The following is a 144,179-nucleotide window of genomic DNA, read 5'->3' on the forward strand; positions in this document are numbered from 1 at the left end:
TCTGTAACTTGTGCCACAGTAAACCTTCTGTTTAGATGTTCTGACCCAATAGTCTGGCCATAACAATTTGGCCCTTGTCAAAGACACTCGGGTCTTTACTCCTGCCCATTTCTCCTTTATCCAACACGTTGACTATGAGAACTGATTGTTCGCTTACCATCTAATCTACCCACACCTTGACATGTGTCATAATGTTTTGGCTCATCAGTGTACATATAAAGTTCACAAATTTACAACCAATATGAAAAAGTAATTTTAGCAACAGTGTTCAGTTTCTTGTCCATCCATATCACATCAAAAATTGCCAACACTCAATGGCAAAATACAGGAGACACATAAGAGTTTCGTCTGCACTACAGGTTGGGTAGTGCTGACAAATATCTCACAATCACATACTGCCCCACTGTGGCAGAGAATAAGCACTTGAAAAGATTCAGATACTTTTTAAAGTAGACTGTAGACATCAAGGGGCTTTTCTAGTAATCTACTCATTATCAGTGACAGACTTAATAGTAAAAGCTTTAACCAAACATTTTATTAAGCTGAAGGGTTCATGACCTCTGTCCTAATACACGTTATGAAGAAAAAAGACATGAAATATCAGCCAAAAGCAGCAAACAATGAAGCAACCCATTAGGACAAGGCAACAGGACAGAACAGCCAGTGAACGCAATCAGACTCAACATTTCAAATGCCAAGGTAACAATAGCCACGACCTATCACAATGTGTAACTCTTCATGGCATTTCCATGCTATTCAGTACAATTCACTTAGATATGGAAATGCAAGCCTGCTAATCTGATTTCAATAAATGTCATTCAAGATTTAAATGGGAAGAGAAAATATGTCTTATGTCCTTACCACATAAACTCAAGGAGGACGGATCTGTGCTGCTGACGAGCAAGAGAAGAGAGAGAGAGAGAGAGAGAGAGAGAGAGAGAGAGAGAGAGAGATTGGATGGTTGATGGGAAAGTCCGACAAATCACAATGACATATGCCTCTTTTCTAACATTTTGTGAACGTTAACAAACACTGTAGCCTGGGTTTGTTATATGGCCTTTTGTTTTTCACTGAAATGTTGCATTTACATTTACACTTATTTACATTTATGCATTTAGCAGGTGTTTTTATCCAAACAACTTCTTTCTATCCATCATCCATCTTTCCTTCCTTCTGTCTGTCCACACATCCATCCGTCCATCTGTCTGTCTGTCTGTCTGTCTGTCTATCTATCTATCTATCTATATATCTATCTATCCTCCTTCCTTTATCTATCTAATTATCCATCAATCCATCTTTCTTCCTTTCCACTCTATCTGTCTGTCTGTCCTCCTTTCTTTCTTTCTATCTATCCATCTTTCCACTCAAAATAACTGTTGCCGCACTCTACACATTTCCTGTGTGAAGGCGTCTTATGCACATAGAGTTCCCTCAACAAAGGAGTTTTTTGGTCTTAGATCTTTCCCTAGAGGCTACTGCCAGTCACTATATGACCTCCAGTGGAGGATTGTCCATGGGGCGACAGCTATAAACAGATACATGGTGCACCTGGATCCTACTGTAGGGGTGCATTGTCCCTTTTGTTCAGTTGTTGAAACTAATTTTCATTTATTTATTCAATTAATTGTTGTCAGTTCTATCTAAATGGTTTACAGCAATTGGTGAAGCTATCTCTATTTAAGTATTTATTTATGGACCAAGGTATTCAGCAAAGAAAATTAATTGTTGGATTTGTTGAAATTTTCGTCTGGTACAGCTAAACTTGCTATTTGGAAATCCAGAAAAAAATTGTTATAAGGCCATGTTTCTTTAAATGTGGTGAACATGTTCGTGGGGTGGATAACATGTTCACCACATTTAAAGAAACATGGCCTTATAACAATTTTTTTATATTTCTGGCTCACCTTAGGATAGAGAATGCCTATTATATATATATATATATATATATCTATCTATCTATCATCTGTCTGTTGGTCTGTCTGTCTATCTATCGTCTTTCAGTCAATCAATCAATCAATCAGTCAGTCAGTCAGTCAGTCTGTCCGTCCGTCCGTCCGTCTGTCCGTCCATCATTCCTCAGTTCCTTCCTTCATTCTTATCTATCTATCTATCTATCTATCTATCTATCTATCTATCTATCTATCTATCTATCTATCTATCTATCTATCTATCTATCTATCTATCTATCTATCTATCTATCCGTCCATCCGTCTGTCAGTCCGTCTAAGATATTACTGTAACCCAATATATTTAAAGATTCATTTTAAAGGACATTATACAGGGCAATTAGCAGAACCCTACATGCCTGACTGTTAAAAAGCTTTTTGGACTGTGAGTGGGACATTATTTCAGTCATAAAACCACAATCATGTATTTTACATTTTATTTTATTTAGTATATATATATATATATGAGGATAATGATTATAAAATTATAAAACATGAATCTTGTAGCATTCATCTTTCACAATTTCTCTTAAACACTTTTTTGAATTAATCAATCTTTTTTTATAATTCTTGTTTTAAGGATCCATATTCATTTAAAACTAAGGGAGAAATTTCAGTGATATCATAAAATGGCAGTTTATGGTGACTATTTCTTCAAGTCTATTAAACTATTGTGTGTGACTCATGTCTTGTTCTGAAGTTATACACTCACCTAAAGGACTATTAGGAACACCATACTAATACTGTGTTTGACCCCCCTTTCGCCTTCAGAACTGCCTTAATTCTACGTGGCATTGATTCAACAAGGTGCTGAAAGCATTCTTTAGAAATGTTGGCCCATATTGATAGGATAGCATCTTGCAGTTGATGGAGATTTGTGGGATGCACATCCAGGGCACTGTAACGGTCACTTATAGGGATTACGGTAATTATGGGATGTGATACAGTTGCGCATAGAGAGCGCTGACAGAGAGAGTGTAAGAGAAGGTGTGTAAAGTGGAGGATGTGAGGAGATAGTTGCTCTCAACTTGTATTTCTTTTTGTTTCCCTTTTATTTTGTGTGACTAAGTTGGATGTTAAACGCTTCCCCACTCGCCTTCATGTATGTGGAGGAGGTAGCACTCTTTTTTTGGACATTTTATTAAATGCAGGTTGAAATGCTAACACCTGTTTGTCTCATGTGTCTCCTTCTCGTGTGAGTTATATCTATTTTCCCTCCTTGAGACACCTCTAACATCCAACCTCCGTTACAGCATGAAGCTCCCGTTCCACCACATCCCAAAGATGCTCTATTGGGTTGAGATCTGGTGACTGTGGGGGCCATTTTAGTACAGTGAACTCATTGTCATGTTCAAGAAACCAATTTGAAATGATTCGAGCTTTGTGACATGGTGCATTATCCTGCTGGAAGTAGCCATCAGAGGATGGGTACGTGGTGGGATCTTCCGCTGTTGTAGCCCATCCGCCTCAAGGTTGTGCGTGTTGTGGCTTCACAAATGCTTTGCTGCATACCTCGGTTGTAACGAGTGGTTATTTCAGGCAAAGTTGCTCTTCTATCAGCTTGAATCAGTCGGCCCATTCTCCTCTGACCTCTAGCATCAACAAGGCATTTTCGCCCACAGGACTGCCGCATACTGGATGTTTTTCCCTTTTCACACCATTCTTTGTAAACCCTAGAAATGGTTGTGCGTGAAAATCCCAGTAACTGAGCAGATTGTGAAATACTCAGACCGGCCCGTCTGGCACCAACAACCATGCCACGCTCAAAATTGCTTAAATCACCTTTCTTTCCCATTCTGACATTCAGTTTGGAGTTCAGGAGATTGTCTTGACCAGGACCACACCCCTAAATACATTGAAGCAACTGCCATGTGATTGGTTGATTAGATAATTGCATTAATGAGAAATTGAACAGGTGTTCCTAATAATCCTTTAGGTGAGTGTATGATAAGATTTGGTGAGAAACAATTATTTACCGACTTCACCGACCGTTGTTCTCCTGTATGAGAGTGCACGAGAGCAACAGAATTCACAGCGCTGTTCAAGCAAAAACTTGTTTTGTTTGTCTAAAAAATGTTGGCCACATCGAAAGTAACAACAAAACACAACAGCTGCACACAAACAAGAGAACAGAACTTACAAAACATGTCTGAAGAGTTTGAAGTAGAAGAGGAGATGCATTTCTATATCAGGTATATTTGTTTCAACAAATGATGTTAGTGATTTTTGTATTGGTTTAGAACAACACAGGGGTGAGTAAACAATGTCTTGCTTTTCATTTTTGGGTGAATTATCCCTTAATCAATGAAAGTTTCTGCAAGAACTCAACTCAAGGGTTCCTCAAATAGCCATATCATTGATGCTCTGACTACACAAGAGGATATTTGACACAATGTAGTACATTTTATAAGGGAAATCACTAACCATATGTCCATAATATTGTATTTAAACAACTTTCGTTCGATAACTTTTACTACATATAAAACATCCACCAGATAGGAGAATAAGGTTTTAATTTTTTTAATTGTTTCTTGTCAGTATATTATGCTTCGACTGTTCATCTTATTAATAATTGTAATATGTACATTTAAAAAACTTAATTTGGTGCGATAATAACATGTTGATACAGTTGCATTAGGGATTTGATCAACTCTGACACCTTTTTGTGTTCAGTAGCGCCTCCCGTTAGTGGAAACAAGACATTCTGATAAAGCACTAGTGCAGTCATATGCTGCTTTATGCATTACATCTTGAGATTGAAGGTTTTGAATAATTTGTATATAAATGGTTGTGCTCTCAGACTCTTGCTTTTTAGTAAAAATACTTTGTTATGCTTATTTTAGAATCTTCTAGTTTTCTTTTTTATTCGTGATCTTTTATATGTCACTTGCTATAACATTTCCTTCTGTTATAACAGTTTCAGTGTTGTCAGCAGGTTCCTTAAAATGCATTTCAACTAATCAAATGTAGCTCGATTTATTAGACAAGTGTAAAAATCCCTTTTTATCACTAGATGGCAATCTTGCACTACAGTAGCTTGGTCGTTTCAATGTCAGAGTCCGATATGCCCCTTGATCAGTAAAACATAATTAATAAAATTGTCAATACATGTACTCTTTCTATCTAAAACTGAATTTCTTCACATTCAATCTCTACTTAATAATGTATTTCATTTCCGCAAGGTCTGAAATAGTTATTTACAAAAAAAAAAAAAAAAATACATATTCTCTGATGGGAAGTGATAGTTACCTTGATATTTTATATTCTTATATTTGGCATACAGTGAAATCATAGATGTGGGAGCCTGGAAAAATCGGTTTTTCATAAAATAAAATATATCAATAAAAATAAATCGTATTCATATTCCTCATTATTGTTCAGGACAAAGTGATGTTACATATAACTAAATATTTTCCTTCCAGCCACTTACTATTAATAAAAATAAAAAACAAATAGTTTTTCTTCAGTCGGAATGGCAAAGTGTCAGAAATTATAGAATCACCCTAATGTGTGGATAAGTAACCATCAAATCAGAAAGCGTCGTTAAGCTTGTGACGTATAGACAACTTTCGTCCAATCATTTGACGTCTAATTATATCAGTAGCGGGAGTTGCCGGAATACGGGTAGAGAAAAAATAAAAATAAATAACTCTGTGCATATGGCAGGCGCTTTTATCATTTAATATTCAGATTTGTCTATCCATGATTATGTTTTGACTAAGCCTAGTGAAAACTCCAAATTCAGATATCTGTTGTGCATTTCTGACTAATCATAATTAACCTTTAAGATATCTGCGATTCAACTTTGACCAATCATTTGTTTGCATAGGATTGCATTGAAAACAATTTTCAGATATCTACAATAGATGTTTTTCCCTAGTAGAAATTGTAATTAAAGATATCTACAATGGATTTATTACTAGTACAAATTATAATTGACGATATCTCTAATTAAGTTGCTATTAGTAGCCTAATCTGTAACTGAATTATGACTTGTCAGAACTTATTTAAATATATTTTTAATATGGTTTTGTTTTGACTAGTCATAGTTCAATTACAGATATCTACAATTCTGCATCTTTAAAGATATCCTAATAAAAAAATGTTTTAACTGAAACTGCAAGTTTACATAGAAAAACCATTTAAAAACCGTGCAGACGTATGTGTGAACAGCCCGTAACTCTGACCCGAACCTGGCCTAAAACCTGATGGTTTGTCAGGTACCGTCAAGGGGAATTTAGATATATGAAAATATCATTTTGACTAGTCAAAAGTGAATTACAGATATCTCTAATCAGCTTTGTGGATGTGTGACGTGACAAGTGACGATTTTAAAAGCAATTTCGACTAGGCAAAATATATTTACTGACATCTTTAATGTTCTATCTTACTAGTCAAATTATAATTGTGACTCGTCAAAATGCAATTGTAGATATCTAAAATATAATTACGGATAGTTAGACAAAAGCTTTAAAAGACAAAACGGCTTGCGATATGCAGACAGTTACAAATGATTGTTATTATGTGACGTCAGGCTCTGAACCGGAAGCGGTTCCGTCCTCTTCGCGGCTGCGTGTGTGTGATTGTGGGCTTGGCGATACAATGACAGCTGAACGATACAGTGTACCAGCGACGCGCGGAAATGGAAAAAAATAATAGATACATGCACATACACATATACAAACATCATCTAGGCCAGTTTGCATGGATTATGTGTTGATTTAGTGCGGCAGGCGGGAGTCGTGGTAGAAACAGCACTGATCGATGAATTAAAATAGGTCTTTATTGCAGTTAAATGGCTCTACATTTTCCTCACACGGGAATGGTCTTCTAGCGGATTGCGAGGTCTGTGTTTGATCCCGACATCCGCAGCAGTTACGCCCCACCATCATTATCATCTTTCGGGTGGGCTCCGTCGATCAGCGGGTGGATATTTCTCTCTGTTAATATCTCCAGACATCGGGAATCATGGGGAACAGCACCTCATGCTGCGTGTCGTCCAGCCCGAAGCTTCGGAGGATCGCGCACTCTAGGCTGGAGCCATACCGGCCCGAACAGGAGCTGAGCCGAGAAGACACCGGCTGCAACCTCCAGCACATCAGCGACAGAGAGAACATAGACGGTGGGTGTGTTGCTGTTGCTCCGCCATCCAGACACACACTGGAAAGAAGATCTGAGCTATTGATTGCATTTAGTGCATTAATGCTTCAGTGTTTGTAGTGGAAAAGACACATGACAGGGCTGAAAAGTGGCAAAAGTGCTGTGGTTTTACAATGTTTTTGCAAATGCATAATGGCAATACCATATTTCTTATTTTAAAGTACCTAAGTGTACCATGTAAATACCATTTTTAGGCATTTCCAATGATGATAACATTGCATTCTTTGAAGCTTATTAGAGTACCATTTAAAATGCCATGGTACAATATTATCTGTATGGTCAACATTCAGTGGTAGGCTATATATCAAAGTACCAGAGAAATGGCATGCTTTTGTACATGTACCATGGTATTCTTAAAGTACGTGAATATGAACATTGTAATCATTCAGTACCATGGTGTATTTCAAAATGCCATGGAATTCTTTAAAGCCTTGTTTATTCCATGGTACGTGAATCTGAATTGTTCATATCATCAAGTCATTCTTTGAAGCATCTTGGAGTACCATTCAAATGCCATGGTACAGTAATATGTTCATTAATCAGTATTATGGTGTCAGTTGCATGGCTTTATACATTATATCACAACTTAATCTAGTACTTTTTGAAAGTTAAAGCCACATCAGCAATATAAGCACATTTAAAAGCTGCAAACACTTGCAAGTGAATGGTGATAAAAATAAAAATAAAAAGCTCCAAAAAGCCCATAAAAGCAGCATACAAGTGATCCACAAGACTCCAGTGGTAAATCCATAGCTTCAGAAGTGATATGATAGGTGTGGGTGAGAACAAGATTGAAATAAAAGTGCTTTTTTACTATAAATCTCCACTTTCACGTTCTTGTGTTTTTGATGATTTACATTCTTTGTGCATATTGCCACCTACTGGGCAAGGAGGAGAATTTATTATATAAAAAAAAAAGGTCTTAAATATTTGATCTGTTTCTCACCTGTCATATCACTTCTGAAGATATGGATTTAACCACTGGAGTCTTGTGTATTACTTTTATGCTGCATTTATGTGCTTTCTGGCCACCATTCACTTGCATTTTGAGGACCTTCAGAGCTGAAATATTCTTCTAAAAAACTTAATTTGTGTTCAGCAGAAGAAAGTAAGTCATACACATCTGGAATGACACGCGGATGAGTGAATTATGAGGAATTAAAATTTTTGGGTGAACTATCCCTTTAAAAAGTTTGGCTACTTGATATTACACACCATGATTATTAGCTTTTTTGGGGGATAACTAAATTTTTGGGGTCCAAAAACATGATATTACCAGGGTACATGTCAAGAAAACATGGCCATACCATGATACTTTTTGTTAGTGAAAAAACTAAATATCTCTGCATGTATATTTACATACAATGATAATAAGAGCACTTGATTGATGCTTTTTTTGAGTGGGCAAATCTTTAGCCCAACACACTCAACTTTATGTGTAGTGGTCTGCTTAAATAAAACACCTCGCTATATGATACCAGTCTGTGATTCCTAATGTGGATCTAAAGCTCTGAGGAATAAATGTTTGTGTGCTTGCTGAAGTTTAAAGGGTACAGTATCTGGTTTGGCAATAGATCTGATTGCTGGTGTGTAGATAATGCAGCTTATGCACTTGGCATCTGTTAAAGTGCAGAGTGGATCCAGCTTTGTTGTAATGTAATTTAACATCTGAAAGGAGAGAAAGTCTAATGAAAGTGTCACGTGACAGCAAGCAAACACACGCTGGGCAGGACTCGTACTTAAGAGATCCTATTTATGATGATGCAAATGATGAGAAAGCAATCAGTAATGAACATATGAGGTCAGGTTGAAAGTTTGAAAGAAATATAATGGTTTAATTTATATTGATTTATTTTGGGCCTGATGAGCCAAACAACCACACAACTACAGTTTGCAAGTAGTTACCAGGGTATGGCTGTGCAGTTGTTGAAGTGTTCTGGGTGATTTACAGCATACTGCTATTCACTTGCTAGTTGCTATAGTGTTCTGGGTGGTTGCTAGGGCATTGCTTAGTTGTTGCTAGGGTGTTTTGAGTGGCTGCTTACTGATAAAGTCAAAAAAAGCCCATTCTCTAGTCTCTATTATTTTCTGTGTTACTAGAAATGAGTCTGATTTCTCATTCAATGTTAATTCTAATGCAAAATGTACATGCTTACATGTAGTACACAAGTGCATGCCAAAGTATAACACTTGGGGTTAGGGGTTTGTTCAAGTCCTTAACCCTACATATAAGCAGTAGTAACAATAAAGCTTGACTTAGTAAAGACTACACAGTAAAAAAAAAATTTTTTAATTTTTCCCCTTTTCTCTCTAATGGGGCTTTTTCAGCTCGCTTTTTTGGGTTTTCCACTCTGCATGATCTGTGAATGCCTGTTCTCTCAGCGGTACTGCTTTGAGACTCAGTGCCACCGTCAATTGCTGCCTCACTACCCCCCAGCCAGCTCCTCTGTCTCCAACATCCACAGAATTTTGCGCACTTCAAATTATTTACAATATCTATTGACATATGCATGCACATTTGAAATCTGGAACCCAATTTTTATTCTATTCAATTAGTAATTTATTTGGGCTCAGACTGGTCAAGACTTTTTTCCCTCCTTATCAGCGGCCAGGCTCCAAACTATCCAGGTAACTGTCCTGCTGGATTGAATTTTGATATTTTGGAAGAAGGAGGAATAATGCCGCATTTGTGGCAGTGTTCGAGGCATTTCACTTCTGAATGTTTCCAGAGGAGAACACTTCTGAATCAAATGGGTGTCAGATGCAGTGAAAACTGCTGGAGTTTATTCATACTACTTTTTTTTCTGCAGGCAATTTTTCATCTTGGGGTGTAGAGCACAAGCATATGCGGCACCTGATACCTTTTTTAATACCACCTCGGTCGAGGTTCCAAGCGAGCCAAGCCGATACTAAATGTGACGTCAAAATCCTGCAGATCACTGATTGGTCAGGGATAATCTTCACTACCAGTGTCACTGGATTTCCGACATGCGACATCAACCCGCTAGTTTTAAAGTTAGCAACAGTGATAACAGTATCATTTGTTCACGTGACTTTCGAAATGTGAAAAAAAGAAATGGCTGTGTGCAAAACAACGCTGTGTTCAATAAATGAGGTGCAGACGGTCCACTCATTAGCAATGAGCGATCAGCTGTTGGCCGCACATAGCTACCACCTGACCTACCAACAGTGTAGGGAAAAGTTAAAAAAAAAAACATCAAGGAAAAGTGGAAATAATTTGACCAAATGGACGCTATCTAAACCGGCAAGCAATGAGAGGGAGAGTGCCCTGGACTGGTGTTGATCCACGATGGAGGATGGTATGTTTTGTTATGTTAACTCTATATTCTGCTTGAAAGCTTCACTTTATTTAGTTTACCAGCTACTGGAAGCTTGCTTCTAAAACAACCAGGCCAATTTAACTGTTACACTTGTGTAAAATCACCATGCAACAACTGCTTTATGCAGCACAATGAGCTAGAAGCGGTAGTGTTCTTGTTTTGGTCAGATTGTGTTGTGTTTAAGATGATGTCATGGCAGTAGAGGCGGCGCAACTATGACGATCAGCCTATAATCCCACGTTGAGATGGCACTAAACTGCAGTGGAAATGCAAGCTCAGAAACGTAAAGCGAGTAGAGATGAGGTGAGTCGAACCATAACCTGCAGTGGAAATTTGCCATACTTCATCGTGGTGGTATAGTGACTCACCTCAATCCAGGTGGCAGAGGACGAAACTAAGTTGCCTTTGCGTCTGAGACAGTCAATCCACACATTTTATCATGTGACTTGTTGAGCGTGTTCCCACGGAGACACACGCAGTGCATGTGGAGGCTTCATGCTATTCTCCGCTGCATCCAATCACAACTCGCCACGCGTCCCATTGAGAGCGACCCACATTATAGTGACCACAAGGATGTTACCCCATGTGACTCTACCCTCCCTAGCAACCGGGCCAATTTGGTTGCTTAGGAGACCTGCCTGGAGTCACTCAGCACACCCTGGATTCGAACTCACGATTCCAGGTGTGGTAGTCAGCGTATAATATCATATATTATATTTTATTTAAGATTCCACACAATTGCTAGGTTCGACAAATCAAATAGCCAACGCAAACATTACCATGAATTTTCAAAAATTAACCATGTTAACTCCTTTTGTATAAAATGTCAGGTTTTCTTGCTTCCATTGAATCAACATTTCACTCAAACTTTTATGATGATTATGTAATTTGTCATGAAAAATAAGTTGTATTAAACAAGATAAATTGAAGCATTTTTGAAACACACGTACATACATTCAGTATATCTGCACCGTGATTAACAATACCCTCAAAAAATATAAACCTTGAATGAACTTAATAAAATTGTGGAAAACATTTAAATAACATTATCTCAACAGCAAAACAATATATTTGTTTGAATGGATTCAATCTATTCTTGTATGAACTTTATATTTTCTTAGTCACAAATATGTTAAAAATCATCATTTAAATTATGAGGTAATGTAACTTTCATGCTTTTAGAGTTTGACTAATCACATGTTATTGCAATTATACAGATTATACATATGTGAGCTCATATGAAGAAGATAACATCTTGTGCATTATTTCTGAAACAAGCATGTTCATAGACCATTTCAAGACCTTTAAGGAAGTGATGTCTTTTTGTTCCATGAACATTTGCTGTTAGATGGGAACTCAGACTGTGTTCCAAATAGGATGAATCACCCTCCAAAGAGCACTTTGAAGGGAGAACAATCTTGATAGATTGCTTCAAACTGAATTTCCAATACAATTGACTTAAAAAGTGAGTTTTAAATTACCTTTATTTTTGATCCCCACACCATTTAGCTTTTCAAAACTCTTAACAGTGGATGGTAAAGTCTTCGAAAAGAGTAGGGAATTAACTTCTGAATGGAACACATCCTATTTCAAAACAACAGCAGGAGGCGTTTCATTCATAGTGACTTTAACACGATTAACGTTACTAACGTTAACATAATTGTCATAAAATGACATTATTAAAAGGTGGACCATGTTGTTCGATGGCTGGAATCTTCCTGGATCCCTGGAACTAATGGAAAGGAAAGAGTTTAGATCTCTGAAAAATCAAGGACAAACGAACGCACAAACCGCTTCAGTGAAGCGAGACAGCTGGATGGATGCGTGCAGTAATCACAAATGTTGTACATATCTTATCTCTGGTAGGTGAAAAAAATGTATGCCAAGTAATTGTTAGTTTGAGAGTTAGAGCTCTAAAATCTCTCCTATTATAATGAATGAAGCTGCGCAAGTCATTTACTTTTACATTTAGTCATTTAGCAGACCTTTTATCCGGAAGAAAGAGACAAGAAAAGTATTTTTAGGTAATCCTTACCTTGTCCACTATACGTCGATGCAAAATATGCGCGTCGATTCGTCGGACCCAATACAAAGATGGCGGCGCCGGCAAGTAGTAGCAACACGAGTGGCTCCTCAGACTATCAGAAGTGCAAGGCGGCATGCACTCGTTCCTCTAAAGTATGGGAATTCTTTAATTTAAAAGGAAACAATTCCGTGATATGTCGTCTTTGCAAAATGGAGATGGCCTTGCATTCTAGCACCACGACAATGCACCAGCAGCTGCAGATGACAGAGCACCGTACGTTTTTTTTCAACTCCCCACTTTGCACTCGATGTTGGAGTAGGCTATAATACGTTGTCGACACCTAAAGTTTTCGCTTATAGCTATTAATAATGCACTTATAGCTATGAATGTCGTGAAAAATACATAGAGCGCGCTGACAGACAGGACCAAGCAGGTAACATTTAATAAAGTCTCAACTTTCAAATTTGGTCATTCAAAGAAAATTAAACCATAAATAGGCCTACTATTTTGTGGCTCTTTAATGTGTCATGACAGATTGCCTCAGTTAAAGCTGCTCGTGAACCGATCATCTTTTCCTTGGTTAATTTATAGCATCAAATAGGCTAAACATGAATGTAGCCTACATCAGAAGGACTGTTGTTTTAACCGCGGAAAGATGTCAGTACAGTAGCCTACAATCCATTATTCAAATTCAAATCCACCAACGTTAATCTTCTCTCTCCTGACTACTTTGTCGGACAAAAATGGCGTATTATGATTGATTGATCAGATCGCCAGTCAGTCAAACTCCTGGCAAATGTTTTTTTTTTAAACATTTTATACACCCCCACCCCCGATGAAACCGGTATTACCGGTGTTGTCACAAGTCGATTAATCGAATCGAAATCGAATCGGACTGAAAAAAATTAATCGTTAGATTAATCGATGCATCGGAAAAATAAATCGCTAGATTAATCGTTTATCCCAGCCCTATTGTCCACAGGTCTCTTAGACAGCTTTATTGAACAGCTTCATAGTTTATAACAGAGCGATCCAATATTCCAGATCTTCCGCTGAGGAAATAATTGTGAGCATCTAGACTACGATACAATTTCATAAGCTCTCTCACATAGACACGCTCAGAATCATCAACTCTGGATAAGTCTGGATAAGTAACTTCAGATAAATTGTTGATGTTTTTGAGGAAATTAGTTGAGTCGTATTTAAAGGATCCAATAATGGCACCGCATTGTTTATATTCATTTTTTGCAAATATCTTGTGTGTTCTGTTTTAGCTAGACTCTAAAAGGATGTGCTAATAATTTTATTTTGACAATATGGGCCAGACATGCACAGTAGCGTTCTAATTCCTTTTTGTTTACGTCGTTGAAATGGTCTATAGGCCTGTGGGTTACTTAACATCCATCCCTCAAACCACAATGACGGTGACATTCAACAACTAGAGATGCAGTCAATGCTAACATAACACCACCAGTGTAAATACTGCAATAAAAGTAAATATTAAAACATAAATTCATAACTTTTATTTATGCCGCATTGCATGCTGGGAACCATACATCTAGAATGGCCAACAAAACATATTTATGTTATTTGAACACAAATGGATTAAGTAAACTTCCATTTTACAAAATAATTGTGTTGCTCATTTTAATTAAGTAAATTGAACAAGCAGCAAAAATAATTTTTTGAGTGCAATGTGCACTTAATAAACACTGTGTACTCGGTCATCTGGTGTATACATTTTCAAACTAGTATCATCTCAGATGAAGCAGTTTTTTACACAAAAGCATTAACCATTTTTTAAGCTGTTGGAAGTACCCTTTCAAACACATGCAATGTTTTGGGCTAGCTTTAGAACCTTAGTTTATACAATTAAAAATCTAAACTAGCTTCACATTTGCAGCAAATTTGCTGCTCGTTATTTTCACATGCAAATGAACATTAGATTCACCGCAAATGTTTGCCAGAAGTTTGCAGCTCTTTGGCGGCAGTGGTGAAATTCCGGCAAACCTTTGGCAACAATGGACAATTTACCGCAAGTTTGCTGCACAGTTTGGTTGCGTGTGAATGTTTTCATTGCCGAATTTGCTGCAAGTTTGTGGCAAATTTGCGATGAACTCTTGATTTTCATAAAGGTTCACACAGCGTAGGATGATTGTAAAGCATTTAACTTGCATTTGGAAGTTGCTGTCTTCAGAGTGGTTTCGATAGTTGCTACTTTCACCATTATTATTTTTAGGCCAGCATGGTGGCCAGGTATCCACACCCATTCTGCTATATAGGGCAGTCTGCAAGCACTGAAGAGCATGAAGTGTCAAACTTTTCATGCTCTGTTATTTCGGTTGAAGAATGACTGGGTACTCATTTTCGTTGCTTTTTAGTGTGAACACACTTTTGTGCAAATGTCTTCTCACGCTACTTGGACTAAAAAATGTGATGGAATAATGTAGTATCTCTTTATTTAGTTATAAAGATATAAACTAATACTCTTTTATCATCATAAACTGATAATCTCATTAACTAATATATTTGTACATTAGTGCATTATTCTGGAGCCTTTCCCATAACTGCACTCCAAAAAAATAAACCTGTGCTCTAAATATGTTTCAAGTTCACTTCTGAGGATGCCTGACCCCTGTAAGTGTGCTTAAAGAAGCACACCAATCCCTAAATCCAAGTACATTTATTGTTCACACCCATGATACACTGCTCATGGAGGAAGTCCTGCATTTTATCATAGCTAGCCCACCCATCACAGTTCAGGTCTTCTGCCGTAAGATGAGAGTGGTGTATTGGGTAAAGATCCTCTCCCAAGCGCAGGGTCACTGTGTGCCAGTCTCCTAAGATAGAAAAGATAGAGCTGTACTGTGATTAACACAGCCCATTGTGATTCAGACAGCTGCTGTGTGAATCAGCTTTATCCCAAAGGGTAAATCTGCATCAGACTACTAGTTCTCATTCTTTCATTAATGAAATGCTGCTTTGTGGTTATTCTAATGGCAATATAATGTAAAGATTTTACCCTAATGTTATAACATTATTTAATATTCATTAATATGTGTATGGAAAATATTGCAGTATTATAGGGTCATTATGTAATACAGTATTATAAAACCGTTACTGCACATAACCTACCCTATGATAATGCCTCTTAATCTCACTCAGTGCCTTTTTCAACAGTATTTATAATTGAGAAGAGTTGGGTGAGGCCTTTTGGTAGTCTTTTCTGATAAAAGCCATGCTCAGCACAGCAGTTTAAATAGGCTACTGTAGGAAAATGATACCGTAGATCTACTTTGTTATAATAATTCTTATACTGAAGTCATGCAAGCTTTAATAAAGAAGAAGGTATGGACCTGCTTTGTTCTTTTAATGCTTAAACACTATAAAGTCTGTTGGTAGATTTTGGTCATGAATGACTCAAAATGATTCACTGACTCATAAGATGCTCATTTGTTTCCATCTAGTGACATTTCCAGAGGGGTCACTGAACTAATCATTTAATAAAATTACTGCTAATTCTGCACAATTGTAAACATAATATTGAATCACTAAAATAGCTGGAATTGGTGCTTTTAGCTTATTCTTAAAAAAAAATAAAATAAATAAAAAATAAAGGTCCCCTCATGAGTTTCTATCCCTGTTATTTGTTGTGGCATTGCAAGAACAAAGCTACAAATTAGAAAAGAGGCAAATTTGTTGTTTTTTCATTACCCATTTAGCTCTTGCCAGCTGTGACCTCACACAGGTTTTTTTTTGTAAAGCCAAATTTCAAACATTACAAGCAGGGCCACCACTGGCCAAATTGATGCCCTACACAGAGTTGATATGAGCGTGAAGCAAGTTTTCTTTTATTTTTATTTTTCAATATGCTCACCTAAGTACTTGCTTGTCTCCATTCTGTGATTCCATGGTTGTTTTGAAAATGTAAGTCATTTTTTTTCTGATCCATGGTAGACGAGTGGGTAAAAAGTGCATTGCCCCACTTATTGTACCAGAGTAAAATGGATTGTTGATCAGCACCATCTATTGTAATGGTGTGAATGTGCTAACGGCAAGTATTTGTGATGCTTTTATTGTGAAGGTGCCTTCAAACGACTGTGGTGCGCCGTATGAATTCCATAAACAAATTATGCCGTCTTTAGTATTGGACAATTATGATATACTCAAAAATGAGAATTTATATTATTTATCATAGCATTCTGGGAAACATACAGTGGTGTTTTAAACAAAGCAAAAGAGAGAGAGAGAAATAATTTTAACTGAAGCACTCGTCTCAAGAGTTAACAGGATTATTTGTTATCTCTGTAGTTCCAATTCCTTTGTTATTATATAGTTTACATTTTTACAAAAAACATAAAATCCTTGCAACAGAACTTCAGATACTTGTCCACAACTGTGTCCTCAACTGTGATATTTCTGTGCCACTTTTATTTTGAGACACCAGCCCAGTGCAATGTGACCATAGCCTCTGGGTTGTGTTTAGAATTGTGACTCCCTAATACAAATGTGTGACATGTGTGAAGTCAGCCATTAGATCTGCTGACTGTAGGCCCTGAAACAAAACAAACGACTCGGTTACTAACGTAACCTCGGTTCCCTGAGAGGAGGGAACGAGTATTGCGTAAGTAGCTTACGCTATGGGAAAACTCAGTTTCTCAAGAAATATTGAAGTCTTTATGTAAAATGCATTGCAGCTGCACAGCAGACAGTAATGAGCGAGGCAGCTCGGTCATTGGCTGTGCTGCGGCAACTGCTCGAACCAATGACGGGGCGACTCTGAACGCGCGACCAATGGGTGCGCGCGCCTCACGTTCGCGCACTCAGAGCCCGCCGAAATTAGCATAGCCAGGCTATATAATGGGCACCCCGTCATAGGAGTTCCTTTAGGTTCAATCGACTGAAGCGAACTGACCAAGCACAAGCACGGCAGCTTACGCAATACTCGTTCCCTCCTCTCAGGGAACCGAGGTTACGTTAGTAACCAAGTCGTTCCCTATCGAGAGGTCTCTCCTATTGCGTAAGTAGCTTACGCTATGGGAACACCATGTAAAACGCCATGCGTGCTGACTTCGCTCTATAAAGCCAGAGGCAGATGCCTGAGCCTTAAAGCAAAGTGATTATTCCACGAGCCGGCCAACGGCGAGCTACATAATAGGATAGTATAGAGCGCCCTTCCAAGGTGGTCCATGGTGGGGCGATCATAGTACAAACACAAGCACATATCTTATGTACTGAGTTTTCTATGTGCTGATATGCATAAAAAATCCTTTAAGTCAGTCAGAGACGGACCTTGTAAGGGAGGAGATAATGCTCAGCATATACATACTCCAGTCCATTCTACAGTCAGGCTGATAGAATGTTGGAATGCATTTTTCTATGTACTGGCATGCATAAAAAATTATCTAAGTCGGTCAGAGACGGACCTTATAAGGGAGGAGATAATGCTCAGCATATACATACTCCAGTCCATTCTACAGTCAGGCTGATAGAATGTTGGAATGCAATGAGGGGACCTGTAGGTTATAAAACCTGATAAATGTCGAAGGCGAGGCCCAGCCCGCCGCCGCACAAATATCTTAAATGGGTATCCCACTCGACCAAGCCCACGAGGAGGCCATGCTCCTCGTAGAGTGAGCTCAAACGCCTAAGGGGCATGGAAGGCCCTTGGCTTCATAAGCTAGAGCTATAGCATCCACTATCCAGCGTGATATTCTTTGCTTTGAGACTCGCGAGACCTTTAGTGCGGCCGCCAAAGCATACTGAATAATTGTTCCGTCTGTCTGAACAGGGCAGAACGTTCCAAATATACTCTGAGCGCCCTGACGGGGCAGAGTAAATTAGCGTCGCTTTAGTCTGCTGGGGACGATAAGCTGCCAGAGATATCACCTGTGCTCTGAAGGGTGTGGAGAGCACTTTAGGAATATACCCGTGCTTTGGCCTAAGGACAACTCTGCAGTCGTTAGGTCCAAATTCCAGGCAAGCAGCTTGATGACAGCATGTGCAGGTCAGCCCACTCTCTTGACTGAAGCGGCGCCAGCAAGAGCGCAGTTTTGCTGTTTAAGGTGCACGGTTCGGAGAGGTTCTAACGGGGCACTCTTGAGTGCGTCCAGGACCGTGGCCAGGTCCCAGATCGGCACCGAGGGGCGAGGAGGGTTCATCCTCCTAAGCCTCTTAGGAAGCGAATGATTAGATCGTTTTTCCCTAATGAATGTCCTTTATCAGGATTGTGCAACACCGCTATGGCAGCCACATAGACTTTGGCGTGGAGGGTGTGCGGCCCGCCTCCAGCAGCTCTTGCAAAAGGCGAGTACACTTGGTATCTCACTACGATTTGGGGTTCAAGCTCTTGGTATCACACCAGTCACTGAACACTTTCCACTTTTGGGCATATAAAGCCTCGTAGAGGGTGCTCGCGCCTCAGTGATGGTTCTCAAAACTCCACTGGGGAGGTTCTCGGGAACCCGTTGAGGGGCCATGCATGGAGGGCCCTCCATAGAGTGCAGGGAGCTCAACCTAAGTCCACCCTGGCGATTTATATACTGAAACTACCGTCATGTTGTCCGTTCGGACCAGGGCGTGTTCGATTTTCAGGTGCGGAAGCAGGGCTCTGAGAGCCAAGGCGACCGCCTTCATTTACAGACAGTTTATATGAAGGTGCTTTTCCGGGTTTGACCAAAAGCCGGAGACAGGCCTGCCCTCGTAAAGGGCCCCCATCCTATTTTGGAGGCATCTGTCGTGATCATTTTTCTCCGCGTGTTCACGCCCAGACTCACGCCGGTTTGATACCAGTTGATGGCTTTCCAGGGCGTCAGGGCTTTTATACAGCCGTGATTCGCTCTGATCAAAAAGTGGCCCGAGCGCCACGCATGAGTGGGGACACGGCTCTTGAGCCAGCGCTGGAGAGGACGCATGTGCAACAATCCTAGCTGGAGTACAGCTGATGCCGAGGCCATGAGACCGAGCATTCTTTGAAATCGTTTGACGGGGGCGCGCACACCCTTTCTGAATGATGTTGCAAGGCGTCGAATAGAGAGCGCAGCTCTGATGAGAGGCGCTGTCATCTGCACTGAGTCTAGCACTATTCCCAGAAGAGATATTCTGGCTGGGGGATAGCACGCTCTTTGCAAAATTGATTCTCAGACCCAGGCATTCTAGATGGCTGATAATCCAAGATCTGTGCGTCGTTAACTGACCCTCTGATTGTGCTATGATTAGCCAATCGTCGAGGTAATTCAGTATTCGCACTCCCGCTGTCTCAGGGGAAAGTGCAGCGTCCATACATTTCGTGAATGTATGTGGGGCCAATGATAGGCGAATGGTAGTACTGTGTACTGGTATGACTGTCCCTCAGCGAATCTCAGAAAAGGCCTGTGATGAGGCACTATCGAATGTGAAAGTAAGCGTCTTTCAAATCCACTGATAGAAACCAACCCCGGGCTGAACTTGCGCGAGGATATGTTTGGTTGTTAACATTCTGAACGAGCGAATCATAAAAGCTTTGTTCAGATGTCTGAGATCTAGGATGGGGCGGAGGCCACCGTCCTTTTTGGGACGAGAAAACAGCGGCTGTAAAACCCACCTCAGCTCATAGAGGGAGGAACAGTTTCTATAGAGCCCTTCTCTATCAGTTCGAGCAACTCGGTGCATAGAACATGTGACACATCTTTCCTCACTTTCGTCTCGACCACCGCTGAAAAGCGGGGTGGTCTGCGAGCGAATTGAAGTGAGTAACCGTGTTTTATTATGTTCAATTTTTTCCCAGGCTTTTGCTCGCACAGATATGGGCTGAATGTTGGCTGGGGGCGTGTCGCAGTGACGTATGGGCCCCACCGGCAAATTGCCTTGTGCTAACACTGAGTTTACAGCTCCCAGAGGCGCAGGTGCGCGCTGAGCAGCCGTGTTGAGTGCCGAGTGCAGGGGTGCATGTGAGCTTACAGGCACGCACGCTATCTCCGTAATGCTCGCATCGTGAGCTGGAGAAATGTTTGAAACGACAGTGTTTACGGGTGGGGGTGCATACATTGTAATAGGCACGCGCACCACTTCCATAAAGCTTCCCGCTCTTAGCGGGGAGTTTCTTGGCTCGCGCGTCGCATCTGTGATGCTCGCGGCGTGAGCCAGAGATCTGTTTGGAACTGTATGGGCAGCGCTTATGGGTGGGGGTGCATCTACTGTGGTAGGCACGCGCGCCACTTTCATAAAGCCTCCCGCTAGCGGCGGGGTTTTTGGCCATGCGTACAGTGTTTGTGTGTAGGGGTGCGTGCAGGACAGCAGGCACGCGCGCTACATTTATAGTATTTCCGCTTTTACTGGGGAAGTGTTTATAACTGTGGGAACAGTGCTTGTGTGTAGTGGTGCATACATGACAATAGGCACACGATCTACATTTATGGGGCGTCCAGCTCGAGCTGGGAAAGTATTCGGCACTGTTTGGACAGTATTGATATGTGGGAGTGCGCACTTTAGTGTGGACACGTGACCCCTTAGTGACACAGGCAGAAAATGACTCTTGTGATTTCTGTGTGCTGCCGTTAAAACGGCGTTTGATTGCAGGTGAGCGAGTTCTGTGACTGGCCCATTGACTGCTGTACAGACATTTCCAGCCGCCTGTAAGGGGACTGGGTAATGTTTTACACATTTTGCTCGCTGCAGTGAAGCGTTCAGCGAATTCTCTTACCGTGCTGTTGCCCGTGCTCGTGTCCGCTAATGTCGACGGCGCGGGGTCGAAGGCCGAGCCCGGCCAGTCGTCGGATGCAGCGCCAATTGGAAAGGCTGTCATCCTTTTCACCGTCGTCCCCTGGCGCGCCGAACGAGATGAGACCCACCGCTCTGTTGGAGGGGTGCTGGTCCGTCTGCGTGAATTGGACTGGCGGCGGAGAGTTCTCGGGTGGTGGTGAAGCACGCGGGGACTGGCCCGGCGTGACGTCACTGAAGTCCGCGTGCTCTGGCGGCCTCCGTGAGCGGCGCTTTTTCTTGTGCGGCTCGAACAGAGGGGACGGCAGCACGGTGGTAGCAGGCTCGTTGAGGCCCAGGGAGTCACATTCGGGGCATCTGCCTCGAGTGAAAGCAGCTTCTGCGTGGTCAGGTCCCAGGCAGCGAGTGCAGATAATGTGACGGTCCCTGTCAGGAAGAAGGCCTCTGCACGAGGCGCAGGTCGAAGGCATTTGGAACAACGCCTCGAATTTGCTCTTTTACTAAATACAACAAGTGTCGCAAAGGCGAACACTTGCAAAGTAGCTAGTAAAAGGATATAGTGATCTTGCGCCGGATGGCGTAGCAGAAGGCTTCGAAGCGGCTGAAGGCGCCGGCGTCCTCTTAGCAGTCCTGCTGTAGGCTTGTCAACGGCGGGCGAAAGACTCCAACAATCCGGAGGATCCAGCGAAGAGGAGGTCTTCGCTGAAGGAGATTAAATCTAAAGGAACTCGTATGACGGGGTGCCCATTATATAGCCTGGCTATGCTAATTTCGGCAGGCTCTGAGCGCATGAACGCGAGGCGCGCGCCCATTGGTCGTGCGTTCAGAGTCGCCCCGTCATTGGTTCAAGCAGTTGCCGCAGCACAGCCAATGACCGAGCTGCCTCGCTCATTACTGTCTGCTGTGCAGCTGCAATGCGTTTTACATAAAGACTTCAATATTTCTCGAGAAACTGAGTTTTCCCATAGCGTAAGCTACTTACGCAATAGGAGAGACCTCTCGATAGGGAACTCACATTTCGCTTTACCAAGTCAATCCTGTCTCCTTCTTTGCCTTTTTCTCTTCTTCACTCCAGTTCCCTTCCCATCAGTATATTACATAATATTTTTACTCCTGGCATTCTCCTCTCCATTCTCCTTTAGCAGCCGATAAGAATTTTTCCTAAAAGTTCGCCCAGACGAGCTGTTACAAGCCACCGAAACGAATGCAATAACACCTTTGTTTTGGCCAGATTTTATTCTTAATTACATCACCCATGTTCATTCTTCAATTTTGTATACAGTGTATCTTCCTATTCCTGGAGGTCTTTTTGTACCAGTATCTCCATACCCTGGAGTTCTCCTCCTGTCATTTTATCCATACATCAAAATCTCTTTTTTCTGGAGTTCTCGCATCAGCATCTCCTCATTCCTGGAGTTCTCCTCCCGTCAATATCTCCTCATTCCTGGAGTTCTCCTCCCGTCAATATCTCCTCATTCCTGGAGTTCTCTTCCCGTCAATGTGTCCTCATTCCTGGAGTTCTCCTCCCGTCAATATCTCCTTATTCCTGGATTTCTATCTCTTTATATCTTTCCCAGTGCTATCTCCATACCCTGGAGTTCTCCTCCTGCCATTTTATCCATACGTCGGTACTTCCTTATTCCTGAAATTGTCCTCCCATCAATACCTCTTTATTTCTGAAGTTCTTCTGTTTGCATCTCCTTATTCCTGTAATTCTCCTCCCGTCAAAATCTCCTTATTCTTGGAGTTCTCTTCCCATCATTCTCTCCATACTCTGGAGTTCCCCTGTCAGTATGTCCATAGTTCTGTAGCTCTCCCATCAATATCACCTTATTTTTTTCCCCGTTCCCCTCCCATTGGTATCTTCTTATTCCTGTGATTCTCCTGCTGTCGGTATCTCCTTACTCTTGTCATTCTGCTGCTGTCGGTATATTCTTGCAGTTCTCTTCCCATCGGTCTCTCTTTATTCCCAAGTTCTTCTCCCATCTATATTTTTATTCCTGAAATTCACCTTAGTTATTATCTCCATTCTCCTGGAGTTCCCCTCTGCTCAGTTTCTCTATAGTACTGGTATTCAAAGGCACTTGTAAGTTGTTTCAACATTAGCACAGAATGGTGTAACGGATTCACTCGATGGGCAAGAAGGAGGCGGGAACGGACTGAGCAGTCAACGTACATTTTTAATAAACAAATCAACAAAACACAGCATGACAACACAAAAATAAACACACTCACACACAAGACTGCTGCGTGCATCTCTCTCTCTCTCTCGAACTGGCATCCAAGACTCCTCATTATCCCTCTCCCGGCTGTTTGGGCTGATTCATTTCCTGGCGTCCATCATTACGGCCCGGCCATTCCCTCCTCCTTGTCGGCCCGGCTATGCCCTACTCCTTGTCACATACCCTAACGCCTGATTTAGTCTGTTGAAACCTCTGGCCTGACTCGCTCCCTCTCTCATCCACAAAGCATTTCCATCCACAGAACTGCAGCTCCCTGGATGTTTTTTGTTTTTGGCACATTCTGAGTAAATTATAGAGAATGTTGTTTGTGAAAATCCCAGGAGATCAGCAGTTAGAGAAATACTCAAACCAGCCCTTCTGGCACCAACAATCATGCCACGGTCGAATTCACTGAGATCAAATGGTTCCTCATTCTGATGGTTGATGTGAACATTACAGCTCCTGACCTGCATATGCATGATTTTATGCACTGGACTGCAGTCACATGATTGGCCGATTAGATGGTTGATTCGCATGGTTGATTGACGAGCTGGTTTGAGTATTTCTGCTGATCTCCTGGTAATTTCACACACAGCAGTCCCTAGAATTTACTCAGAATGGTGCCAAAAACAAAAAACATCCAGTGTGGGGAAGTTTTGCAGATGGAATTGCCTTGTTGATGAGAGAGGTCAACAGAGAATGACCAGACTGGTTCGAATTGTCAAAGTCTACAGTAACTCAGATAAACGCTCTGTACAATTGTGGTGAGAAGAATATCATCTCAGAATGTATATATACACAGCTCTGAAAATAATTATGAGACCAATTCAAAATTGTCAGTTTCTCTGGATTTACTCTTCATAGCTATGTGTTTGAGTAAAATGAAAAATAAATAAATTAAAATAAATTATATAAAGTACTGACAACATTCCTCCCAAATTTCAAGTAATTTTGTCATTTAGAGCATTTATTTGTCTTTCACATTGCTGTTGGGTGACTTTATGCCACTTCTTGCACAATCAAGAATTCAAGCAGCTTGGCTTTTTATTATGGCTTTTAGCCATCCATCTTCATCTTGATCACATTCCAGTGGTTTTCAGTGGGGTTCAGGTCTGGAGATTGGGCTGGCCATGACAGGGTCTTGATCCGGTGGTCCTCCATCCACACCACGATTGACCTGGCTGTGTGGCATAGAACATTGTCCTGCTGAAATAAACAGTCCTCAGAGTTGGGGAACATTGTCAGAGCAGAAGAAGTTTTCTTCCAGGATAACATTCGTCATTCACAAAGTCGAATCTGCTCGAATCCAGCCTTGCTGAAGCACCTTCAGATAATCACCAAATTTCACAGTGGGTGTGAGACACAGTGGCTTGAAGACCTCTCCAGGTCTCTGTCTAACCATTAGACGACCAGGTGGAGGATCGTTGATGATCTGGGGGTGCTTCAGCAAGCCTGGAATCGGGCAGATTTGTCTTTGTGAAAGACGCATGAATCAAGCCCATGTACAAGATTGTCCTGGAAGAAAATATTCTACCTTCTGCTCTGACAATGTTCCCAGGTGGGCTGATTTGAGTATTTCTGTAACTGCTGATCTCCTGGGATTTTCACACACAACAGTATCTAGAATTTACTCTGAATGGTGCAAAGAAGTAACAAAAAAACATCCAATGAGTGGCAGTTCTGTGGATGGAAACACCTTGTTGATTAGAGAGGTCAACAGAGAATGGCTAGACAGGTTCGGACTGATAAAGTCTACAGTAACTCAGATAACCACTCTGTACAATTGCGGTGAGAAGAACAGCAGCTCAGAATGCTATTCTGAGATGTGGATTGGTGCTGTTTTTGCGGCACGAGGGGGATCTCCACAATATTAGTCAGGTGATTTTAATGTTGTGTGTGTGTGTGTGTGTATATATAAATTCCTGTATTTTATTAACAAATAAACAAAAATATTTATAAAACAATTACTGTATGTTTCACTTAACATCTCTCTTTCTGGTGTAATACTACTAATATTCTAGGAGGATGCTGAACCAGACTGAACAGATTTCACAAATCTATGATAGCTGTTCAGCATGCAGACCATTTTAGCTAAATTTAGCTCTCAAACAGATCAAGCTAACTTAATCGCCATAGAACAGAAATCGATGCATTATCACAAACTATCGCTTTCAGTGCAAAAAAAGACCAAAATCTCACACCTAAGTCTGCACAGCGTATATCATAGCACTTCCCCTAAGTGTATGAGGAGGATATGATGGTAACAAAGCTGTCCAAATACTGACTGCATGTGCCAGTGCAGTGTGGCAGCTGTGAATTGTGTTAATATGTGGGCAGATAACAGGCCAGCTGCACCTGCTGAGGGCATTAGAGCTCACATTCTGATCACAACACAAGCTCACTGAAGCCGCACACATATGCTGTGTGTGTGTGTGAGAGAGAGAGAGAGAGAGAGAGAGAGAAAGAGAGAGAGAGTGTTAGAAAACATTGTAAGAGATTTTTAAATGCAACTTGTACTACAACTTACAATTATGTGTAGGTCCATACAATGCAAGTAAACGGTGGCTAGAACTTTGAAGGTCCAAAAAGCACAAAGTCAGCATAAAAGTAATCCATACGACTCCAGTGGTTAAATCCATATCATCAGAAGTTATATGATAGGTGTGGGTGAGAAACCGATCAATATTTTTGTGCTTTTTTACTATATATCTCCACTTTAACTTTTACATTCTTCTTTTGTTTTTGTGGATTCACATTATTCGTGTATATTGCCACCCACTGGGCAGGGAAGAGAATTGTCGTACTGATAAAAACGATACATGCATATGGTAATTCTATGTACAGTAGATGAGGTTACGGTTAGTAAAAACATGTGTTCTCTATATAAAACATATGTTATAGGGGAGGAGACAGGGTGGGGAATAAATCACGCGCTTGTATGCACAATTGTTTGCTAAATGGGATGTACGATTGGAACATTGCACAGGTTCTGGCATTGGTACAATTTCTTTAAATCTGAAACTTTGATGTCTATGCCAAGTTTTATCCATGAGGCCCTTGGTCACTTGTTTCTCTTGCGTGATCTGGTAACACTGAAACTGGCATCACTCACCCTTAGCATAGAGTCAAATCAAGTGGTTTTTATTGTCGTTTCAACAATATACAGTTAAGTACACAGCGAAACAAGACAACGTTCCTCCAGCACCATGGTGCTACATAAAACAACATAGGACAAACACAGAACCACATGAGACTACACAACTAAATAAAATACCTATATAAAATACCTATATATAACTATATACCTATATAAAGTGCACGTGCAAACATTTGCAAAAAGTCCGGGACAGTACAAGACATTTCTGACAATGAACAGGACAATAGACACAGTGACAGACAGTGCAGCGCCGACAGTACACAGTAGTGTAAAAAGATGACAGTTTCTAAAAACGTAAAGATAACATACTATGAGATTGTGTTCTATGCACATAGCAGACAGTTATAAAGTGACAGTAATTAAAGTGCAACTCAGGATGTGTGTGTGTGTGTGTGTGTGTGTGTGTGTTTTGTGAAGCCTTCGATGGCTGTACTGGAGGAATTTCCCTCTGGTATAGATATAATGGGAGGTTGATCGATGCCCGGGTACGGTCAAGGGATGGCTCCCTATTGGTCAACCACATTATGTATGCTGATGATCTGGTAATTGCTGCTCACTCAGAGGAGGAATTGGGGGCACTGCTGATGAACCTGGAGCTTGCCACCAAGAGATGGGGCCTTACCATCAGCCCAACTAAAACAAAGCACCTTCCTGGGTATTATGTACCATCAGACAATCCACCCCCACAGCTCCCAATTGGTGATGGGGCAGTTGTGGAGAGAGTGGAGTGTTTTCCATACCTGGGAAGTGTGCTTATGACCAGCTCCGGTTTGACAGCAGAGGTCTCACTCCGAATCAGTCGAGCAGCATTATCTTTTCATCGGTTGCGTAACGCTGAGTGGAAGCTACCCGGTTTGTCGCTCCGCACGAAGCTTCAGGTATTCTCGGCCACGGTCATTCCCTCCCTTCTCTATGCTTGCGAAACGTGGACCCCCCTAATGGAACATCATCGCCGATTAGAAACATTTAGGCTGGCCTGCCTAAGATCCATCCTGGGCTTAACCAGGCTGGATTGTGTGAGGAGCTCACAAATCTTTGAAAGATGTGGACAAAGTCCCATCGGTGAGCTCCTACGGCAGGCAAGGTTGCGTTGGCTGGGTCATGTAGCCCGCATGCCTGGCCACCGCATGCCTAAACAGTTTCTGTTCGGCCGGATAGAGGGGTCTAAGTGGGCGCAGCACAGGCTGGAGAAGAGATGGAGTGATGTGGTACAGGAGGATGTGGAGTGGAGCTGAGTGGACTTGCCCATGACTGGTACCAGCGGTGTCAAGATCGGCCTCTTTGGAGGAGGCTTGTGAAGGACGCTGCAGGCCAGTTGGAGGCAGTCGCCCTCCAACAACAATGGAGGGCAGAGGAGCGACGCTCACAACAACGAGCAGAGCGCAGGGTGGCTAAAGCACAGCAAGTTGGCACAGTTGTTGGCACAGGTGGTGCATCAGCCAGTCATCTCAGTCATTCGACCCATGTCACCTGTTGGATCTGTCCCGTGACCTCCTGCCAGCGGGCGTTCGACACGTCACGTGGCCTTAACGTGCACATAGCCTGGCACAAGCGTCGTGGTGATGTCACCGCCACTTAGTGGCGAATGGCGGTTGTTGTTGTTGTTGTTGTGTGTGTGTGTGTGTGTGTGTGTGTGTGTGTTTGGCTTGGGGGGAAGAAGCTGTTACACAGTCTGGCCATGAGGGCCCGAATGCTTCGGTACCTCTTGCCTGACGGCAGGAGGGTAAAGTGTTTGTGTGAGGGGTGTGTGGGGTCGTCCACAATGCTGGTTGCTTTGCGGATGCAGTGTTTTGTGTAAATGTCTTTGATGGAGGGAAGAGAGACCCTGATGATCTTCTCAGCTGTCCTCACTATCCTCTGCAGGGCTTTGTGGTCCGAAACAGTGCAAGACCCAAACCAAGCAGTGATGCAGCTGCTCAGGATGCGCTCAATAGTCCCTCTATAGAATGTAGTGAGGATGGGGGGTGGGAGATCTGCTTTTCTCAGCCTTCGAAGAAAGTAGAGACTCTGCTGGGCTTTCTTGGTCAATGCAAGTGACTACTGTCATTTTAAAAAGAACACTATTAACTGTTCTTTTATTTCATTTTAAATGGTTACCATTTGAAAAGGCGGCTGCAGAACGCCAGAACTGGAGTGAAAATATACTGTGTTTGCTCAAAACAAACTTAAATGAAAAACATTTTGATTTGAATCCCTTCTAATTTCTAAAACATGATTATCTGGCAATATCGTGTGATGCGTCTTAGAAACATCCTGATAAAGTTACAATGTTCTTGTAGTAGTGTTAAAGTGGCACTCATAACTTTTATCTTTGTGTCATCTTAGAATTACACTGACACCTAGCGGCTTGGTTCCAGCATCATTTAAAATCAGTCGTTTTCAGTTTCAGATGCCATTATAGAAATGTATAATTCACAGTCAGCCATGATTACTTTAATCAGTGAGTGAAAGTGTCAAATAAGAGAGCGGTTACTGAGATTAATTGAGTAGTATTCGAGTGGTCATGTGATTCTAACATGGCCGCCCCCATGTGTGGACCCTCTCCATGTAGAATAAAACCACTTTTATAAGGTTACAGATATGACTGGAATCTTAATTTTAATGTGAGTGCACATGATTTCCTTCATATATTGCAAAATTACAATTCATGTCTTTAGGAGAAAAATAATTGAGTAAACATTTAACTAACAGTTACCATATCTTTGGGGGAATCCTAGATCCTTTGTATCTGTATTCAGATAATTGCTCAAGTAACTTAAGGAGTTGCTTTCCTACTGCTGTGTGTCACGCTGTGAAGGAAGCAGGTCTGACTGTGATGCCATCTGTGCCAGCGTCACACTGCCTTCCTGACATTCAAACTCAGCAACACAATGCTGCTCCCATATGCAGGATGCCACTCACATTGGGTGCATTACATACACACACACACACACATACTACTTAAGTAAACTCAGCAAATAAAGAAACTTCCTCTCACTTTCAACAGCTTTTATTTTCAGCAAACTTAATCTTTGTAAATATTTGTATGAACATAAAAAGATTCAACAACTAAGACATAAACTGAACAAGTTTCATAGACATGTGACTAACCGAAATGGATAGTGTTCCTGAACGGGGGGGTCAATATCAATAGTAGCAGTCAGTATCTGGTGTGGTCACCAGCTGCATTAAGTACTGCAGTGCATCTCCTCTTCATGGACTGAACCAGATTTGCCAGTTCTTGCTGTGAGATGTTACCCCACTCTTCCACCAAGGTACTTAGCCCTCACCCTCCGATCCAACAGGTCCCAGACGTGCTCAATGGGATTGAGATTCAGGCTCTTCACTGGCCATGGCAGAACACTGATATTCCTGTCTTGCAGGAAATCATGCACAGAATTTGCAGTATGGCTGCTGGCATTGTCATGCTGGAGGGTCATGTCAGGATGAGTCTGCAGGAAAGGTACCACATGAGGTAGGAGGATGTCTTCCCTGTAACGCACAGTGTTGAGATTGCCTGCAATGACAACAAGCTCAGTCCGATGATGCTGTGTCAAACCGCCTCAGACCACGACGGACCCTCCACCTCCAAATCGATCCCGCTCCAGAGTACAGGCCTTGGTGTAACGCTAATTTCTTCGACAATAAACGCTAGTCCGACCATCACCCCTGGTGTGACTAAACGTGACTCGTCAGTGAAGAGCACTTTTTGCCAGCCCTGACTGGTCCAGCGAAGGTGGGTTTGTGCCCATAGACGACATTGTAGCTGATGAAGTCTGGTAAGAACCTGTCTTACAACAGGCCTACAAGCCCTCAGACCAGCCTCTCTCAGCCTATTGCTGACAGTCTGAGCACTGATGGAGGGATTGTGCGTTCCTGGTGTATTTCAGGCAGTTGTTGTTACCATCCTGTACCTGTCCCGCAGGTGTGATATTCGGATACCAATCATGTGTAGGTGTTGTTACACGTGCTCTGCCACTGTGAGGACAATCGGCTGTCCTTCCTGTCTCCCTGTAGGTCTGTAATTTATTGCCCTGTCCACATCTGCAGTCCTCATGCCTCCATGCAGAATGCCTAAGGCACGTTCATGCAGAGGAGCAGGGACCCTGGGAATCTTTCTTTTGGTGTTTTTCAGAGTCAGAAGAAAGGTCTCGTTAGTGTCCTAAGTCTTTATAACTGTGACCTTAATTGCCTACCATCTGTAAGCTGTTAGTGTCTTAATGACCGTTCCACAGGTGCATGATCATTAATTGTTTATGGTTCATTGAACAAACATGGAAAACATTGTTTAAACCCTTTACTATAAAGATCTGTTAAGTTATTTGGACTTTCACAAAAGTGTCCTGAAAAAGGGACGTTTCTTTTTTTGCCGAGTTTACAAGTTTTAAGCCTTCCTGTCTGGGATCTTGAATGTATTTTCATCCGAGACTCCAAATTCTGAAATATATTAATTATATAGTTCTAATTTATACATTTATATGTAATGCCTGCAAAGGCAAACTTCACATACTGTATTGATCATACTTCTGGTTAGGGCATTGAGGAGCCACATTGAGAGTCCAATATCTCTGGGATTATAGCGCAGAGGTGCTGTATTTTATATATATAAAAAGGAAAGAGTGTAGAGAGAATGTGTGTTTGTGCTTTATGTGTGTGTGTGTGTGTGGTCCGACAAAAAAAAAATTAAACAAAGCTATATACACTGAATATTGCTTTTCACATGATCAAAACAAAAGAACAAATGTGAAATGATTCTGATTCGTAGATTCTTTGTTATAATCCCAATACAGGCACTGTTCTTCAATTATTACTTGTGTATTAACGTGTAACTTGTAACTAATTATTAATTATTCCCATGAGTCTGAACAGCTACAATTATATCATGGGCACCACTTCCTGGGCATCTTGACTTCTTAAACACACTAAACATCTGAGCATACAGTATTTTCATGTGGCACAGACCCAAATAAATGCAATTCATTCATACAAAACCTTATTCTTCAAGCTTGATATTTGGAGTGATTTTCATTTAAATACACTCCACTTGAGAATATTACAAAAAGGATTTGAAATTACAGTCAGCTAATGTATTCAAACACTAAAAGCAAATATTGACCCAAAACTGCTCTGAGGGAGAAAAACCTTGGCACATATCCCGCTCTGATTCATGTCAGCCTAAAGTGGCATGTATATTTACTAGAAAGTTGGCTCCACCCCCACGAGATGCTTGTGGTTTGGGTTGCATTTCCATAGCACTGTTAACAGAGGAGGGGAGGCATTACTGCAGTGATGCTCAGCCAAAAGAGAGAGGGAAAGATTATACTCCAGGGAAGAGATGTTAGACGGCAAGAAAAGGAGGGTTTCACCAGCTGGCTGTTGTCTGTGTGGTTTAATGAAAGGGCTGTGTGATATTTACGCACGTCTCTAAAGCTGGGCAATGACTCCTACACCCACCGAACAATGGCCCCCGCGGTGCATTTGTTGCAGCCGTAAGCTTTTCATCTCTCAAACAAAACACGGACAGCCAGATACACAAACTTTGTGATAGGAATAGTTCACATAAACATGAAAAGTGTTGAGGTTCTAGTGTTGTATCTTGCGAAATGAACACTATTCTGTTTTAGAAGCTGGTATTGAGGGTGTAAAATCACAGAGTTACAGGTATCCAACACCTGCCAGTTTAATTTTCAACATCTGGGTATTTGGGCAGTGCTGTGTGGCTGAGGAATTTTCTAGACTTCATTTTCCCTTGCTTTGTAAAGCAGAAACTGGGGAGTAGAGCTACTTAAAAATGTGTGTTTTGTTGACATTTCAGTTTCTTTAAAGTTCAGTTTTACATACTGCCATTATGTCGAATTGTGCCGTACTCTCACTGCACGTGCTTATGAGCTTACGTGTAGCTCCTCCTCGCTGAATGTCTAGTGAGGGGGAGCTATAAGCTCCACCCATTTGCTCTGCAGTAAGCAGCCTCTCGGACATTGTGACCTTACTACTAGTATAGCCAAACCTGCAAACAAAACCTCAAACAAGTCTTGTTTTGATTAATATGCAACTGAGACATGATAACTCATGTTATCTCTCAAATTTGTCAATTAATGTTTCAAGGTTCCTCTTCTGAAGTGATTCCCTCACATATGAATCCATCACATCCTATTTAAAAAATATAGTTCATATAAAGTGAATTAACAACTTGTAATTTGAATTTCCAGCAATGGGCTTCATTAACGAGGCGATCACAAAACGAGCCAGGCACCTTCCTGCAATGGTAAAAGAACACCATCAAAATGTTGCTGCTTTTTGGCATTAAAAAGTCACAATAAAAGTAATAAATGTCACTACGTGAAAAAAGTCATAACCGTTGTGGATTCAGGGGTGCAGAACTATCTGGAAAGTGGCTTCTGATTAGGCTATCACCCAATGTCATGTAGATGCTGGCTATTGTGTAATACAGGGGTTGGCAACCTATGGCACTTTACCTTTTTCAATGCTGGCACGTGGAGGGGTAATCATTGCACACCAGCAACAGCGAGAGAGGAGTAGACTATATTTATATAAATCCGCACCTGCATTCCAATCTACATCTTGATCCTTCCTCATGATTGCGCAGCGTGTTTTCATCAGCTGAATGGGAAGCTAAACACTATTAAAGTGTGATGAGACTTGCGCTGCGCGTGCAACCCATTCGTGTATCACGAGCCAGCAGCAATTCTCTTTCGATTGCTTCAGTCAGACTGTTTCATTTGTTTCTTTTTGCTTTCAGAACAACACGTCATGTTATAAGGAAACGCCACGATTCATTCTTCATCTGCACAGCCATTGACTAGGAAAATAAAAAATGGTACTCCATGTCAAATAGGTTGCCGATCCCTGGTGTAATATCTTGTTGACTCCAATTTGTGTATTATTTAATTTAGTGCCTTGCAGTAAATTTCTTAAAAAATTTAAAAAATAACTTTCTAGATACAATGTTTCATATTTCCGCTTTGAGGTATTTTAATGTTACACTGTAAAAATGACAAAATACTTTTCTTTCAGTTGATGAAAAACTGCCGTGTCTGCAACACTGGATAATGAGTCTTAAAGCCGAGGTGTATTACAATTTCTTTGCGCGTCGGACAAATATATGAAATATTATGTATGATTTCCAAAAAAAAGTGTCGGGACGAACACTGGAAGTCAAGGGGAGCATCCCAATTAATAGTGAGCAACAATGCAGCAGACACAAAATTAAGGGGAAATTATTTAATTAATCAGCTATTATACGATGTTGATAAAGAAAACGAAAAGCGTCCATATAATGTGATATTATTAAGTTACCTCTGTATCTTCTGTTGGCAGTGGCACTGGTCGAACATTGAAATTTAAAATGTCCTCACGAGACCAGTTTTAACCCAACTGGGTGCGTTATTATAGAAACAACCCAATAAACGTTAGGAATAACCCAACAGAACAACCCAATATGTTTAACCCAGCTACTGGGTATAATAAATAACCCAACATTTTTTGGAGTGTATCAAACTGCTTGTCATTAAAAATATACAAACTAAAAGTGCTTAATTCGTTTTTTAGCCAAAATAAAAGTTCTGTTTAGAAGAGCGAAATTTAAGAAATTGTAATCACTACTGTATAGTAAAATTGAATATTCAATCTAGTATTAATATAATAGTAATCATGACAATAAAAATGAATAATCTATCAATAATAATTACATTATATCTAAGCAATATCTCACAAGTGTGCAGTTATACTAAATAAGTTTTCATCAATTCATACTGTAAAGCTCTGCTGTGCAGCACTGTATTTGACAAAAATACTTACATGTGCTTTGGATTGTGCTGTGAAGATCTGAAAACACATCATTTATTAAAAAATAATTGAATGGTATGTTAAAACGTAATTGTATTGATTTCATTTGATTTAGGTTATTTAAATGTATTTGATTTTATTAAACTTTAAAACTCTGAATTCAGAAAAATGTAATGGAAAACACGGAATTTGGGAAAAAAATAAAACAGATTTCATAGGGCCCTACCAAATCCAACTAAATGATGTTGGCTCAATGAAACTGACTTAATCTGAATGAAAGACATTCAATTACTTGTAACAACTTTCTATAGTTCAATTAAATAAGGGTAATTACTTCCTAAGTAATTAATTAATTTCCCAACAGGAAATTCTTGAAGGAACCCATGGCTCGAAATTGCTAATTCTTTTCCGGGTTTTAGGACAACAAAAGAAAATTGTGACCATTAAAACATTTCATGAGGTGTTTAACCATGGTAATATCGCTGTAATGCTTTTGTGTTTTTTTTTTCCCCCAAATGAAATGGTGTATCAATTGCACAGCACCCTTTACTACAAAATTAACAATAGAGTGTTGTAGCCTCATCTGACAATACTGCCCTACAAAACAAAAAGGCAGTAACTGCATTTTTGGTCAAAAATGAGTTATTATCATTTTCATGACATTCAAGGCATCCTTTGTTATGTGACAAAACATCTTATCTCAAATGTGTGTCGTTTTGGGGAAAAATGGTAGTCGTTTGTACAGTAACTGCAAAAAGCCCTAGTGAAACAAAGCAAGAGTACAGTAACATCCATTACTGTATTCTTGTTATGTTTTACCTAACAAAAAATAACCGTGTTGCTGCGCAGTGAAGTTACTGTTGCCATGGTGAACACACACAGCTGACTTCGCGGCATCCTCACGGGACGGTTTTAACATTTGCAATTTCACACTTCTAACTTCACACAAATTTTGTTTGAGATGGCACAAAGCCGGGGAAAGAAGATGGTCGAAATGGCATTGAAAAGAAAATACCCGGAGAATGTTAAGTAACAGTGACAGATTAAACATTTAGAGGCTAGGCTATCACAATATAAACACCTGTCAGCCACCAGGGCGGGACTTCCTCTCAGAGGTCCATTCAGATAGCATTATGCTAATTGACAGGCGATGTTTTAAATAGCTTTGCTTACCTGCCCCTGATCCTCCCTGCTCCTAGCTGTAACTTTATCCTCTGTAACTTCACATCATCGCCGATGCCATGTCATCATTTTGTTGTTCATGTCACAAAGTTATAATCCAACCAGCGGTGGAAAAATATTCAATAACTAGAAAAGCATGTGGTCCTATTCAAAATAAATTTTCCCAATTTGGGCCTTGACACAGCTTAGCAATGTGAGACTTTAAGCAGCCGTTTCAGCATCAGAACAGCTTCTGGGTGGAAAATATTGACCTAAAATGGTCAAATTAGTTTGGGTTTGGTATATCCATGTTCAGGAAAACAAATGGTTCCAATTATTTCAAATACAGTGTATAACACACCCAGAGCCCAAGTTGTGGCAAAATAGTTTTTGGAGAATCTGTAGTTACCGCCTTTTTCCTTGGTGTGGTGCCACGCTTTTGGTAAGTAATACAAAGCAAGAATACAGTAACTGCAAAATAGGGGTAAAATATCAAATTAAATATGAGGATTGATATGTACAAAGAATAAGCTAATATAAAGTAACAAAACAGCCACATGTCCAATAATCTACCTACAACTACTTAGGCTGGATGACAGGATAACTTTAAAGTCATTTTTCTCAGTTCTGCACTCTGCGTAGTTACTGCCTTTTTGCTTTGTAGGGCAGAATAGATATCCACATTTCTGTTCTGAGTCTGACCACAAGATTTTACACAAAAGATCAAACAAACTGTATCAAATTTCAAATATTTGAAATATCGTCAAGAGTTGAACTTTTCATAGCATGTGTAGAGTCTGAAGCCTCTTTCTTGTGCTACATGTTTCCATGTTTAAAAAATTGTGTACATACAATACATACATGTTTGCACTTGAAACCAAAGCTGCCTGTGCCATATTTACTGATCTTCCCACGGCTGGTTTACAAGCTCACACAAAACTCATCTCTTGAAAACACAGTTAATTAAAAATCTTTAAACATGCCATCCAGTGCCGCAGGGTTCCCTCCTCCTGCTTCTACTTTTATGAGACTTATCTGTTCCCACAAACCTTTTCAACTGCTCGAGTTTTATGTGTTTCCGAAAGAGGTGAAGTTTTCATCTTTTCCCGGCCATCATTCTTTTGACCTCTTTGAAAACTATCCAATTGAGTTGTTTTTAATTTATGCGTGTAAATCGTGTGTGTGTGTGTGTGTGTGTGTGTGTCAAAGACATGTGCCCAGTGGCCTCGCATGACCATGATCCGGTAGAAGACAAAATAACAAAAGCTAGTATTACAAAATAAGTGGCATAGAAAGAGTTTAAAGACATGTAAGGGATCAACATCTATGAATGATATAATAATCCCACCGAGCTCTACACAATCATGTCCTAAACTGTTCATGCGTATTCCCACTCATATAAAGAACATTACACAAATCAGCATCAGTGTGGAAAGCTAATATACTGTATATTCCCCACTTCTTTAAAGCTTTATCAGCAGTTTCCAGGGCTACAATCCTTACTCGCAGTATATACTCATATAACAGCAAACAATCAAGCTCATCTTTGATGTCTTCTAAGGGGTAGTAAATCAGTTTTAGGATGCTTTCCTGCAGCAAAATTTAGTCATAGCTAAAGAATGATATAACAATAGACGAAATGTGATATTGAGGGCAAAGAAAATGTCATTATTCATTCATATAAGAGTGGGAGGTATAGAAAGAGGGGCATCTGTTGACCTGCAGGACTAAATCTCTAAAGGGTGGTTTACAAAGTTGTCAGCTGCCCAAATGATTCAGATATGTTCAACCCAGACTTTCAACAGATCTACTTCGTAAAGTAGTCAAATACATATTAACATGGATGTGGGTATGTGTGTGCAAAGTTGTGGTGCTTTTAAAAGGACTCCGAATGAAAGCTTAAGACGGTGTCACGCTAGCCAACTTTTCCAGCGATTTTCAGGTGTGAGCTTAATTTACATAACATTGAACATGGACATTTTAAATTTACTGCTCAACAATGGCTGTTTAAATTATGGTTATGCTTTGTGTGAAAAAAAGAAATCACTCTTTAAGCCATATAAGAATTGAGAATATTTAGAAAATACAATAAATATAGAGCTATAATTTTTGGGCTATTTTCTGACGCTACTATAATCTACATGAAACATTCTTCTACACAACACAGATACAGGAGAGGAAATGCAATCACAATGCACTTCCTGCATGTCATTTCCTTCAAAGGAAAAAAAGAATCACAGTGAGAAAATCAGCTACAGGCCGAGACAAATGTCACATGGGTTGATTCATGACTATGACTGACAGTTATTAAGGAAGATTAGAGGGTGTTTTCACAGCTGACTCATTTTACTGTGATGCACTTTCATTTCTTCAGAGATTTGTCATCAGTTAAAGCAGACGGTAGTCCAGGTCAGCAGTCTTTCCATTTACAGACACTAAAGATGCCTCTCTTATCTTGCCATGATCATATTATCCTCCACTTCATTTCTGTTCAACACTAATGGTAGACAATAATGCCATTCTTTCTGATTTGCAAACATTAAAGGGAACTGGGGAAAAAAAAAATGGCTAGGGTGCTGTTCCAATAAATTTTATTGGGAAATAAAATTAACCAACATTAACTATGTTTCCATCCAAGGATTTTTTGCAGAAAACATTTTAGCGCATCAAAATAAAGCTGATAAAAATTTCATCTAGTGTCAACATAATATTTTTCAGTTTAACTCTAGCGAATATATTATATGTCGATACTTCAAATTCAATTCAAAGTTGCGGAAAACTGGTTTGGAAACACTTTTTGTCGAGAAAATTTACATTAACGCAAAAATGTAGTGTCACATGACAGAAATTACCCCAATTGTTAGCCTGTGTTAATCATGACAACAAGGTATACATCCTTGAAATGCAATTTATTGTACGTGATTATGGATTGATCTCAATGGCAGACAGATCCGATGCTGCAAACATGACACTTCCAGGAGTGCCAACACAAATATCTTGTATCTAACTTGAATTAGCCGTACCCTGTTTTATAGACAAAAAAAGTCAGCTGAATGACATTCTCAAAATGTTCTACACTTTTTTCAAGACTATAAACTATGTCCAATGCTGAGTCAACTTTCAGAAAACAAGCTTTTGAATTTTAAAACTTAAAAATTATAAAATAAAAATGTTATCCCATTTTCTCCCAATATGGAATGCCCAATTCTCACTAATTAGAACCTCATGGTGGGGCAGTTACTCACCTCAATCCGGGTGGCGGAGGACAAGTCTCAGTTGCCTTCGCTTCTGAGATCATCAATCTGCGCATCTTATCACGTGGCTCGTCATGCATGACACCGCGGAGACTCTGCACGTGGAGGCTCATGCTACTCTCCGCGATCCACACACAACTTACCATGCGTGTGAGAAACACTAATCGCGACCACAAGGTGGTTACCTAATGTAAATTGCATTATGATGCAAAAATTTATTTTAGATGACAGTCAAGTTCAGTTGGTCGTTAAAAGTTGCTGGAGAAATCTGCAGGACATAAAGCAGTTATGATGACAGTGCTTTAGATTAGATGACTGTTCAAAATAGTCTATTGAATATCAGGAATGTATGATATGTAATCCCTGATATTACACCACATCAATTTTTCTTTAATATCTGTGCACGCCACATATATACATCAATGGATGGTCCTTATACTAAGACCAAAAGTTTCCCCAACTAATTGGTGCAGGTTGCCATCTCGAACAGGGCCATGACGAATCGCTTTCGGGTTAGAACAGATGACAACCTGCGATAGGCGCAACATCAGGACCAATATTACAGTCCTATCAGAAGGACAACTGCTCCCTTTTGATTGCAATTCCTCGTATTCTGATGACATTTCTGTATGGAAACGGCTTAAGGGCAGATTTATTTTACGATAAAAACCAAAACTTATATGACAAAGTGTTCTTTTTAAGCATGACGTCATCATGCACACCATTTTTATCAATAAAAGGCCATTTGAATTGATACAGGCATAAGACGGCAAATTTCCCAAACTTTTATTTACGCATTTTCACTTTGTCAATAACAAAGTGGATGGAAACTAGGCTATTGTGAATAATGTTAAGGTTCATTTTGTTTTTAATAATTTTTTTGCATTTTATTTTTATTGCATTTCCTAAAGATTGTGTTTGAGTTTTTGTCTTGACGTGTGTATTAGAGAGATGAGAGAGGGATATATATATATATATATATATATATAATACTGTCTCCTCAGTTATACCTCAATAGCAAAATTTGTTCAAAATAGGGAAATTCGATTATCCGTTGAATTTAAGACAAATACGCACATTCGAATGCTAAAGCTGCGCATTTGAATTTTGGATGTGTGCAAGCACTGACAATTGTTGTGCTAAAAAAGGCTAGATAAAGCACAACAAAATACAGTTTAAGAGAAACCAGGTGTCTCGAGACACGTTTAAAAGTTCTTTGACACGGCATCTAAAAAACAGTGCTCCTGCACGAGACGCTGAATAAACAAAAACAAAGGGGTATGTCATACGTCTAGCATGTTTACATTGAAAAATAAATGGTAAACTGGATGGTTGCAAAAGTGTTAAGTGTGAACAGCCCCTTACAGTAATTAGAGGTATTTGGCCAATGCATCTTGCTTTTTTAAGGCACAAAAATACTCTATAATAAATATATATATAAATATATACACACAGTTTGTTTAAAATGTATTCTACATAAAATATTATTTTAGAAATATGTGGAACCCAAGGAATAAAATTATAAAAATAAAAATAATTAAGTTAATTCAAAATCAGTAACTGTAATCTGTAACTGTATTTTTTTTTTAAATGTAATGTATGACTATAGTAATTAGATTACGGTACTGTAAATAATTACTTTTTAAACAGATTACACCCAACACTGGTTGTTAGGCTTTACCCACAGCGAATTGACCATATTCATAATAAAGCATGACCTTTAATACATATTTAAGTATAAAGCAAACATATTTTCATTCAAATGTTATAGTGATAGATGATATATTGGCCAGGCTGATTAATCGGCTGATAATTGGACATTTTAGGATTATCAGAATCAGCTGATAACTGCCATCGCTTAGCCAGATAAAAATAAGTTAACTTTCCCTTGTGTTATTCCAAAATCTACCAATAGATTTGTCTATGGATAGTTAACAATTTCTGTTTTCAATGTGTTTTTGACCCAAGTTTAAGCAAATTTTATTCAAAATAAGTGTTTGTTTCAATTTAGAAATATTGTGTACATATAAGTTTCTGTTGTTAAATATTATTTTGTATTTTGGCATTTGTATTGGTCATCTGCTGTCTAGATATCGGTATTGGAATTGTCCTTTGAAAAAAAACATGGCGTTTTACCAATAAAACGTTGTTTTATACAGCAAATATTCATCACACTACACCCTTTCAAAGATATGCTAAAGATATAGTCCCTGAAATGTAAACTTAAGTTAATAATTGGCCAATATGGGTGCTGAGCAGTGATATGGTGTTTTGGTCAATAGCTATTACTATGTCATATTTTAGCATGGCTAAAAGATTTGTTGTCCTAATAATGAAAATTAATCTTCATGTAAGTTATTTACGATGTCATATCACATGATATAACCAAAGTAGATGGTGAAATTAAATTCATTGTGTTTCCATTTAACATACAAACCAGTTAGCATGCTAAGCTAACATTCCATCTTGCATTCCCTATGGTTCAATTTTCTGACTAAGCTAACATATTCTGTAGTAAGTACTTCACGTAATTATATCAAAATGTTGAATTACGTGCTATATAGTAAAGGGACATAGTAATGGTGTATTTACTGTCTGTATTTACTTGATCAGCTACAACAGGAATTAGTAACGCACTTCTGATCAGGCATTGCAAACAACTACCCAAAAGAGACAGAATACTTCATGACTTGGGAACTCTTTGTATTTTAAAGCACATTGAAGTTAATGTGGAAAAGACCCTCAGCTGTTTGAATGAAGCATAATATTTTTCCTTCTAATTTTGTGAAGCTCTGTGGTGCTGGAAACACAATTGACTTCCCTTCCCCACTAATGGCTGCAGTGCGTCAGTGCCATCACAATGCATGCCTTTGATTTATTTAACCTATTTTTTTTAAAAGCTCTGTAGGACATGATGAGGGTGTCGGCCATTCTGCAGGGAAACCGAGAACAAATGTACATCTAATTGAGTGTGTGTGTGTGTGCGTGTGTGTGCGTGTGTGTGCGTGTGTGTGCGTGTGTGTGTGTGTGTGTGTGTGTGTGTGTGTGTGTGTGTGTGTGTGTGATTGTATCCTTGTGTGCGTGAGCACATACACCCACCCCCACCAATTGGACATAGAAATGTTTTCTTTTCATGCAAACTTGCATTAACACAATAGCATTCAGTGACTGCTGGAATGTTACATCCAGAGAGAGGATATGATATCATCTTCTGACAGGAAGTGTGATTGGGCCTCAGAGGCATGTGGCAGGTCACAGATGGCTCATTTGCACCAGTTAATGACTCCAATAACAACTGTCTGCCCCAGTAAACTTTGGGGACACAAGAGTTGATTTAGGATGCAGACACAATCTTATTTTGTTATCATATATGATTTATCGATTTATGCAATCCTTGCAAAGAAACTGACATTGAACATTTGCAGGAGTATTTGAGCAGTGTAAATGTTCAGTACAGGAAACAGAATTCAGGCAGTGAAATTTGTTGTCAGGTATTTATGAACACCTTAAATGTAAAGTGTGTATTTTTTTTTATTTATTTTTTTTATTGAAAATGTTTTTAAACAAAAACTGAGCAATAAAAAAAGCCATCTCTGGGTAGATTTTAAATTTTCTAAGTTGTCGCCACCTCTGAAAAGCCAAGCTGTTATTGATTTTGGTTTTATTATGGGCTCTGTCACTTTTTTGCTTGCATGCTCTTCTCAGTTCGAGGTTTCTTTATTTTTAAAATGGGTGATTCCCCAGAGGGTTGACATCTTGAACAATCCATGGTCAATGTTGCTCCTTTGTTGTGGCTACCACTTATGTTCTCATAAAAGGAAGTATACATTTGAAAATGTCCTCGAGTACTGTAGCTCATGTGACGAGGAATCTTGTCTTCAAGTGTTTTTTGGGGGGTGGTTTTTCTTATCATGTGGCTCTGTGTCAGTGTTTGGTAATTACAAATGTATTTTTCCACTAAGGGGTTTGTGTGTCTACATGTTTGATTGTGTATGTGTGTGGGTGTTGTGGACATGATGCCAAGAAACCGTACATTAGCTTGCTTTTTTACATTACACAAAGCACAGATTTGTGGGAGTGACTTGTCTTGGACTGCACTATGTATGTATGTATGTATGTATGTATGGAAGTAAATATTTAATCCAGTTGTGAAAGTAAATCAGATTAAAGGGTTTACATTGCAATTATTCCAAATCTGGACCATTTATTTTAATGGGAAAGAAATGTATTTGGACCAAGCTTTACTGGATAATTTTGTCTGGATTTATGCAGACAGAACCAAACTCTGAGCCAGCATTGCGTGGTATATAGGTTCCAAGGAATGTGAAGAGATGTTGGAGTGCGGTGAAGAAGAGCATTTTTTACTTTCTATTCACACGTCCAGTGGTGAGACTACAGTGCAGTCAGGGCTCCAATGTCTCCAAAAAAGCTTATTTCGTTGAAATGGGCAAAGTTCAGTAAAGAAGCTGCCTCACATCATATGATGACGTCAAGCTCCTAAAAGCCCCATGAAACTACAGTAGAAGTAATCGATATGACTCATGTACTACATCTTGAAGAACAGACCGAAGTTGTTATTTGGCCTCAAATCAAATTATTTTTATCAACTCCCATATAAAATACACAAATCAAAAATATTGACACGTCAATAACATAAAACCTTATTGTTTCTTGTCTCAAGATGTCAAACCTGTGCAATAGTTGCCATATATTTGGGTGAGGAAATAATGACAGATTTTTCATTTTTCAATGAACTATTCCTTTACAATAGTATGCTTTACAATGAATGATGTAGCTAGTGGCCATTGAATGGCCGTCTGATCCATTTCTGGACATCCTCTTCATGTGACTTTTCTCTTCTCTGCTGTTCTTCTTTTGTGTGTATGTATGCACATAATTGCCAGTCACGGGGGAATTTTGACAGCTGTGGGCATTGATGCCAGCCTGTGCCTGGTGCTGCTTACTGGGTTGAGCTGTAATTCAGGTCACAAACATTTATTGACCTAATTGATTGATAATTTATAGTATGAACTAAGAATATCATTAACAGTAGACTTTCAAATATGTCATATCTGACATATATTTTTTACTAAAATATTTTAAGCAATGAAAAAGAAGCCACATGGGGACTTTCATGAAGATTTTTGAATGATGATGCCAAACGAATTGTTAAACTGTTTTGAACCAATGAATTTAAAAGTGCACTAATAAATTATGCACGGTAAGAAAGTAAATTGGGTCGATGTGGATTGGTATATGCTTTGAATATGTTGGGAGCAGCTCTTTTCTGAGTGTGAGGAGTCCTGTTTTCTTAAACATCACTTGGACGGCCATGTTCCCGTTTACCTGGGAAAATTGATGGCACCAGGATGCACCGTGAGAAGATGACAAGCTGGTGGAGGGAGTGTGATGCTCTGGGCAATGTTCTGCTGGGAAACCATAGGTCCGGCCATTGATGTGGATGTCAATTTGACACATGTCACCTACCTAAACATTGCTGCAGGCCAGGTACACCCCTTCATGGCAATGGTATTCACTGATGGCAGTGGCCTCTTTCAGCAAGATAATGCACCCTGCTACACTTCAATTGTTTGGGAATGGTTTGAGGAACATGATGAAGAGTTCAAGGTGTTGCCCTGGCCTCCAAATCCAAATCTCAATCCAACTGAGGATCTGTGGGATATGCTGGAAAAACAAGTCCGATCCACGGCAGCTCCACCTTGCAACTTACAGGACTTGAATGATCTTCTGCTAATGTCTTTGTGCCAGATACCGCAGGACACCGACAGGGGTCTTGTAGAGTCCATGCCTTGGTGGGTACTGATTTGGCGGCACACGGAAGACCAGCAACTTATTTGGCAGGTGGTCATAATGTTTTGGATCATCTGTACATATCTCATTAGGGCTAGAAACTGATACAGATTTTCTGATTCCTATTTACAAGCTCTCAATTCAATTTTGATTCAATATCGATTAATATGTTCATATTTCAGTTACAATGTCCATTTTGGACTTTGTGTCTTTCTACATCCTACTAACCTTAGAACTCTTTGGGGCAATACATTACAGTTTCTCTATATCTGTATTTTTCATTGTCCCACTCTCCTAGTCGTCTCTTTTGCTCCATCTTCTTCCTCTCTCACCCACACAACACTGAACTCCATCTTTTATTCATCAGACTTTTCCTGTGCAACTCAGAGTGCTCCATATGTCTCACAGTAGAAAGTCTTTTGAGATTTGAGTGGCTCTTACACAAAAGACGTTGCTTCAAAAGACTTCTAACTCATGTGGCGGTGTCTGTGAACAGAGTGACTTTTATTTCTCTGTCATACTTTTGCTAACTAGTTTTATAAATCTCAGCACAAGTGCTGTAACTGCCAGCCAAATGCTACTGTGGAAATAAAGGTAACCGGGGACAATGCCATTTAGTATCAGCGGTCTTGTTTTCAGAGGGTTTGAACTCTTGAGTTCCCTGTTTCCTGGCTGGGGTGTGCCATAGTCTTTCCTCTCATTACATCATGTGTGAGTTTTTGTGTATTAGTCGCTGTTGACCAGCATGAGGTCAGAGTGTGTGTGTGTGTGTGTGTGTGTGTGTGTGTGTGTGTGTGTGTGTGTGTGTGTGTGTGTGTGTGTGTGTGTGTGTGTATGAAGGTCAGAGTTGGAATCTGTATAAAGGAATGGGCAAAATGTAAACCTAAAGTCATAGTTCCACTCTGTATTGATGATGATTAGAATTGACGGTGTCTATCTGCAATTGAAGTCAGAAGTTTACGTACACCTTAGCCAAATATATTTAAACTCAGTTTTTCACAATTCCTGACTTTTAATTGTAGAAAAAATTACCTTAGGTCTTAGGTCAGTTAGGATCACTATTTTATTTTAAGAATATGAAATGTCAGAATAATAGTAGAGAGAATTACAGTGGGTACGGAAAGTATTCAGACCCCCTTAAATTTTTCACTCTTTGTTATATTGCAGCCATTTGCTAAAATCATTTAAGTTCATTTTTTTTCCTCATTATTGTACACACAGCACCCCATATTGACAGAAAAACACAGAATTGTTGACATTTTTGCACATTTATTAAAAAAGAAAAACTGAAATATCACATGGTCCTAAGTATTCAGACCCTTTGCTGTAACACTCTATATATTTAACTCAGGTGCTGTCCATTTCTTCTGATCATCCTTGAGATGGTTCTACACCTTCAATTGAGTCCAGCTGTGTTTGATTATACTGATTGGACTTGATTAGGAAAGCCACACACCTGTCTATATAAGACCTTACAGCTCACAGTGCATGTTAGAGCAAATGAGAATCATGAGGTCAAAGGAACTGCCTGAAGAGCTCAGAGACAGAATTGTGGCAAGGCACAGATCTGGCCAAGGTTACAAAAACATTTCTGCTGCCCTTAAGGTTCATAAGAGCACAGTGGCCTCCATAATCCTTAAATGGAAGACGTTTGGGACGACCAGAACCCTTCCTAGAGCTGGCCGTCCGGCCAAACTGAGCTATCGGGGGAGAAGAGCCTTAGTGAGAGAGGTAAAGAAGAACCCAAAGATCACTGTGGCTGAGCTCCAGAGATGCAATCGGGAGATGAGAGAAAGTTGTAGTAAGTCAACCATCACTGCAGCCATCCACCAGTTGGGGCTTTATGGCAGAGTGGCCCAACGGAAGCCTCTCTTCAGTGCAAGACACATGAAAGCCCGCATGGAGTTTGCTAAAAAACACCTGAAGGACTCCAAGATGGTGATAAATAAGATTCTCTGGTCTGATGAGACCAAGATAGAACTTTTTGGCCTTAATTCTAAGCGGTATGTGTGGAGAAAACCAGGCACTGCTCATCACCTGTCCAATACAGTCTCAACAGTGAAGCATGGTGGTGGCAGCATCATGCTGTGGGGGTGTTTTTCAGCTGCAGGGACAGGACGACTGGTTGAAATCGAGGAAAAGATGAAAGCGGCCAAGTACAGGGATATCCTGGACGAAAACCTTCTCCAGAGTGCTCTGGACCTCAGACTGGGCCGAAGGTTCACCTTCCAACAAGACAATGACCCTAAGCACACCGCTAAAATAATGAAGGAGTGGCTTCACAACAACTCCGTGACTGTTCTTGAATGGCCCAGCCAGAGCCCAGACTTAAACCAAATTGAGCATCTTTGGAGAGACCTGAAAATGGCTGTCCACCAACGTTTACAATCCAACCTGACAGAACTGGAGAGGATCTGCAAGGATGAATGGCAGAGGATACCCAAATCCAGATGAGAAAAAACTTGTTGCATCTTTCCCAAAAAGACTCATGGCTGTATTAGATCAAAAGGGTGCTTCTACTAAATACTGAACAAAGGGTCTGAATACTTAGGACCATGTGATATTTCAGTTTTTCTTTTTTAATAAATGTGCAAAAATGTCAACAATTCTGTGTTTTTCTGTCAATATGGGGTGCTGTGTGTACAATAATGAGGAAAAAAATGAACTTAAATGATTTTTTAGCAAATGGCTGCAATAAAACAAAGAGTGAACAATTTAAGGGGGTCTGAATACTTTCCATACCCACTGTATTTCTTTCAGCATTTCTTTCTTTCATCACATTCCCATTGGGTCAGAAGTTTACATACACTTTGTTAGTATTTGCTAACGTTGCCTACCCAAACATTTTGGGTAGACTTCCACAAGCTTCTCACAATAAGTTGCTGGAATTTTGGCCCATTCCTCCAGACAGAACTGGTGTAACTCGTGCACACATTTTCAGTTCTGCCCACAAATTTTCTATCAGATTGAGGTCAGGGCTTTGTGATGGCCACTCCAATACCTTGACTTTGTCCTTAAGCCATTTTGCCATCTCTGTGGAGGTATGCTTGGGGTCATTGTCCATTTGGAAGACCCATTTGTGACAGAGTTTTAACTTCCTGGCTGATGTCTTGAGATGTTGCTTCAATAGATCCACATAATTTCCTTCCTCATGATCCCATCTATTTTGTGAAGTGCACCAGTCCCTCCTGCAGCAAAGCACCCCCACAACATGATGCTGCCCACCCCTATGCTTCACGGTTGGGATTGTGTTCTTCGGCTTGCAAGCCTCACCCTTTTTCCTCCAAACATAACGATGGTCATTATGGCCAAACAATTACATTTTTGTTTCATTAGACCAGAGGACCTTTCTCCAAAAAGTAAGATCTTTCTCCCCATGTGCAATTGCAAACAATTGCCTTTCAGGTTATTTCCATTTTACTGTGGATATAGATACTCGTTTACCTTTTTCCTCCAGCATCTTCACAAAGTCCTTTACTTTTGTTCTGGGATTGATTTGCACTTTTCACACAAAAATATGTTCACAGACTATGAGACAGAATGATACTCCTTCCTGAGCTGCGTGGTCGCATGGTGCTTAGACTTGCGTACTATTGTGTGTACAGATTAGCCTGGTACCTTCAGGCATTCGTAAATTGCTCCCAAGGATGAACCAGACTTGTGGAGGTACACAATATTCTTTCTGAGTTCTTGGCAGATTTCTTTAGCCTTTCCCATGATGTCAAGCAAAGAGGCACTGAGTTTGAAGGTGGGCCTTAAAAGACCCACAGGTACACCTCCAATTCAGTACACCTCCTATCAGAAGCTAATTGTCTAAAGGCTTGACATCTTTTTCTGGAATTTTCCAAGCTGCTTGAAGGCACATTTAACTTTGTGTATGTAAACTTTTGACCAACTGGAATTGTGATATAGTCAATTAAAAATGAAACAGTCAGTCTGTAAACAATTGTTGGAAAAATTACTTGTGTCATGCACAAAGTAGATGTCCTAAACGACTTGCCAAAACTATAGTTTGCTAATATTAAATCTGAGTGGTTAAAAAATGGGTTTTAATGACTTCAACCCAAGTGTATGTAAACTTCAGCTGTAGGTTTTTCAGTGAGAAGTAAGTGAAGGATGCCCCTGAAACCTAACAGTGGATGATAAAGTCTTCTAAAGGAGTTGTCAGTTGACCTCTTGGCTCAATACAAGAAATACATATTTTAAAGCTGCATGTTTAATTATTGCAGTAAAGTGAGTAGACGTTTTATGTGAAGCACTTCTCAAGTGCTCTGATGTGCACGCCATCAGCACAGGCTCTCACCAAACTCCTGTGAAAATATAAACAAACAAATGTAAACTTTGAAAGTGAATCGCTTCACTTTAAACGATCGTGTAATGGCAAATGTTTCTGGTTATAGTGGGATAATGCATGCAGTGTTTGACACGCAGTGACACAGAGGAGAGACTCACAGATACACTATTTCTGAATGATAAAATGATTCAACGAAATCTTAAAGGTTTTGCTTCATGAGAAATAAGGGCTTCTGGGTTTAATCAAAGATCATTAAAAATTGATTTGGACCATGGGATGATTGTTGGTGCCAGACGGGCTGGTTCGAGTATTTCTGTTACTGCTGATCTCCTGGGATTTTCACACACAACAGTCTCTAGTGAGTGGCAGTTCTGTAGTTGGAAATGTTAAATTATCTGTGACATTTTTAAAAATGGTCATTAGTGAAACCGGATAATTGCAACTTTTAGACTGTCATTCACTTGTGTAGTGCACAAACTGTCCATGGTTCCCATGTTTTCATAAATATTCCCCCTAGTGTTAGCATGATACAATTGGTATGTTCGAAATTGCAAACTAGTGCTAATCATACTGTTTTTGAAATAGGTGCATTGTGTACTGTATGGACATTTTCTGTGGATACCCTGGATGAGCTAATACATTTGCCAAAATGTGCAGTATACTATCAGAACACACTATATGGAATATTATATTTGACAATGCAATAGAGCTGTTCTGGTTGTAGTACAGAAACCCGAAAGAGAATTAGCATTGGCGGGCCATGGCTTCCCTTGAGATTGTCCTGTGGGTTTTAATAATGGCATTTTGGGATTTATGATTCAAATAATGTCTGTGGTAAACATTACTGAAATATACTTGGACGATTTGTTCTACAAATACATTACACACAGTCATACCACAAATGTGAAATTTGAAGCTGCCGTGTTGCTAAGAAGTTGATGAGGACTACAATGGTTTTTCATTTTGTCAGGCATGTACACTCACATGCTTATGGTTGTTGTAGTCCTTCGAATATGCTTCACGCACTATTTTTTAAAAATTAGTATGCTGTACTTAGTTTGTACTGTACTACACAGCATGCTAGTATTCCATTTCTAACAAAAACAATATTTTGGCTACATCGAATTCTCGAGATTCATTAATTCTCCTTATCTCAAGGCTGTGTGTACCGTACATGTACTCAATGTTTGGGCTTCCCCTGACTGAATTTTGCCATCCTCTCATCAGCAAATTTTTTTTGGCATTCTAGTATTACAAAACAATCCTTTTGAATAACACATTCTTTCTTTCCTTCCCTCCTCAGAACTCAACATGGAGTATAACCCCTCTGACCACCCACGTGCCAGTACCATCTTCCTCAGCAAGTCTCAAACAGATGGTGAGATTGAGTCCATGTCTACTAACTCACAGGATGAGTGGGATAGTATCTTGTAGTAAACGCTAGAGCGAATGTTATTTAAAATGAAAGCTATAGACAGGATTGCTTAAATTTGATTTAATCGAATGAGGCAAAGGCACAGATGGTCCTGACTTAGACCAAATATCTGTCAGTGTTAGTTTTAATATGATAATCTTGGATGATAATGATAATCGTGAACTGTCTACTGTACTCAGTGTGATATTTGTATTAGGGATGTGCAAAAAAGCGACATGTTTTTAAAATTGACTAGTTGGTAGGTTGACTGAAAGTCTTTGAAACTGTACAGTAGTTTATCAAGCTACAACCTTGATGCACATCTACAATATTAACTAATAATAAAAAGTACAGTTTTAATTAATTGATACCAATTACATTGACAGTATTAAACTTGAACAGATGGATGTACACTAAAAACAACGAATAAAACTAGAAAACGCCCATATTTATATAACTGAGTTGAAAACGGTAAAGAACAGTAGCATTTGACTAGCCTAAACAATGTAGAGATTAAAGAAGACCCAAATTCTGTGCAGGTACTCAAACAGTCCATTTATATAGTTTTTCCCAACAAACCGATTTACTAGAATGAATTGGAAAATGTCAGTGCTACACATGTGAGAGAGGACAGATTAGCGAGTTTGCTAGCTTAACTGTGTGCACAACATGTGTCATTAAAAATAATAATTTAGTATTTTGTCACACTAGACAGATACTTGTTGGAAAGGTAGCTTGTTACTAGAAAAGCTAAATCATTTTGAAAACGGTAGAATGATTGACAAGCTACTGAAAAATGACGTTTAGTTATCTAACTTTTTGTAAGTTACTACCCAACACCGTTGACTTGGTCATTTCCACAGACAAATCAGACATTTCTTAAGGAGCCTTCACATAGGACACATTCTTGCATTCAAAAACAACTGGACGGAGCGCAACAAAAATGTATATTTAGTAGTTAAACTATTTTTATCTTGACACATTGTTTCAAAAACAAGTTTTTGGGTATTGTCGAAGACGGTGGATTTATTTCAATAGCTGTGCTTTGATGGCTGTTGCAGAGATGCTTTAAAGGGGATGAATTTAAAGACGCAACTTCTCAGAGAGAGTTGTATCATGCTGACAGTCACTGTTAGCATGCTTAAACATAGAACACTTTAGCATGCTGAAATCCTCTCGAAGAAGTTGTCTAAATTCATTCTCTTTTAAATATTGATGCTAACCCTGATAGCACATGTACATCATCCAGACCACTATATGATGTGTGTGTTTACATCCAGAAGATGTTTTTTTTTTTTTACGTTGTTTGCTTCTCTGCGATACATCTATTAAACGTTTCCTCGTGTATGTCAATAAGACATTCAGCAGGGGGGCCTGGGTAGCTCAGCGAGTGTTGATGCTGACTGCCACCCATGAAGTCGCGAGTTCAAATCCAGAGTGTGCTGTGTGACTCCAGCCAGGTCTCCAATGCAACTAAATTGGCCCGGTTGCTATGGAGGGTAGAGTTACATGAGGCAACCTCCTAGTGGTCGTGATTAGTGGTTCTCGCTCTCAATGGGGCGTGAGGTAAGTTGTGCATGGATCGCAGAGGGTAGCGACCTCCACATACTGGGAATCTCCGAGGTGTCATGCACAACGAGCCACGTGATAAGATGTGCGGATTGACGGTCTCAGAAGCGGAGGCAGCTGAGACTTGTCCTCCGCCACCCGGATTGAGGTGAGTAACCGCTCCAACACGAGGTCCTACTAAATAGTGGGAATTGAGCATTCCAAATTGGGAGAAAAAGGGGATTTAAGTAATTCAGCAGAGGTCTTTGAGACGTTTATGATTTAGAATGTTTGAAAATCTGATATTTTTAAGATGTTAAGTATATGTTAATTAGAATGTGACACTTTTCAATTGAAAAGATCTAAAATGCACATCTTGGAGATTTATGTGTGCTATCTATGTAAAATATTAAATAAAATAAAAAATCAAGAATAATGATCTATATTATTATAACAACAATGCAAGTCAACTATGCTAAAGAAACTAAACCATCCCTAATTTCTAGCCAGGCCAACTTAAAATTGCCAATAATCGCCATATTTCTCAGAAAATTGTAAGTCTGATGTAATGCCACTGTGGTCTATCAGTCTTGTGGTTTTATTATGACATTTTGATGGGACAGTTCAGTGTATTCAAACACAGTTAGTGGCTGGCTCAACACTATCTTTGAGCTGTAAAGTAAAGCCCATATACAGTGGCAAAAGAAATTGTGGGAACCTCTGGAATTAGCTGGTTTTCTGCATTAATTGGTCATAAAATGTGATCTCATCTTCATCAGTCACAAGTATAAACAAACACAATGTGCTTAAGCTAACTTCACACAAACAATTATAATCTTTCATGTCTTTATTTAACACATTACATTAAATATTAACAGTGCTTTGGAAAAAGTTAGTGAACCCTTTGATTTAATGACTGTTCGATCCTCCTTTGGCAGCAATACTCTGTGTTTCAAGTAGTATTTCCGGAAAGCTGTGGATTAGATTTTCAATAAAGATTAGAATGGTTTGTGTGTTGTTAGATTACGCACATTGTGCTTTGTCTGTACTTGTGACTTTAATGAAGATGAGATCACATTTTATGAGCAATTACTGCAGAAAACTAGGGGTTCACATACTTTTTCACTCCACTTTAAATGCTAGCTTTTTTATCCATACTGGGAAATGTAATTTAGATATCACTGCCCTTTTGTTTTTCAGTTATTTTACCCAACAAGACAGGTACGTTTGGCCTCAATGTGTCTTTTAGTCTGCTGCTATGTGTTGTGTTGAAGCTTTATAGATTCAGAATGTCTAGTTTTTTCATGTCTCAAATTGTGATATGTCATTACTAAAAATTCCTCATCTAAAGAATTTAGACAGATGAAACACTATTCAATTTGATGCCAACAAAAACTAGGCTGCCATACTGTCTTAAGGTTGTACTTTAACACTGTATTTGTGTCCACCGAAATCTGCAGAATTCAAATAATTTTTCTAAGCTGAGAGTGTTGTACACTTAGTTCATTTAGCAAATGTTATCGTGCCTAAATCCACATATTCCTCCTGCAATCAGTGCAGTGAAAAAAAATATTGAAATAAAAAAGCAAATGCAGATTGCCTGGGCCTGGTCATGTCTAACCTTTCCAAATCATGTTTACTTGCGTTTTTGTCTCCTTAATTTGTGACATATTTTCAATCTTTCATTGGCTAAACATTTAATGCCAAGGTACACTACAGTTCAAAATATTAGGGTTGCTAATTATTTCCATATAATTATGCTGATTATGCAAGTTTAACTCAATGCTGATTTCCACAGAAATGAATTTCAACTCATGAAAAAAAGCAGAAGTTACAGTAATTCACTTCCATGTGTAGGACAAAGTTTAGTTACAGTATACTCATTTCAGCTCACTGTAACTCTGTTTAGAATAGCATCATTAATACGTTCTGCATGTTGTAGTGTCAGTGTACTTAAGCTTTATCAAACTGCCCCGTTTGTCTTGCTGCAATTTCTGTGTTCTCTGTGATGTCATCTGTAGGTCTCTTGTGCTGCAGTTTAGTGCAATCAAATAGTCCAAGTGTGATTGTATGTGTTATTTGTACATACTCAAACTGCTAATATATGAAATTAGATTTATATGATAGCCATTGTAATGTGCTATTTTTCGGCTTCATTTTCACCCGTTTTCATCTGTGTAGTCTTTAAAAATCACTTTAAACATATCACCTGTCAATCAAAGTTATACATATGCCAATGGACGTAATGTGAATACTGTAACTCTTTCTGAATAAACAGTTTTGTAACCTAGTTCCATAAATGGACTGAATCGGCCAAGGTTGAAGCTTTGCAGTGTGAATTCTGTTTCAAAAGAGCAAGAAAAATCACAGTTTCCATGATATTTAGCCTCTTTAATAAAACACTAACACTGGAATGAGACCTACGAAGCCTTACAGAGACCTTGCAAATAAACTAAGAGGTTTATAAAGCTTTGCAGTTTAGTGTGTGTGCGCAAAAGAAACCCTCTGCAAACAGCCCCAACAAACTAACTATTTAATAGATTGCATTATGCCTTCATATTGATCTATTCTCGCACATTATTCTACTTGTCTTGTGCCATCAAATATGTGAAGGATTTGAAGAATTAGGGTTGGGAACTGACAACCGGTTCTATTATTTAATAAATAGCGGGACCGTATGATTTTCATGACATTCGGTTCCATTAACGATTCCTGTGCGTAAACGTTTCCGCTGGTGTAGACACAACCCCATACTAAAATACTCTGTGTTTCTACTGAATCTACATTGTGAAATATACAGTGCTTCCAGTGTATTCAGATTCCCAAATGAATGATTCTTATGAGCCAGCTCTTTTGAGTCTGCTGCGTGAATTCATTGTTTACACTTTAATGAGTACATTAAACAAATTTGACATACGCTTTTCTCTAGTCCTGGTGTTGTCTGTACGGCTGGCCAATGGAATACATAATCAGATATTGACAAAGTACCCTGTCGCCAATTGCGACAAACGGTTATCAACCAAGTTGGGAAATGAAAAACCATGAAGCTGGAAAGTTGCCATAGAAATAGCTGCCCAGTTGTTACCGTGCAATTACGTTTTTCCCTTTTTTCCCAGCGTTTTAGATACTTAGAAACCAAGAGATCGACAGAAAGTCCTGTTGCTCATCATAACAAAAGCTTTGATTAACTTTGAAAAGATACTTTTATCACGTCTCACGTCGGTCAAGAACACAGTGTGACTGCGGCTCCCTCAGCCTCCTAAATCTCTCTTAGTTTGATTTCTGAGTACTCTGGTTCATTCTAATATGGCTGAGCAAAGAAATGCATCTACTTTTTGACTTTAAACTAAAAACTAGCTCCTTAGCTCCCTATGTCATGAATCAATATATCTTGAACAGAAATTCAGGAACTGGCAAGGGGACTGATTCACTGAACACTGGGAAACTTATGACGCAAACTAGCTTGCGCATTCAAACGCAGCTGATTTGAATCTGCAACATCGCTGTATAAATTACACTGTCGTTCATTTCCGTTGAAAATATTCAAACGTACAGTGTTATTATTAAAGATAAATGACATTAAATAAAGAAACACAAATATAAAGGAGTGTATTTTAAACCTACTTCTAACAACTCTAATATTTAAAAGATTGTTTCCCTTTCAATGTATTTATGGGTGAAAGACATTACAAACTTTGACTTCATATATTTACACTTCTAATGACTTGAGAGACTTCAGAAGACATAACGACGTATCCAGTAAGGGAACATGCTCCCTGGTTTTTTCGGTGCATTGTGGGATTTTTTAGGGAACGATTTTGCGATTTGAGACAGCCCTAGAAATGGCCGACTCCCTGATCAGTGCCCTGACTACTGAACCAAGGATCTGATTGAGACGCACAACCTGATTTTTTTAAGGTTTTTTGTGTGCAGCTGTGTTGTGTTGTCTGTTGTTAATATTTATGTTGTAGTCCGATTAAGGCAAACCAAAGCGGTTTCTTGCTTGAACACCACGGGGGCTGCCTGAACTGCTGCTCTCGTGCACTCTCATGAACGTGAACATTAGAGTAAAGGTTGTGATGATTTTAACTAAATAATGAATTCAATTTTGGTTTGTTCCTCACCAAACGTTATCGTATGCCTTCAGGAAAAGGCACAGGTCTCATGGAATAATTTATTTGACTTCTGAATTATACTTTTGCATCATTTTGAAACTTGAAGAAGTGGTCACCTTCCAGTGTCATTGTATGACATCATTGAGCAGAATATTTTTTTTCGAAATGTCTTCCTTTGTGTATCAACAAAGAAAGAAAGAGTCAAATTGATTTACAACAACACGAGGGTGATTATAGTGATTGAATTTTCATTTTTGGGTGAATTATCCCTTTAAGCTCAATCGTCAGCATTTGTGGCATAATGTTAATTACCACAAACAATTATTTAGAATCGTCCCTTTAAAAAAATCACAAATCTAGTTTAAAGCAAGGCACTTACAATGAATATTTATGGGGCCAGTTATTGGGTTTAAAGGCAGAAATGTGAAGCTTCTAATTTTATAAAGGCAATTTCTGTTAAAACTTGTGTATTATTTGATCTGTAAAGTTGTTTAAAAAAATCTTGTTTTTTACATACATTACGGCAATAAAGTTGTACTATTTATATACTGTAACTTTACACAGATAAGTTTAGTAAGCAATTTTATCACATTAAAATCGTGTTAGCACACATTTTTCATCTTGTGGTTATACTTTTGGAACAGTAAGTATGTTAACTTTTACGGATTGGCTTCATTCACTTCCATTGTCAGTGCCGCACTGTAACCAGATTTTAGTAGGAATCATCAATATTCAACAAATGCTATGGATTGAGCTTAACTTGTATTGAACAAAGAATAAAATGTTAATGATGTGAAGGGGCCTTTTTTTTTTCTATGAAAATATCAAGAAAATATTTTACAAATCGCTCCGCCCTAGTTTTCTATACAACCATTCACTGCTGCACATTGCCATGTTGTATGTCTATCAGATGTCATTTTTATGATAATTTTTTTTTTAATTGGGCAGTGTGGCCAAAATAAGCCGCTAAGTTAATTAGACTTTATTCAGATAGTCAGTCTTACTACTGCAAGACCCAACCAACCCTTTTTAAAGCGATATAAGGGAGAGACTGACACCTATCTGCAGCAAAGTCGAATTTCAGCACCACACTATCGGACTATCCTATAATCTAAATCATGTCTTTTTCTTTTCTAGTCTCTTTGCCCCCAAACCTGTTCCTTAAAAACCAAAAATTGTGTAATGTTTAATATTATCCCTGTTATTATTGGCGCCACTTTAATTGTGTCTCTTATCCTCGGCCCTTGCGCTAATAAACTACACCGAGTGTTGTTTTAGTGTTGTTAATCACCCATTTCTCTTTTCAGTTCGGGAAAAAAGGAAAAGTCTGTATGTCAACCATGTAAGTACAACCAGTTATGAAATCCGTGGTGAGGTTTGTTCCAATAGAGTGCTTCTACTAGTACTAGTGCCTGAAATGAAAACATTTCCTGAAGTCTCACAGCACTCACAGAACTAATCCAATTGCTTAACCACCGGACAAGAATGCACGAGCATGAGCATGAGTCTTGGAGCTTGTGTTGCAGCATTATATGTCTTGTATCTTTCATTCTACATATGATTTAATATGCATGGCTTGATATCCTTAATTTCATAACTGCCTGCTATTCATACTATCTTTTCAATGAATAGCTTAAGTTTTATCCCTATTTTAATATCTTGTATTATTTTGCAAGTTAACAAACATTGCGGAGTCAAAGGTAATGTATTTCAGCTCATATTGCTCTTATTTGTTTTCCTTTAAATAGTGATATTGTAATTGTTTTGATATTGTAATTATGTATTTGCATTATTGTAATGATGTGTTGCTTATTATATCTTGCTATAAAATTCTTTGCAAGTTATATTTGTAATTATATTGTGCCGTGTATTGTCATTGTACAGAAATGGAATACACACACTCACACACTCAAACACATTAAGCAAGAATCATTCAAGTAGAAATGAGTGAGTGAGTGAGTGAGTGAGTGAGTGAGTGAGTGAGTGAGTGAGTGAGTGAATTTTGTTTGTCCTTGTCTTTCAGCAACATCCGTCTGGTCCAGTGAGACGCAAGTACAGCTCCTGTTCTACGATTTTCCTAGACGACAGCACCGTCAGTCAACCCAACCTCAAATATACTATCAAATGGTACTCAAACCCCCAACAAATCACTTGTAAAATTGAATTGAGCACAAATAAATGGTATATGTTACATATCAAAATAATTGCATCACTGATATGCCATGATTTACCAATTAATGATGCTTTGTAATATTGCTGTAAAAGTACATTTTGCCATTGCACTGTGTATGCCGGTGAATCTCACAAAACCTGTTAAGAACACGTGCCACAAATAAACCCTTACAAAATTACCATTGTTTAGCCATGGTATTTGAAGTAAATCCATAGTAACCACAAAATTACCCATGGTTATTACATTCACGGTCACTAAAATATAACTATAATTAAACTTTTACTGTAGTAAAACCATGGTTAAATGTATCCAAACCATGATTTCCATCTAAAAGTAAAAAATAGTAGTAAAAAAATACTACAAATAAGATTGTGTGAGAAATAAGATTGTGTGAGAAATATGACTTTGTCATGTTTTCATGTGATTCACTGATGCACTGAATCCAGTAGATCAAATGTGAAATATCCATATATAATCTGGGTATAATTCTAGCGTCACAATTGCCCCACTAGTCCTTTAACTTGAATTAATGTTGCATCATCATATTGATTATTACATCATATAAATTTCCCCTATTTCTTCTGTTCACAGTGTCACCCTTGCAATATACTACCACATAAAGAACAGGTATGATTTCCATGTGTGTTTGAGTTTTTAAACAGTTTGAATGGCACAGCAAGAAAATCGTTTTTCATTTGGTCCTGCTAAATGGAGTTGTGGAGTCCAGCAGAGTGCCGTTTCAGTGTGTCACACTTTAAACCGACAGGCTTGAGTTTTTAAATGGGACTGGACTCTGGGGTTGAAATAACACTCTCTGTAGAACTGAAGCACATATGCTGCACTGTGTGTGAGAGAAGGATCGATTGTCCTCCTGTCTGGAGGTTCACAGACATGATGTGTGTATATGAGTAGCTTTGGGGTTTATTTCAAAGTGGCACCAGCCAAGTTTTGAAGTGCCGTCTCCAGTGCAGCAGTTTCTTGCAGAAGTACTCAACTTCAGAAGCCAATTATTCATGCAATTATAGTATATAGGGCTGCAAATATATTTATACCATGGTCTATTCAAATACTACATTCTTATTGGCTGGAGTGCATATGTAATAAAAAAATGTTTAATGCAAAGGTAGTTCCAGTCACTTTTAATCACTGTTTGATTTTACTGCACCCACACTGCTGTCCGCCTTAATGAGACAATGAGAGAGTTTATGCCTCTGTTTAAACTACCTAGGGATGTGAAAATAGTGTAGCAAGTCTGATGAACCAGTGTTCGTCACCCCAGTATTAGCCCAACCAGCAGGTCATTTTAAATGCACCTTTAACTCACCCCTAAGGCTTGTAAGGAAATGATGGTTTGGAAAAACCTGGACCCATCAAAGGCATCTTTTGCTGTCTGGAGAAACTAGGCAAGACTATTTTAATTGTAAGATAAACGTCATCTAATATTACGGTGCTGCTCAGCACACACCCGTTAGAGGGCATCACTCGATCACTGTGAAAGGACTGTTCACTTACAAGTCAGTCACTTCGATGCTTCGTCTGTATCTTACGCTATGGTAGCTCCTCACAGGAAGTGCTGATCTCTGAAACCTATATCAATCAAACCAGTCTCATTGACAGATGGCGCTTTGCATCATCACAGACGGATAAATTGGTCTGACTCAGTCAGATCTGCACAGACAACACTGCAGTTGTGGCCTAGGCTCTGATGGGCTTGGAAACCCTAGCTCAGGGAAACGCAAATATGCATTCCCTCCTGTCCGATTGCTACTCTAAGTGCTGTGTAATGTTCAGGAGGACAGGCTAACAGCGTTGCCCTGAAGTAGCTCAACAGGCTTTGGTTCCAGAGCTGGTAGAGCTGTTGGATGCTCCTCTGTGGGAAATTTCCTTGAGAAGTGATCAGGGATAATCCTTATGTCTGCCTCTTCTTCTTCTTCAATGTCAAATAACTCTGTATCATTTGTGCTCAGAGGTTTCAGCATAATCTTGTTGTGAGATTTCCTTTCCTGCTGTAGCCACATGAGGAGCCACAGCACATGTACACCTGGTCATTATCATTTTCAGAAGTAAATTCATTGTTGAAGGAGCAAGCCTTACTCTCTGGACTGGTGGGGGTTGAAGCCATGACTGCTTCCAAAGTGCATGTGATGTGAGTGCAAGCCATTAGTTGCTTACGGGAATCTGAAAGCCTTAAATTTAAACGGCTGCTTCTCCTGTCAGCAAATGCAGGGGCTTTATTGTTTCATGCTGCTTCAGACTTTTAAGGTGATTAAGTTATTTTAAGGCCTTTCTCAGTTCAAGTTGTGCACCAACATATTTTGTACCATTGTCAAGTGCTGACTGGCGTTCATCCCTTTGTGACGAGCCAGAAATTTGCCCCGTGCAGACGATACTTTGCTTTTTGCAAGAGTGTTTGGATACAGGACTTACTCCATCCACGCTTGGTGTATATCGCTGCAATAGCGACCAGCAAACACCCTCGTCAAGGAGTTTATGCATGTTGCAAAGTGGCTGAGACCCTCTCGCCCCACTGCATTCCCGGGTTCCTCCCTTTGAGCCACTAGAGGCGATAAGCCTACGCAAACTCTCTTTGAAGATTGTGCTTCTACTCTCTTTGGCTTCATTCAAATGTGTTGGGGCCCTTTCTAAAGCTGTTCTCAAGCACCAGGGTTGGTAATGTGCCCAAAGTGCTGGCAAACCTCTTAAGGGCCCAGGTTGTTACCCTACAAACTTTTTAGTCTGAGGCTATAAGGTTGCACATGCTCTGACCTGTGAGGGCATTATGAATGTACATGAACCAACTGAGTGAATTAAGGCTGTTTGAACAGCTCTTTATGTGCTTTGGAGGCCATTTAAAGGGTTTGGCCATCTGCAAAGATTTTTTCACTGGGTTATGGATGCTGTTGAGCTCGCCTACGAATCAAGAGGCATACAGTGTCCCTTGAGTGTTAAGCCCCATTCCATCAGGACAATGGGCATGGGCATAGTCTTCCTGGGCATGGGCATAGTGTGTGTCCTTAGATAGCATTTGCATGCTGGGCTTCCCGTAACACCTTTGCCAGGTTCTATAACTTTCAGTTTTCCTCCCACACTTTCCAGATCTTGGCTGCGAAAGAGGGTTGATATATCAACTTTTCACTACTCTGCATGGCTAATGTCATCGCTTATGTTGACAGACTGGTTTTGACCATGTCGTCCTCTCTCTTCTGCTCTACATTCCTTCCCTGTTGGCTAGTGGGCATTGCTTTCATGCATGTAAATTAGTAGCACTGCGTTAAGGTATAGGCTCCCAAAGCATCAGCTACTGAAGCAGTGTCAAAGTGACCGACTTAGCGTGATTTTATAGGGTTTCAGTGATCGGCACTACCATAGCCTCAGCTACTGACTCTGTCTCATTTTCTCCTTTTAGGGAACCAAGGTTACAGTCGTAACCAAGACATTTTTATAAAACACAGCCTTTTGCAGTTTAGTAACTGCATTTCATATTAATTCAATACATTTTTCAGCCTTAAAGGGATAGGTTACCCAAAACTTGTCCTATAATTTTCTCACCCTTATGCCATCCCAGATGTGTATTTCTTCAGAAGAACACGAACAAAGATTTATGTCAGCTCTGTAGATTCTTAAAATTCAAGTGAATGGTGGCCAGACCCTTCTAGCTCCAAAAATCACATTAAGCAAACATAAAGTAATTAATATGGCATCTAGTATTTAAATCTATATCTTCAAAAGCAAATATGATAGGTGTGGGTGAGAAATAGAATTAAAGTCCTTTTTTAAATTTACACTTTTGCTTTTACATCTGAAAGTCACATATGGTTCCTATTTACTTTCACTTTCACAGTAGAACGGCAAGAACTCTAGATGTAACTACCCGTAGATAAAGTTAACCGTTATTGTTCTTACTGTTGAAATTTGCACTGCAAAAATCAATGACAGCTTTAACTTTTCAATGCTTGCAAGTGATCATGGTATAAGTGGGATAATATGTGGCTTCTATTTAATGCATAAATGCATAATGCATTGTCAGTTTTTTTAGTCACTGAGCTTTTCTTTGGCACACTTTTTGTATCTCTTTGATTTGGCTCATGTCAGTGAGGGCTGTTGTCTGTCTGCCTGTCTGTCTGTACAGAAAAAAACTATTAAATCAAGCTTCAAGACTTTTTAAAGATATTTTTTTTAATTTCAGACAAGGTTTTTTTGAGCCAACATTCAAAGAATATTGTTTTTGAATGCATTATACAAATACAGCTTAGACAGTCAATAAGTACCAGTTCTTCCTAATCTAATATCTGTTAACCCCTCTTCTTTCAGAAATGTGGACGGGCGAATGCTGTTAGACATTTTTGATGAAAAACTTCATCCACTTTCAGTAAGTCTTTTACTGCTTTTACTTCTTCAACTATGGGCATTTGTTTTTTTTCTGTGGACTTCAAGACATTTAAGCTCCCTTAAAAATCATTTTTCATACTTTTAGAAGTAATTTGTATTAAAAATGTCTAAAAGTGAATATACAAACGTCAAAGAAGTGTTCTGAATTTTTTTTTCTGAAACTAAAAAATTCCTACCACATGTCATTTATACCACATATCTAATTATATGATGATTTAATAGCAACCTGTTGTGGAAATAACATCTCAAATATTTTGTAAACAGAATAGCTGACTGATTTCTTGCCATTTCCACACTTTTTGGATAATTTGACAATTGCTGCTTGATTGGAAATGCAAATAAAAATATTCTGTTGTCTCATTGGTTAAAAAGTTTATTAGGTTGACTCCACAACTGTAATTTGGGTAAAAATGCATGACATAAAAATGGATGAGGTAAAGGGGTGGAATGAGGTCAGTATAGACCCATGGTATGCATTTAACAGTAAAACAGCTAAAGTTTAACAAATAATAATAATAAATTGCCTTACATATAACAATAAGACAAAAGATGAAAATGTATAAGTTTTACCCCTGCAGTTGAAGAAATACCCTTCATTGTTCTCAAACTGCCTGACTTTTTCCTGCAGAAATCGGAAGTGCCATCGGATTATAACAAGCATGACCCTGAACAGAAACAGATCTACCGATTTGTCCGTACGCTGTTCAGTGCCGCCCAGCTAACAGCAGAGTGTGCCATAGTTACACTGGTGAGTGACTAGTCATGTGACTTAATGGTCATCCAATGAAATCATACTCAGCTTTGTCATTTTCAATTGGCTGGCGGAACGTTTGGAAATTCTGAGGACCTGGTAGCACGAGTTAAAATAGGGTTTACTATCACTGAAGTAGATTTACTGTCACAGAGGTAAAAATAATTGCCATATTTATCTCTTTATAAGCGGGTGCTGAGCCGAGCAGATGTCTTGGTGGTTACTGTACCTCAGCCGTAATGAAGTCCTTCTTTTAAAGGCTCATTTATTCTAATTTTATCAGCCAAATAACTTAATGAGGTGTCATAAAGCAAGTTCTAGACATATCCTTGGGCTGTGAATGCCAGCCATGGGCTTAAGGGAAAGTATGGAGGTACAGCTGTAAAAGTGGACTGTAAGATAATAATCAAAAGGCTTTGTGAAACTAATAGAAGTGCTGTTTTTATTAAGCAAAGATCTCTTTCGTTTAGGGATCTCTGAGTTTGACTCGCATTACAAAGGATGTTTATCAGTGAACTAATACTTCTCAGACAGACAGTTTGTGTGTCATTGTGATGTTGCTAAATGTAGATTGAGACAGACCGAGTCTGTTCCTTGACCTACAGGGGGCAACAGGTGGAGAGATACTGGTTTATTCTGACCGCCTGTCACTGGTGCTTTCATAATTGAAGGGAAAATATGAGTCATTGTACACAGTGAAGAGATCGCCATGAGGTCCTTGATTCTACTGGCTAGCTTTCAATCTCCACTCCACCGATTGGTTTATCTCTTGAATTATTAAGGTTTCATGTATTTTTTTATTTTTAAGGTCAAAAGTAGAGTAAATGTGTCAATGGCAAATGTATTCATCCAAATACATTTTGATTTTGATGTAGACAATTAGAGTCGCTTTGATGTCAAGTGTTGTCATGACACATTTTGTGAAATAAGATCTGTGGGTTGTGAATGTACAATAGTCAGAATGGTATTTTTATGCATATAATTTTATAGCTGCTAAATGAGATCTCTGTTTTAAACATAAAACAAGAATATTGCCACAAGCTGCAATTATTTGGGTCTAAACAGTTTGGAAAAGTGGAGGAAATGAACTAAATTGTCAATTTTGAAAGAGCAATATATTTGGGCAAAGTCATTTCATTACTAAGTACTCTAGGTAATTTGTTGGCATGGTGTTTGCAGACTTACAAGGAATAGCGGAAACAAAACGTTCAGTACTTTGCAAAAGTCTGAGTCACATGAGATGTGTCAAAGAAACATTTGTCTTAAAATGGTTATTTATATCTTCAGCTTTAGTGTGTCAATAGGAAATATAAATGTTAGACTCCCAAATGTTCCTCTTGCAAATAGAAAAGATTAGAATAGAAGAACAGGGAGCCCTGCAACAGATGTCATGGCCCCCACAGAGCCCCCCACTGAACATCGTGTCAGTCTGAGATTACATGAAGAGACAGAAGCAATTGAGACAAACAAAGTTTCTGCGAAAAACCAAGAAAACTGTGTCCATATCTAAGAGATTTGGTCTCTTAAGTGGTCACACCAAATATTGATTTAGCTTATTTTTTTAAAGTTTACTGGACTTTGAATGACATTAAGTGATAAATGAAAACTATTCATGTCATTATATTTGAAGACATCCTCACTATGCAAAATTTTTCATATAGTTTAGAAGATATAATAGCTAAGTTTTGGCTTTGGCCCAGATTAATTTTTCGACCTATATTGGGCTGTCACGATTATGAAATTGACAATTAATTGACAAACAAATGATTGCTATTATGAAGATTAATTTTCTGTTTTAGGGCTTTTGCCAAATTCACCAATGTGGCATTCAACTGATCACAAAGTATAGTCAGGACATTACTGATGTAAAAAACAGCACCATCATTTTTGATCAAATCTAGACAGACCCCATTTCCAGCAGCCTTCATTCCAACATCTTATCCTTGATTAATCATGATAAATTGCTAATGTGGTACTAGAAAATCACTTTCCATTATATCAAACACTGCTGAAAGCTATTTGGTTCGTTAAATGAAGCTTAACATTGTCTTTGTGTTTGTTTTTGAGTTGCCACAGTATGCAATAGACTGGCATGTATCGGCCAAAAGTGGAACATATTTAAATACAGTGTATGTGTATATATATATATATATATATATATATATATATATATATATATATATGTATATATGTATATATGTATATCACATGTAGCCAATGTTTGTTACTTCTTATATAAAAAATAATACCCAAGAATCAAAAGTCAAACAGTTACTATACTGAACTCGGTTCAATAAACTATTTTATGTGCATCTTATTTGGAGACATAAAAACTACAGACCTACTGATGTTCTGACATGCACAAATGAATTTAAATACACTTGATTGAAATAAATAAATACATACACTCACCTAAACGATTATTAGGAACACCTGTTCAATTTCTCATTAATGCAATTATCTAATCAACCAATCACATGGCAGTTGCTTCAATGCATTTAGGGGTGTGGTCCTGGTCAAGACAATCTCCTGAACTCCAAACTGAATGTCAGAATGGGAAAGAAAGGTGATTTAAGCAATTTTGAGCGTGGCATGGTTGTTGGTGCCAGACGGGCCGGTCTGAGTATTTCTCAATCTGCTCAGTTACTGGGATTTTCACGCACAACCATTTCTAGGGTTTACAAAGAATGGTGTGAAAAGGGAAAAACATCCAGTATGCGGCAGTCCTGTGGGCGAAAATGCCTTGTTGATGCTAGAGGTCAGAGGAGAATGGGCCGACTGATTCAAGCTGATAGAAGAGCAACCTTGCCTTGAAATAACCACTCGTTACAACCGAGGTATGCAGCAAAGCATTTGTGAAGCCACAACACGCACAACCTTGAGGCGGATGGGCTACAACAGCAGAAGACCCCAACGGGTACCACTCATCTCCACTACAAATAGGAAAAAGAGGCTACAATTTGCAAGAGCTCACCAAAATTGGACAGTTGAAGACTGGAAAAATGTTGCCTGGTCTGATGAGTCTCGATTTCTGTTGAGACATTCAGATGGTAGAGTCAGAATTTGGCGTAAACAGAATGAGAACATGGATCCATCTTGCCTTTTTACCACTGTGCAGGCTGGTGGTGGTGTAATGGTGTTGGGGATGTTTTCTTGGCACACTTTAGGCCCCTTAGTGCCAATTGGGCATCGTTTAAATGCCACGGCCTACCTGAGCATTGTTTCTGACCATGTCCATCCCTTTATGGCCACCATGTACCCATCCTCTGATGGCTACTTCCAGCAGGATAATGCACCATGTCACAAAGCTCGAATCATTTCAAATTGGTTTCTTGAACATGACAATGAGTTCACTGTACTAAAATGGCCCACACAGTCACCAGAGCTCAACCCAATAGAGCATCTTTGGGATGTGGTGGAACGGGAGCTTCGTGCCCTGGATGTGCATCCCACAAATCTCCATCAACTGCAAGATGCTATCCTATCAATATGGGCCAACATTTCTAAAGAATGCTTTCAGCACCTTGTTGAATCAATGCCACGTAGAATTAAGGCAGTTCTGAAGGCGAAAGGGGGTCAAACACAGTATTAGTATGGTGTTCCTAATAATCCTTTAGGTGAGTGTAAATATAGTACATTAACCCAGACATAGATCAAATCAATTTCCCCAATCGCTTATCATTTTGAGGAAAATTCAACAAAGCTTGTTAAAGTTTCATTCTTCTTCTTGATGTATGATATATTTAGGGTCTTGTTGTTTATTTTCAATAGACATATGCTGATGTTCTACTTAAATTACAGCCTGTTGTTCAAAATGACATGTTCAGTTATTAATGTCTCAAAATGTATGTGAATGTGTGTTGCTTTGTATTCGGTGTATTTTTAAATAGCTTCCAGATTGGTCTTTCCAAGTTAGTCATTTCTGGAATGTGCTGACCACTGTCCCATTTATACGTTGTTAATGTATTCTATGGACAGCAGGCGGTGAATCAATAGATAAAATATAAAGTTCAGCCGAGCACAGAAGGGTAGCTCTCGCTGCCCACAACATTCAGACATACGTATTTAACATACAGCTGCCCACGTGTGAGCAGAAGCCACAGATGCAGAGAAACCAATTAAATGTGTGATTTCATTGTAACACTCGCTACAAACAAATATGGCAGGTTTGGCCTGTTATTGGATTTCTTTCAGTGTGGTGTGAATACATTTTATTTGACATTCTTACTCCCTGTTGAGTATGTATGTGTGCATTCAAGCTGCATAGTATTTGTGTTTCTAAACATTCTCCTTTTCATCACATACATCATGCGTTTGTCTTTTTATAAGGATGCCTTTGTTCGCCTACATCCATCAGCAATGTTCAGGAATGCTAGAGACACCCATAGCTATCACATACTGTCACACACAACGTCAACAGAACACTGGCTCTCAATTCAAACACTTGACAAGGGAACATTATTAGTGGTTTGCTAAGACAAGCATCACTGTTACCTTTGGTCATACTTAAGGTAAGGTCGCGGTCAGAAAATGCACCGGTATCACATGAAGATGAAATGATGCGGCGCAGAAGATAGCAGTCCAAAGTTCTGAATGTTTTTGTACTTAAAGAATGAACAAAGAGACATTGATGAGTTTGCAGGTTAGTGTATGAAACTGTTGTCACTGCACAAACTGAACAATTAGAAATGTTGACATTTATCATGCAATTTCTTTGAATGTAGCCTGAAATTGGTCTTACATTCAAGCTGTCAAACCACAAAATGACATACTTGTAACTGAAAGTACATTGTGTAGGCTCTATGAAAGATACAGTACATGTTCACAATAGGTCACCCAGTGATGGCTAGAGATAATAGTTTTTTGTTCTTTTATTATGATTTGGGTCGAATTTAATGGAAAACTGTATGAGAATTTTGAGCAGTTTCCGGGAGTGGCAATGGCAGTGTGCATACCTTCGTAGAAAATTATTGTTTTGAATTTTAGAAATGTGCCATGTCATCCGCCAGATGCATCTAGTGTGTGACCCCCTTTAATTTACCCTGCCGCTTACTCTTTACCAAAGGTGTGTTAAGAAATATGTTGTGCAACGAGCAGGGAAAATCTTCCGATTATAGATGCATGAAAGCCAAGATCCCAAGCCAAGGTTGGTTCATTATTTAAGGCGTCCACTGGCCGAAACATACATGGTGCATGGATTTATCGTGCAGTGAGTATTCTTTCTAAAACCTCACTGTGTTTGGTTTGCAGTTTGACTGTGGTGGGGCATCAGATGTTTGTGTTGGTCGGTGTATGTGTGTGATTGTCTTTCGGCATGTACGTCCCCTGACCTGTGTGTCAGTCTCACAGCAATCAGATATTTGCAGTGACACTGCAATAACCTCACTCCAAAAACAGAAACGCAAGGTTCAGACACCAGAATCTGAAAACAAGCATTTAATATTAAAGCTGTTATAGAGAGATTATGATCTGTTAAAGAAAGCACCAGCACTTTGTTACATTTATATATGTTAAATCACACACTACAAAACAAATCTCCTTTATGTTGTACTTATGATAATCTTTGTGGGATGAAATTTAAAGTTTGTAAAGTGCTTTCTCTCTCTCTCTCTCTCTCTCTCTCTCTCTCTCTCTCTCTCTCTCTCTCTCTCTCTCTCTCGCTCTTTTTATGTCTCTCTCTATATGTCTCTCTCTCTCTCTCTCTCCTTCTCTGTCTCTCTCTCTCTATGTCTCTCTCTATGTCTCTCTCTCTCTTTCTCTATGTCTCTTTCTCTATGTCTCTCTCTCTATATCTCTCTATATCTCTCTCTATGTCTCTCTTTATGTCTCTCTCAGGTGTATTTGGAGAGATTATTAACATATGCAGAGATTGACATTTGTCCTGCTAACTGGAAGAGGATTGTGTTGGGTGCCATCCTGTTGGCATCAAAGGTGTGGGATGATCAGGCCGTGTGGAACGTCGACTACTGCCAGATCCTCAAAGACATCACCGTCGAAGACATGTGAGTGTGTGTGTGTGTGTGTGTGTGTGTGTGTGTGTGTGTGTGTACAGTACTGATACTTTGATTGATTAATCCTACCAAACTTTCAGGGCAAGAATGATCAAAATTAAAATAATAAAATAAAAATAATTACAATAATCAAACAGCAAAGCATCTGGGCTAAACACAGAGCTTGAGTTAACCTCAAAAACATTTTGCATTTGTTACCGGACTGATATTAATGATGCTTTTCCAATATTCAGCGGCATCTATAACCTGAAGAATAAGATGTTGCATATATCAAATCCCCAAGGCACAGAAACAAGACCTGTGAAATGAGTCTTGACAATGGGAAGGGGGATACCTCAAACTTTCAACATGTTGTCCTGTGTGCCCTCTTGACCCCTGTGGAGTACATGGTTACTTTAAGACTCCAGTGACAATGATGACAGTCAAATTGTCCTCAGAGTGCACCACAGAAGAGAGAGGACCAAAGAGTGTTTTTGTGGGTGTTTGTCAGAGAACGCACTGCTAGCTATATTTAGCTGGTTGGTTTCTGCTTGAGTGGAAATAATTACGTGGTTGGGTTGACAATAGGATTGTATTTATTTTGAACTGTGAGGACTTTAATAAGTGGTGAGAAATGTATACAGGAAGCTTTTAACAAGAATGGATGATCAAGACTAGTCATTTGTTTCTTGTCAGGGTTATGCTTGAAATGAAAACACATTGCTGTTTTTATGTTCTTTGTTTCTTTGTACATTTATCTTTAGCATTTAAAGAGATGTTTCACCCAGATGTGAAAATTATGTCATCATTTACTCACCCTCGAGTTCCAAACCGCTGTTACTTTCTACCATTTTTGAAGAAGAGAAATTTTGAAGAATATCCTGGTCGCTCTTTTTCATATAATGTAAGTGAATAGGGAGTGGAACTGTCAAATTCCAAAAAGGCACCAAAAGAGCACTACGGCTTCAGAAGAATTTACATATCATGCACAAGTCATACAGATTTGGAAAAAGGTTAGGGTGATTAAATGATGACCGGATTTTCATTTTTGGGCAAACTATTCTTTTAAGGATGCCAAATGTGAAAGTCTTTGTAAAGCAAAACCGCCAAGATTTCTTTTTAATTTATAACCTCCCACTTACAAACGTCTAGGTAACATATGCAAAGCTTATTGCCTTCTCTCTGTTTTTCAGGAACGAGTTGGAGCGGCAGTTTCTAGAGCTGCTGCAGTTCAATATTAATGTTCCATCCAGCGTCTATGCCAAGTATTACTTCGACTTGCGTTCACTCTCGGAGGCGAACAACCTCAGCTTCCCCCTGGAGCCTCTCAGCAGAGACAAGGCCCAGAAACTGGAGGTGAGGGCCAGTACCACTCCAGATCATTAGCTCAGGATATTTACTGTATGTCCGATTGTCACTCAAGATCTCATTGACATCCCAGTGGCCTATGGTTTCAAGGTTTTCAATAAAGTTTAATATATTGGCAGCCTACTAGGAATGTGCAAAACGACATGTTTTCAAAATCAACTAGTGGGTTACCTAAACGAGAAGTCAAATGGGGGTTAGCAAAAAGCTAAAGCTAAAGCTAAAGCACGCTGCCATCGTGCTTATTAAAACTCATCTGCTAAAAATATCACAACTATATAGAAAAACTCACTAATGGACTAGTCGGTTGTTGACTGACTAGTCAGCCATCATGATCCATCCCTAACTAACATTGTCCTAGGAAAATATGAGGAAAAAAACAGGGAATATCATGATATGTTAGGTTTATCTGTTGGTTCAGTAGTAATTACCTCGCCTGAATTCCCATGTGTCTCTTTTCCAACATCCAGCCTTGATGCTGGCCAATTACAGTCCTGACAAGACCAGGCCTATAATGGTGTGTGCGTGCTTGGTGTTGCATGGCTAGCTCCTCCATCAGTGATCCGTGAGAGGGGGGGTTCAGTCCCTCTGTGTCCCTCAAGTCAATTTAAAGTGCATTTAAGGTACACATTTTATCAGTAAATGCATTTCCTGGGAATCAGACAATTGACTTGGGACTTGCTTGCGACTAATAATATAAAGGAACAGTTTATGCAGCGGTCTGAGCAAGGAGCTCGGTCTTCGGCATCTCCTCCTTTCACTTGCATTCAAACAGCTCTCCTTGTTGATCGTTCCAAGATGGCGCTGCAGTTGATATATCCAAACCAGACAAATGAGGCGTCTATATATGAATATCTATGATCATTTGTTGTGAACAACACTGCGCTTCAGTATTTTTTCATATTTCGCACATCAGTTCTCGCGTGATCTTACCAACGTGCTTATGTCACACAAGAGGCTGCGTGACCTCGACCCTTGTGAATTTTTTGTAAAACAAAATATGTATCTATACCTTACACCTAGCGTTGTGCTTCAGAAGACAGTAATGAATCCACTGGAGTTGTATGGATTACTTTTATGATGGCTATATGTGCTTTTTGGTGCTTTAAATATTTGGCACCCATTTAATTACATTTTATGGACCTACAGAGCTGAAATAGACTTCCAGAAATCTTTGTTTGTGTTCTGCTGAAGAAAGAAAGTTATGCACATCTGTGGTTGTATGAGGGTGAATAAATGATGAGAGAATTTTCATTTTTGGGTGATGTATCCCTGTAAGGTATTATGAAAATAAGAGGACCAAGGACTGAACCTTGCGGAACGCCGTGATTAAAATGAACATTGGATGATTGTACTAGAATAGAATAGAATAGAATAGAATAGAAATAGAATATTGAGTAGAATATTGGCAATAAAAATTATAGATAGTTTGTTGTTTAAAACTGTTGACTCACACCAACTTTCCAGATCCAAGTTGAAGCAGGAGATGATATTCAAATTTCCCTGTACTGAGTAGGGAATATTGTGAGTAAATAGATACTTTTAGACTTTTGAGGCTTGGTTTGCCTACTAATCAGAGTTTATGCCGCATCAGAGAACGTTGCAAACATTAGATTTGGAATGATGGAAAAACGAGTGTTGAGAACGTTTGCTGCAACACATTCTGACAGGTATCCATTAACCCATGAGAATTACAAAGAGACAATGTCCAGTTGTGCTTGTAGGGAATACAATTTTTGGTATTTCCTCTAGATTTCAAACTGACGTGGCTCTTTCCACGCCTTCAAAATGAATCTTGCGCATGCCTAAATTACTCGAGGGAATAGTGGAGTTTATGTTGATATATATCTTTATACCCTTCTCATTTTTCTCACAGGCGATCTCCAGGCTTTGTGACGACAAATATAAAGAATTGAGAAAAGCAGCCAAGAAGCGCTCCATGAGTGCAGATAACCTTACAGTGGTCAGATGGTCACCTGCCATTATATCTTAATAACAGTGGACTTTGGGGACTCTCATGAAAGACAGAGAGGAAGAGATTGTCAGAAGTAGCATTCTCTAAGAGGACACATATGTGCTTAGTACCTTCACAAGACTCTTGAGCCAGTGGCTTTCGTTCAGAAGAGTGTTCTTGCTGGTCATAAGGCTGCTGCACATACAAGACACCCACACAAAGATCACTTTCAAACCTGTGGCTTAGAGGACAAAGAGAAAGACACTGCTGCTACAGTTCCGAAAAACTGAAGGACATGGATGAAAGGATATAAACGAGGGAGAATTTCCAAGTGATGCCCAATTACAGGAACAGCATCCCAACAGCTTTGTGTCATATGTGTTTGCCATTCTAGGTGAGGAGGTATTCGCACCATGTTTCTTGATCTATGGTTAGAACATTTCATCGGGGGCACATGTATGCTAACAGCCAAAAGTCAGGATGGCCAAAATCAACCACTTCTTAAGATGTTCTCTAGATATAGTGGGCCCCAAAATGTATTTGACAATGGAAATATTGTTCAAAATTAAGACAAAAGACAAACATACAACATGTCCATAGTTAGTGTGATGAACTAGACCTGTGGTTACTCTGCTAGGACACCTGTGTGAAACTGACTTCATACATCCACTAAAAATCCACACATTAATTACATATTATTTTGTAGGGATGTGCCCGAAGCCGAATACCTTATTCGGAAAGGCACAAATAATGACTTCAAAATGAATAACAGATTCATCCGAATAATAGAAACAATATTCGTTTGACTGATTATCCAAGAAGCACAAGGATAAACAACATTTTAAATAAACATATCCAAAATTACATCGAAATTATGAGTCGGTGAAGTCACTATTAGTAGCCTACTAAAGTGTAAAACTTTAAAAAATGAAAAAGTGCACGGTGTCATTTCAGATCGTATGGGCGCTGTCTCGAGTTAGTTTGCGGTCTCAGTTAATTGTGCATCTCCGGAGCTTGTCAAGTGTAACATTAACTGAGACACTACATCAGATACATTTCCCACTCCTTAAAATATCTATATTAATGCATCACACATCACATGATTCACACGTATTGATTTCCATGTATTCATTTATAAACCAACCTGAGCGCAATGTTCAATTCCTGACCTGAAGTGATGATTTCACAGCAGATCACGTCCACTCACCTCTAAAAGTTGACCACAATTATTTTCACATCGCCGATTAACGTATCTGGTTAACACTTTAATCCAAAAGAAGTTGAAATGCTCCATAAAGTGTGCATCTGTTGTTACAAAGAAACTGAAACATTCACAATCTTTTTCCCTCCCTTTAAACTGTACTCAATTTTAAAATGTTAACGTAACTTTATTATTATTATTAGACTATTATTATAATTATTTTCCAACTATTTTGCTAATTCTGTACATGTAATTTAACTAAATAATGATGTCCTCCACATTGTTCAAATATGTGTGCACAAATCAGCCTCGAGTGTACAATTCCTGATATATTTATTGGACTTGCACCTATTTGTATTCTAATTTCTTTTAATGTTTGTATTTAATGTTTGCTGCAAACTGTGTGCTTGACATTTCACAATTGCTTGACACCTCGTGCCTCAGTTAACAACATATTCCTCAGTTCATGAGTATACATATTCAGCTTCATCTGGTAAGAAAAATATATCAATAATGATATAATGAAATAATAATAGCACATTAATAATAATACTCATAGTATTAATAATTATTATTATTTCTATTAGGCTACTATTATGCATAGGCATATACAAGGCATATTTTATTTATAAAAACTATACATGGGTGCTTCGTTTTGTTTTGTCACTCTTCCGGTTTAAGCCCCTCCCACATTCAGTTCTGTCTGAATACAGAGACAGATACAGATAACTGTGCGACAGTAACAGATACAAATACAGATACAGAAAATGGCTGCGTTGCACACACCTAATATTTTGTATCTAATTAATTGTCATTCGGTCATTTTTAAGTGTGATGTACTGGAACTGTCCAAATCCTTCTTGGGACCGCTTTAGTATTCCTTAAAATATTTCTGTTCAAACAAAATGACTGTGACGTGTTTAATCTATGAACTTACCACTGTAGTTATACATCCTGCTATTTAACATTTTGTGATCTCATTTAAGACTTATTATAAATTAAATAACATGCTTAATGACGGTTTATTAAAGTTGAATGAGTTTTTAACAATGCTCATTCATAGGAAAATGCACAACTCCAAACACAGTCGGACATTTCTACTTACTGCGCATCATAGGATGAATTATTTTTCATTTTTAATTCTATTTTTTTACTCTTTTCTTCCTTTTTTTGATCGAGACGGTGCTGTTTAGTGTTATTAGCTAAGAGTAATGGAAGTTACTTTACTGATGAGGATTTACTAAAAGAAATACAAGCGGTGGTCCGGGGGGGTCTCCACGTGATTTTGTTTTGGAGTAGAAGTTTGACATTCCATTCTCAGTGACCATGAACGTGTATAACATACACAATATTTCTTATTTTATGCCCGTGTCTCTCCTTGCTTCACCAAACGGCTTTGATATACACATGCTGTGTCACTCCCAGTTCCAGTAAATTCTCAAAGAAATACATGTGTTGTGCTGTATTCAGTTCAATACCTGCTACAGATTGGAGAAGATATTTTACATGGATCTGAAACATCCTTTCAGATTGAAAACATTTTCATGTTAATAAAGGCAAGACTAATGGGTCAATCTCAGGAAACCTGCAACAAACATGTCTAGGTCATATTTAACCTTATATAATCTAAAGAAATTCTAGCAAATGGTGTACATTTATACAGTTAAATAATATATATTAGGGGTGTAATGGTTCTTGGTAAAAAAAAAAAAAATAACCGAAGGGTTCGCCAACCACGGTTCGGTATGCATTTTAATAACGCATCTGGATCATACAGTTTGGTGAAGAATATAAAGCGCAAATAGACATGTGCAGTTGTAACCTCTGCTAATGCACCTGTATGGCTCTGTAGATGGACACACTCCGCATGTGTTTCACGTGGGTCAACTTGCTACAGAGAGAATTTGTCCTATTAACTTTAAGTATGTTGAATCAGTTGATGACATCACTGTTCTGCATGTGTAGTTGGCAAAAATGGCAAGCTGAGAAAACAAGCCGCAAGAGAGAAGCCCCTGTGTCATATAAGTCTCCGGTCTGGGAACTTTTTCTTTTTGCAGTCAATCAAAACAGCAATGGTCAAAAAACATTGACAAAACAGGCACTGTTTGCAGACATTGCTTGACGCCAGTGCCGTATACCGGTAATACATTGATATTTGATTAGCTAATTACGCAGACATCACGTGAGGGTATATAGATATAGGTATGATAGGTATATAGAGGGTATATATATACTGCACACAGACAGAATCCCTTCCGTCTTTGGGTGTTCATAGCCAAAGTTATGTTGCCCTTACTCCGTTGATGAAGATGTGGGAATTCTGCATATGATTATCACGTATGAGTCGCGTTACGACATCCATTCTCTTATTCATTTTAATAGCACATTTATTTTTCTATAGTGATGTACAGATTCTGAACGTTGAATATACATCGAGTTGAATTTGAAACTTTATGTTGATGCATGTCGCGTAATAATGCAGGTATGAGGTTAAAATGTTGAGTTAGTAATAAGAGAAAGTTAGTTTTTTTAGTTAAGGACCCTTATGAAAATTTACCATGGCTTTACTATAGTAATATTGTAGTAGCCATGACTATAATAACAAGAACTGTAGTCACCATGGATTTCTTAGCAGAAATCATAGTTTTGGTACAATTAACCATTGTTTTACAACTGTAATACTGTAGTTTCCATATAGTAACCATGACTTTACTATAGTATTATAATCATGTTAATTTTGTGGTTACTATGATTTTTCTACAAATACAGTGTTTAATCTATGGTGACTGTAGTAAAACCATGGTGATTTGTAATGAGGGCAAATCTCTTGAAGTGTTTGTTTCCAAATAGAATATTTTTACTTTGTATTTGGCAATAATATATTTTGTTTCCTGAACATAGCAAATGCCGAACTGGACCGAAACCGTGACCCTAAAACCGTGATACAAACCGAATTGTAAGAAATTTGAACGGTTACACCCCTAATATATACATCATTTTTTCCTCATTACAGTAATTATAATTTTGGGTGGAAATGTGCTTAAATGTTATTGAAATATTTTTTGTTTATTGTTTGAATTATTCTAAGTTATTCTAATTAGGTTCTCATTACTGTAATGCAGTATTTTCTTTACTGTACAGTAATACAATTACTGTAAAACAATGATTTTTATTTAAAACTATCAGCCGTGAATAATTATATTAAAAGCAGTAGAAAATACTAGCAAAGTGTATAAATACTTTACAATTTAAATAATATGTTATTGTTTTATTTTTTTATTACATTACAGTAGTGGGAATGAGATTTTCTCATTACGGTAATGAGAATTTAGGGGGCATTGTGCTTATTGTCATTAAAATGAATGGTCCAAAAAATAGTTTTGTTTATTTTAAGCAAAGTATAAAGTACAGTGTTTTTTTTAAACATTGAAATATGACCCAGACATGTTCTTGAAGTGTTTCGTGAGATTCATGCTAATAGTTTCACTGGGGATATAAATATTTGGACAGACTGTAGTATTTTGTTTGTCCGTTATGATTATTATGTGTAAAACTGTAGAGATGAGAGGAAATCTTGCTGTACCCACTGCCGTGTACTTCACCTGCATATAGCGGGAATATGGCCTTCGATTTAGACAATGAAAATGAACTCTTCCATTCTTAAACTCAATATTATCTGTAAAATTAGTTTTCCATTTTACAATCAGTTCTTCCCAGTTCAAAAGATCAGCAATTGTTGAATTATGCCACCTGTTATTTCTGAAATATTTGTTCTTTTATTAGATTCATGTGCTAAGAGGGACTGAGATGTTCATCTGTGAGAAACTTGGCTCAGAAACACATTGAGAATAAATAATTAGAACTTCCAAAAAATATGTTTTGTAAATTGTACATACTTAAACATGCTTCAAATTTAAATATGATTTGAAATATTTATATGTGACCAGTATTTACTTTTCTTAATTCCTGAATTCTTTAGACAATGATGTATATAAATCTGAGAATATAAATATGTGTTGGTTCAGAAGAATTTTATTTGATATTAAACTTTGTTTGATCAGGATTAAATATATTTTCTGGGATCTGACACTTGTTTTTAAAGTGCACCTATTATGGTTTTTAAACATGGTTAATTTTGTTTTAAAGGTCTCATACAATAGATTTAAATGCATCCAAGGTAAAAAAATAAAATGAAAAAAACTTTAATTTGCTCAGAATTTAAATTGCAGCATTACCATTTTTTTAACAGTTTCAAACATGACTCGTTCAATGATCCTTTCTAAAGCATTCATACTAATCTCCTTTCAGAGAGCCTACTCTGCTCTGATTGGTCAGATGTCCCAGTCTGTTGTGATTGGTCTACCGCTAAGTGTAGCGTCTGAGGGCAGGTCAAAGCTGTTTGCGAGCAGCTGTTGAAGACCAGAGGCGGATTTAATATTAACAAATTACGTAGTTTAGTACAGGAAGTAAGTCTGGAATTACTAACAACTCGTTTCAGCATTTTGATTTTTGAAACTTTGCAGATTTTTTGCATTCACAAACAGCTATAACACACTACAGGAAAGGTCATATTTGAAAAACCATAATAGGTGCTCTTTAATCACTTTCATTTGTAAGATGTTTTTCATTTTCTATCAAGTGAATTTCCAGATGAGGTCAATATGCTTTTCCTCACCACAAAAGTGACATGAAGCAATTTCATAAGGTTATGTTGCCATGAATATAACTGCTGCAATAGCTTAACATTTACTGTAACTTTTTAGCAGCAATGAAAAAAGCAATTTTTCAAAATGTCCATTATTATCAGGCGGTATGTGTGTGTTAACCTTTACATTGATCATAGTCTGGAAGCTGTTTACTTTATTTTATATCCAATGCCCAAAAATGTCTTAACACGTTAACTTCAGAAACAGTTTGACGTACATTTAGTGCACACTTTGTATGTTTGTATACAATATCCAGTTAGCTAAATAATACTAACACATATAAAGGTTATATATTTCATACAAAATCTCCCTAAAATCTTTATTATTATTATTATTATTATTATTATTATTATTTCATGACAATTAAGCACAACATTGCCAATATTTTAATTACTGTAATGTGTCCAGGTATTATGATTTTTTTTAAATCTCATTGTATCCCTCTACTGTAATACTGTATTTTTATTATTAAAATCAGCATTAAGTCAATACAACAGATACTATCACAATGTATAAATATGTTATATTTTAAATCAGATATAGTTTTTTCCTGCATTACAGTAATGAGAATTGGAAGGGTGCTTAATTGTCCCGTAAATGTCAGAATGGAGAAAATCTTATTGGTCCTAAAAATGACCTTAAATCGCCTTCATGCAAAATGTAATTTCTACGCACTGATGTCCAGGTTACTTGAACGCAGCTTGATTGTGATGACAAACGTGACATTGTACAATGCGTTTTGTTTTGGTTTATTTCCTAGATAAAGGAAGTTTTACCAAATTTCAATGAAGAAATGGTGCCGCTTTAATGAAACCCCCTTTGCACATTGTTAGAGTGTTGGAAACTGTTTGAAATCAGGGAGAAAGTAAAAAAAAAAAGTCTTTTCTGGAAGGAAAATGGATTCAGAAATGAAAAGACTAACAAAAGGAATTTGAAGATTGTATTATACTATTTATTTGATGTGAGCATGTGAGGATACAGCCCAGTAAACTCCAGTCATAGTGACAGGTGACAGGTGGCAGTTGGCAGGCGAGTGGTGTTTTAGCCGTGTGCACTGAACTCTACCTCTGCATTGAGTCTTTTGTTTCTGAGTTAATACCTCTCTTGCTCTCTCTATTGGTAATCTTTCTCATTTTCAATGCGATTTCTAGGAAATTACAAATTCAACTCTTTCAGAACATTTATACTATAAAAGTGGTTTCCTGTAAAAATAAAAACTGCTGTTGTTCATTAATGTTCAGTTACTGGTTGTATGCCTGATTTTTATGAATAATACATTGTTGTTATTGTCATTTGTTTTAAAGACCTGGAGGCTACAATGGTCGCATGCAATCTTTTGTTCTAATCTCTGATTTTAACTGATGCTCCCGTTCAGAAGCAATGTTTAGAAACAACCACAAGAATAAACTTTTAAAAGTTGCAATAAAAAAACTGTATGATTTGATGTTTTTTTTTAATAAAGATTTGACAAAATATTTATACAAGATAAGGAATTAAATAACTATTCCGGGTTCAGGACAACTTAAGCTCAGTTAACGGTATTTGTGGCTTAATGTTGATTTCCACAAAAAACTATTTAGACTCCCTCCAGCTTCATTTAGCCTCCTGAGACCCAACACGACTGCTGTGTGCATTTTCCATTTCCCTTTTTCATTCGTAACTAGTAGCACCTAATAAACATTAAAAACAAAAAAAGCATTTGTAGAGCAAATAATTTTCCTAATAATGTATGTCCACATATGTGAACAGGAGGACTAAGTTGTGAAGTTTAAAATCATGCCAAGCTATAGAAAGAAATTTAGAAATGTTATATATAGAATGTTTTTAATCAAATTGCTTATTATGTTTCCAGGAGTGTTGGTTATTCATTGGAAATAATTCATTCTGATTCAACATCCAATCACAACCAACCATGTTAAAATAAAATGATACATTATAAATTCTGAATCTATGTACTGATTATCATTGTATCATGTCTGCCAAACATGTTGAGTGATCCAAACATCATCTGCAGCCTGAAACTGAACTTTGGTGGAATTTTAGGATTGAATGCACTTAGCCGCATAGAGAGCTATAACTTGCTCACTATTTAGTGAATGACTTGACCTCCATTGTGCTGTCTATCTGCTCTGGTCTCAGAACAGTTTGAAATGCCTCTAAAAGCAAACCTTTCAGTTTTTGGATGAACCCATTGATTCTCAGTGTGGTAAAGCACAGTAAATATTGGATTTCTAAGGGAAAAAAATGCACTGAAGTGCACATTAGTGTACATTATGTTTAGCAGTGTGGTGTTTCCTTACCAGATGTAGTTTAGTTGGTGTTTCTCCCAAAGACTCAAAAGCTGTGATCGGCACCATGTTGTTTTGTCACATGGCTCCGTATATCGAAGGTTTAACCCTTAATGACAGCACAGAGTCTTCTGAATTGAGATCAGTCGGTTTAAATTAATTTAAATTATGCTTTGCGTACAGTGGAGACAAAATACAATGTCCACGCATGTTTATATGGGGTCGCACCCTTTTACAAAAAGCAAAAATCAAAGTTTCAGTAATAAAATAAAAAAATACAGCTACAAGATTTAAACATTATGTGTGTTAACATGATTTTAGTGTGATACATACAAATACGAAACCCTGTAATCCCATTATGGACTACTTGCTCTGAGCCTCATGACCTACTTCGGCTTTGAAACAGTGCGGCCCGCTAGTTTCCGGTTAAATGTGTTTACATGCACTGTGGTTGCCTAGTTCCCGAAACGCCACTTAAAATGAGTGTTCGAAAGAAGATTTTTTTTTCTCCTCTTTTCTCCCAAATTTAATGCCCAATTCCCAATGCGCTCTAAGTCTTCATGGTGGTGTAGTAACTTGCCTAAATCTGGGTGGCGGATGATGAATTCGAATGATTAGTTTCCTCCTCGTCTGAGACGTCAATTTGCACATCTTATCACGTGGCTTGTTGAGCACGTTACCGTGGAGAATAGTGTGAAGCCTCCACGCATGCTATGTCTCCACGGTAATGTGCTCAACAAGCCACGTGATAAGATGCGCACATCCATGCACAACTCACCATGCACCCTACTGAGAGCGAGAACCACATTATGCCAACCACAAGGACGTTAACCCAGCGTGACTCTACCCATCCTAGCAACCAGGCCAATTTGTTGCTTAGGAAGCCTGACTAGAGTAACTCCAGGTGTGGTAGTCAATGTAAGTGCAGCGTAGTTCTAGCAGGAAGACTAGCAGCTGTACATCATCACACCATTAGCTGGGTAATTCCCATCCAATCACATGTAAGCCATTGCTTTATAAGTCTGCTCACAATCTATCACATTGCGGTTTCAGTGTGCTAACACGGCATCCTCCCCCACCCCACCACCACCAGTCAAGTCCCGTCCTGCACGGGGGGTAGGCTCCTCACCCCTGCCTCCTATCTCCGGCAGGATATGACAGTTCCGAGTACAACTTCTTTGGACCGCCAGACGGGGTCTACGCCAAAGAGAGACATTACTTTTCTGCTTTATATTCATCAAATAAATGTAATCTTAAATCTCACTCAAGTCAGCAAGTCTTCCTGATAGAAGTGTCTTTACTTGCTGAGCTACCCAGGCCCCCGAAAGAGGATTTTAATGTACGGAACCTTTTCAGAGATAGAAGAAATATTCTGAACATTACCATGACTGTACAGCTTCTTCAAAATTCCATTGGAAGAACAGTTTTCAGAGCTTTTATTTAGCCCGAGATGATCTGAGAAAGGAATGGCTGGTATATACGCTAATCCAAGCGCAGTTCCAGTTAACAATGTGCAAAGTTCACAGTTCCTCCTCACATATGAGATATGTTTACTAAGTAAATTTATCACATTTAATTTATGTCAACATGAATAAAGATGACGTCTTGTGGCTATATTTTTTGGACAGGCCTCATTCACTTCCATTGTCCATGCCTTACTGAAACCATTTTTTTTTTTTATATACGAGGGGTATCAAAAAAAATGTTTGTGTTAATAGACATTATAAACATTGAGCTTAATATGGATTAAGCTAAACTTGTATTGAACCAGGAATATTCCTACACATTTGTTGTATAGCAGAAACTGAGATACACAAGTTGTCCCTTTATACTGCAGAGATTATTTCAGTTCAGGATTATTTTTGAAAGTCAATTTCTATATGGATACATACCTTATAGTCTTGACTACAAAAAAAGCTATTGAACATTTTCACCATTATTGAATGGTGAAAACAAGCGTTGACCTTATAGCGGGGCATGTTGTTACACTATACAGTATAAGATAATGCAATGTTAATTTAAACTGATTTGAGAATAATGGCTTTTTTTATGAGGTACTATCTAAAGTATAAAAAGAAATGATAATAAAATATAACATAGCCAATAATGCATTTTAAATATAGATATGTAATGGCTTTTCAGCCTAAATGAATTAGGACACACTTATGAACAATTCATGAAATGACAAAAAAGGTAAAGGGAACAAAACTTTTTAAACCATTGTTTTGGTCTACAAATAATGTTAATTAATTAATTGTTTAAAATTGCAATATTAAATGTGCGCAGCAACTTGACCCAATGTTAATGCGACAACAATGCAAACAAATAAAAAAACCTTTCCTGAGGACACAGTTCAACCTTTCTGTAACGTTAGTGTGGGAAGCAGGAGCAGGCAGACAGGTGGATCAGATCCAAATGCAGTTTATTAAGGGAATAACTAAATAAACAAACACAGGAGCAAATCAAAGGTCCACAATGGGAAAAAGCTAGCTAAGGTGGAGGAACATGAACAAAGAACAAAGGCGAGGGTAAGCAAACCAAGGTGGAGAAACAAGAACAGAGAACGAAGGCGAAGGTAACCAGCACAGACATGGGTGACGAACAGAGAACGTCAACGCACGACAACGGGAAGGGAAAACAGCGGGGTTTAAATAAAGAGACACGGTAATGACAAAATGACAGACAGGTGCGGACAATAACACGCAGACAGGGCCGGAAACTACGGGAAGAAGGGAAGTGTAGTTTTCACAGAGACAGTGAAACACGGGCGGACAACAAGGAAGACATGACAGGGAGCGTGATGGGTGAAACGGAAAACACGGGGCGGGCAACACGAGACACGGTGCAGACGACACGGAACATGGTGCAGATGATGCGAAACATGGTGCAGATGACGCGAAACATAGTGCGGGTGACACGAAACCGTGACATAATCCCCCCTCAAAAAGACCGGATTCCAGACGGTCTTAAGATGGACAAAAGAAACAATAAAAAGGAGTGAAGAACCCAGGAGAGAGGGGGTAGACTGGGGGGAAAACAGACAGACCAGGGGACGAACAAGGGGCACAAAGACAGTTCGCGGGGGTGCAAGGGGTGCTGAGACAGGCCAAGGGGGCAATTAGGCAGTCCACGGAAGGCAGGCAGACCAGGGAGGTCGAGAGGGCAGGCAAGCAGTCTATGGGGGTGTGCGAAGGGGACCGGGTCCGGCGGCCTGGGGGGCGTCAACCGGGCAGGTTCAGGAGGTCTGGAAGGCAGCCACAATGTGGGGATAGGCCGAGGGGGCACGGGAGCTGGCCACGAGGTGAGTACCAGATTTGGATTAGGAGGTCTGGGAGCGGGCCATGGGGCAGGAGCTGGTTTGGGTGGCCTGGGAGCTGGTCTCTGGGCAGGGGCCGGTACTGGAGACCTGGGAGGTGGCCGCAGGACAGAGGCTGGCAGAGCCGTGTGAGGCGGAGCCAAGGAGGACTTCGGAGGCGGAGCCGTAGAAGACTTGGTAAGGCCTTGGGCAGGTCAGGAGGCGGAACAGTGTTGGGCAGAGCCAAGGGAGGCGATGGTGTAGAAGGCTCAGAAGGCGGAGCCACTGGAGGTGGAGCCGAAGGTGGCGAGGGCGAAGAAGGCTCTGAAGACGGAGCCAATGGAGGCTTCGGAGGCGGAGCCGGGAGAGGCTCGGGAGGCTCCGGAGGTGGAATTGAAGGAGGTTCAGGAGGCGGAGCCGAAGGAGGCGAGGGCGATGAAGGCTCTGAAGGCGGGGCTGAGGGAGGCTCAGGAGGTGGAGCTGAAAGCGGCTCAGGAGGCGGAGCCGAGGTAGGCGGCACCGTGGGAGGCTTTAGGAGCGGAGACCAGGAAGACTCTGGAGGCTCTGGTGGCAGAGACGTAGGAGGCTCTGAGGGTGAAGCCGTCGAAGGCTTGAGTGGCTCGAGAGGCAGGGCCGGAGGAAGCTCGGGAGGCGGAGCCATAGGAGGCTCGGGAGGCTCTGAGGGCGGAGCCGTCGAAGGCTTGAGTGGCTCGAGCGGCGGAGCCGTAGGAGGCTCGGGAGGCTCGGCGGGCGGTGCCGTCGAAGGCTTGAGTGGCTCGAGTGGCGGAGCCGTAGGAGGCTCGGGAGGCTCTGAGGGCGGAGCCGTCGAAGGCTTGAGTGGATCGAGAGGCGGAGCCATAGGAGGCTCTGGAGGCGGAGCCGCAGGAGGCCCTGGGGGCGGAGCTGCAGGAGGCTCGAGAGGCGGAGCTGCAGGAGGCTCGAGAGGCTCTAGGGGCAGAGCCGTCGAAGGCTTGAGTGGATCGGGAGGCGGAGCCGTAGGAGGCTCTGGGGGCGGAGCCGTAGGAGACTCGAGGCTCTGGGAACGGAGCCCTGGAAGGCTCGAGAGGCGGAGCCCTGGAAAGCGGAGCCCTGGAAGGCGGAGCCCTGGAAGGCTCGAGAGGTTCGAGGGGCGGGGCCCTGGCAGGCTCGAGAGGCTTGAGGGGCGGAGCCCTGGCAGGCTCGAGGGGTGGAGCCCTGGCAGGCTCGAGAGGCTTGAGAGGCGGAGCTCTGGGAAGCTCAGAGGGCGGAGCTCTGGAAAGCTTGGGAGGCTTGAGAGACGGAGCCCTGGAAGACTCGAGAGGCTTGAGAGGCGGAGCCCTGGAAGGCTCGAGGGGCTTGAGGGGCGGAGCCTTGGTAAGATCGGAGGGCGGAGCTCTGGAAAGCTTGGGAGGCTTGAGAGGCGGAGCCCTGGAAGACTCGAGAGACTTGAGAGGCGGAGCCCTGGAAGGCTTGAGGGGCGGAGCCCTGGTAGGCACGAGAGGCTTGGGAGGCGGAGCCCTAGAAGGCTCGAGAGGCTTGAGAGGTGGAGCTCTGGGAAGCTCGGAGGGCGGAGCTCTGGAAAGCTCGGGAAATTCGGACGGCGGAGCTCTGGAAGGCTCGGGAAACTCGGATGGCAGAGCTCTGGAAAGCTCGGGAAACTCGGAAGGCGGAGCTCTGGAAAGCTCGGGAAACTCGGATGGCGGAGCTCTGGAAAGCTCGGAAACTCGGATGGCGGAGCTCTGGAAAGCTCGGGAAACTCGGATGGCAGAGCTCTGGAAAGCTCGGGAAACTCGGATGGCGGAGCTCTGGAAAGCTCGGGAGGAGGAGCCCTGGAAGACTCGAGAGACTTGAGAGACTTGGGAGGCGGAGCCCAGGTAGGCTCGAGAGGAGGAGCCCTGGAAGGCTCGGGAGGTGCTGGCTCTAGGATGGGCACGACCACTGGCGCTGGCTCTTGGACGGTCACGGTTACTGGCACTGGCTCTTTGATGGTCATGGCTACTGGCACTGGCTCTTGGACGGTCATGGCTTCAGGCTCTGGCTCTTGGACGATCGAGGCTTCTGGTACTGGCTCTTGGACGGTCACGGCTACTGGCACTGGCTCTTGGACGGTCATGGCTACTGGCACTGGCTCTTGGACGGTCATGGCTTTAGGCACTGGCTCTTGGACGGTCGAGGCCGCAGGCGCTGGCTCAGGGACGGTCGAGGCTACAGGCGCTGGCTCAGGGACGGTCGAGGCTACAGGCGCTGGCTCAGGGACGGTCGAGGCTACAGGCGCTGGCTCAGGGACGGTCGAGGCTACAGGCGCTGGCTCAGGGACATCTGAGGCTACAGGCACTGGCTGGTTGACCGTGGTATGTGCTGGCTTGGGTTCGCGGGGCTCTGAGGGAAGAGCCACGGGGGTTTAGGGCACGGGGCTGCGGCAGGCGGAGGCTGGAGAGCAGAGGCCTTTCCCCTTCTCCTCTTCCTCCGAGCTGATGCGACTGGCGACGCTGGAACGCTGTTCGGCGTGGCTTCAGGCTCACTGGCCGTGGCTGGCGAGGGTTCAGGCTCGCTGACTGTGGCTGACGAGGGCTCAGGCTCGCTGACCTTGGCTGGCGTGGGCTCAGGCTCACAGACCGGGGCAGGCGTGGGCTCTGGCTCGCAGACCGGGGCCGGCGTGGGTTCTGGCTCGCAGACTGGTGGGGCTGACGTGGCAGGGAGCGCCAGGGACGACTGGAGAGTCTCAGCTGTGGGTGGTGAGGTAGGGTCCTCCTTGGAAACAGCCACAGTTAACGGAGAGCCGCACAACAGTAGGGTCGCCTCCAGGAGGTCGCGGAGGGTCCAGCCGCGCGTCGTCTGAGGCAATCGCTCCTTCAGCAAAGGGTTCAGGTTATCTCGGAAGAAAACCACCAAGGCAGAGTCCGGAAAGTCGGAGAGGCTTGCCAGAACAAGGAAGTCTTGAATGTGGTCTTCCAGGGGACGGTCCCCCTGTCGCAAACAGAGCAGCCGGTAGTTAGCCCGCAAAACTGCTGGATCCATTGTGGTTCGTGCGTTCTGTAACGTTAGTGTGGGAAGCAGGAGCAGGCAGACAGGTGGATCAGATCCAAACGCAGTTTATTAAGGGAATAACTAAATAAACAAACACAGGAGCAAATCAAAGGTCCACAATGGGAAAAAGCTAGCTAAGGTGGAGGAACATGAACAAAGAACAAAGGCGAGGGTAAGCAAACCAAGGTGGAGAAACAAGAACAGAGAACGAAGGCGAAGGTAACCAGCACAGACATGGGCTGACGTAACAGAGAACGCCAACGCACGACAACGGGAAGGGAAAACAGCGGGGTTTAAATAAAGAGACACGGTAATGACAAAATGACAGACAGGTGCGGACAATAACACGCAGACAGGGCCGGAAACGACGGGAAGAAGGGAAGTGTAGTTTTCACAGAGACATTGAAACACGGGCGGACAACAAGGAAGACATGACAGGGAGCGTGAGCGGACAACAAGGGAGCGTGACATGGAAAGTGACTAGTGATGGGTGAAACGGAAAACACGGGGCGGGCAACACGAGACACGGTGCAGACGACACGAAACATGGTGCAGATGATGCGAAACATGGTGCAGATGACGCGAAACATAGTGCGGGTGACACGAAACCTTGACACTTTCGGTTCAAATCTACTGTACACACAACTAAAATTGTAATATTGTAATTTTAGTTTGGAGGACAGTATAAACAAAAATTATTTAGATTGAGACAATTTTGGATGTTTAAAACCAACCTGCAAAAGCACTACTAGAGAAAACACATTTGTGTTATTGAACTTTTGACTCTAAACCTTTAGTTAGGCCTACTGAGATGTATACAGTGGCAAGAAAAAGTATGTGAACCTCTGGAATTAGCTGGTTTTCTGCATTCATTGGTCATAAAATATGATCTAATCTTAATTAAAGTTAAAAGTTTAGACAAACACAATGTGCTTAAGCTAACAACACACAAACAATTATAATCTTTCATGTCTTTATTGAACACATTCCATTAAACACGTACTGTGCTGTGGAAAAAGTAAGTGAACCCTTGGAATTAATAACTGGTTGACCCTCTTTTGACAGCAATAATCTCAACTAGGCATTTCCTCTAGCTGCGGATTAGACCTGCACAACCTGAACGGCTCTTTTGTGGTCATTCCACAGCATCTCTATTGGGTTTAGGTCTGGGCTCTGACTGGGTCACTCCAAAAGGTGTATAATTATATTTTTTAAGCCATTCTGTAGTGGATTTACTTCGATGTTTAGGGTCATTGACCTGCTGCATCACACAACTGCCACTGAGCTTCAGCTGGTGCATAGCCACCCTGACATTATCCTGTAGGATATCTTGATAAACTTGGGAATTAATTTTTGCCTCAATGATGGAAAGCGGTCCAGGCCTCGAAGCAGCAATGCAGCGCTATATCACAATGCTCTATCCATAATTCTTCACCATTGGGATGATGTTTTTATGTTTGGCGTATGTCCCCATTTTACACCATAGTGCTGTGTGTACTTCCAGAAGCGTTTTGGAGTGCCAAGGTGGTCTTTGGCAAATATCTGGCACACAGTAATTTTTTTTTTTTAAAGCAGCGGCTTTCTTTGTGGTGTCCTGCCATGGACACCATGCCTGTTTAATGTTTTACGTATAGTAGACTCATTAACAGCAGGGGCGGATCTACCGGGATGGCATGGGTTGGCAGCATTGCCACCCCAGCTTAAGTATCCAAAAGTATTAAATATAAATGTAAGTATATTATCTTTGAATTTGACATTGTGTAGGGGTCTCTTCATGTCAAACTGCCTAAACTCTCACCGAGTGCACAACTGACTACAGACTCATTGACTGATTACAGCAGCAGCCAACCACAGCATCGACCAATTGCCTACCTACTGTTGCAGCGCGTGTCTGGGCTCTCGAGGATTGATGAGCTTATTTCCTCAACAACAATGACCACATAGACAAATATATGGAAAAAAGAGGTTTCCAAGTATTCACTGAATGATTATTAGATACATCATTGTCAGTTATGGGTTGGGATGGGTGAGACGTGTCCTCACCAATTTTTGAAATTCTTTCGCCAGGTATGTGTATAATCCAGATGAAACATCTCCAGTTCTTGAGTTGTAGTTTCTATTTCATCTGTGTGTGTTTTGACTGGCGACATATTTTGAAACATAAGTGTTCGTTGCGGCCATTTTCAGTGTTGTTTAGTGTCAGCAGTTTTGCAGCAGCTCACGCTCTTTTCCATGTTCCCCACAGTGATGACATTCTTGACCTTATTTTTTGTGTATGTTGTGTGTGTGTGTTGTCTTTTTCTCTTTCTCTCCTTCTCTCTTAATCACTCTCAGGTGTGCTTTAACCAGGTGAGCTGACTGTTGTGTGTCCTGCCTATATAAACGTGAATGTTTCATGGCTGGGTTGTGTGATGGGAGATGGGTGTTCGTGAACTGGGCCTTCTCGTTCACGGGCGCTCGGGTGCAGTCTAGGTTCCCGCTGATGGAGCAGAGAGTTTGTGGTTGTCATTCGGAATTTCAGAGTTTGCTGTTCTTTCATATACAGAACTCTCAATAAATGTGTCTATGTTTCCTCGTCTCTCGTCTCCCCGCATGTTTTATTGCATTTTATTTTTAAAGTGTAACACCCATCCACTGACGTACAGATGCAATCTTGTTTTATTAAAATAAAAAGTTATATTTGGGTGAATTAGTATCCAAAACCTCTAGGAACTAAAGGCAAAAAGTTACCACTAGATCATTCAGTCGTGTTCTTAATCAAAGTGCTGTTCTATGTATTCATCTTCTGACTAACAAAATCCCAAGACTGATAGTTGCAAATGTAGAAATTAAATTACCATATTATGCGAAATATTTATTTGGGGACTTGATCTGTCTATTTTCAGCATATCGCAGCGCTGTTGTGTGGCCGTTCTGCATAATGCGGCAGCTCATTTAAGCTTAGTCCTGGTTCGCCCAATGCCCAGTCCACCCCTGATCGGCCCCAAAGTGTGTCAGCCCACCGGGAGAATGCCCAGTATGCCAGATTGCCAATCCAGCCCTGGCAACCCTTCATAGTCTGTATGCCACCCCATATATAAATTTCTAGATCCACCCCTGATGAACAGAGATAACCAGTTCCAATGATTCATACATGTCTTTAACTGTCACTCTAGGGATCTTTTTTACCTCATTGAGCATTCTGCAGGTTGCCCTTTGAGTCATATTGGCTGGATGGCCACTTCTAGGGAGAGTAGCCACAGTACTAAATCATCACCATTTATAGACAGTTTGTCTAACTGTGGACAGATGAATATCTAAGCTCTTCAAGATAGCAAATCAACCATTCTTCTGAGGTCTTCTGGGATCTTTTTTACAATGCATGGTCCACGTCAGCAGATGCAACTTGTGAATTGCAAACTCAAAATGTTTGAGTGCTTTTTATAAGTCAAAATAACTCTAGACCACACCTTCAGTCTTGTTTCATTAATTGGATGCCAGGTTTGTGTCAGGGATGTATTCAATATGTACAAGAACAATACAATAATGTGCGCTATTAGTTAAAACAGATTGTGTTTGTTCATTATTGTAACAGATGAAGATGAAGACAAATGTATACATACATTCAGGTAATTCCAAAGGGTTTAGATACTTTTTCTTGCCACTGCAGCCCTTGAGAAAAATCCCATTGTGACAGCTAGCCCCGGTCTGATAATATATTTAGAAGAGAGGATTTAAATAGAAATCATATATATATATATATATATATATATATATATATATATATATATATATATACATATATATATATATAAGTGGAGCCTTTAAGGCTATTCAATAAACTTGTCCTGGACACCTATGTCAAGTACAGTCATACATTGCATCTTGTCATAATTTTATTGAAGAAATAGCTCAATGACATGTTTCTAAAGAAATAATGCACACTATATACAGCTATATCAGTCAATAATAATTATAACAGTAATTTATTCTGAATTTAAAGCATATGGCCTGTGCATTTTGGTCTTTGTTGGCTTTACACCTCTAAGTGTGTCCCTTAGAGATATAATGATAATAAGTAGAAGCCAGTAGTGTCAAATGCAAAACAGTCTTTAATTATAGCAAAAAGTTCTTGTTAATAAACAACACATTTGTTATTTATAGAGTGATACTCAATGTAATGATCTAGTTTTAAAGGCAGAGCTGAGAATATAATACATAATGCATATCTTTACATTTAATATGCCTCTTGGTTTAAAAAATGCATCTTTTGTCGTACGGTGAGGTCCAAAAGTCTGAGACCATATTAAGAACTCTGGGATTGTTTTCAGTTAAGAATAAATTAAGTTTCTGCATGATTTCTAAAATGGTAAGCATTCTATACCCAAGCAGCTACCCAATATATAATTTGAACTCCCATAAGTCTTCATTCATTAGAGGGCAAGTCCTTCTGTCCAGATATCCCCCATTCAGAGGTAATTTAGACGGAGTTAAAAGCTTCAAGAGATTCTACCATGATCTGCTCTGATCCCATGGCATTCAGTCATGCCAACCCCCTCAAAGACAGAGCTAAAGAGGGTATTGCTATTAATCATGTAATGATATTACAATAACCCAGTGAATTACTAACAGAAGCCAGCCTAAAGCAACCTTTTAAAAGCTCTATAGAAGTCTTTGAATAAATTGTGAAGTGTGTAATTATTTCAGTGTCAAAACTGTTTCTACTATCCCAGTTTAATATTAAGAGACCACTATTAGTAAGCCACTGGTAGGTTGATTTCCCCTAAAAGTATGGCTCTGTGCCACATCCCAACCGAACAGATCTCATAGATACAACCACTATGTACGGCTATTTTGTATCTAAATTAGATTAAGTTAAGGTATCATATTTTGAAATTCCTAAGGATTCTGCCACCATGACCTCTATGATCTGTCTTTGTACAATAATATATAATCTAAAAAAATACAATAAAAACCACTTGACTTGAGTTGACTTGACTTGTAATGCTTTCCATCATACATGAGAATGGGTTACTTGATGCCTGATGCAAAGGCTGGTTATTCTCCTGCAAAGACAAACAGAACCCAAATATCACAACAATGCTTGCATGCCGACATGCCTTTGGTAGGTAAGAATAGCCCCACAATGGAGCTCACATCTCCTCTGTTCTGTTGTCTGAGAACAGTTGTCAGGACACAGGCAGAGGTAAGACAGGGAGCCAAGTTATTGGTTATGCACGGGTCATGCCATTGTGGATTACACCAGACCAGGTTGAGGGGACCATCTCTACCAAATGTTATTTTCAATGTGTCTGACAGGGTTAATTTTTATGACCACTGGGACTAAGTATAATACAGACTGTAAACTCCTATTCATATGTGGAATCAGACGGGACATATTTTGAGCAGCGAGCTATCCTGTGTTGGGATCTCAGGTTGTGAGGCCTAAATCTGCAGACATGGTGAAATTGGGCACATCAGAAATGATCTTCTTAACTTTGAACCACAACATCACCCTCATAGGTACGTGCACACTTTGAGTACTTTAAATTGCTTATGTACAAGTATGGCACTTATGCCATACTTAAAAATGTATGACAGCATTAGAAATCATTAGAAAAACAAAAGTACATTTTGCAATGTAAACATTTCCCAAAAATGCTAGTGTTTTAGGTTTAAAAATGCTAAAACAATAGACATACAGTTTCAAATTCTTGTTTTAAAGTTGAAACTTCCTGAATCATGAGAATCATACAGTATTCTACCTTCAATTCCACCTGGGAAGCTCCCACGTCTGAGTTGGGCATTTGTTATTACGACATGTCATCCGTGCATATAAGTTGGAAACAAAATGTGGAAGAATACAAAATGATTAATACAAAAACAAAAATGCAAAGGGTTAGTCTTTAGTTGACTGTCATATATACAAATTCATATTATTGAAATAAAGTACTGAAATTTAAATAATTTCCATCATCTTTCCGGACTGTCAACATGCCCAACCAATGTCACAACTCAAATACAATTTCGCTCGTCTATTCGTGTGGTAGAAACTCGTAATTATGATATTTCTGACTCCACATGAAGGCCACAATATTTATATCTAAACAAATTTCATTCTCACAGAATTTCAGTTACAATTAAAAAGGCAATTTGCTTGTAGAATCTAAATATAAATCTAAATATTTATGTAAAGAGCTCCAAACCCTTTAAATGTAAAAGTAATATTGTAAACATAATTTTGGCAAAAACAAACCATTATAACATCAAAAATCAAAAACATTCTCCAAAGAATCAGAAGCACAACAAATGTGATATTAAAATCCTATCAATGCAATCAAATCAGGGAGCAACAAAAAAAACTGCTTATATTTTAAAAAATCTGACAATGTCAGAAAGCGGTGTTTACATGAGACTTCATCAGGATATCATTCAAATTCAGTTTATCAAAAGAATACCTACTTGAATGAAACCTGTATAAACTTAATGTATTATTTTATCCATTAGGGAAAGCGTGGCTCATCCTGATGGTTTTCTTAAGGATCCCGGTACTGCTATTTGCTGGTTATCCCCTCCACCAAGATGAGCAGGAGCGATTTGTGTGTAACACCATTCAACCCGGTTGTGCCAACGTATGCTATGACATGTTTGCCCCTCTGTCCCTTTTCCACTTCTGGCTGGTTCAACTAACCACTATGTGCCTTCCCTATGTGATGTTCATTATATATGTGATCCACAAAGTGATTTCTGGCCTAGCTGTTGCTAGTGAGGCCTCAGAGTCCATAAAAGCAGACTCCGTTTATAAGATCCATCAAGAATCATTCAGAAAAGCATCGCTGTGCAAGACCGTTGTAAAGGCAAAGATGGGGCATTTGCAGCATTTCACAGGACCTTACATCCTGCAGATGTTACTTCAGATGGTTGTAGAAGCAGGCTTTGGAGCTGCCCATTACTACCTGTTTGGTTTCAACATCCCGAAACGCTTCATGTGTCAGCAAACGCCTTGCACCACCATGGTGGACTGCTACATTTCCAGACCCACCGAGAAAACCATCATGTTGAACTTCATGTTTGGATTGGCTGTACTGTCCTTCCTCCTGAACGCATGTGACCTAATTTGTGCCGTCAAGCATTCTGTGAGGCAAAAAAGCAAGAGAAAGATGTTAGTTGAGAAGATGTATGCAGAAGAGCAGTACTACCTTTCGGATAATGGGAGTAAAGGTGTGGACACCAGCATTGCACCGGTTCAAGACATGGTGAGCCCCAACTTCCTAAAACGAGTGACCAGAAACTCTTGTGGTGACGAAGCTGCTTCCATTCTTCTAGATGATGACCCTTCTCCACCATCACCTCTTGGAGGAATTTCTGGAATGCCTGGCTCCAACAACAATGATGATAGCAGCAGCTATCAACCCACCCAAGAAGATGGGATGGTGCGAGGGGGCAGCAAAGTTGCCTTGTGCCCCACTGAGCCTTTAGGAACTCCCAGATCCATCCGAGTCAGCAAACGTAGTCGCCTAAAACCTCCGCCACCTCCACGAAGGGACAAACCATCTGCTCCAGGGGCAGTTGATGTCTCTGGGGCAACAGCAGTGTGTACCAGGAGAGTAGGGCAATATACATTGGTAGAGATGAGCACCAGTGATGACATACCAACTTGCGGAGGAGACGGGGAAGAGAAGAGGTCGGAATGGGTTTGATTGTCATACTAGAGGACCATCATGAAGAAATTCATGGCTGCAAGCAACAAAATCTTTGAAATGCCTGCAAGTTATTAGTGGTTAAAAAATGCTTGATATGTAAGGAATGGATTCTTTGGAGAAGCAAGGTGAAATGAGAAGTATCTTTAGAAGACCTCAACGTCATGGCTACATGCTAACCCTCAAATCATCTACAACCTTCAACATCCACATATTGTTCATGTTTGTGTTAGTGCATTCACTTTCTTTCTCCAAAGAGATAGACCTTGACTTAACTTGTCCCATCTACAAGCAGGGGAGGCGAGGGTCAATCTAAAAACAGGCCTGTTGCAAGTCCCTGAGGCCAATCAGCAAAAACTGACATACATTCTGCTTCAACTGGGGCGGCCATACAAAAAGTACAGGAATCTGGTTAAATAGATCCTCTCAGTGAGGTTACAGAGGTACTTCCTACTTGTACACAATCAGGGACTGTCAGGTTTCAGTCAATAGCACTGCATTATGAAACAGTTACTGCCAAGGCTGCTTTTGTATTTATGGAGGTTGGTAGCGTGTAACACTTTCAAGGACCTACTGGGCTTTGGTTTGGTGCTTTAGAACAAACACTTAAAATAGAGTTCTTTATATTAGTGTAACATGAGAGCCAGTCGGCACTCGTCCTTCAGACGCTCACAGGCTAGCTGCAACATGTAAACGTTTGGTCATGTTAGCTGTGGATAGTCACCCGGGCTCCAACACTTCTGTCCTTACAATGTCAGTCATGTAGCACATAAAGCACACCAGGTATCTCTGGGAATGTCTTTTTATGTCTTGCCATAGTACCACTGGTGATGAATTGTACTGCCAAGTGCTTTATTTTTTATTTTAATACTAGTTGTGTTCTTGGATTGATGTCAAATAATTAAATGGTCACTGAGTCTCTGTTTTTTAATTGCCTGACCAAATTGCACTCCCTCTGAGAGTTGTGGGTAAGATTACACCATGATCTCCATGATGTGACTTGTTTGATAGATCTTTTTCTTGGACAGACAGGTAAACCAGGGGTATCCAAACTTTTTTGGGGGGCCAGAATCGATGCTGTGAATACATCTGGGGGGCAGATACTTCTCATATAATATACAGTATGGGGTAAAAACAATTAAGCAAAAAACTATATTAATAATCATGCTCTTCAGCACATCCTAATAATAGGCGACGCTTTAGTTCAATATTATTAATTTACTTTATGGTCACAGTCAAACCACGTTCAGGACCAAAACTTTGTTCAGGATATCAATGAACCATTAATAGAGCAAACTTATTTTGGTTCAGTCAAGTTGAGAAGTTCCATACAGTCAAATACATAAAAAGGTCATATATATTCTATAAATGTTTCATTTTCAGCTGCATTATCAATTTATCTAATAATAATTTGGAAAATGAAATATGCAATTATAACCTAAGTTTTAACTAATATTTTTCAATTAGTTTTAGTAATACTTAAAGATGTACTATATAAATGACACCTCACAGATGTATTATTATTAAGTGTATTATATTTCGATATTTCATCAAACGATGGTACTATGCGTATACATAGGACTTGGCTAATCCGTGAATACCCACTGACCCTAGAACCGCCCCTGGCCATGGTGGCATGCAGATCACAACAAGCGTTGTCCTAAAGAGTCACTCACTCGCCGTTTACCGCTACATCTGGCCTATAAACCAGTTCTGCCATCATGTGGTAAAAACAGAACATTGCATGATTTGTAAATTCTGCGATGTCGCATGGCCACATACAGCTCTGGATAAAATTAAGAGACCACTGGAAAATTATCAGTTCCTCTTGATTTATTATTTATAGGTATGTGTTTGAGTAAAATAAAAAATAATTTTATAAAGTGACAAAACTGACAACATTTCTCCTAAATTCCAAATAAAAATATTGTCAATTTGGAGCATTTATTTGCAGAAAATGACAACTGGGCAAAATAACAAAAAAGATGCAGTGATTTCAGACCTCGAGTAATGCAAAGTAAACAAGTTCATATTCATTTTTAAACAACACAATACTAATGTTTTAACTGAGGAAGAGTTCAGAAATCAATATTTGGTTTTCAATCACAGCTTTCATGTGTCTTGGCATGCTCTTTACCAGTCTTTCACATTGCTGTTGGGTGACTTTATGCCACTCCTGGTGCAAACATTCAAGCAGCTCGGCTTTGTTTGATTGCTTGTGGCATCTTCCTCTCGATCACATTGCAGTGGTTTTCAGTGGGGTTCAGGTCTGGAGATTGGGCTGGCCATGACAGGGTCTTGATCCGGTGGTCCTCCATCCACACCACGATTGACCTGGCTGTGTGGCATGAATCATTGTCCTGCTGGAAAAACCAAATGGTACAACTTGATGGTTATACCACTTGCCTTTTTTTTTTCCTGTTTTTTTTTTATTATTATTTGTTTTTTTACCTTTTATATTTTTTCTGCCATAAATTTTTTATTTTGTTAGTTTGTTTTTTCTAAATTAATAAAACCAACACAGACACAAGTATTACATTTCTATAAACTTGGTACATGTCTTTTAAACTAGGCTTTTAAAGCATTTCTCATTTTTCATCATCTCGGACAACCTTATTTGCTAACAGCCCACATTAAAAATAAAGTCACGTGTCAGAATAATAAATCACCCATTAAAGTAATATATGTTCCTCACTGGTGGTACCTACTCGTTGTTGATATGCTGCCCACTGTCCCTCAGGAAGTTGAAACATAGCTGATAAAGGGGCCTCTGTGAGTCTGGGAAGAATTCAACCATTTTATAGAAATCTGACTTGTATTTGTCCCTGATGTTTTGTTAATTTTTGCATTTTAGGGGAAAATGGGTCTATCATCCTACTAATATGGAAATACTGTATGGACATTCCTAGTCTAGAAACAGAAAACTATGTTGTGTTCAGGTGTGTCTGCTGGTTTAGTAAAGATTCAATTACAATGACACTGCCCCCTGGTGGACTGATCTCAACTGCTCAAGATGGACAATTCTTTAATACTTCAGATGTTTGCACACCACTGTCCTGTCACATTTACTTTCATGTTATTGCCACTTTGTTTTTATGTGTTATTGTTAAATGACATTGTCAAAAACAAATTTCATATGTTGTAAATAAGATTTCTTCAAAAGGTGCCTTAGGGTATAAATTAACTATATGTAAATGTACATGAACTGCTTTCATGTATCTGACAATGTACCCTGCAACCTTTTACCTTTGAATTAATTATATTGTATTATAGTAAAAATAAGAAAAATGAGAATGCACAAATTGATTGAGACCTACTGCATGCAAAATTACAATGGTCTTGATTTTTGGGAATATTTCACTTCAGTGACTAATACACATTTAACTCACAAATATTTAAAGGGTTTTATTGAATAACACATTCAGTTTGTACATCCTAACATATAATATATATATATATATATATATATATATATATATATATATATATATATAGTTTTTGTTAGACAAGATCATGGATCTGAAGTCTGTCACACATGTGCAACTTCCACCCACTCTGCTCTCAATGGGGCTTGGTGCCCTCTAACGGCAGATGTTGTTACTGCACTCTGTTGCCTTTTAAAAATGGTGGGGGCCGGAAGTTGTCTCTAATATGTCACAATCTCTACATTTTCAATTCAATGTCAATTAAAAGTTCCTGTTTATTAAGTGTTCTTATTCGGGTGTAATTTATGGTTCAGTCAGTTGCAGAAGCAGCATATAGAAAGCGTTGTCACATGATTCTATTTTTTTCTCAGGGGCTGGTCATGATAGACACAGTGGTTACTGGAATACTGGATGATGTATTTTATTTAATAATTGAACATAAATGGAGGACTTGCATTTTAATTTGTATATTAAATACCAATCTTTATATTAATTGGATTTAAAAGAGCAACACCAGTCTCTTTCTAGAGTACAAATGCCTCCAAAACTTGTTCTGTGATTTGAATGCAGCTCAACAGAGGATTCGGCTGTAAGGGGAGTCAGCTGATAGATAGCTGTGTAATGTGTATAAACCTCACTCTCCTGACCACAAGAGGTGCACTAGCGACTGATGCTAGGGGCTGTAGCCTTTAGCCTCCTTGTTAGTGCACCCACCTCCCATGCCAGAGACGCCGGTTCGAGTCCTGTACAGAGTGGGTAGAACAGGAGCGCCACAATGGTGCCGTGACCCGGATGGGAGTGAGGTTTAGTGGGGTGAGTGTAAGGGGAGTCAGCTGATAGATAGCTGTGTAATGTGTATAAACCTCACTCTCCTGACCTCAAGAGGTGCACTAGCAACTGACGCTAGGGGCTGTAGCCTTTAGCCTCCTTGTTAGCGCATCCCACCTCCCATGTCAGAGACATCGGTTCGAGTTCCGTACGGAGCGGGTAGAACAGGAGCGTCACATAATGTGCTCGATCAATTGGAAGTGAGCCCCAGCCATTCTCATTTTAGACTTTGATTTTTAGAATTTAAATTTTAGACAGTCAAAATACTTTCTTCTATCCCAGCTTAATATTCAGAGACGGCTATAAGTAAGCCATTCATTGGTTAATTTTCTCATAAACTGTAAACACTGTCTCAGGAACACTGTTGTTTTGAGTAACCCATTTAGACCTCCCCAACAACATTACACAAATGATGGTGTGAGTTGTGGGCGGGACTATCTTTTTGCTTGACCAATGGCAGATGAGTAGCGTATTCAGAAAGCTGTTTGAAAACAATGGGTGTGTTCCAATCAATCAATAGTGTCCTGCTAAGTAGACTTCACACTGTATTCAGCCATCTTAAGTGTGATTCTAATCTAATGGGAGCGTTTATGTTCAGTTGGAAGGGCACTCGAACAGTAGGCTATAGGGAATAAGTGTGCATCAATAAATCACTTCACAGGAAGTGAAGAGGGAGTAACCCACCTGTCATTGCGAACCATCAGAATACTGATGTAAATTGGCTCAAATAAACGCTAAAACAAAATAAACAAAAAGGGTTTGAGATGCTGGCATTTTAATTAAGCTTAACTCACCTCAGGTGTGATTTCTCTGTAGTTGTGCACGAGACGCGACCATTGCATCAATAATGGTTAAGACACGTATATTAAAAAAATAACAAAATAACATTTTATATATTTATATATTAAACATAAATATATAAATCCAAGTAAGATGACAATATACACTTGTGTAAATGTATATAAATGTATTATAAATAACATTGCATCTATATATATATATATATATATATATATATATATATATATATATATAGTGCATAAAATCATGCAGATATGGGTCAGGATCATATGTTAGTGTTCACATCAACCATCAGAAAGGTGAAAAATTTGGTTTTAGTATTTTTGACCATGGCATGATTGTTGGGTTCAGACGGGGTGGTTTGAGGTTGCCAAAAACAAAAAACATCCAGTGAACGGCAGTTCTACAGATGGAAATGTCTTGTTGATGAGAGAGGTCAACAGAGAATGGCCAGACTGGTTCGAACCATAGACAGTAAAAAAAGATGGACGATGCACCTTCGCTCTTTTCCATTGGTGAGAACTGATGCCGCCAGTGTCCCGATATGGCGCTGACATCTTGGGACTTGAGTCTGCGCAGTTGCGATTTCGGGACCAGACCTGCGCAGTAGTGAGCAGGAAGTAAAGCCACGAAATCAAGTCCCCGCCCTCACTCTCACTGAATCAATCGCAAGCACACGCCCCTGCACTTTTGACTTATGATGGTGTGAAATAATTAATTATAGAAATTTAGATATTAAATTTAAAGCTCCAATCTCCTCAGTCCTCCGAAGATCCCGAAAAAAAGTCAGTTGGTACTTCGCTCAGAGAACCTGTCAATCACAGCCGTCAATCATGATGTCACAGCATCGTTTTTATAGCATCAAATAACTAACTAAAAACAAACTTATTTTGAAAACAAACACTTGAAATGACATCAACGTGATAGAAACTACAGTAAATGACAGAAACTATCTTTGGAAAAAGATATGTGAAGTGTAATTTAATTGTTTAGTTGGTCTCTTGTCCCGTTGAATAACATGTAGAGGCGGGGTTTATGACCTATACTAGGACCAGTCACCGGGGGGCGATCGAGACGTTTTGGCTTCACTTTTGAGGGCTTGTGCGGCACACTTGGTTCTAACTGATAAAGTCTTCAGTAACTCAGATAACCGCTCTGTACAATTGTGGTGAGAAGAACAGCAGCTCAGAATGCTATTCTGTTGGTGCTGTTTTGGCAGCACTAGGGGGACCTACACAATTTTAGGTAGGTGGTTTTAATGTTGTGGTTGTAGTAAAAAGACCTCAGCTTAATGAAGCACCATTATGTGAATGAAAGGGGCAGCCCCCCTCTGTGCACTTCAGTGTCTGCATTATTTCACAAGTTTGGTCATTCTCACTATTCAACAAATATTATGTATAAATAACTTGTGAGTTTTGATGTACTTGTGTAATTACATATTGTTTTAATGAAAGGCCTTTCTATACATGTCAGACACACAGTAGGAAGCTTTGCTATTATCTCAGGTCTCAGACTGTAAAACAGTTAGCTAATTATTCTACATCTACAAACAAATTGGTATAAACTACCAATAATAATTGTGTTGATAATATGCGGTTATTACTGTAACTGTGCTCCCACTGCTAATTGATTAGACAACAAATGCCAGCATGTGTCACAGTTACTGTACATGTAATTCTTCATGACCACTAGGTGGAGGTATAGATTAAAAAATAAGCCATGATTGTTTTATTTCACGTCAATCCCTTCAAAATTAGTTCTTCATTGCAAACTTCAGTTCAGTTGCACAAGTCTTATTTATGAAGGACTAATTTGCACTGTTTGATCTTTTTAAAAGTATCATTAATACACAAAGGACTTTTTTGTGTGTTTGAGTGTAAAGATGAAAACAAAACAGCAAGTTATCCTTGAAATATAATATTTAAGTTCTCATATAAATTGGAAAATGTATTAAAACCCTTAAACTAAGTTTAAAAATCCAATATCCTAATGTGAAACTAACCTAAATGAATGCTCATTATCCATTGACATCCATTGAAGTAAGCGTGTTCTCATAATGACTCGGCTCTCTGGTGTTGTCGAAACCAGGGTGAGTATGAAATGATTTATATTGGCTGATTGATTATGATCTTGGCTATGGTTTAGTAGTTTGTATGTTTTTTTTTTAAACACAGATTTATCTAGTAGAGTGCAAAAAGGCTAAAGGCCCCTGGGGTAAAAGGTGCTTTTGATTTTATTTTCTCCTAAAATACTAAATAGCATCAAAAAACTACCACAGCACTTTCCTAAATACCTAATAATAGGAAAAATGTAAATTCATGATCCATGAGATATTTACATGTAGTGTCTAAAGTTTGATTTTGAGGTAATTTGATCTAATATTTAATCCATTTTAATCAATCAATTTATCTAGTTAATAAAATTATCACATTTATATTTGAGACAAAATACTTATTGAACATTTTCAGTTTTGTTCAAGGTGATTCAGTCAAAACGTTCTGAAAATGTTCAAATAGGCTCAGCTTGACTGATCCAATCACAATGGAGCTTAATGCCATTAAAATGCCAAATGTCACTGAAATGAACAGGAAATTGTGCACTGTTTTCTGAAGTAGTTATGTTGAAGAAGCATTATCTTAATTTGTTACTCAAAAAAGAATCTTGCTGTCTCTATATGATTTGCCAAAGTTGACAAAAGCTTGACTATTGTCTGTATATTTACATGATATCATTTTAACCCCCTTGGGGACCTATTACCCCAAATGTGGACCACCGTTTCTTTTTTTCTTTTTTAAGAATTTTAATAACTTTTCATATTATTTATTTTCATGCAAATGATCAATATTCAAAAAAAAAAAAAAAAAAAAGAAAAAGATTTTTTTTCAATCTCTGATACACTGTGACCAGAAAAAAGCACATTTTCCTACAGGTGTGCCTTTATCCCCGTTGTACCCTAAATATTGCATTAAAAACACCTGCCTGCATGACGACACAAAATCTTTAACTATTTCATTTTGAAACTATTTCTGTTCCACTCTTTGTCCAAGAAACTCCATTGGCGTTTCACAAAAAGGGTCTGTGGACCACATAAGCTACCACCTGTAGGTTTCCATTCAGTGTCTCTGTGAGTGTAACTACACTAGTAATACCACAGAAAAAAATCAAACTGTCACAGGTTCCCTCTAACAAAACATGGCATGGGCCCCCAGCCTCAAACATTTCTATAACGTCGATCAAAGCACAACGGCCCCAAATTAGACATGAAAAAACTTGGCGCATCAGTCTAAAGGTTTTATCTACACGGCACCTTTATTCTCGGATTTAAAAGAAAGATCAAAGTTTCCCCAGATGAAAAGGGCCCGTTTCCTGCATTTAAAGCCCATTCCCCGGCCCTCTTTTAGTTAATTAAGTAGCAAGCACGTGAAGAGTTCAACAATTACGGAGATTCTCCAACGCATGGCCCTCGTCTCTAATTAGGCCTCAGATAGCTAAAAAGAGTTTCTCTTAACAGAACCCACAAAAGCATCTTCAATGGGAATGACCACAAAGAGTCGTGCCAAGCACTCATTACCAGAACCCTCTAACATTAAAGCTGTTTGAGTAATGCAGATTCCTCCAAAAAGTTTTTATTGTCAAAATAAAGGTAATATTTGCTTTTTCACGTGGCATCTACACTATATACAAATGTACAATCATTTTAGAAATCTTCTTTTATACACAATTTACAAGTTTGTACATAACCACTGTATAAATACATTTTGCAATTAAAAATCAACAACCCGTATATAATAATAGTAATAATAATAATGGGGCACGAAGACATTAAGGCTTATTTGAACCATCTTTGATTGTTCAGACAATTCAAAACTTGTCTTACAACAATGTGTAAATGGAAATGACAGAAAATGCTGCAGGTTGGGGACATGTGTTACTCCACTAGGAACAATGTAATGCCCAAAATTCTCCTTAAAGAATGACTGATTGCATGTCGTGTCCATATCAATAGAATGGAATTAGCTAAAAGTAATTGTTTCAGCATCGCTGCATTGTTTCAACCAGTTCTCCAGCTAATAGAAATCATCAACAGGTTCATTTCAATGCAAATGAGAGGAACACCAAGAGACCCCAAACAATTAGCGGGCTTTTCTTGAGTCAGACCTGGGACAAAGGCATCTGCTTGGGGCAGGAGACTGAGCTGGCGGTGCCGGACCTCCACGTTAATCCCGTGCTCACGTCACTATACATGGAACCACCAGAGCCCTTACTGCCCCAACAACAGCGTGTACAGAAAGTCCTCCAGGACTCCAGAGTCTTTCCAGACCAGGTCCAAACCCCAGATGTGATGCCCACCAGAAGGCACATGAAGTACTTCAGCATGAAAACAGCATAGTCCGGTCTCTTGATCTCCTGTTCTAATAAACACGAGCAGTTATGAGTGATTTCCCAGCTCTGTCTGTTATGCTGCTCGTAGAAATAACACGCCACGATGATGGTGGCGGGAACCGTGTAGAGCACCGTGAAGATCCCGATTCGGATCATCAACTTCTCGAGTTTGTCCGTTTTGGTGCCCCCTTGCTTAATGACGCTTCTGATCCGAAACAAGGACACAAATCCAGCCAGAAGGAACATGGTGCCGATAAATAAGTAGATCACCAACGGTGCCAAGACAAAGCCCCGCAGGTTGTCCAAGTTCTGGTTGCCCACGTAGCAGATCCCGGCCACAGGGTCTCCGTCCACCGAGCTCAAGGCGAGCACGGCGATGGATTTCATGGACGGGATGAGCCAAGCGGCCAGGTGGAAGTACTGCGAGTAACCCGCGATGGCCTCGTTGCCCCATTTCATGCCCGCCGCCAGGAACCAGGTGAGGGAGAGAATGACCCACCATATGGAGCTAGCCATCCCGAAGAAATAGATCAACAAAAACACGACTGTGCACAGCGCGGGGCCGGTGGTTTCGTAGTGAATGTGCTCCACGTCGTACTCCCGATTGCACGCCACCTTTTCGTGCCCGGCGATTAAGCGCACAATGTAACCGATGGACACGAACATGTAGCACGCCGACAGAAAAACAATCGGGCGTTCGGGGTATTTAAATCGCTCCATGTCGATTAAAAACGTCGCCACGGTGGCGAATGTCGATATGAAGCACAACACTGACCAAAGTCCGATCCAGAAGGCCGTGAAGGTCCGTTCGTCCTGGGTGAAATACGGGTTGTGACACGGCATTGCGCAGTTCGGGATTTGACCCGTCTTGACGCGGTTGTACAGCGGGTGTCGGTCGCTGTTCACCGCCACCATCGGCGCTCGGCACTGGCAGCCCGGCTCGCAGGGTTTACTCGCCTTAGGTCCGACTCCCAGACGCCCGCTTTTCTTTTTATGCGGGTTTAATGGTTTGTTGGGGTAGTTCGTGGGTTTGGACAGCACCGGTGACACAGTGGTGGAGTCGGTGCGGTTGTAGTCCATGCACAGTGTGTCGGGTGCGCCCTGCACGGGCAGCAAATCGCACCTCATCCGGTCCGGCCAGGGGAAGCCGTATTGCCGCATGAGCGGCGCGCAACCCGCCTTGGCTCGCTCGCATACGCTCCGGCACGGCGGCAGGGGCTTCTTATAGTCCTCCAGGCAAATGGGGGTATACATACTGCATAGGAAGAACTTGAGATCCGGGGAGCATTGGATCTCCACAAGAGGCCAGAACTGGTGCACCTCCAAGCCCGCTTCATCCTGCGTGTCGTGGTTGAACTGGTTGGGCATGTAGGTGTAGTTGTAGCCGATGCCCTTGCACAGAGGCACGGCTATTTCCTGGCAGGTGATCTCCTTGGCCGTGGTGCCGCTCGACCGGGGCAGGAGGGCAAGTGCGAGGAACAGGTAAATCCCCAACAGGTAGCAGTCCATCCTTTCCGTTCTGTCTGTCTCTCCCCTCGGCTGTCAACAAAAGCAATGGGGCTCTGGAAGCAGTTCAGATGTTGAAGAGCAAACCCATCTCCGCTTCACTTGTTTGGCACGGAGTTGCGGTGGGTTTGCATACCGTGCGGTCCGAGAATAAATAGCCCTCGGGCAGCGCGCAGGCAAAATGGCTGAGGTTACTATATATATTCAAGCGTCTCCTGTTTAGTCGTCTTAATCCTGCTTCTGCGATGTCTTTGAGTCTTCTTTTGGCAGCCGGTTTGCGCTTGTAAATACTATAAACTTGTCTGTTAAAAAGAAAACTCGCGGTGTAAATGCGTTTGCTACATTCGTGATGTTAACAACAGCCTTTCCCATACAAATCAGTGCGGTGGAGTCGGGCGCACCGAGTATAAAAGATAGCCGGGAAGACACGCCTCTCATGTGCGTGCGGCCAATCACAGAACAGCAGGGGCGGGCTGCCGAGACGTGTCAGTCAAATTGGCTCAAGGTGGACAATTGCAGTACATTTATTATTTTTTAGGGCTTGCACAGACATTAAATTAAAAGATACCAATTTATGCCTGGAGGAGGCAGATCACATACAAAAAAACAAAATATCCCGACATAACACTTATAATTTCAAGGAATATTCTGTGTTCAATGCAAGTTAAACTCAAACAACATCATTTGTGGCATTTTGTTTATCACCACAAAAAAAAAAACAAAAAAAAAAAAAAAACGTCCCAGTTGTCTTAAAAGTAAAAAAAAAAAGTGTTTTTCTTTCAAAAGTTACAGTGAGGTACTTACAATGGAAGTGAATGGGGCCATTTTTTGGAGTGTTTAAAGGCAGAAATGTGATGCTTATAATTTTATAAAGGCGCTTACAGTAATTCTGTTAAAACTTGTGTATTATTTTTGCTGTAAAAGTGTTTAAATAGATGTTTTTACTGTCGTTTGAGGGGTTTATGTGTTATGTCGTCATGGCAACAACGTTGCCAAATTGGATATAAATTTATCACACTAAAATCATCTTAACAGGCATAATGGCTGTGTCTTGTAGAAATACTTTTGAAACAGTGAGTATTTGAATGGACTGGCCCCATTCACTTCCACTGAAATGACTTAAAAGGATAGTTCACCCAAAAATGAAAATTATCTCATATTTTACTCACCCTCATGACATCCCAGATGTGCATAACGTTCTTTCTTCTGCTGAACACAAACACATTTTTTTAGAAGAATATATCAGCTCTGTAGGTCCATACAATGCAAGTGAATGGGTACCAACATTTTGAATCTCCAAAAAGCACATACAGGCAACATAAAAGTAATCCATATGACTCCAGAGGTTAAATCCACATCTTCAAAATAAATATGATAGGTGTGGGTGAGAAACAGATCAATATAAGTCCTTTTTTCCCAGAAATTCTCCTCCCTGCCCAGTAGGTGGCAATATGCATGAAGAATGCGAATCTCCAAATACACAAGAAGAATGAGAAAGTGAAAGATTGATAGTAAAATGACTTAAATATTGATCTGTTTATCAAGACATGGAGTGTTTCTCAATTCTAAGGATGCATTCTCGTGAAAATCAGTTTTGCCTAACTAACTTGAAAAAGTGAATTCTGAAGACATGAGGATGTAAAATGCATCCATGCAAGTTTTGAGATTTGCTGCAATACGTAGATTCAACAACCTCTTAACTATTTTCTTTTTTTGGATGTGGGTGATGACGTCAAACAAGTCCACAAGAACGTAAGAATGCAAAAAATAACGTACATTGAGAAACAGCCATGGATTTGCTGGTAAAATGTTGGTAACCATTCACTTGCATTGTATGGACCTACAGAGCTGAGATATTCTTCTAAAAATCTTCGTTTGTTTTCAGCAGAAGAAAAAAAAAGTTATACAAATCTGGGATGTCATGACGGTGAGTATGAGAGAATTTTCATTTTTGGGTGAACTATCGCTTTAAATTGTACCTGGAATATTTATTTAATAACATAAACAGGCTTAGTTGACAAATAGCACTGAGATGATCATGTTTTTTTTTTATAGTCATTTAGTGTGACAAAATAATTAAAGTACAAATATATATTTTAAACGTACAAATGTATATGAGGCCATGAAGCTGCATGTATAATAACTCTAAAAGATTGAATTATTTTGCAATGTTATTAGTGAATGATGATTCATTAATTCCACCTATTATTTTATGTTGCCAAGTATATTAAATGCTACTGTACATATATAGAAAAATACAATACAGCAACAGTCAGTTTCATTGGAGCCCCTAATGTATTGGAGTTAATTTGTGAATGATAGGGCCAGGTGGGGGGTTGTCCCACTGGCAGAGTGAGGAGTTGATGTTTTAATGGAGGTGTGAATGCACCGATCTCCTGCAGAGGATGTAATTACTGCAAACTCAAGAACAAGCAAAGCAGTTTGTTAAACAGTGGCAGTGGACAAGCAACCCCCTTCCCCCAACTCATTATCAAGGCTGTCTTAAAGGAAATGCAATTTAATAGTAAAAATAGAGAAAGTAAACCGAATGATTTAAAAGGTCTTTGACAAATATATTCATGCTCATTACAAGGACTTTTCTAACCGATTTTGTTGTGTGATCTCTTTGAACTATTGTTTAATGCTTGAAAAGGCCCATACGTCCATCTAGAGTAATTACATTTGCCTAAATCTAATATGTATAAAGCCTGGTTCCTATGCCACAACTGTTTAATGATTTCCATTACAAAGCTGCAATGACGTTATGGGACGTGATGAACCAAAAACCTGTTAAGCTGGTTTGTTTTTCTAGCCTTTGAGCTCCAATATCTCGATAATTATTTTACCCCTTTCTTTAGAGGAAACTTGTTGGGATTTAGGAACAGGTGTGCCCTCTGAGGCTTGTGGCAAATGCGGACAGATGAAAAGTAGAATCACTTTCGCTGATTATGTCCATTATTCCTAGAGCCATATTGATTAACAGGAAGATAGAGCACTCTCTAGTCTCCAGCAGTTGGAGCGTAACCTTTTACCCTGGCTCTATCCCAGCCCCGGCCGGGTTTGTGTTACATAGTGCCCGGGCATTCCAGAGTACAAATGGAATTAGTGCATCTGTTCGAAAGTTAATTTTCAAATCACCATTGAATGAGTCTTTAGAAAGAGCTGAAATGGTGGCCGATGGCCATCAGCCAGAATAACACATCTTGTCGTGTCACTAAAGGCCTATGGATTCTTTGTGCAGTTTTAATTTTTCTTTTTTAATTATAAAGCTTGTTGGGAATTTGGGAGTCTTTGGTATCCTTCCTTCCATTAATACAATGTCAAGCTCTTGAATTTCCTGCATAGCTTTAAGAATCCATTGAACATGAAATGTTTTCAGACTAAAATGACTAGATTTAAAAGTAAATGAAATGAAATGAATCTTCTGCGTTCAGTTGGCTCAACTGAGAGCATTTGGAAATTTCATCCTGAGGGCTGGGAGTCGATTCCGAAAAGAATCCATTCTTCGATTCTGAGGTGTTGGGAATCAAGAGTCAACTCCAAAGAGTGTAGTCAATCATAAATAGTGTTAAAATGCTTTATGATGTACACTTTTTTTCCTATTATGCCACACATGCTCTTTGAACTTAACTTAGAACCCATAGAGCTTAACTTTGAACCCAGAACCTTCCATTAAGGTATGATCATTACTTTGCCAATTTTCACTTTAAGACTTTTAACATTAAGTAATCTTGTTTCGAGTAATCACTTCTCTATATAGTAACCTAATGACATTGCAAATGTTAATGAAACACTGTCAGTGTGTGCAAGCCATTAGCATAGTATGTATTGATTGGGTACACAGTGTGATTAGATCTGCAGGAATCTTATCAGGAATGTTTACATTTCATTAAGGTTTTCAGTCAGACTAACACACAGCAGAGTGTGTATTTGCCAATACCACAGCGCAAATCAACGTGATATGCTATTTACTACACTTTAGACAAGAGAAAGCATTTGTCTTGAATCTATCTTGGTTATAAAGTCTGGGAAAGAATAAGATATGAGAGAGCGAGAGAAAGTCAAGCTATTAATGTGGGCCAACTAGCAGACAGGTAATGATTCACTTTGAACTGCGACTAAACTCAGATTTATGGCTCATGCTGCAGTTATTGAGTGACAGAGAGCATGTGAAAATTGTTCTTCGGGGCTAGTTGTCTTATGCCCAATTTACTCGAGGTCAAGAGGAGATACTATTGTGACAATTAAGCTGTCTTTAGCTGTCAGACAATCATTTAAATGCATTAGAGAACACACATTTTCTCCCATACTGTATATACCAGGTCTGGCTTCACTGGGGCGCCAGAAGCGAGTTGTGCATCCTTTAAACGTAGTAATGCGATGCACAAATACCGTGGAGAAAATACAATAGAGAGCAAGTAGCTCTATTCCAAAGCCTTGTTGGCTGTCCTACCTATAGCATTTTAAAGCATCATAGGCACACATACGCAACATTATGCTGCCTTCTAAGATACCTTTATTTGGCCAAATTCTAAGCGGGACGCCTTGCTTCAGTGGAATGGTACAGAACACAGTGGAATGGTACAGAGACACGTTTTTAAAAGTTGAACTTTTCTACTATGACACAATATCTTAAAAACGCAGTGCTCTTGGCATTGCAACATTTAAAAACATCCGTCTTGTGCATATTAACATAGATTTAAAATGTAGTGCAGGAAAACGCAAAAATGTGTCCTGTGTAAACGGCCACTAAGGTAGCATCACATTAATTTTTCATGGAAAGCCCTTACAAAAATTGAGAGTTCATGGCAAATGTGCCGCAAACTTGCCACAAATTTAACACTGATAATTTACACATGCAAATGAGCTTTGCAGCAAACTTCCAGCAAATTTTCCATTGTTGCCAAAGGTTTGCCGGAGGTTCACTGCTACTGGCGTTTGCATGTGAAAATCATTTTTTGTAAGGGAAGACAATACAATGTGACAAACTCAGTGGAAAAATGCATTCAAGATGGCAAATGACAAGATATAAAAGGTATTTCATAATTCAGTAATTTATTCAAATACAAAAGTATTGATAAAATAGTCAGTGTTGGTGTAGCTACTTTGAAACTGTAGCATCACAAGCTACTCATAACTTAAAGTAGTTAAACTATACAGTCAAGCTAGTCTTTAAAAAAAGTTGTTGTCTACATTACAAGCTACAAACAAAGAGTAGCTAACTTCATTGAAGATCATTTTAGATATATAATAATCTGATGATATTATTTAATTCTGCAATCAGATGATTTAAATTAACTGCAATATAAGATTGCATTTGACTACATTATTACTGTAGTTTAAACATGGTTTTTAACAGATTGTAACTTGTGCATATATTTGAACATATATTTATACTTAATATACGTTAAAGGAACGTTCCGGTTTCAAAACAATTTAAGCTCAATCTACAGAATTTGTGGTATAATGTTGATTACCACAAAAATACAGTTTGACTTGTTTCTTCTTTTCTTTAAAAAAGCAAAACGTCTTGTGTTCCAGTACGACACTTACAATGGAAGTGAATGGGGACAATATTTGGAGGGTTTAAACACAGAAATATTAACTTTATAATTTTATAAAAGCATTTGCATTTATTCTTCTGTTAAAACGTGTGTATTATTTGAGCAGTAAAGTTGTTTAAATTGTCTTTTTTTTTTTTAGGGTATGTTGACATTACATCGTCATGGTAATGAAATTATAATATTGGCTATATCTTTACACAGAAAAGGTTTGTTAGTGATTTTATCACACTAAAATCATGTTTATATACATATCATGTATGTTTTGTGGTTATACTTTTGAAACAGTGATTATTTTAATGTTAAATAATTGGCCCCCATTCACTTCCATTGTAAGTGTCATACTGGAACACAGATATTTGTTCTTTTTAATGAAAAGGAGGGACAAGTCAAAATGAATGTTTGTTGTAATCAACATTATGCCACAAATGCTGTCAATTGAGCTTAACTTGTACTGAACATTCCTTTAATACAACTTAAAAAAGTAAAAATAAATAAAACACATTTTTATATAACCAAATTGAAATATAGTGATCAACAGCTGCAATTCATTAAATATTTCACTTAAAAAAACAAGGTAAGTCTCTTTAAGGCTGCATGGAGCTCATGTGAATCAGTGAATCATTTAAAGTATGTGAACTAGTTCAGTTACATGAACCATCTACACTAAGATCTGACTCGCTAAAATTATTCTGATTTTCCAATGCTCAATATAAGGGAATCATTTATTTTAACCGTTTCTTTTAGATAAACTGTCCAAAATAATCAAATAAATTGAATGATTTGGTTTTCACAGCAGCTACCCGCAAAAGAGAATGGTTTAAGTTAGCATTTTTGATTACTTCCTCGGTTCAATTACTGCTTTCGGATGCAAAGTGACAATGTGACGGATACTACAGCATCATATGCTGAAAAATGTAGCTTGTAAACCGGATCATTGTAAAAAAATACTCTTGCAAAATCGACCAACTTGCTGCAAATTTTTCATTGTTGTGAAAGGTTTGCAGCAGGTTCACCACTACTGGTGAAGAGCTGCAAACGTCTGGCAAACATTTCTAGTGAATCACAAACTCATTTGTATGTGAAAATACAATGTTAGGGCTAGTTTGCCAGAACTCTAAATGTTTTTGTATGTGTAGCTATACTGTCATGTTACTGAAAATGTAGTTATGTTGGTAGCATTGCTACTTTTTTACTTCCCAACACTGAAAATAGTTCAATATAATTAAAAGTATTTCACAAATATTTGTGTGTGTTGTGCTTATTATAGTATCGTGTTGTTAGCTTAGCAACATGCTAACACTTAAAGGGATTGTTCACCCAAAAATTAAAATAAACTTGTTATTTATTAACACTTGTGCCATCTTGGATGTGTATGACTTTCTTTCTTCTGCTGAACATAAATGATGATTTTTAAAAGGATATTTCAGCTCTTTAGGTCCATACAATACAAGTGAAAGGGTTTCAAATGTTTACACTCCAAAAAGCATTATAATAGTAACCCATACGACTCCAGTGTTTTAATCAATGTCTCCAGAAGCAATATGATAGGTGTGGGTGAGAAACAGATCAATATTTAAGTCCTTTTTTTGCTATAAATTCTTCTTAATGCCCAGTAGGGGGCGATATGCACAAAGAATGTGACTCACCAAAAACACAATGTGAAAGTGAAAGTTAAAGTGGAGATTGACTGGGCAGGGAGTAGATTTATAGTAAAAAAGTACTTAAAATGTTTCTGTTTCTCACCCACACCTATCATATTCCATCCATCAATCCATCGTCAACCGCTTATCCTGTGTACAGGGTCGCGGGGGGCTGGAGCCTATCCCAGCTAACATTGGGCGAAAGGCGGGGGACACCCTGGACAGGTCGCCAGTCCAACCTATCATATTGCTTCTGAATATATTTATTTAACCACTGGAGTCTTCTAGATTACTTTTATGCTGACTTTTTGGAGCTTCTAAATTTTGGCACCCATTCACTTGCAATGAATGGACCAAAAGAGCGGAGACATTCTTCTAGAAATCTTAATTTGTGTTCTGCTGAAGAAAGAAAGTCATACATATCTGGGATGGCATAAGGGTGAGTAAATAATGAGAGAATTAAAAATGTACATTTGATGAAATGAACAATTCCTTTAACTCAATTGAAATTTATTTGTGAGTTGAGTCTCCTTCTAATATTTGTATTTATCTTAGAGTGCTGCTACAGAGGGCTCTACAGCAAGGTAGTTAACTAGGATTTGAAACAGATTTAGTGTGTGAGTGCTCCAAGACAATTAACAGTCTTATTGTAAGAGAAGAGGGCTGTGTTTAAGAATTGTTTTGCTATGTTTGTTCTTTGACTTTACCCATGCCCTTACGTCTCTCTCCAGAAAGAGATAGAGGAGGCGGGGAGGGCCGCCCAGCCCCCATCATCATCAGCGTGTGTTTTCTTAGGATTTGGCAGCTAATCAGTTGCAGGTGGGGCCGGACCCCCTCTTCGGTCCCCTGAGGTGGTGGAGCATGCTCCCTGGGTGTCCCCTCACCTTCACCTCATTACCTTGACAAACAGGGACTGCCCTGCTCATCAATCCACTGCTGAGAGCACACAAGACGTGACATCCTTCTCCAGATCCACTCGCTGTGTCTATGTACCTCAAACCAGCATGTTATTACATACCCTACAGTGTGCATCAGTAAAAACAGTTGATTGTGGGTTGATAAGTGACAGTGTTGTGACATAAAAGTCAGGAATTTATTTAACCTCTTGTTGTATATAATAGATGTATATACTACACACAGTATATACTATAACACCACAGACCTATATGCTCTATGTAAAACAATTCTAGCAATTGATTACACGAGCCATAAATCTCAGCTTACCTCAGCTTGTTTTGGTCTGTGCTGTATGAGGTTACTGCACTTTGAGTTCAAAGGTTGACTTCTGTCTTCTGTCATTATGTAAAATATATTTTCAAATAATATGAAACCCTATGAATCATGAATATGATTTCTATTTCTTTACGTTTTAAAAGACGTCGGTTGATTATTATGTCTTTAGAGATAAAGAGGTATGATAGCTGAATATACACTCACTGAGAACCTTATTAGGAACACCTGTGCACCTACTTATTCTTGCGATTATCGAATCAGCCATATGTGTTGCAGCAGTGAAATGCATCAAATCATTCAGATACGGCTTCATTTAATGTTCACATCAACCATCAGAATGGGGAAAAAATGTGATATCAGTGATTTGGACTGTGGAATGATTGTTGGTGTCAGATGGGCTGGTTTGAGTATTTCTGTAACTGCTGATCTCCTGGAATTTTCATACACAACAGTCTCTAGAATTTACTCTGAATGGTGCCAAAAACAAAAAACATCCAGTGAGCGGAAGTTCCGCTGGCAGAAATGCCTTGTTGATGAGAGAGGTCAACGGAGAATGGCCAAACAGGTTCGAGCTGACAGAAAGGCTATGGTAACTCAGATAACCACTCTGTACAATTGTAGTGAACAGAATAACCTCTCAGAATGCACAACTCGTGGAACATCGAGACGGATGGGCTACAACAGCAGAAGACCATGTTGGGCACTTTATTAGGACGATAGTGTTCCTAATAAAGTATTTAGCTTGTGTATTTCCTATTCAAATGGCACATTTAAACACAATAAAACTTTTGTCATGAGATCACTGCGTTTACTAGTTCTTCTTTGTCCAAGAACTCCAGTACTGCCGTTTTTGTCTCTTTTTCTTTTTTTGTTCTGCTGGTCTACACAAGACTTTGGGTTCGAATATGGGTGGAAAAAAACAGCATTTAAAACTAACAACTGATTTCCCATGTGATCATGTTGTATTGTTCTTATATATATATATATATATATATATATATATATATATATATATATATATATATATATATATACAGTGAGGAAAATAAGTATTTGAACACCCAGCTATTTTGCAAGTTCTCCCACTTAGAAATCATGGAGGGGTCTGAAATTGTCATCGTAGGTGCATGTCCACTGTGAGAGACATAATCTAAAAAAAAATCCAGAAATCACAATGTATGATTTTTTAACTATTTATTTGTATGATACAGCTGCAAATAAGTATTTGAACACCTGAGAAAATCAATGTTAATATTTGGTACAGTAGCCTTTGTTTGCAATTACAGAGGTCAAACGTTTCCTGTAGTTTTTCACCAGGTTTGCACACACTGCAGGAGGGATTTTGGCCCACTCCTCCACACAGATCTTCTCTATATCAGTCAGGTTTCTGGGCTGTCGCTGAGAAACATGGAGTTTGAGCTCCCTCCAAAGATTCTCTATTGGGTATAGGTCTGGAGACTGGCTAGGCCACGCCAGAACCTTGATATGCTTCTTACAGAGCCACTCCTTGGTTATCCTGGCTGTGTGCTTCGGGTCATTGTCATGTTGGAAGACCCAGCCTCGACCCATCTTCAATGCTCTAACTGAGGGAAGGAGGTTGTTCCCCAAAATCTCGCAATACATGGCCCCGGTCATCCTCTCCTTAATACAGTGCAGTCGCCCTGTCCCATGTGCAGAAAAACACCCCCAAAGCATGATGCTACCACCCCCATGCTTCACAGTAGGGATGGTGTTCTTGGGATGGTACTCATCATTCTTCTTCCTCCAAACACGGTTAGTGGAATTATGACCAAAAAGTTCTATTTTGGTCTCATCTGACCACATGACTTTCTCCCATGACTCCTCTGGATCATCCAAATGGTCATTGGCAAACTTAAGACGGGCCTTGACATGTGCTGGTTTAAGCAGGGGAACCTTCCGTGCCATGCATGATTTCAAACCACGACGTCTTAGTGTATTACCAACAGTAACCTTGGAAACAGTGGTCCCAGCTCTTCCCCTGTAGTTCTGGGCTGATTTCTCACCTTTCTTAGGATCATTGAGACCACACGAGGTGAGATCTTGCATGGAGCCCCAGTCCGAGGGAGATTGACAGTCATGTTTAGCTTCTTCCATTTTCTAATGATTGCTCCAACAGTGGACCTTTTTTCACCAAGCTGCTTGGCAATTTCCCCGTAGCCCTTTCCAGCCTTGTGGAGGTGTACAATTTTGTCTCTAGTGTCTTTGGACAGCTCTTTGGTCTTGGTCATGTTAGTAGTTGGATTCTTACTGATTGTATGGGGTGGACAGGTGTCTTTATGCACCTAATGACCTCAAATAGGTGCATCTAATTTAGGATAATAAATGGAGTGGAGGTGGACATTTTAAAGGCAGACTAACAGGTCTTTGAGGGTCAGAATTCTAGCTGATAGACAGGTGTTCAAATACTTATTTGCAGCTGTATCATACAAATAAATAGTTAAAAATCATACATTGTGATTTCTGGATTTTTTTTTAGATTATGTCTCTCACAGTGGACATGCACATACGATGACAATTTTAGACCCCTCCATGTTTTCTAAGTGGGAGAACTTGCAAAATAGCAGGGTGTTCAAATACTTATTTTCCTCACTGTATATGTCCCCGTTTGAGAATTTTAGCTAGCAAAGTGGACACATTTGTGGACATCATCTGCCTCTATTACCTCTCAACTAACCCTATCTTTGCCTCTGTGACTGAGGACAGTTGAACAGATGGTGAAATTCTGCCCTGACCTGTGGGAAGATGAAGAGAGAGATGGAGAGAGAGGAAGAGATATGGATAGAGGAGAAAAGCAGTAGGCAAAAGCAGTAATAGGGGCAGAGGCATGATATCATGCACCAATCTTAGCTTCATCATGATCAGAGAAAATCGCTAAGCTAGTGTAGAATGTTTTGCTAGCCACATTCAGACCAAATTTACTGAATTCCGGACACGCACCAACATGCGGTGAATGTTCATGCTCCCAAAATTGGACATGTTGTGCCTATTCAAGCTAAATGAGGGTGGGTAGAAGATGACAGAATGTTGAAGGGTGCCACCTGGCCATTTCACCCAGAAATTGGAGCTCGCACATGCCTATACGTTCAACAAGACTTCCAACTTTGGCCACTGGGGGCAGTAATTTGAATTTTGTTAAGCACAGACCGATTTCAGCATCGAAACGTTCAACCTACTGTTGCCGGATTCACATTGCGATCAGTCTGAATTTAGATTGGCAAACTGGTGATTTCTGCCACAGTGTAAAAGTCAAACATTTTGAATTGTGCAATTAAAATCAACATGGCTCAATAATAGAAGAAGACACATTCCCCCTTCAGATTGAGCTTTTGGGCTGAGGTAGCAGTATCGCAAGATGAGTTAGAAACATCTGGGAGTTTAGGAACAAACAAGATAACCATGCAGAGATGTCGCCCATGCGTTGCGTACAGTATTCGTTCCGGCTTCACTCTGCCAAACCTTTCCTTCTATGTGGGATAGAACCTCCAGCGATTCCACCCTGGGCCCCTCTAATGCTCATTAGCAAGAAGATTAAGACATGTTTATTTACACGCTAAAAGAGTGAGTGGGTAAACGGAGGGGGCTTATTTATTAATTTACCCTTAACGTTGAGTGCACTTGACATGCTGGATAAGAGGGAATTGGTGCAAGTGTGCAGACTGTGTTTGAAGTCTGCATGAGGATATCTGCCGAGGGTTGAGGTGCTGTGTGATTGCGGGGTGACGGGACTAAAGTAACGTTCCCAGCGATGCAAAGGTAGGGGGTCAAGATAGGCCCATCCCTAGGAGACCGGTTATCGCCCACAATTGTGTACCTTTCACACACTGGAGGGGAAGCCACATCTAGATTTTTTTGTTGTTGTTTTTTTCTGCCCACATCTTCTCAGAGTGCAAGCTTGTTGATGGATCTGGCATCTTTTGAATAATACATGCCCTGAATAATGAATAACACAAAGAACTGTTCAACTATTGTTGATACAACTGTCTTGCACACATCTTCTGCTAATTGCCGATTGTTGCGTCTTATGAGGATACAAACTTAATATGAAAAGAGAGGTTACAGATTCACTCTATCGCTGACTGAGAAAGGGTGGAGAGGTTCTGAGTAAAAGTGTGAAAGGAGGAAGTAAATTGCCTGGGTGGGGAAAGTTTCTGACTTCTGGTGTGAATTTTTCAATCTTTGACCAGCAAGGACAATAAAGCTCGACCTTTGGGTTTAGAAAGCCTGACAGTCATGCGTTCCTAAGTGTTGTATAAATGTAAACAACATAATGATAATTAAAAAAGATTTTATATAAATATTTTTTTTTCTTAATCATCTATTCATTGTTGTGGAGAATCCAAAGGCATTTTGAACAAATACAAGATTATTACCCAATCATAACAGGAGGGTTAAAACACTCAACATTTCTCAAGAAACAGACTAGACAAGAAAGGTCAAATGATGCAGGACTTCATTAAAAATGAAAATTCTTTCATTATAAACTGTTGTTCTAAACCGGAGCGCTGTTTCTGTGGAACACAAAAGGACAATATTTTTTATAAGAATCGTCATATAGATTTTTCTATGTTAAATGGTAATTAAAGGAATAGTTCACCCAAATGTATTTTTATTATTTTATTTTTAGCACTGATTTAAAGTTAAAAACATTTTAATTAGCGATCATTACTGGAGTCGTGTGGATTACTTTGATGCTGCCTAAATATGCTTTTTAGACTGTCAAAAATTGGTGTCCATTCACTTGCATTGGATGAAGCTAAAAAACTGGGATACTTTCCTAAAAATTATAAATCCTGTTCTGATGAAGAAAGAAGGTCATATACATCTTGGATGTATGTATCATTTTAATTTTTGGGTGAATTATTCCTATAATAATAATGACGTGCTGTCATGCTCCAAAAATGCATTTTAAAAGCACCATAAAAGTAGTTCATACAACTTGTGTGCTATATTCCATGTCTTTTGAAGCCCTATAATAGCTTAATGTAAGGAATTAACCTAAAAAGTTGTTTTTCGCTAATAAGCTTTCCTTCCGCCATTGCTCTGAAATCTCATTTGCAGGTGCATTCAGATTCCAAAAATGCCGTGTTGAGGTACAGCAAGTTACAAGTGTGACATCATTGATGCCAAATGGTATTAGTTCTCCAGTGTGTCATATATGAGTATGCCAGTTAAAATATGTTGAATGGAGAATGCTGTGGATGGGGCGATTTTCAGAAATCCCCCATGGGGGATTTACCGCTAGAGCAGACAAAAGACATGTCTCTCAGCCACGTCTTTGACCAAGTGAGAGTAATTGATGGTCAAAAGCTTCAGCCCGTTGTTGCGCTCTTCTATCCCTACTTTTCAATTATTAAAGATAGGTTGTATCGAGTGATGCAGGATGCTCAATTAAAAGCAGATACAACACAGTTGTTAATTCTGAAAAGCCACCGGGAAATGGTCTTCCAGACGGCTCATTATAATCCGATGGCGGGACATTTAGGGCAAGATTAGACACTGAACTGTCTCATGGCCTGTTTTTATTGGCCGGGCATTCACGGGGATGTGTGCAGGTGGTGTGTTGCATGTCACAAATGTCAGTTGGTGAATCCACTGGCCACTCCAAAAGTGCCATTGCGCCTTTTTTGGTTGATTGAGGTCCCCTTCGAAAGAATTGGCATGGACACCTTTAGGCCATTAGAATGGACGGCACGAGGGCATTGCATTGTATTAGTCTTGGTGGATTATGTAACGTGATATCCTGAAGCAGTGCCACTGTTCAACATTTCTAGCATGCAGTATTGCGGAGGCACTCTTTAAAATTATCTCCTGAGTTGGGATCCCAAAAGAGATCCTAACAGATCAGGGCATCTCGTTTATATCATGTACTCTCTGCAAACTTTCGGAACTACTGGGGATTAAGTCAATCTGCACCAGTGTTTATCATCCTCAAATGGATGGCCTGGTCGAGTGATTTACTCGGACCCTTAGAAATATGGTTTGGATGTTCGTTCACGAAGACGCACAAAATTGAGACAAATGGCTAGAACGCCTGTTATTTGCAGTATGAGTAGTCCCACAAGCCTCCACAGGGTTTTCCCCCTTTTAATTACTTTATGGTCGCAAGCCTCTGGGCATCCTAGATGTTCTGAAGGAAAATTAAGAGTGAAATTCAAAATATTCTGGACCTGAGAGCAAAACTCCACACACTAGGGCATATCCAGCATCTGAGGGACGTCCTGATATCACTGACACAGGCAGGATTCACAACGAATCCAAGGAAGTATGCAATTGGATGGTTGGAAGTATGGTATCTGGGTTTCCACTTGGGTCATGGACAAGTGCATCCCAAATTGATAAAACAACAGCCACTGCGGTTTGTCTGACACCCAAGACCAAAAAGGAGTTGAGACAGCTCCTGGGGCTGGCCGGCTATTATCATAGGTTTGTACCTAAATATTCAGATGTCACCAGCCCGCTGACTGATCTCACTTAAAAGGGAACACTAAACCTGGTCCAGTGGACGGAGCTGTGCCAACCGGCGTTTACACAAGTAAAAGCTGCACTCTGTGGCGGACGACTCTTATACTCCCTTGACCTCTCTCCATTTTTGTTACAGATGGATGCATTAGACGGGGGGTTGGGGACTGTATTATCTCAGGTATTGGAGAGGGAGGAGCACCCCTTGCTGTACATTATTTGGAAGCTCTCTGTGCGAGAGACGTAGTACAGCACGATAAAGAATGCCTGGCCATCAAATGGGCGGTCCTCAACCTCTGGTACTAAATGCTTGGGAGGACCTTCACCCTCTGTTTGGATCACGCCCCGCTCCAATGGCTCCACCTCATGAAGGAAACCAATGCGTGGATCACTAATTGGTATCGGGCACTTCAGCCCTTTAAATTTGAGGTTGTCCACATGCCAGGGGCACAGATGTCTGTGGACGACTTTCTCTCTCGGATGAGTCGTAGCAGTTCCCCGGTCTGAGTCAGGTGGTGGGGTATGTGGAGGTAGGGGTGTGATCGAGCACAAATCTGTGGAGAGTGAAACTGAGTGATTAAGGATTTACACCTGTCGGTATTCTGAATTTAATTCTGAAAAGTCTGTCTGTATTCCCAGTGAGCTGTGACATGGAGATAAATGGGAAGGAGATGGCGGCAGACAAGAGGGAGACGAGCTTCAAGCTGTGTGTCTGTGATTTGGAAGTGTTCCGCTGAAAAGCGAGGATTTGTGTTAAATAAAGAAAACGAAGTACGCCGATATCCCGCTTTCTCATTCCCTGGAATTAAGGGATTTGCTACAGTTCTGTTTTCACAACTTATGAAATATGATTATTTAATGTATATCATACTGTCAAAAATGCAGTCAAAACATTGTACAACGATTGGAAAGTTCACGAGTAGAATACAACCATAATGTTTCAATCACATAACAAATATATACATATATATATATATATATATATATATATATCTCTATATATAAAAGCCCAAAGGAAAAAGCTTTTAGAGTTTACAAGTTGTAAACAGATGTCTTTTGTCACATTTTCGCTTGAAACTTCATGAAACATAAACAAAATTTAAAAACAGCAGATGCTCCCAATTAAAACCATGCTCCTAATACTTTCTCTCATCATTTTCTCACCCTCATGCCATCCCAGATGTGGATGACTTCCTTTCTTCTGCTGAAAACAAACAAAATATTTTTAGAAGAATATCTCAGCTCTAAAGGTCCTCACACAGTCCAAAAAGCATATAAAGGCAGCATAAAAGTAATCCATATGACTCCAGTCATTAAATACATATCTTCAGGTGTGGGTGAGAAACAGATCAATATTTAAGTCAAATAAATTCTCCTCCCTGCCCAGTAGGTGGCGATATGTACAAAGAATGCAAATCGGCAAAAACAAAAGAAGAATGTGAAAGTGAAAGTGGAGATCGATAGTAAAAAGGACTTAAATATTAATCTGTTTCTCACCCACACCTAACACATCACTTCTTAATTAATAGATTTAACCACTAGAGTTGGACAAGATTACTTTTATGCTGCCTTTTTGTGCTTTTTGGACACCATTCAATTGCATTGTACTGACCTACATAGCTATTCTTCTGAACAATCCCTTTAAAATAATGTTGAAGAAAATGTGACAGTACATCAGTGTGGAAGGGCGGAGGGCGGGGCTGGGTTGTGATTCCGCACACCCGGCCCCTAATCAGGCTAATTATCCCTTGAGAGGGATAAAGGCTGACCAAAGACGGCACTGACCTGCCACAATCAGATAACTTTTTTGTCGTGCTGGGGGACGGTCTCTTGTTACAAAGCAGACCAATCACAGCTGTTGTGGGCTGCGTTGATGCGATGCGTAGTTAAATGTTTGGAGAGGTACACATAAGGCTACCGTCATATCTAAACATAGCCTACGCCGTAGGTTTGATGCAGAAGTACAAATTGCCCTTTAGTGTCTATGGTGGTTACGGCCTTACATTTGACCTGATTAACGCACCACAGGGAAACAGTTAAAGCCCAGAGATGGCTCCATTTGTTTTACTTTTTAATAAGCCTAAATGCAGCATTTCATATCAGCATGATCATGCAAGATTTATGAAACACACCCCACTTTGATTGCCTTCATCACACAAAAACACAGACACACACACACACAGAGAGAGAGAGAGAGAGAGAGAAACACAAGACTAGAACATACTAGATTAAAGCAGACTTCTTCTATTTCACCCTATTGTAATTTGGCAGATGATAATTAGGCCACTTGAATTTGCATAACAACAGGAGATGTTGATATTTTGTGTGGCGTTTACTAAATTAGGTTAGCGAATGACAACCTTTGAGTGTTTTAATATAGTGTGATTTCATTAAATGAGTGTAAAGTACAAAATTACTCTTTTAAGACAATAGAGCTTATCTTTGAGAGATGTGGATATGACTTGAACAGATGAACATCTTATCTTTGTGTATATATTGATATGAACTAAGAGCAGGAGTGTCTATATGAAGCATGGATATAACCTGTTAGCATTGACAGAGGCTGCATATCTTGCGGCCACAATATTTTCAGTCGACAAAAAAAAAACAACATTTCTGTCCATACCCACTTTCAAAGTATTATTTGCAACTCTGCAGTTAATTTGCTTTACTGTGCCATGATCATCATAGGGCAGTGCAGCAAACACAGACCTCAGGGTCTTTTTTATCACTGTTGGTTAGGTTTTGGTTAAAGATTATGTTAGGAAGGTATGTTTTACTCATTAAACCTCCATATAACATTCACCTTAATAATCTCATCTCATTGCGACACCATTTTACTCACTTTTGGAGCCTCTTGCTGCATATATAACAGGAAGGTGACAGTAACCCAAATGTTACAGCAGTGCTATGCAGAAAAGCATTTCTGAATGTACAACATGTCAAACATTGAGGCGGATGGGTTACAGCAGCTGAAGACCCGTCCGAGTACCACTATTATCAGCTTAGAACAAGAATCTGAGGCTGCACTGGGCACAGGCTCACCAAAACTGGACAGTAAATGATTGGAAAAACATCGCCTGGTCTGACAAATCCGGATTTCTGCTGAGGTACACAAATGGTAGGCCCACTGCAGCCTCAGCTTTCTGTTCTTGGCTGACAGAAGTGGAACCCGTTGTGGTCTTCTGCTGTTGTAGCACATCCACCTCAAGGTTCGACATGTTGTGCATTCTGAGATGCTGTTCTGCTCACTATAATTGTACAGTTATCTGGTTATGGTTATCTGAGTTACCATAGCCTTTCTGTCAGCTCGAACCTGTCTGGCCATTCTCCATTGACATCTCTAATCAACAAGGTGTTTCTGTTTGCAGGACTGCCACTCACTGGATGTTTTTTGGTTTTTGGCACCATTCTGAATACATTTTAGAGACTGTTGTTCATGAAAATCCATAGAGATCAGCAGTTACAGAAATACTCAAACCAGCCCGTCTGGCACCAACAATCATACCACGGTCTAAATCACTGAGATCACATTTTTTCTGCATTCTGGTGGTTGATGTGAACATTAACTGACCCACATCTGCATGATTGTATACATTACACTGCTGCTGCATGATTGGCTGATAAGATAATCACATGAATAACTAGGTGTACAAGTGTACCTAATAAAGTGGCCGGTGAGTGTATATATTTATATAAATATATTTATTTTCTCTCTAATTTGGAATGCCCAATTCCCAATGCGCTTTAAGTCCTCTTGGTGGAGTAGTGACTTGCCTCAATCCAGGTGACAGAGGATGAATCTCAGTTGCCTCCGTGTTACTGAGACCGTTAATCCGCACATCTTATCACATGGCTTGTTGAGCATGTTACCGCGGAGACATAGGGTGTCTCCACGGCATCCACGCACAAATCACCACGTGCCCCACCGAGAGCGAGAACCACACATTATAGTGACCATGAGGAGGTTACCCCATGTGACTCTACCCTCCCTTGCAACCGGGCCAATTTGGATGCTTAGAAGATCTGACTGGAGTCACTCAGCACACCCTGGATTCGAACTCGTGACTCCAGGGGTGGTAGTCAGTGTCAATACTAGATGAGCTACCCAGGCCCCCATATATACATATTTATAAATATGTTGCAAATCTAATCTGCGTGCTTCATTAAATGGTTTTCTGCAGTTTCCCAGTGAAATGTCCAGAGAGGGGCGCCAAAAGCGAGTGTGTATGTATGTATGTATGTATGTATGTATGTATGTATATATATATATATATATGGGAAATGTCACATATGGAAACTCTCTAAATAATGATTTATATTTTCGAAATAATATTTCTGATTTAAAATTATACATTTCTTCTTAAATTAAATTAATATTTGTTATTAATTGACGTATTTATGCAATTGGAACTCCTACAAACTAAAATTGAGTGTATCAATATAATGTTTTCTTCAATATTGTTCATTATTTTCACTTTCATTAAAGCCTAGTTTATTATCCTCACTGTTGTCAACCGTAAGAGCTAAGTGTTTCCAAATAAATAAATGCAATAATATGATAAATACCAATACAATCTGTTAACAACAACATACAATTAACTTCTCAAAGATGCAGTAAACAAATCATGATGCAGAACAAACATGCTAAATGTGTTTAATAGAGCAATTTGTTGTCTTCCCTGTAAGGGTGAGTGACCACCAGGAAAAAAGTCTTAGAAACAAAATCAAATGTCATATGGCTTGAAAACAGCAAATTATTGGTTACTTTAATTTCCAACAAGCATTATGTTTTAGTTTTTTTCTGAAAGGTAAGAAAGTGAAAGAATGGCTTCACTGTACCATACAGGGATATAGAAGGAACAGTGTGAACATTCAGTCACATGGGTTGGGAACAATATGAGGCTGAGTAAATGATGACAGTATTGTGTTGTATTTATTTATTTAGTTTTGTGAGCTTTAACTGTTGAACTCATAAATGAGCAACAGACCGAGTGACACTTTCACTTTGGCCTTTACACCATTTGCATCTCTCCACTTCCTCTCAGACAGTTGGGAAAAGTTGTGATCCGATATTAGAAGTGTTCCAATCATTTGCAAATCAGAGTCGAGTACATTTGCTACACTCAGGCTCAAGTTAGATTCTGATCCACGGGCCCATGAGCCATAACAGCAGGAATAGAAACCTGATTGACAACGAACACGGCGGATCCACCCAGGGGCCCCTGACTCGCTCTGTGTGTGAGAGCCTGAAACCTGATGAGGGCCAAATCCAGTTTGGAATGGCTGCAGGCAGTGACCTGCACTAGAGGGGGTCAGTAAGAAACAAAGAGCATTCAGGTACAGAGTGAGTCGCTCTCCTGGCCTGATAAGAAGGGGAGAAGAGGCTAATGTACAAGAGTTTGCATTGTTAGCATTGAGGACAGAGATGAATGGAGCAAGGGGCTTTTTTCTGCTACAGAAAAAGGGTGAGCCCGAGGTGATTGATAGGTGAGTAAACACTCTAAATCCAAATAGACATTCCAGAAATTGCTAACAGTATTGAAAATATATCATACACAACAGCAATAATCCTCTTTTGTGTCTACAACGCTAACGCTAATTCACTTCTCATTCACAACACCCAACAATTCACCAAGTAGGATTGCTGAAGTCTTTATAGAACAACTCTCTCTCTCTCTCTCTCTCTCTCTCTCTCTCTCCCGCTCTCTCTATCTCTCTGTCTCTCTCACACACACACAGACACACATTTGATAAAAGTATTTTTTTCTGGCCAAAATATATTTGAAACATTTGGTAAACAATATGGTTAAGAGAAATACTGTATATTTCCCGAGAACCATCCATCCATCCATCCATCCATCCATCCATCCATCCATCCATCCACACAGATCAGCCACAACATTAAAATCACCTGCCTAATATTTTCTAGGTCCCCCTCGTGCTGCCAAAACAGCACCAACCCCCATCTCAGAATAACGTTCTGACATGATATTCTTCTCACCACAATTGTACAGAGTGGTTATCTGAGTTACCATAGACTTTGTCTGTTTGAACCAGTCTGGCCATTCTCTATTGACCTCTCTCATCACCGGCCACTTTATTAGGAACACCTGTACACCTAGTTATTCATGTGATTATCTAATCAGCCAATTGTGTGGCAGCAGTGTAATGCATAAAATAATTCATATACGGGTCAGGAGCTTCTGTTAATGTTCCCATCAACCATCAGAATGGGAAAAAATTTGATCTCAGTTATTTGGAGGGTGGCATGATTGTTGGGTTCAGACGGGCTGGTTTGAGTATTTCTGTAACTGCTGATCTCCTGGGATTTTCATGAACAACAGTCACTAGAATTGACTCAGAATGGTGCCAAAAACAAAAAAGTTGTATACAAACACGCACACACACACACACACACACACACACACACACACACACATATATATATATATATATATTATTATTATTTTCTTTTTCCAGATATGTATTTTTGAGGCATTTATGTTTATTTTAAAACAAATAAAAATAAAAATAAATCCATATGACAACACCGTTCAAAGATCTGGACTCTAACTGAGGACCATCAAAATTGTTGTTTACAGATTTACCAGATCAACGTAAACGGCGTGAGCTTTTTAAATGCATAGATGAGCTGAGATTTGCATGTAGTAGTTTTGTACTCAGAGTGTAGTCAAAGAAACCCTGGATTATTTTCTACATATCCAGTTACACAAAAGAAGCAGATTAGCTTTTCTATGTGAGCTGGTCATTGGACACTTCTCAACCTTATATTGAGAAATGAGTTTGGCTATTTACTCACAGGTGAGGGCAAATGATTGTTCTGATGTTGTAAACGCCTTCAGCCACTAACACGATTATATCATTCATCAAACTTCATTGCCAATGCGAATGGTCACGTGCTGAGGTGTAAAGCAAAGTTTGATGTTTTAATGAGGGTCAAACTGATTCTTATTTAGGATTAGGAACTTTTGTTTTGTTTTCAAATATAATATCTAAACATCCAAACTTGTTTACCAAAATACAGAATAAATATGTTATTAATATAAACATTAGATATTAATGTTGCTTTCAGAGAAATCTAATAAAATGTAATGATGCTTATGCTTTAAACAAGAACAAAAATCTGTTTTGCAACATTCCCAGCATTGCAATATATATTTATACTTTCAGAAATTTACTGTATGATCTATATTACTGGCTTATTTCATAACTTTTAGTTTTTTTGTGGAGTGTATATACACAGCTTCGTAAAATATTGCAGTGCTCACTTATGCTGAACCTTTGGGTGTTCTGAGTGGTTACTAGGTAGTTGCTTTAAAATAAGTCAAAAGATCCCACCCCCAAGTCTCTATGATATTCTGATCCCTAGATATATGCGTCCCTCCTTCAATGAAAGTCTATAGGGTGTTTTCACCTGTTTTATGACTAATAACACAAAAACCAATTGTTTGAAAATTAATAAAACACCCTTGTTCACTGTAAACACACACACACACACACACACACACACACACACACACACACACACACACACACACACACACACACACACACACACATGTTGTGTTTCCATGTTTTATGGGGACTTTCCATAGACATAATGGTTTTTATACTGTACAAACTTTATATTCTATCCCCTAAACCTAACCCTACCCCTAAACCTAACCCTCACAGAAAACTTTCTGCATTTTTACATTTTCAAAAAACATCATTTAGTATGATTTATAAGCTGTTTTCCTCATGGGGACCGACAAAATGTCCCCACAAGGTCAAAAATTTCAGGTTTTACTATCCTTATGGGGACATTTGGTCCCCACAAAGTGATAAATACACGCACACACACACACACACACACACACACACACACACACATACTGTAACATTATAATCAGGTAGAGTCAAATTTCTGTTTTGTTTTCAAATAATACCATCCTCTCTTTCATCATCCTCCTTTCTTCCTTGTCTCTCACTCTCTCTCAGTCTGTCACCCACTCCAGGGTCTAATTATGAGCCAGCTTAAAATAAATGCATTTATTTTACAAAATAACCCAGCCCGGTTGTCTTTCTCTACCGTGAGGCACAGCTCTATAGCAGTGACTGCACTCAGGCTGGGTTGTGGGGGCGCTTTGGAATAGACTGGCCAGAGATTTGCTGGGTGCAGTAATTGTGTCTCATTAATTCTTACAGTAATGCAGGGGAGCTATACAGGCTATGCCATTAGCAGGCTGAGCCCTGAATAGAGCAGTTAATCAAGGGACAAAGGCAAGAGCTCAGCAGCCTTTAGGCACAGAGGATGTCGGCCCATTGTCAGGGACATTAGGAATGCATGCAGCCATGACTTAATTTTGGACAACTCAGGCAGGGGAGAATTCTAAACCCTCTCCAGAGCTTTTCTCCTCACCACGTAAGCAAACTTCCTGCTTTTTATTGCCTTTCTGAAATAATACTTGGGCCAAAAATGAAAAACTTCTTAACTGGACAATTTTTAATTAAACAAAGCTTTAAAAACGAAAAGTCTTATTCAGGGTTACCATATAACAGAATGGTGCGAAAAACAAAAAACAACCAGTGGGCGGCAGTTCTGTGGACAAAAAGAGATGTCAATGGAGAATGACCAGGCTGGTTCGAGCTGACAGAAAGGCTGCAGTAACTCAGATAACCACTCTGTACAAATTCAGTGAGCTGAATAGCATCTCAGGAAGCACAACATGTCAAACCTTTAGGAGGATGGGCTACAACAGCAGAAGACCACATCGGGTTCCACTTCTGTCAGCCAAAAACAGAAAGCTGAGGCTGCAGTGGGCCTACCATTTGTGTACCTCAGCAGAAATCCAGATTTGTCAGACCAGGTGAGTTTTCCAATCGTTTACTGTCCAGTTTTGGTGAGCCTGTGCCCAATGCAGCCTCAGATTCTTGTTCTAAGCTGACAGTAGTGGTTTAGCCTATCCGCCTCAATGTTTGGCAAAATGCTTTTCTGCATAGAACTGCTGTAACATGTGTTTATTTGGGTTACTGTCACCTTCCTGTCAGCTTGGATCTGTCTGACCATTCTCCTCTGACCTCTATCATTAACAAGCAATTTAGCCCACAGAACTACCGCTCACTGGACGTTTTTTGTTTTTCAAACAGACACAGCACCAGAGCCCTTCTACCAAGATGAACCCACAAGCTTAGCATAAAATAGCATAACGCGGCGGTCCCATTTCTATGGGCGGTACTGTTGTAATACTCTCCTATGATAGAGCAGCGGAGCTTGTTATCTCAGTAACTGAAAGAATCTATGACAGGCACTTTTCATGGTGAGTTCAAAGCGGCGCTGGAAGTTGCTGTTGACGTTCTGATGTGAATCATGAACGCAGCTTCACGATTGCTGTAACAAAGTGGATAGTCAAGGTCTACCGGGAGATTAATATTGTGGAGGATGAGAATTCAAGAGATTTAATGCCCATTGCAATGAAAATGAAACCTATGGGGAAACTAGTTCTTTCAATTAGTCAAACTTCCACTTTTATTTGTTTGACATTTTTTAATAAAGCAGTATATTGTTACATACTGTTTTGTTATCTAAATAAATGCATACATTAATTTAGTCAAGAACTTAAGTATATAAAGTCACACTTTGAAAACCTGGGATTAATCATGATTAAATACAAAAAAAAGATATTAAAATTTTAATCGACTGACAGCACTAGATTTTATACATAACACTTCTGCCACACTCTTGGCTGATTAGATAATTGTATGAATAAGTAGATGTACAGGTGTACCTAATAATGTGGCTGGGGAGTGTATATATATATATATATATATATATATATATATATATATATATATATATATATATATATATTTATAGTATGTTCTATATCCGACACAATTATTATTATTATTAATATTATTTCTCCCCAGTGGGAGTCTATTGCAGCCAATAGATTTGTACATAGGAAAATAGTTAAATTTGGCACACTGATAGTGGTGGGCATGAATAACGGCAACACCAAATTTGGGGTCTCTAGGACACACTCTATAGTGCCACCAAGAGTTAAAAAATGCAATTTTCTTTTGCGGGGATCTTTTAAACCATTTGTCCTAGAAACTACATTCAAAAGGACCCCTTACAGTAAAACTCTGCCCATTACAGTGGCCGCCAACTTGAATTATGATGTTTACAGTTTAAATGTTTCACGTCTTTCAAACTTAGTCCAATTTGCCCAAACAATGTCTCAAAATAATCTCTAGACTGAGCCTCAAAGAAATTAAAATTTGCCTTTGTTTAAAAGTTACGCCATTGTGAAGGTAGTAACAAGGTGGCATGAAAATGGATTTGAGGCTGTATCTTGGCAACATATTTCCCTATCAAAATTCCTGTCATGGTTCCAGCATTTGTGCCAGCTCATATTGTTATTTGTTTTTCTCTCTCCCTCTTGTCTCATAGGTGGATCCGGCATGCGTGATCAGTGTTTCCATGGGAACGCTGATCGTTCTTTGTGAGACACTAACCATGGCAATGATTTACTCAACTGTTCCACCTGCTTCACTCTGATTGCACTCCCTACTTATTCATTTTGTTTACCCTCTTTCTTTGCCAGTTTATTGTTCGCTGTCAATATTAACTGTGCTCTCTTGTGTAGTTGGAGCATGCTTGTGTGTCTGTTGGTTGGTTGGCTGTCTTAGAGGTGCTTTTACCTTCCCTTTTGCCGTCACCCTCACCAGTTCAGTGCCCAGTTCATTTGGATGAGGATTCTTCGGTCTCTGACCTCGTCTCAGGGGAGTATATCATCTGGGTTTTGCTTCGTACCACACCAGTTTCAACAGACTCTCTTCGGAGTGCTCCTGACTTCCAAAATGCACACACTCATCATATGAACACACTCTTCACTAGCCCATAGCGGCTCATTGGATCTCTGCCTTCTGCAGCTGGCACTGGGTGCCTTACCTTAATATTGGGAACTGTTGTTAATAAATCCTATTGAACTGTCATCTCTGCTTTTGGGTCCTTCATCTCCCCTCACCCTCTGACAACTAAACTTGGTATGCTTCATCAGGACCATGATCACCCTGAGGGTGCATGCAAAGTTTGAAGACAGTGCAACCTAGGGGTCAAGAAATGTGGAAAATGGCTATTTCTGCCTGTAACATTTGAACCGTATGTGTCTATGGATTCCTTGGGCCATAAGGATTGCAATGATTCCAATATTTTCCATAGCGGCCATACTGCTTATATGCCATTCTGAATTTGATTAAAAAGTGATTTACCTTTTGAGTGCATTGTCAGATTTTTATTTTTTTAATTGTATGCTTTATTGACATCATGTCCTGAGGATGGCCGAGCAATTTGGAGAAAGTGGTTCCTATAGTTCAAAAGATAACACACACTTCTGTGCTAACTCTAAACTTGGGATGTCACTTTGCAATGGTTGAGTTGTGTCAAGTAAATGGTCCAGTGATTAAAGCATTGGACTGTTGCTCAAAAGGTTGAGTTTGAGTCAAGCAAAAAATGGTTTTAAAATGCGTAATTCTGTTGACCTGTGAGTCTTCATGTTGTGCTTAAAACAATGAAGGCCGTACTTCACTGCATAATTCCTGTTTCAATTTAAAACTTCTTAGCTGTAACAATATGTTCTCTGCAAGTGTTATGCAGTCTCTACTTGAAATGTCTTTCCGGCATCAGTCAGACATGTCGATTGTGTGGCGCATTGGTTAGTGCTCTGGTTTACAATTCCAAAGAATGTGAGTTCGACTCCACCAAAGGATGGTTTTAAACATTATACTTCGGTTGACCTTTCAGTCTTCATGTTTTGCTTACTATAATGTAAGCCTTACTGCACTGTGGAGTTCCTGCTTCAATTCAAACCACTTTGATGTACGAAAACTTATAGCAACAGTTTTGTACTTTTGAATGCAAATACGAAGCTGACTTTGGTGACAAATGTGCTTAGGTGTGCTGATTCACAGCTTGGTATGTCCCTTTGGTGGCTGTTTACATTGTGGGAGCATGGTGCAGTGGATTGTGTGCTGATCTGTGGAATGGAAAGGCATCGGTTCGATCCTGTTGTGGGGTGACATGTAAAGTAGCATTGGGTTACTTTGAAAGTCATATACATGCAACGTGTTGTGCTTACTATGGTGCAATGCTTGCCTTTTTGTGCTTGCCCCACGTAATTGCTGCTTGCGGCTATATTTATTATTATTTAAAATACAATAATCTAAAATATTATTTTACAAAATAAATAAAATACCAATCACTGATAAAGGTAGTGTGACCAAAACATTGCAAAAAACTTTTTGCAAGCTTTGTAAGTGTGCAAATTTATGCTGCAGAGTGAAATAGCTACACAAAAGCTAGGTGAAACTATGTTTTTTAGATCTTTCTACGGTACATTGTGTATATTTTAGTATGACTTCAACGCAGTATTGACCAGTAAGCATCCAGGACCAGAGCCAAATTTTTTTTTTTTTAAATCCAAATACATATTTTATACATTTATAAATAATTAATTTTATAATTTCTGTGTATATATTTAAATAATTGTATTATGTATGTACATCATTTTTACATTTTAATATTTTCAAATATTACTGAGGGGGAAAATAAAACAATGACATTGTTATAATTGTCAAGTAAATGCATATTTAGTATCTGTCTAGTAAATACTGAAGTTTGTTCTTGTTGAAATCTGACAAAACCTCCCTTTTGGGGTCATCCAGGGACATCCTCTATTCATAAACTATTATAAAAGCTTTATTTTTAGTTTAAAGTGTGGGTTATTCTGTAGTGATTCAAATTAGCTTGAGATATATATATATATATATATATATATATATATATATATATATATATATATATATATATATATATATATAGAAGTCTATGGTATGTCCTTATTCAGCTAGCTAAGTAAACATGATTGTGTGTGTTTTCACCACACCCATCTCCATTTCACAGTCACACAGGGACATTGTAGTCGTATCTGTCGACTCAGGAGTTTTTAAGACCTTTAGCCACCTCGGAAGAGTAAGGGAGGAGGACGAGAAATCAGAAGAATACTTTTCGTTATCTTTCCCTTCCTCTCCCTCCCTCACAATAATCACTCGGCAGAGTCACGTAAATGAAATTTTCCTGGTCATTACAACAATAAGAACTGAATTATTGACATATAATTAGGGTGTCTTTGGTACCAGGGCCACTGTAAAATTTCCCCCCTGTGGTTCCAGTGATAGAATGTGGCTATTTCACTTACTGCAGCTCACATACTACAAATGTTGAATTAAAAACGTGATGAAAAGTGCCTATAACCACACTGAAAATCCTATTTATCAAATAATACTAAACCTTTATCAGCATTTATTCTCACAAGTAATGCTGTTTTCTGCTTGTTATCTTTGTCGTTACGGAGGAGACGGCACAGCATTGGGATTAGGTTTTGGATTATGCAAACGTGTCAAAATATATGCACGTAATAAGATTCTCTTTCAAGACAATTATGACTACAGCACTCATATTTATTTATTAAACTTCTCATGTTTAAATGATTTGCTCTTGTAATATATTTAAGCAGGGGAACTTTGGCAAGGCTTTTTTTTTGTAAACCACAATCAATCAAAACATAACACAACAATGTGCACTTTATTTATAAATACACTTCACATAATGCTGAAAAAGGTTACGCTTCCATCACAGTTGTCAGTTTCCCTGACAAATTCCTCTTGAAGTTGAATTTCATGGAATTTTAACCGCCGCATTAATTCCTCTCTTACTTATGCAGTTTTTTTTTTAGTATTACAGAACTGTGGTTTGACAACCTGTTTACATTAAGCCTAAGTAAATCAAATTCAGAAGTTGCCTGGTAATCTCATTTTGTTTGAGGCAAACTTTCGGAACAGCAGCTTCCTATCTGCCTGACTTAATTTTGTCTGTTTGCAGACAGGCTTTCAGTTTAATGGGGAGTAATAGAGATAATTTTTAGCAACCTAGATTCCTCAGCGATGCCATCATCCTAACATGACTGTCATAGAAACTAGGCTGTAAACAGTGGGAAGGTTGTCGAAAAAGTGTTTATAGTGTCCTTCATCCTGTCATGAATATGAAGAGGATTATTATTATTATTTTCACATTTAAGAATAATAGTAAAGTCATCAAAACTCTGGAATAACATACATGGAACTATGGGAATTATGTTGTGACTAAAAAAATTCTAAATAAACCAAAACGATGTTATATTTTAGCATCATCAGAGTAGTCACCCTTTACCTAGAATTTGTACTCTTGACATTTTCTCAAGCAACGTCTTGATGTTTCACCCTGGGATGCTTTTTAAACAGTATTGAAGGAGTTCCCATCTATGTTAGGCACTTATTGGCTGCTGTTCTTTATTATTTGGACCAAGTCATCCATTTAAAAAAAATATTTTTTAATAAAATTTTAGTTTTGTAATGAAATCAATTATTATGGTGGCACAATTATATTTTTGTCTACAAAACTAATTTCAAACATTAAACCATACCCCTTCAGTCAAAAGATTTCTAAGATCATGAGAAACATTTCAGTCAAGTGACCCCAAACCTTTGAACGCCAGTGTACATGCTATTCATAGTAGCCATACATTTTAAGGATTAGTTTCAGTAGTCTTTAACCTCCCTCCCCTTCAATTCAAGCCTTTTTGTGGAGCAACATCTGTCACTGTTTTCTTCCCAGTCCAGGCGGACAGAAACACAGGTGAGGGGAGCAGCCAGCATCCCCTGCATTGTTGGCTGGTCTTTATCAGGCCTGAATGGAAGAAGTATCATGTCTCATCTCTCTGAAGGATTTCTTGGAGGTCTCTAGTTTCAGAGAGTGACCACAAAGCTGTTTCCCAGCGCCTCTGCTCCATGCCTCATTGAACAGACATGTCAGTGCCCTTTTGTGGAGGTCTCCTGCATCCGGACCGTTTCCGCCACACCCAGAGCAGACCTTATGGTTTATGTCTCCTGCTACTGTGCATGTGATGATTTAAGACTGCTTTGGCCTTCAAAACTGTACTTATTGGTTTACCTGGGAAGAACTGCTGTTGCTCATATTTAAGTTTAGGGATATGAACTAAACCCTTACCTTTTGTGATACAGACATAAATAATCAACCTGGTCTCATAGAATCACGTTTCTAAACCTAAGTTTCTGCAAATTGATTTTAACATGGCTTGTTGAATGTATTGCAGCAGTTTTCTGTTGAAATTAACACTAGAGGCACTATAACAACAATTCCTTTTATTCATTCTCACACAAATCACAACTAAACGGCAGATTATGAGTTCATAAACAATTACTTTTTGCGCTGTTCCTCACATAATGCTATCAATGGCATCTAAACACTTTTACTATACCACATGACTTGTAAGATTACATATTTTACTGTTTGCATTGCATAACCGACAACATTTACGACCTTGTTCAAGTGTGATCATAATGCTTGAAAGCTGAAATTGAAGAGAGTTTGTGATGAGGAGGAGGGCCGGGCCGGGCCGGGCCGTGACAATGCACGCCTGGCCCCCAATTGGGCTAATCAGCCAAGGAGAGGGATGAATGCAGTCGGATGCGGCAAATAACAGTTGCGCCACTTTTTCATGTGGTTTCACTCGCAAGGGGTGTGCTGAGTGAGATTTGGCTCTAAAATGTTTTGCCTCCTTCCAAGGGTGGGGGTATGAGGTTTGCCTTTGTTTTTACCACTCATAGCAGATGTTGGCAACTCCCTTTGCATGGCAACCCTGTACATTACCTTCATCGCATATAATTTTTTTGCTCCTCTGCAGGCATCCATGATTAATTTAATTCATGAATTAAAGAGTTCAATAACAGGGTGGTTACTGAGATTAAGCGAGAAATATGCATGTGATTCTAACATCAGGTGATATACAGTAGCTATTAGCTAAGTATATAGCTATCAGATTATATTTAATTCTGTAATATTCCATTATTTATAATTTGATTGTTATACTGTATATGTGTTATACATTTATAGCTTGTTGTGTAGCTAACTACTTTTTAAAAAGTATAGCTTGACTGTTTTTTAGCTACTTTAAGTTATGAGTTCCTTTAGCTAGGAAGATATTCTTTAAAAGTAGAATGAATGGCTAACTGATTAATTAAACTGTGTTGAATCGCCACTTTACAGTATGTCCAATATTAAGTCTGTGTCATGAAGCAAAACAAGCTATAAATCACTAGCAAGAGCATAACACTCAGAATACCTTAGTAAAAGCATAGCTATGTAAAACCATCCACAACACTCATCATGTCAGCAAGTTTTGAACATTTAATCACCACCCACATTTTCTTCAGAAAATCTTCTTCAGAAAATATAGTGATTTTTGGCTTGAAATATTGGCCAAACACAAGGTTTATTAAATCAATGAAATTGGATTGCAAAGGGTCATTTGGAACAAAAAACAACAATTTTTCTGACAGCATTCAGAGGTACATTTCCCCCAGTTCTTCCAGGCTCATAATGCAATGTGTATTCCAGTAGCTAACAATGCACTTCAAGGATAGAGGTGTGTGTTTGTTTTCTGAAAGCAGAGAATTGGGGTAGACCGTTTGTCCTTATTATTTTGACCCTTCCTGCAGCCCCTTCCATTGTTGTCGACAGGTGCTAATGATTATGTGGCCCTCTAAGTACACCAACTCATTTGATGAGGTGGAAATAAATTACTTCTTTTGAAGACATTTCTGTTGTCTTCCTGATATAATTTAGTTTGGATTGAGGGTCTGACATAGTTCAGTCATCCTCAGACAAAAAATGTTGGTTTAAATCCTGAGGCTGCCAGGCCACCTGGCTCCTACAGAAGGGAGTTCCTATCATAAAACCAAGGGGAAGAGTCTTATATTGCCTATCGGTCTGGTTCCTGTGTTTTCTGTTTATCTTGGCGCTCTGCGTTCTGTAAGGTGTTTTCTCTGTATGCGTTGGTATGTAGTCCTATGGCGGACGCCTCCAATCACATGTTCTCCAGTGATGATAGTATAGAGAGCAAGATTTTTCCACTCATGTCCCGGCTTGACTTTCTCTCAGATTGTGTCTAAGAATGTTCAAACACTAACTCATGATAGCAGAAACGCACACACATTAATACGCATACGCACACCAGCACACATTGATATTTGCTCTTACTCAGTTTGAGACCCCTCACTGTAGTAATCAAAAGACCTTGGCCCAGGGGCCCTGTAGTGCTATGATCCGGCCTTGGTCATGGACTGTCCTCTCAGACAGTTTATCTGCACAGTCCACTGAAAATACTGAGCTCAGTACACCTGCCTATTCTCTCTTGGCTTTCCAACCCGAGTTCAGCCATGTCACTGCCATTAAATTGCTGGAGTCGTACTGTTGGATGCTGGTAGATGTTCCTACTCAACTGAAGTATCCAACTGTAGAGGGAGGATCATATGAGCTCCTCTCTCTTCACTACCATTGGTAGTCACTGCATCATTTCACTACTCAATTTACATACATTTAACTCTGCTCAACTTGGTCGCATCACCATGGTCACTGTCACTCATGCCACCTCATATCCGCAACTCTTGTTGACAGTGATTTTTTTTTTTTAAGTTGTTTGGTGTTTGTACAGAGAAATCTACCTCTTAATGCACACAAACAAATATCCACAATGACATTTAGGGTTGCCAACTGTCCTATATTTGATGGGATGTTCCGTATTTTGGCTGAAATGAGACATGAAGTGTCATTTATATTAAGGGAATCCCCTAACCCTAAATATTACTGAAATGTAAACTAAAATGTCCCACTAACATTGTCTCAGCCTCAGATTATCTAAAAGATTAAGGGGCTCTATGTTATGAACACTAGCACTAAGCAAAGTGCTATGCCATACACTCGGTCAGTGGGTATGGCCATGAAGTTTTGGTATTTTCGTGCAAACATGCACTGGATTATGCAAGCAAGCATGCACTAAATCTAGGCGCACATGGGCTTGGCAAAACTGCATGCGCAAAGCAATTAGTGCTTTGTGTACCCTTCTGATAACCAAGAGTTCATGGCAAATTTGGCACTCATTATTTTCACATGCAAATGAATCTTTCCTGCAAACTTGTGGCAAATTGTCCTTTTTGCCAAAGGTTTGCCTGAGGTTCAATTCTACTGGCAAAGAGCTGCAAACTTCTGGCAAACAAAAGCTGATTTGCATGTGAAAATAAGGAGTGGCAAATTTGCTGCAAGTTTGCAGCTAGTTTAGATTTTACCAAGCCCACATGCGCCTAGCGCATTCATGCTTGCATAATGGGCTGGGTCAAGTGAAATTTAATTCCGAGAATGTAAGTTTTATTAATCGTTTTCATCAACTGACACACACCATGGCTAGTATTAACAGTGATTATATCGGAAAGCACTATTTGGGAAAAGTCTAATTTATTGAAATACAAAAACATTTAATCAAAAATATTTCTAAATTCAACTACACTTGGATAAGACCTTGCACACAGTCATAGCGCATACAGCTGCATTTTGCATACTCACAAAAATAGAGCCCTAGAAGTACTTTTAACACTATGTACTATAAATGCAATATAACAAAAGCCGTTTTGACCCTCTCGGCTTGGCAGAGAGTTCACCAAGACAAATATTTTGACTTTTCACACAGCTGCAATGGCAAGTCAAGAGTGATGCTGTTCTTGCATACCAAACATTCAGGCCTTCAGCCTGGGTAGCCCACTGCCAATAGATAGGGCCATGTCACACAAACCTGACCATGTTTTCATCTGCTAATCTCAGTAGCTTCTAGTAAGTTACAGATGAGCTTTGAAAAGATGTAAAGGCCTTTTACAATAACAAAAGATTTACATTTACATTTATGCCAATCCAAAGCGACTTACAGAGCCCTTATTACAGGGACAATCCCCCCGGAGCAACCTGGAGTTAAGTGCCTTGCTCGAGGACACAGTGGTGGTGGCTGTGGGGATCGAACCAGTGACCTTCTGATTACTGGTTATGTGCTTTAGCCCACTATGCCACCATCACTCCTAAAAGATATAGGAAGTGGTTTCTTCTCACTCTGAAAAGCTCATGAGCTTACTTATTTTGCAATCCTAATTATGCATAATTATATGATTATATGGTTAGTTTTATTATTTGCTTTTAGCACAGACATGTTCTGCAATCCACCAGTTGAGAACCAATGCGCATGGCTATGCAAAGATACACCAGGGACGTGCATTCCAATGCAAAGAGACCGTAAGGAACTTTCAGCGTCCGGAAGCACTTTATGTAATTCATCAGATAAGACCATGTCTGGTGGTTAAAAGAATGTCCGTGAAACAGTAAAGGATGGAAAGATATCAAGCTCTGAATTGACGGATGATCTTTGTGGCCAATGGGATATGGACAGCGACAAAATACATAAAAAATGACAATAGGCTAAACAATGTAGTTGCGAATGTCATTGTTACAGAAAGTGTAAGATAAAGGAAGTGAGGACACCAAAAATGAGCAACATGTTCATTTGGACTTTTGATAATTTTTTTTATTCCCAGCTTTCATGTCATCCTAATTCTTTATGCAAAACTAATTTCAGAGAACACAGTGGAATCTACATGCGACAGCTTAAAAATTAATGAGCCTGTCAATGCGGGAGCATTATGTTACTGTTCAACTGCACACTTTGTTAAATATTAAATCTCAGCAAAGCAAACATTAAATCCCTGAATTTTTAGCTTCACCTCCCCCTGGTGTGTTTGTTTTTAATGTTTGTGCATGTGTTTACTCAGATGCCCAATGTTTCGGCTTGATTGGGCTTGTTTCTGGAGAATTTTCAGGCAGTTTGCTTACCAATGCAGAGTAACTAATACATTGACGTCATTATTTTTTACAGTTGTCTGGCAAATTAGGCAGTGGTGTTTTATTAAGGAATCTAATTAAGTGGGTAAATCCCTAACAGATTATATCTAATTGAATGATTATTAAACAGTCTTCAAAAGATACCTCTCTGCATTGCCACCTTCGAAGACTGTTTTACTGGACCATACAAATGGCTGAAAATTTTATATTTAGGGCATATGACTATTTTCAGTTTGCACTGCAGAGAATATAATTTACTGAATAATATAAATGTAATATGATGATTTGCACCAGAAAGTTTAAAATAAACAGCTGAGATCACATTCCTTTAAAATATATGTATGCGTTTGTATGGGCCACTGATTCCCTAACAGGAGATAATGGGAATGACTTCCTGGAAGACCCTCACTTTTTTACAGAACTATTGTTAGAAACCCTTACCATCATTATCACATTTACCTTTACAAAAATCGAGAGTTCATAGCAGATTTGCCACTGATTATTTTCACATGCAAATGAGCTTTGTTTCAAACTTACGGCATATTGTCCATTGTTGCCAAAGGTTTACTGCAGTTTCACCACTACCAGTGAAGGGCTGCAAACTTCTGGCAAACATTTACGACGAATCACGAGCTCATTTGCATGTGAAAATAGTTAAAGGCATATTTGTGGCAAGTTTGTGGATAGTTTATCAGAATTATTTTTGTTAGTATAACTTCATTAGTTGACAAACATCACATTGATAAACATCCAGCTACTTGGTTGTGGAGCACACTGCCACCCCTGTCAATCTCTGGTGGTCAACAATGGAATTCTGTGGTATCTATTGTTTCTTTACAACTGTGTCTCAGCATGCCGTATGGCCTGGTAGCAGTGACAGATGAGCAGAACATGGTGGGACTAATTCAGCATGTCCTCTCTCAGCAGGCCTCCTTACACAACGCTAATAGGATGGAACCCATTGTCTGTGGCCGAGGACCACCATGCGCCTCTCTGTCCACACATCTAACACAATGACCCTTGCTGGGCCTTGTCACAGCAAGTGAGTATTTTCTACCCTAGAACAACAGAGAGTGATCAGGCCATTCAAGCATTGAGGAATAGCGTTGCGTTAGTGGTAGTGCTAATATGTGCACACATTATTGCAAACTTATTTGCAAACAAGCTGTTAAAACTCTTGAAACTCTCTACAGATTATAACAATTTTGACCTTTTTATTTAATTTAACTAATACTGTAATCTACCAGACATGACGGCTCAGGATAGCTAATTAGCATGCTAAAAGCTACTGCAATACCCTACTTGTATTAAGCTTGCAAATTGTTAGGTATTTGTTAGCTATTGTTAGCATATGGAAAAGCTAGCTAACACTGCACCACATTTACCAATGACTGAGCAATAGCCTTCCCGTAATGCTTAAAGGAGCGATATGTAACATTGACATATAGTGGATAAAATGGGTATTGCAGTCCAAATTATATTGGAAAATATTGGAGAGAGCTGTCTCCCCTGCCCCCTCCTCCCCAGACTCGAAGCTCACGAGGGTTGCCAGGTTGAGGACACGCAACAGGAACGAGCAAACTGACAATTGCAAGCGACGAGCCTTTCACTGTAAGTTGATCAGCTAATGTATACGTTTGCAATGTTTTTATTGTCAAATTGTGCCAGCTCATGTGGATTTTATTACAACTGTCAATGTTAGCTAGATGTATCGCTGGCTTCCATAGTCTGCAGCATGCTGTGTTTGCCCACTAACATGTTTCAAATCTGGAAACCCGGGTTGTCAAAATACTATTTGGAAATGGAGAGTAGGCGGGATCACACAGGCCAAAACACAAACAGAAATTCCAAATTTCAAAGTAGAATATACTGGCTGTAGCATTGTTTTTGGAGAAGCCAGTATTTCAATTTAGCATGTTTCCTAAATCTCTGATAACTTATTATGATCATTTTATGCTTTAGTACAGTAAATATATTACATATTGCTCCTTTAAGAGTGCACTCAGTAACTTTTGCGTTTGTGTCATCTTGGATTTACACTGACACCTAGTGGCATGGATGCAGCATCATTCAAAATCAATAGTTTTTAGTTAGAGATGCCATTGTAGCAATTCACTATCCACAGTCAGCCCTGATTAATTTAATCCATGAGTGACCAATATCAAGTGAGTTTACTGAGATTTAGCGAATAGTATTTGGCTGGTCATGTGATTCTAACATGGCAGCCCCCATGAGGAGGCCTCTACATGTATAATAAAACCCCTTTTATAAGGTTAATGATATGACAGGAGTCTTCATCTCATGTTATTGTTCATGATTTTATACCTATGTTTCAAAATGAATATTCATTTCTTTAGGAGTATAACATTTTTGAAATATTTACAGAGTGCAAATTTAAGTTATCGAATATTGAGATAAACAGTTAAAACTATATCCAGGCATACATGTAATATTTCAAAATCTAAGTATATTATAATTGTATGTTGACTGGACCACCCAGGTCTTCAAGGTGTGTTTTCAACAATTCAGCATGTGGCTGTCACTGTAATTGTTAACTTTTCTGTCACCCTTAGGCTTAAATCAGACATCCCAGATCATGGTCTGACAGCTCAGCAGAAGAGACTCTAAAATAGTTATATGTGGAATTCCATTTTAAGGTATTAGGCCTCATCGACGTTTGTTTTCGGTTGAAAATGCAATGATTTGTCATGTTTACTCCTCTCATCCACAAAACAAACGGAGACTTTTTGAAAGCTGAAGTTTTCAAAAGAAAATGGATTAGAGTTGATGTGGCCTTTTTTTTGATGAAATTTTAAACCTTGACTCTTTTATTTTAACTGTAAATTCAGATGTAAATGTCAAATATACAAAAACAATATGTTTGTTGCTATTTATTTTATGTTATTTGTAATTGGTTCTGATCAAAATATGTGGAAAATGAATAAAACACCTTACTAAACTAAAGATTTGACACTACATATTATTGCAACAGCTTCCTTCATGATGTCCTGCCATGGACACCATGCATATTTAATGTTTTCCGTATAGTAGACTCATAAACAGAGATGCTAACTAGTTCCAATGAATCCATCAAGTCTTTAGCTTTTTCTCTTGGGTCCTTTTTAACCTAATTGAGCATTCTGCAGGTTGCTCTTTGAGTCATCTTGGCTGGCCGACCACTTCTAGGGAGAGTAGCTACAGTACTAAATCATCTCTATTTATAGACCATTTGTCTAGCTGTGAACAGATGAATATCTAATCTCTTCGAGGTAACTTTGTAACTTTTTCCATATTTATGCAAAGCAACCATTCTTGATTGTAGGTCTTCTGAGATATATTTTTTGTGATGCATGGTCTACGTCAGCAGATGCATCTTGTGAATAGCAAACTCAAAATGTTTGAGTGTTTTTTACAAGTCAAAGTTGCAGTGAACTGTGAATGTTTGAATGATGTATTCAATATGTACAAGAACAATACAATAACTTGTTTGTTATTAGTTAAATAAGATTGTGTTTGTTCATTATTGTAACTTAAATGAAGATCAAACCAGATTTTAAGACAAATTTACACATAAATGCAGGTAATTCCAATTAACATACTTTTTCTTGCCACTGTAGTTGGCTTTTGGAAAGAAAACATTCACATGTATTGCCTTATATGTCATTCACTATAGTAAAAGTGCATGGATGTCATAATATAGCACTGTGGCAAGGGCACAACAAAAAAGGGAAGTATTTATGAACTGATAATC

The 144,179-nt window shown here is 39.4% G+C and overlaps 3 protein-coding genes across 3 annotated transcripts; 2 read left to right on the forward strand and 1 right to left on the reverse strand.

Moving 5' to 3' along the window:
* Positions 1–6,590: 6,590 nt before the first annotated feature.
* Positions 6,591–80,206, forward strand: LOC127634550 (cyclin-Y). The gene is made up of 10 exons (XM_052114158.1): positions 6,591–7,068; positions 50,158–50,232; positions 57,239–57,273; positions 57,955–58,058; positions 58,696–58,731; positions 62,416–62,473; positions 63,122–63,241; positions 69,080–69,246; positions 70,428–70,590; positions 72,476–80,206. Exons 1-10 carry the CDS (start codon positions 6,915–6,917, stop codon positions 72,590–72,592), a joined length of 1,029 nt encoding a protein of 342 aa, XP_051970118.1. The 5' UTR covers positions 6,591–6,914; the 3' UTR covers positions 72,593–80,206.
* Positions 80,207–92,270: 12,064 nt separating this feature from the next.
* LOC127634549 (gap junction delta-4 protein-like) lies at positions 92,271–95,014 on the forward strand. The gene is made up of 2 exons (XM_052114157.1): positions 92,271–92,551; positions 93,536–95,014. Exons 1-2 carry the CDS (start codon positions 92,488–92,490, stop codon positions 94,726–94,728), a joined length of 1,257 nt encoding a protein of 418 aa, XP_051970117.1. The 5' UTR covers positions 92,271–92,487; the 3' UTR covers positions 94,729–95,014.
* An 8,135-nt stretch (positions 95,015–103,149) lies between these two features.
* On the reverse strand, positions 103,150–106,038 carry LOC127634546 (frizzled-8-like). The gene has a single exon (XM_052114154.1). The coding sequence runs from the start codon at positions 105,672–105,674 to the stop codon at positions 103,935–103,937; it is 1,740 nt and encodes a 579-aa protein (XP_051970114.1). The 5' UTR covers positions 105,675–106,038; the 3' UTR covers positions 103,150–103,934.
* Between the last annotated feature and the right edge of the window lie 38,141 nt (positions 106,039–144,179).

Source organism: Xyrauchen texanus, chromosome 41, assembly GCF_025860055.1.
Source record: "Xyrauchen texanus isolate HMW12.3.18 chromosome 41, RBS_HiC_50CHRs, whole genome shotgun sequence".
NCBI lineage: Eukaryota > Metazoa > Chordata > Actinopteri > Cypriniformes > Catostomidae > Xyrauchen > Xyrauchen texanus.

What these genes read in the sequence shown, in the direction of transcription:
- LOC127634550 (XM_052114158.1), top strand. Translation starts at nt 6,915, where the DNA reads ATGGGGAACAGCACCTCATGCTGCGTGTCGTCCAGCCCGAAGCTTCGG. An exon ending in CGACAGAGAGAACATAGACG is followed by an intron (nt 7,069 to 50,157) that starts GTGGGTGTGTTG and finishes TTCCCTCCTCAG; the next exon opens with AACTCAACATGGAGTATAAC. An exon ending in GACATCACCGTCGAAGACAT is followed by an intron (nt 69,247 to 70,427) that starts GTGAGTGTGTGT and finishes TCTGTTTTTCAG; the next exon opens with GAACGAGTTGGAGCGGCAGT.
- LOC127634549 (XM_052114157.1), top strand. Translation starts at nt 92,488, where the DNA reads ATGGTGAAATTGGGCACATCAGAAATGATCTTCTTAACTTTGAACCAC. An exon ending in CCACAACATCACCCTCATAG is followed by an intron (nt 92,552 to 93,535) that starts GTACGTGCACAC and finishes TTTATCCATTAG; the next exon opens with GGAAAGCGTGGCTCATCCTG.
- LOC127634546 (XM_052114154.1), bottom strand. Translation starts at nt 105,674, where the DNA reads ATGGACTGCTACCTGTTGGGGATTTACCTGTTCCTCGCACTTGCCCTC.